Raw genomic sequence first — 140711 nt, 5'->3', positions numbered from 1 at the left:
TGCTTCTCCTGTTAATGGCTGTGTGGGTCATTCCGGCTCGAGGCTACCATGAATAAAGCTGTTATAAACTTTTCTGTACCAGCCACTTTGTGGACATCTGTTTTCATTTTTCTTGGACGTGCTCCTGGGAGGGAGCCTCGGTCTTTCAAAGATGCACAGTATTCCGTTCTAGGTTGGTGCCACATAAGAAGCAAGTCCCCCAGTGGTGGCCCTTGGGTTTGTCGCCACTCTTTCCAATGCAGAAATCGATGGATGCGCATGCTTCCTGTACCTCTGAGAGCCGCATGCGTTCCTAGAAGCGGACGTGCAGGGGCAAGGGGCATTCGTATTTCAATGGGTGACTCATTCTACCAAGCTGCCTTCCCGAAGCTGTGCCAATCTATACATTCTCTAGAAGTGTGTGTGAGATCTCAGGCGCACGCATTCTCCCACTCCGAGTGCTACCACACTGACCTCTTTGCTAATCTTGTTGTTTTCATACGCATTTCTTTGTGGTGTCAGAAGTACCACGGAGCGATTTTTTCACATATGAGGTAGTTAGTTTATTGTCCCAACCTGCCTGATAAACACATGTGGGGTTAATTGAAGGGCAGAGAGAGATAGCCCGGTGAGCCTCGTCTTTCTAGTTCTTGGGTCTCTTGCTTTGTGATGGTCAGAGGAGGGTGCAGCTGCCTTAGCCAGTTCCCTGCTTCAACTGACAAGGCTCACTTCCTGCAAGACATCCGAAGACATGGACCTACCCCGATGCAGCCCTGGGTGTTGGAGCAGCCATACGAAGACCCCTGCCAGCGCTGAGATGCTTACACGTTCACTGATTCGGCTTTCCTCCTACAGTCGGCATCATTGCGTGTGTTTTGTGAGACGGAGGAGGACTTTGTGGATTGGTGTCAGACATACGGATTAATGTTGGACTTGTGGGCTTGGGCAGCACTGGGTTGGGATGTTTTCTTGATGCGCACTTAACCTTTATATAAAACTCTCTCTTACACATGAGTTCCTGTGGATTTGTTTCTCTAAAGTATCCAGTGTCACACAACTTAAAATTCATCCTGTTTCTTTGTTTGCAAGCTCACTGCATCTCGCCTCTGCTGTGCTCTGAGCCTGTTCTTTCAAAGCCTTTTCTTTCTGGTCTACAACGTCTCCTTCTACACCATGGAAACTCGTCACAGGAATCTGGATGGAATCTGCTAAGCCTGGGTAGGGCTAGCGGTTGTTACTTGCTGTTGAGTCAGCTGTGACTCACGGCTACCTTAAGTCGAGCATGACAGGATGTCGCCATCCTCATGATCTTTGATGTGCTTGAGCCTGTCATTGGGGCCACTTCTGCAAGCCATCCTGTGAAGCCTTTCACATCTTTCCGCAGACCCTCTCAAACTCAAAACTCCATGTCTTCCAGCCAGTGTTGACTCCCAGCACCCTATAGGACAGGGTGGAACAGAGACTGTAGGGAGGAGAGAGCCCCCCCCCCCCTCTCTCTCTCTCAGAGTGGCTGGTAGTTCCGGACTGCAGACTCTGTGGATCGTAGTAGACTGTGTCATCACAATGCCACCTGGGCTCCCCCTGACCCTCTACCAAGCATGATAGCCCTGGGGAGCACTTGGTCTATCCTGGGGTTGTACCCAAAGTACGTGAGATCACAAGTGTTGCTACCCTTACTGCTACAGGACAGTCTGGTTCCGCTCCCTCCCCCATTGGACTTGTCTCTTCATCATGCAGGCCACATGGTCTGTTCAATACTTGTCCATCGTCTCTGTCAGGTGCGTCTGTCCTCCCTTGTCCTGCTCCTTGCTTTCACACGCACACATGGAAGAAGCAGCTGTGCTTTTCCACCCTTTAGAGTCCCCACCCCCACCTCACCCCGCCCCACGTTCCCAGTGCTTCACGCCTTCCTGTCTGCTGCCTCCATGGCTATTGGCTGTGGGTCCACGTTGAAGGAATCCCTTTGTCACAGCCTAGTCGAGTCTCGGGGATGACCAGGCCGCCCTCCTGGAGAACTGGAGAGAGGAAAGATGTAATAGCCGGCAAGCCAGAGGGATTAGCATTCCGGAAGATCCGGGCCCTGAATGTGGGGTGGCGTAGCTCTTACACTTTCACTGCAGGAGTGGGGTCACAGGAGCGGCACAGGCGGGGACTGCTAGTGCAGACTGGTGGTTAGTAAAGGAGGAGGGGTCGTGGGATGGGCAGGTTCCGGGAATGAAGAAGACCATGGGGTGAGGTAGTGCGTTGGGTGTCTTTTCCAAAGGTTAAAATTCCCTATTTGGATGGTCCCCTTCTTGGTTGGTGTAAATAAACTAGGCACCCGGTTTCAGAGGGGGCTGTTGGATGGTGCAGTTGACAGTTGTCCCCTAACCACATGGCGTTTGTGTTTGATTCCTGGACAGCCAGCAGCAGACGTCCAGTCCCGCCAAGCGGTGGTCCAGAGGACGTCTACCTGGAGAGCATGGGGGTCCCTGGGTGTGCTCTCTCAGGTCGCTTACCCACCCTAGGACCCACCCCAGTCCCTGCAGAGGGTGTGTGGGCACACATAGATAGCCGAGGGGCCCACTGCCACCAGCAGTCCCATCTCCACAATTGAGAACTGGAACAGGGCTAAACAAAAAATGTCACAGGCCCCTAGGAGTCCCCTAGGGGCAGAAAGGTGGACCATTCCTCAGGGGAGTTGAGGCTTGTCCTAAGGCAGGGGTGAGGGTGAGAGCTCCTAGGGGCGCATGCCCCAGAGGGTGCAGTTCACAAGGGGCTCCGTTTCCACAGATCCTCCAGCTGCTGTCATGCAGAGACTAGCCCACTTCCAGCACGGTGACGAGAGCAGGGCTGTCATCTTTTCCAACAGGTGGCTCTCACCCCAGGGTTAGTCTGTGTGGGTGTGAAGGAGTCCGGCTGCCAGTGCACCCAGGGTCGGCTGGGGTGTGATAGAACCGTGGGGTGTGCACTATAAGGTCCACAGCAGTTGGGGTTACCAGTATGACAATACGGGCCCAGTCCATGCCGGCCTTTAGGGTTCCTGTTGCCAGTTTGTGACCCACGCCAAGTCACTGGGCTGAAAGGGTGGCCTGGGCTTCCCAAGGGGACCTGGCACCCATCTGGCCCTGCGTGGTGGATGCTGTTGAGGGCTTTTAGCAACTCACTGAGGCCTTGCAGCCCTAGGGCGGTGGTGGTGGGGGGGTCTCCCAAACATCATTTCTAAACATGATTTTAAATGGAGAGCATCAGCTGAGCCTGCAGAAGGGCAGAAGGCAGTCCCTTGGGCCCTCTGAGTCCCACTGTTGCCCTTCCGGGTCCTGTGCGTACGCTCTGCTTTCCCTGAGCTCCGAGGGCAGTCGGCTGCGTATGAGTTCCACTTTATCCCCAAGAGGGTGTTGAGTTGTTGGCCCACCTGTTCTGCAAATGACGGTCCATTGTCACTTCCTAAAGCCAGAGGCATTCCATACCGAGGGATCTTCTTGTGGAGGAGAAGATGGGTCACCTCGCAGGGCCTTCTCTGCGCGGCGGGGTCTTACCTCTCCCTGTCCAGAGAAAGTGCAGACGATTCCCAGCAGGGAACGGTACCCTTTAGCTTGAAGTCTACCTGAATGTCTGGCAGGAGGACAGGGGGCAGGGGCCTCAGTGAGAGCCCGTTTTGTGTTGGTGAGCCTGCGTCCACTCGATTTGCTTCTTGTGGGAAGGAAGCCGATGATCCAGAGGTGGCAACATCCTGCCTCTCCCAGAACCTCCCGTAGCTGCTTCCTGGTGGAGAGCAGAGGCCTGGCGCAGATGGTCTGTTTTCTCTAGGGTCCCAGCGAGCGACCCTCCTGCAAGGTGACACCCCAGGAAGCAAACACGCCGCCAGCTGATTGGTGCCTTTGCTTGTGACACCTTGTCCACGAGCAGTAGGAGTGCAGTTGTCCCCATCCAACAGTTTCCCTGGTCTCGCTCGCAAGGAACAAATAAATCATCCACCTAGTGGAGGAGTGAACTTGTCTCCGGGGAAGCTGCCAAGTCAGAACAAGGTGGGTAAATTTTGCACCCGTGGGGTAAGAGGGTCCCGGTCAGTTGGCAATTAGCTTCAGAGGTCGGGTCTTCTCATTCAAAGGATGGCTGGCGGGTGCTAGTCTCAGGCCAAAGAAGGTGTCTTCTGATCTAGACAGATGAACCAAGCGGCCTTGGGGGGAAGGAGGTTCAACAGTGTCTATGGGTTTGGGGCTATGGGATGCAGGGTGACTGCAGAGTTGTTGACAGCCTGTAGGTCTTGCTGCCGCCGCCCCCCCTCCCACACACACACACATACACACGATTTTCTTCATGGGGAGGAGGGGAGTGTTCCAGGTGGACTGGCATTCTGGAAGTATTCGAGCCTCTCAAGTCAAATGATGTGTTCCTGAATTCCCATACGGGCCTCTTGGCAGATATGGTCCCATCTGCCCCTGATGGGTTGGGCTTCTGGTTTAAGTTCGACCACAACTGGAGCCTGGTTGACTGCAAATCCTGGGGGTGAAGGCTTGACCCAGATGTTGGGGAAGGCAGTGAGGAGCCCTTCTGGGTTCTCAGGATTGGCCGGGTGGCTCGAGTGGAGTCTCCATTCTTCCCAGGGAACTAACTGTAAGGGCCATGACCAGGTGCTTTGTGTACGTCAGGGACAGCTGAACGGGGCCCCCTGGCTCAAAGGTGATTCCTGCCCCCGGTTTGGATAGAAGCCCTGGACGGAGACGCGGCACAGGGCAGTCAGGAACATAGAGGAATTTGTGGACGACTTCATGCCACCCCACAGCTGGCAGGTCTGGGCTGACACAAGGCTTGTGAGGCAGTTTGCCAAGCAGCCCCGATGAGAGTGACACTGTCCTTGCTGAGAGGGACTGCTGGGGTGTGGGTGCGATGTGCCTCAGAGCCACTCAGAGCCACCCAGAGTCATCTCCCGGGCTTTCCGCGGGCTTCCGGAAAACTGTGACTGCTTTTAGACATTGGGACTTCCGCCTGTGAGTCTGATACTGGGTCAGGGCGGCCTGCCCCTCTGGAGTATGGAAGTCGCAGTTGGGCTGGGTGTCTGGGAACACTTGGACTCCCCACTGTGTAGAATCCAGAGGGCCTTGGGTGGGGGAGTGGTAGAGGAGGGGGTAAGTGTTTATAGGTACTTTGGAGCTTCTAGGGTGATATGTGTCCTCTCTTCTGCATTAAAAAGGGTGATGAGAAGCTGGTGACAGTCATCCCAGGTGGGGACTCAGGTCTGGATCATCAACTAGTTCAGCCATGACCTGGGGCTTCTCTGCATAAGGTGTGTGTGTGTGAACTATTTTTCAGTTGAGGAGGATGGAGGTGCTAAATTTCGGTCAGGCAAGAGAACATGGGCTGTCCAGGCATCATCGTCCCCTCGGGGTGCACAGGTCCGGGGGTGGCTGGGTCTCTCAGATGGGGAATTGTCCAGTGGGTTGAGGTGGATGGCTGGACTCAGTGGGGCAGTGAAGACGGAAGACGGCCTGCAACCAGACTGGAAACAGCCGTGTTAGCAAGAATAGTGGGGTCAGCCGCCGGAATTGGTGCCTCGATTGTTGGGGAGCCTGGGGTGGCATTGTGTCTGGGAGACACCCTGTTTCAATGACTGCCTCTTGACCCATGCACAGGTCCTGCACGGACACAAGTGAGTGTTCTAGCACCCCCATTCTTCACAGTGTTGTTGGTAACTTGTTAGGATCCAAGTACTCGGGTGCCGCCTCCGCGTAGTCGGTGATACCCAGGTCAGCGTGGTGCTGCTGCTCTCTGCCTCCATCCCGGAGACAGCTGCCATCAGCTTCCCACTTATTCCGCGGTTTCCTTTTTTCCTGAAACGATTCTCACATATTTTTCCATAAGAATTTCTGAATCAGCTCCGCTAGGTCCAAATCTCTCTGGTTGGTCTTTGCCTCTGGCTCCATCTCCCAAGCCTCTCATCCTCAAGCGCCCCAGGGGGGCTCGGCCTTGGCACTGTGGACATGCTGGGCCAGAGAAGTCTTTATTGTGGGCAGTCGTTCTGTGCACTGTAGGCTGTGAACCGGTAGCCTGGCCTCTGTCCACTAGATGCCAGCGGCAGGCCTCCCCTGTAAGGGACATTGCCAAAGGCCCCTCAGAGGCCCAAATCAGCCTCAATTGAGAACCTCTGACCCGCTGTCATCTAGCTACAGCATCCAAAGCGTCTTCTCACTTCAGGGTCTTTGTACCTAACTTCTCCCTCCCCTTCTTTCACACGTTGTGGGAACGTGCCTTCTCATACCCCATGTTAGCATGACAGCGCCCCCCTGCCTCCTCTCACTCCTGACACCCACACCTGCCCTCGGTTTGCTCTTCTCTGCTGCGCCTTCCGTCTAGCGGACTATGTCACGTACCTCTCTGTTTGCCTCTGGAGAGCGTAAGCCCCCTGAGGACAGGGGTGTTTCTGTTTTGCTCACTTCCATATCCCCAGTGCCCAGAATACATCTGGCTCACAGTGGGTGCTCAATAAATACCGGGTGAACCAATGAGTTGGAAGAGATCTGTGGATGTAGAAAGGGGAGGGGTGCGGATAACATCTTTGGGCCATGGACTCATCCTCCATCAGATAATGATGTTTTGCTGGGAACCTTTTCTCTGTTGTTTCTCAGTGTGCCTGGGAGACACCCTGTCAAGAGGCATCTCTCCTTCAAGAGGGAAGCACGTTTTATGGAAGGTCTGGGTGCAGGGCAGGGGGAGGTCTGTGGGGGCAGGGTGGGGGTGGGCGTCCGGGAGGTGGGCGAGGGGTGTCAGGTGCTAGGAGGATTCTGCAGTTCCATTGCACCAGGTATTTCTATGCCCGAGGCTAGCTGGAAGGTGGATGGAGCTGCTCAAAGTTCCCTCCTCTCCATTGGGCTCCCTGGGCCTTTGGTGCTGGTTGAATTTGCACCGCATCTTCTGCCTGTGTATGGGGGTAGGGGTAGGGGACGCCGCATGGGTGAAGGGTCAAGGGTTGAGGTGTTTGCCCTACACCTGCATCTCTCGGTGCTTCCGCTCCAGCGCCCGGCTCTGAACCTTATCTCTTATGCCCTTTTGTAAGCCTGTCAAGATGCTTACAAATAAGGCTTTTAAAATGTTTGCTTGGTGATGAACCTTTGCCCAGACTCTTTTATTTATTTGTTTTTCTGTATCAGTGACCTTGGGGAGCTACATTGCCTGATCATGGGGGTTGGGCATAGGGTACCACCAGCTGGCCGGACCCTAGTGGCTTCCCTGGGAGGGGTGCCCTCTGGGCCTACGAGGATGTCTGGATGGCCCTTGTTGACTCTCTTGCTACGTCACAGGCCAGAGTCCCTTACTCATGGCCTCCCGGGAGGGCCTCTGCCTTGACCCCTCTCTCCTCTCTCCCTGGGCGACCTCCAGTTCTAGGAAGCCAGGCTAGGACTGAGCGCCTCAAGTTCACGTATGCCTCCACTCTCATTCCTGGGAGGAGGGTAGTGCTTGTCTCTGAGAAGACCGTGGGCTGGCTAAGCCCTCCCTGCCCTGACAGGAGGGGCTGAGCCAGGTGACCCCTTATAGCCAGTCTGCCCAGTGCGATGTGAGTGACGGGGAGACCCAGGCCTTCTCGTCAGCAGGCTGGGAGGGGAACGGAGGAGAAGGACTGGCCTCTGTGAGTGTGAGATCCCTCGCCTGCCAAGTGGGCAAAGGGTCCTTCCAGCTGGGCACTTAGGTGACTCGGGGATGCTCTTACCCTTGGGTGAGTCACAGCTGCCCCTCCCCAGTCCCTTGGTCCTGCAGGGGCTACGAGGCTGGCTACCAAGCCCATAGGAGCCCCACACCCACAGTCCTCTACCCCAAGGTGACACTGCCAGTGCTCCAGGCGTCCCGGGCCAGGAGGACCATTGGACACGCTAAACCCCAAAAAGGAGTTGTGCTCCACCCTCTTAGGTAAGTCAACAGCACCACCGACCTTTGAGTTCTTACGGTGCCTGAGATGCTGTGTCATGCCCGGCCTGCCCACCCTCCAAGCTGAGGCCTGGTCCTGGCCCTGGCCCTGGGTCTGGGTTTCCCTCCAGCAGCCCCACTCAGGTCCCAGAGCCTGCGGCTGTCTGGAGGCTTGGCGAGCTGGGCCTTCAGGCTGCAGGAGGCTTGGGGGGCAGGGAGAGTGCTGGGGGCTGGCTCCTGCCCGCTGCTGGGCTGCGGCAGTGTCCTGCGGTTCCCCACTGCACATTTATAGCTACAGTGCTTCTCAATTTACTGTCCCAGCCGCGGGAGGCCCGGCTCTCTGGGAGCCGCGCTGTGGTTGCTGAACTGTGAGGGAGGCTCAGAAGTTCTCAGGACAGTGGGACCCAGCCCACAGCCTCAGGCCTGCTCTGGTCTTTTTCCAGAATCTGACTGGTGGCTGGAGCGAGCTACCAGCAGTGTGAAGATCTGGGGTCCCTGGGCACCGCTTCCCCCTAACTCCTGTGTTCCATTAGGAGGAGGAAGCCTTACCAGAGATTGAGTTGTACCCTTAGGGCCCAAGGGGCTCCTTGAGACAAGGGAACATATGGGGGGGGGGGCGTGTGAGTGGTGAGAATGGAGACATCAGGATGCGGCCTTCAGGCCCCCTTGGGCGAGTGGTAATTTACACAGGTCAGCAAGAACCAGGGAAACCTTTAATGAGATGCACTGACCCAATAGCCACTAGCCAGCCAAAGGGCATGACGATGGCACGGGGCCTGGCCACGTTTCAGTGTGCAGGGCATAAGGCCATCACGTGTTGGCGCTGGCGTTGTCTTCATGGAAACTAACACCCCACCCCCACCCGTTAAAGGCAGAGACCAAGTCTGATTCTTCTCAGGGACCCCAGCCCTCAGCACAGGAGGCAGAGCATCTAACAGGGGCCAGTGCTGTTCTTGGACCCCCACCAAGTGACAGACCCAGCTCTTCTGCTGCCAGGAGCCAAGGCGGGTCTACCCCAGACCTGAGTCGCCCGGGAACTTGGGCTTTGGGGGTTGTGGGGAGCCCAGGAGGCACGAGGGCTGCATGCAACTCCGGATCCTGCACCCTATTCCATGTCTTGAGCTTGTTGGAAACCAGTTCGTGCATCACAGTGGCAATCAAGTCGTCGCTGGCTTCACCGCTCCACCTTTTAGAACCACTCTGCCCCGGGTTGGCATCTGTGGTCCTTCTCAGAAGCTTTTTGAAATCGCATTTATTTGTGTCTCCCTCTTACGGGTGGAGTACGGCACGGACAGGCAGAGAAAAACGTACCACGCGCAGCTGCCCGAGCCATCGCGTCCGGACAGGAGTAGTGTCGTCAGTCTCCCCGCTGGTGGCCCTTTCTCCTCCGTTTTCTCCCCTTCACTCACCCTCCCTCTTCCTCCCCGAAGCCCCATCTTCAAAGAGTTCTCCTTTGGGATGAAACCAGTTTCTTGTGTGTTTGGTTTGGCTTCCCCTCGATCAGATTGGGGTCATGGAATTCGTATCTTTATGCAACAGGCTCACTCCGCTGGACTCATCGTCTTGCGGTCATGCCCACGTCCCGGGGCGTGTGACAGCTCGGCGCGGCTTTCCACTGTGGGTCTGTGCCGACGGCCTCCACCAGTCTGTCCTTTCCTCCAAAGACCCTTTCACGAACAGCCCCACCCACCGGGCTTCTTGTGTTTTTCATTGCACCCTCCCCATCACAATCCCTCCCCCGCTGGGCAGACATAGGCGTTGTCTGTTTCGCCAGGTGGAGTCTGTGGCTCAGAGGGGTTTGGGGAGGTAGGTGAGCTGAGTGCAGGTGGCTGCGGTGGAGCCCAGACAGGGAGTGAGAGGCCACAGCTTGTGCTCTTTGCTTGTGCTCTTTTTACTGCACCAGGTCGACCTTGAAAAGAGGCCAGGTGGGCTGCTAAGTGCATGGTCAGAAGTTCAAAAACCACCAGCTGCTCCCAGGGGGAACGAGGGGGCTTTCTACTCCCACCGAGAGTGACAGTCTAGAAGCTCACAGGGACAGTTCAACCCTGTCCTGTCGGTATCCGGTCGGCGTGATGGCGGGGAGTCTGGTTGTAGATGGGGGGGACTTGGGCTTGTGTTTTGTCAGAACTAGGGAGGAGTGAGCGTGGGGCGTGAGTGGCAGAATCTTCGCCTTCCCTGTGTTCGAGCCCCAGTCAGTGCTCCCCATGCACATCCGCCATCCATGGGTCAGTGGAGGTTTGGGTGTTGCTATGCTGCTGGGCTGGTCTCAGTCCACCTTCGGGACTGAGACAAACAAGGAAGGACGAACTGGTGACCTAGTTCTGGACGATCAGCCAGCAGGGATGCTATGGGCCGAGACTGTCCGTCTCCTTGTGCATGAGCTCGTCTTGAGTTGGGGGCCGACTCTGAGAGAGCTAACAGTGCCAGCAGGGAGCAAGGGCCTTGGCACACTGACTGCAGCCTAGAAGAACCCAGAGCCACGGACCCACCCCGCTCTGGCCCGTTAAAGGGCTAATGCAGTCGGTTACAGCCTGACCCCTGCCCTGCCGGGCCCCGTAGTCCAGGACCCCAGAACTCTGGCCCTCTCACTAACCTCCTGGGGCTGGGGGGGCGGCGGCAGGGAGTGGGGAAGGAGTCTGGGGCCAGCCTGAGACGGGCTCTGGGGCGTCTGGCAGCTCACACCCTGCAATCGAGGGAAACCCGGGGAGAGCGAGGTGGGAGGGGAGGGCGCAGGTAAGGTCATGATTACAGGGTGGGGAGAGGCAGGGGGTCTGTGGGAGGGCAGGGTTCACCTCGGAGAGGTGAGGCCAGAGCCTGGCTACCTAAAAACAGAGTTGATTTCATATAAATAGAACACTGATGGCCTGTGTTTGCTTTCTAAAGGGAGGATTTAGCGCAGATCTAAGGGTTCCCTGCCCCAGCAAACAGCTGTGGGCATGCCAGCCTGCGGTGGTGTCAGCCCAAGGACACAGGTAGCCCGCTTGCTCGGGTCACGGAGTGCCGGGGCCTCAGCCAGCCTCCAAAGCAGAGTGTGTGTGTGTGTGTGTGTGTGTGTTGTGTATGCAAAGAGCCATTCTGTCTACAAACTTTTACTGACCCCTCTAAGCTGCCTTGCCTGTGTTGAGTGTAGGAGCCAGAGGATAGAATCAGGCTCGGCCCCTGCCTTCCAAGGCACCTGAGTTTAAAACCAAACAATCACTCTCCCGATTTGCAGGCGAGGACGTGGGAACTCAGTATGTGCGCCAGGACGCCTTCCCCGGATCCGCTCTGAGCAGAAATTTGCAAGATGAGCAGGAGCTTCTAATCCTTCACTTCTTCAACAAGCCGCGACAGAGGGTTTCGTATGTGCTGGGGATTCCACGGGAGCTCCGTTGGCGTAGTGGTGATGGGTTGGGCAAGGTCAGCAGTTTGAAACCACCAGCCACTCCTCAGGAGAAGATGAGTCTCAGAAACTCACAGAGACCATCCTACCCGGTCCTATCAGGCGGCTATGAGAGGGCATTGATTGGCTGGGGAGCAGCGAGGCTTTGAACAAGTAGCAAGACCTGTTGTTGAACGAGTTGTTGAACGAGTAGCAGGACCTCTGAGAGAGAGGACACAGCCCTCTGTCCTTGAGGGGTCTTGCAGGGGACATCACATGAATGGTAACAATGCTGGGTCTTAGGTACTTCTACACTAGGGCGTCCCATGGCTCAAGGAGGTGAGCAAGGAACTCATGCAGGAAGGAGGTGGAAAACCTGTCCTGTTGGCTTGGCTGGGGCCAGGGAGCTGTGCGGACCAAGAGAAGAGTTCAGAGACAGGTCCCGGGATGGCACTTTCCAAACTCTGGGTGCTCAGCAAGTTGCCCAGCACTGTGGGACCCCTGGGACAGCCACCCCAGCCCAACCCAGTGGTGACAGGCTTTAGACATGAGCTGTGTGGCCTGGGACATCGAGACTGAGTTCCAGCCCCCACTCCTTCCCTTGAGCTGGGAGGTCTTGAGCCACCAGCTCTCGTGCTCTGAGACCCATAGTTCTTCATGTCTGAAGTAGAAATGACAGTCATACCTGTCACACCTAAGGACACCACAAGGTCAGCAGTTCAAATCTACCAGGCGCTCCAGAGGAGAAAGAGGAGGCTTTTCGCTGCCATAGTCTTGGAATCCCATTGGGGCATTTCTGCCCTGTCATCATGAGTCAGACTCGAGTCAATGGCAGTGAGTGAGTGAGTGAGTGAGTGAGTGAGTGAGTGAGTGACCGGTCGCAGCTACTGGACAAGGGTGACATGAGAGTGCTCAATATAAATTTGATGGAGCAAGAGAAGGGTCTGTGTAGGGTCACTTCCACTGCCCCTCAGCCAATGGAAGCATCTGACCTCTCTTGCCCAAAGCTACTGGGAGGCAAGACCAGGTGTGTGTGTTTGGATGGGTGGTGGGGACTCCCCTGTGATACTCCAGGCCACCATCTTGCTATGGCAGGGCATCAGCTTGGGCTGAGACATTCTTTGGTAGAGTCCCAAACTAGGGGAGCAGGGAGGGTAATGGGGAACTGATATCAAGGGGTTCAAGAAAGAAAAGAATGTTTTGAAACTGTGGTAGCAATTGTACAAGACTGCTTGATGTGATCGAACTATGGAATGATAGGGTATCTGTATTAGCTCCCAGTAGAACGGTTTGGGGAAAACACACAAACACACACACACACACACACACACGTGCGCGCGCACACACACACGGACCAGCTCACAGGTTAGTCCCCAGGGCCGTGTGTGTCAATCCGGCTTGAATTTTCTTTCTTTTAAAGACAAGATGGCCACACCAAGCAGCCAGGCCTTGGCCTCTAAGTCCTCGGACTGTGGTCTGGGCAGGGAAGAGCAGTACTCAGAGGTGCCCCAGCGGGCAGAGGCTCTGGGGTTGGACCTGCCGGATCTGAGGCCAGCACTCACCTCCTCTCTCCTCCTCTCTCTAGCCTACCCCCGCCCCTCCTCACCCCGGCCTGGGTCGGGCAACTTGGAGGGCATCAGTGGGACCCGGTGCTGACTTGGCCCTGGAGCAGGCTGCCCTGGGAGGGGCTCGAACAAGCCGGGCCTTGTGAATAGGCGTTCTACCTGCCAGGACTCGACATCCAAAATAGAATCGCAAGGAGCTGCCCAGCCTTTAATTCACGGTGTCCCGGCAGCGGGTCGGTGTGGGGATAACTATGATCGGGCTGGTCCTGAGCTATAATTATGGAGCCAGAATAAAAAATTACAGGCATTGTGTGGGCTTGTTTTAAATATAACGTAATCCATACCGTCCTCTCTCTTATTTGCTGGCGCTGAGGTGGAAGCTGGCGGCTGGCATAGGTTGTGCCTGACGTGTAGCAGATAAAAATGGTCCTGGCCGCCAAATAAAGGGACCTCCCCGGGCTTCTGATGTTCCTCACTGCCCACTGCCCACAGCCACGCCACCCTGGGCCCTCGCCAGTCACGTTATCTGCATGCACGGTCTTCCCAGCTGTCTCCTGGTTTCCCCATGCCAGCCCGTCAGAGACACGTTTGCTGCATGTGGCCTCCGTACTGAGAGCCCACTGACGTGTAGAGGGTGAAGCCAGACTCCAAGGTCTTGCGGCGTCTCAGAGAATGAAGGTGAAGTGAGAGGACTCTGAGATCCAGCCAGGTGGGATTCAAATTGAGTTCCACCTCTAACTCCCTGAGTGTGAGTCCAGGCAAGCACTCTTACCGAGCGAGTGCTTTCGACAGTGACTGACAGCTCCATCGTGATAGTCCTTGTGGTAGTGGCCCTGGTGGCCCCGTGGGTTAGGCGCTGGGCTGCTAACTGCAAGGTCAGCAGTGTGAAACCACCAGCTGCTCCGTGGGAGAAAGGGGAAGCTTTCTGCTCCCGTAAGAGTGACAGTCTCAGCAACCACAGGGCCAGTTCTGTCCTGTCTGATGGGGTCGCTATGAGTCGGCATCGACTCAATGGCCGTGAGTGTGGAGTGAATTGGTTGTTGTGAAGCTGGAAGAAGACAAAACTTGCACAGAGCAGCCCCGGGGGCTCCCCTTTCAGTGTGCTTCTCATTAAAAGAGGCAATAGTCGTATTTTTTTTTTAAATGATGTTTTTTGGTGTGTGGTGAACTGGTCAAGCATTAGTCCCACCTCGAAAGGGAACTAATAATACACCAAGTTTCAAAACCTATTTCTACCCCACAAGTAGGACAAATAGAACTCAGGCCAGGCTTATGCTTAAAAATACCCACAGGGGCATCTGTTTATACCCTCCTAAACGTGACGCCCAACGCTAAGGGGAAGATAGCATGTAAGAACTATCCACGCAGACTCTCCTGCAGTCATTAAAAGTGTTTATGAAAAAGGTCTCATTCTTTTGAAAAAACAACTACAATCTAATTTGAAGGGAATAAGGCAGGAGTTTGAAAGCACCAGCTGCTCAAGAGGGAGGGAGGCAAAGGCTTCTCTACCCATGAAGAGTCATGGTCTCAGAGCCCCCCCCGGGGCGGTTCTGCCCTGTCCTGTAGAGTTACTACGAGCCAGAATCGACTCCCTAGCAGTGAGTTACTGTAGTTAGTTAGTTTTTGTGTGTGTGTGTTTTTTTAAAGGAACCCTGGTGGCATAGTGGGTTATGCATCTGGCTACTAACCACGAGGTCAGCAGTTCAAAACCATCAGCTGTCCCACAGGAGAAAGAGGAGACTTTCTACTCCTGTCAGTCAAGAGTTACAGTCTCGAGAACCCATGCGGGGGGTTCTACTCTGCCTTGTAAGGTCACTCTGCCTCTGGTGTCAGCGCACACCTCAAGTTGTCTGTTGGGTGTGCTTTCGGCGATATCAAACGTGTGCCACAAACCCCCACTGCCGTGCTGTTGACGCCAGCCCTGCGCCACAGGGTGGCGCTGCCCCCCTCTGAGCCGGTGACTCTTCACAGGCACAGAGAGCCTCGTGTGTCTCCCATTGGCAGCCGGTGGGGTTCAGCCGCTGACCTTGTGATAAGAGCCTAACTGTGCCATGCCAAACTCGAAACTAAACTCAGTGCTGTCGAGTCAGTACTGGCTCATAGCGATCCTCTCTGGGTTTCTGAGACAGGTAATGATTTAGGGCGTAGAAAACCCAGTCTCTCTTCCTCAGAGCAGCTGGTGGTTTTGAACTGCTGATCCTGTGGATTGCAGCCCAAAGCAAAACCACCCCACCACCAGGGCCCCTAACCAGGGCTTCACTGAATGTGCATGAGCACAGAAAAGACTGAGGTGGAATGTGATAGCAGTTATCTTTGGTGAACTGATAGGGGATTGATCTTTATTTTTTTCTGTTGTCCAGCATGGGCATGGGAACCCTGGTGGTGTCATGGTTAACTGAGAGAGTGGTGGTTCGAACCTGCCAGCTGCCCTGTTGGGAGAGAGAGGTGACCGTCTTTCTGAGAAAATGACAATCTAAGACACTCTCAGGAGCAGTTCTACTCTAGGGGGCCCTTGTGGATTGGAATCGCGGGCAGCAGGGTTAGAATGGGCATGTATTACTTGCAAAATAAGTTTTTTTTAAAAAAACATTTTATTAGGGGCTCATACAACTCTTATCACAGTCCATACATATACATACATCAATTGTACAAAGCACATCTGTACATTCTTTGCCCTAATCATTTTCTTTTTTTCCCCTTCATTTTTTTTTTACATTTTATTAGGGGCTCATACAACTCTTACCACAATCCATACATATACATACATCAATTGTATAAGGCACATCCGCACATTCCCTGCCCCAATCATTCTCAAAGCATTTGCTCTCCACTTAAGCCCTTTGCATCAGGTCCTCTTTTTCCCCCCTCCCTCCCCACTCCCCCCTCCCTCATGTGCCCTTGGTAATTTATACATTGTTATTTTGTCATATCTTGCCCTATCCAGAGTCTCCCTTCCCCCCCTTCTCTACCATCCATCTCCCAGGGAGGAGGTCACATGTGAATCCTTGTAATCAGTTCCCCCTTTCCAACCCACTCACCCTCCACTCACCCAGCATTGCCCCTCACACCCTTGGTCCTGAAGGTATCATCCACCCTGGATTCCCTGTGTCTCCAGCCCCCATATGCACCAGTGTACAACCTCTGTCCTATCCAGCCCTGCAAGGTAGAATTCGGATCATGGTAGTTGGGGGGAGGAAGCATCCAGGATCTCGGGGAAAGTTGTGTTCTTCATCAGTACTACCTCGCACCCTGACTGACACATCTCCTCTCCTAAACCCCTCTACGAGGGGATCTGCAGTGGCCGATACTTGGGCCTTGGGTCTCCACTCTGCACTTTCCCCTTCATTTAATATGGTATATATATATCTATATATATACATACACACATATGTATACATATACACATATATCTATATTTTTGCAAAATAACCTTTTAAAGGGCTGGATGTTAAATAAAACAAGAGGCTAGGATTTAAGTTCTGAGGTCCTTTTTGACTTTTACCCACCTCTGATTCGAAGTGCTGGGACCCCCCACAAGGTCTGAGAGAGACCCCAGAGATGCAAACACTCAAGACGCCCCCTGCCTCTGTGACAAGCAGCGGCAGGACAGGCCCAGGGGCAGGCTGAGCCTGCACCTCACTCCCCTGGGTTCCCTCCACACCTGCATGGGTCACCTTCCCCCAAGGCCAGCTGCCTCTCCTCAATCCTCCTGAAATCTTTCCACCTGCTGAGGGAAACTTGGATCCCATTGGAAGTGGGGCTGTGGGAGATCTCTCTCTCTCTCTTTCTCTTTCTCGCTCTGTCTCCCTCTCCTACAACCTGGAGCATCACCGGTCCTTGGCTCTCCCGACAGGTAAGCTCTGTCTGCCACTTCAGATGAGGGCTCCTTGGAGCGGGCAGGCAGGCTGGGTCCTTCTGAGTGTGGCGAGTCTCTGCCAGCCATAGATCACAGCTTTAGGGATCCTCCCCACTGACTCTTTCAGACCAGGAGTCCCCTGTATGCTGGAACATTTAGCCATTGTCTGGAGAGATGTCCTGAGGGTGGGGCAGCTGGAAGGGGGCCACTGTGGACAGCCAGGACATTCCCAGCTGTTCCTCAGTTCCTAGAACCACCTTGCAGTTCAGCCCAGGAGAGGCCACCTAGAAAGATAAGAAGGGTCCTTCATGAGGCCCTGGTAGAAGGAAGGGCCCATCTGAATTCACAAGGTGACTCCCTAGGGAGGGTGGTTGGGGGGGAGGGACGTGCTAGTGTCCAGAGAGTACCCAGTGTCCAGCCCGCAGGTTGACTAGGGTTGGCTGGGCCCTCTGTGAACAAGTCATATGCCTGCCCAGCGAGAACCCAGAGCAAGACAGAAGGTTCAGAAGCAGACAGACAGACAGACAGGCTTAGTCAGACAGCAAGAAGGACAGAGAGTCAGACAGAGAGCCAGACAGCAACTGAGAAGGGGTGGGAGACCCAGCCCTGGAAGATTACAGAGAGTAAATCAACACCTACCAAGCGCTATAATCAGGGAGATGCAAATTAGAGTCACCCTGATGTGTCATTTGACACCTCCTAAATTAGCAAACATTAGCGAAATTACACCGTCTCCTGGTGTTGAGGCTATGGTAAACCCAGCTTAAACACACTGCCGGCAGCCCAGTAAATTAGCCGAGCCTTTGGGGGAAGAAATTGGGCAATACAGTTCCAAAGCTATTGAAATGTTCATAGTTATTTTTAATGGGGTAATTCCACTCCTGGGAGCACGCGGCAAGGACATTCTTCACTGGAAAAACCAAGGATCTGTACAGAAAGATTGGATCAGGACAGGGCAGGGCTGTGTGTAACGTTCCAGTATGCGATGGGGAGAATGCTCAGAATATCGCTAAAGATAAGGCATCAAAAGACCATATAATAAAGCATAGAAGGCTCTTTAGCAGGACTCACAGCTACCGAGTCGATCCCCACTCGTGAGGATCACACAGGACAGGGTAGAGCTGTCTTTCTTGACAGGAATGGAATGCCCCTCTCTTTCTGCCCAAGAGGGGCTGGTGGTTTCAAACTGTCGACCTGGCTGTTGGCAGCCCTGCATGTCACCCACCACACCACGCCACCAGGGCTCCTGTGAAAGTAAGCAGAATCAAACCCTTGACTGCTAACCAAAAGGTTGGTAGTTCAAACCCACCGAGAGGCATCTTGGGGGACAGGCCTGGGCATCTGCTTCCGGAAGGTCCCAGTAAGCAGGAACATCCTGCGCCCGTGGGTTGCCGTACACGGGGACCCACTCCGCAGCAGCCTCAACAGGATCCTCAGATCTGGGAGGAGAAGCAGAGAAGGACACCCCCCAGCTGTCCATGCAAATGAGTAGCTGCAAGAAATGACGGAATGGATACTGGGGTACCCCCCCCCCAACCACCACACACACCTTCCTGCTGGTGGGCAGTGAGCAGCCACTGGTTCCTGGGCACGGGTTGGGTGTGTTGGTGTGGGTGTCACCTGTCTTCCCAGCAGGACCCGCCCTGCCGCTCCCCATCTAGGGTGGTGCCAGCCACGAAGCCTCACCCACAGACCTCAGACGGGTGGGCAGACGCAGTCTCAGCCGAGCGTGCCCACCTGGTCAGCTTGCTCTGCTGGCCTTGGCCGTCTGAGTGGTCCCCGCTGAGTCACTCCAGTGCCACCCCTCGCGAGGAGCAAGCCGGGAAGGGAGGCCCTGGCATGGTGGCGCTGGGTCCTCACTTCAGAAAAGGGCTAAAGGGAGTTTGTAGGCTCTGCATCCAAAGCAGACTCACAGCCAGCGAGTTGGTGCCGAGTCATGGTGACCCTATAGGACAAGGTAGAACTGCCTCTGCGTTTCTGAGACAGCAACTCTTCACGGGAGTAGAAAGCCCTGTGTCTTTCTCTCTTGCAGGCTCTGCAGAGTTTGGCAAATTGGCAGGTGTGGGGCGTCCTTGACTCCGACTGAGGTCTGGGGTCTGAGGTCCAGGTCGACAGTAGGCAGGGCAAGGAGGCCTGGGCCGCCTCACCTCGCCTGCCCCAGCAGCGGGCACGAGGCTGCTTCCGAAGGTGAATGGTTGATTTTGCATCTTGCCAGCCCCGGTGCCTGGTACAGAAGCTGGTATGGAGCGGAAAGGCAGTAAATTTCAGGTGGCCGGACAGGAGCGAGAGTGCATGAATGTACGAGTGTCACCGGACAATTGCGCCTTTATTCAAGGCCCGACGAGTTTCTCGAATGCCCTCTGAATCGTGCTCCACTTCGGCGCCGGCCCTCATGCCTGCCCAGCTTACTGCCCTACCTGGGCCGAGAACAGTTCGTGACCGTGCCTCTGCCCAGACAAGCCTAACCTTGTTCGCTCCATCTGCCCGTGGTTGCCCGTCACAAAGGGGCTTTGTGATCGTCCCTGTCCTTGGTGTGTTTTCTGTCTCCTGGGAGAGACGGGGGCACACACAGAAGGTAACTCTGGGTGCACTTGAGGCCAGCGCCTGGTGGTCATCGAGGGCACAGAGCAAGCAGGCACCGGCAGGCCACAGGCCTGGCCTGGGCTCTCCCGGGCAGCTGGGTGCCTAGCTGGGCCCTGAGGGCAGGCAGGGCTCGACGCTGCAGGAGGAACACCAGAGGTGCAGGGGCAGGTGTGCCAGGCTTTGCCGCTTTTCATCTGTGAACTGGCCACGGACCTTGGCTGGGTGCCAGCCAGTCCCTGCCAGGTGGAAGCGGAGGATGCCAAGGCAGTCTCAGGCGGAGTCCAAACTGCTGAAAACCCAAACCAGCCAACCCACTGTTGTTGAGTTGACTGAGACTCACAGTGACCCTATGGGACCGGGTAGGCCTGCCCCATAGTTTCTGGAAGCAGAATGCCTCATCTTGGGTTTGAACTTTTGACCCAGTGCTTAAGCCCTGACGCCACCAGAGTCCTGTACAAGCAGCTGAGGACCCTGCAATCCAGCTGGCTGCTTTGGATGTTCATTGGTTCATTCCACCTCTATGTCCTGCCATTCATTGATGGCGACAGACGACAGCAATTATGGAATGAATAATTGAAATGCTCAAGAAGTGCTATGGAGATAATAAAGCAAAGGCTAGGGGACAAGGAGGATGGGGTGGGAGTGAGGGGAGGGTGTTTAGGGAAAGCTGCAGCGAGGAGGAGCCATGGCATCTTGGGATAAGTGTTGGGTCACTAACTGCAAGGTCAGCAGTTCGACTCCACCAGCCGCTCCTTGGGAGAAAGATGAGGCTTTCTACTCCCAGAAAGACTTACAGCCTCAGAAATCCACAGGGATGGATCTTCCCTGTCCGATAGGGTCTGAATTGACTTGCTGGCAATGGGTTTTGCTGCCTTTTTAGTGAGGAAGCAATATTTGATTTGAGATCTCAATGAGACAAACAGTCGGAAACCCACAGTGAAGTCCTGAACAAGGCTATGGACTAGTTGCAAGAGAGAGCAGATAAGATAAAGCCATTGTATTGTGACTGAATTGCATGGGCTGATGATCATGGAGGTTTCTAGCACATGACTAGGCAGAGTGTGTGTTACTGGGTCCAAAGAAACAGGCCTGGTGGTGGGAAGGCAGCCTCGAGGTCAGAGGACAAGATGAAAGGACCACATGTGGCTGCGGTGGGTGCAGTCAGATGGATCCATCTCATTGAGGACCCGGCTGATGCACAAGGGCTGATACTCAGGAGAGGCCTTTGGGGATGAGGGGCGTTGGGACAGCAGTTGATACTGTGAGCCCTCGGGTAGAGTGTGAAAAGTGAAGAACGAAGCTTGAAGCAAGAATTCTGGGGCCAGGAACACTCGGGGGGTGTAGTGCACGGAGGCTGGGTGATAGGAACCAGGCAGGAGGGCAGGCGAGGAGGAGGAGGAGGAAGATGGGGAGAAGGAGGAAGAGGAGGACCATGTGTTACATAAGGCTGGGGATGATGGACAGTGAGCATAGGCGCCGAGCCTGACCCTGGGAAGGCTGGTTGCAAGGGGAGGGAATGTCTGTCAAGAGCAGGGAGTCTGGCAAAGTGGTTACAGGGTCAGTAGTTTGAGACCACCAGCTGTTCCGTGGGAGAATGGTGACGCGTTCTGCTCTCATCAAGAGGGACAGTCTCAGGAACTCACCGGGGCAGCTCTGCCTGGTGTTGTAGGGTCGCTGTGAGCCAGGACCCACTGGATGGCAGTGAGTTTGGTGTCTGAGGTCAGTCTGGAGGAAGAGAACATGTAAGATCAGCCCTGGCTCAGGGGGCGGGGGAGACGTGGGGGAGGTACAGGGAAAATGGAACCCAGGTTTGTAATAACCCATCGCTGTCACGGTGATTCTGATGATCGTGACCCTGGACCACAGAGCAGAACCATGTCTTTGGGCTCCAAGGCTGTCACCTGCATCGAGTGCCACCTGCCTCTCCTTTGTCCTGCAGGTTGGCCAGGGGCCTTGCACTGCTGACTAATTGGTTAGCAGCCAAGCACTGAACCGCTGTACGGTCAGGGCGCCTTCATTTGGGAGCCCCAAACCCACTGCCAACATGTCAATTCCAACTAACAATGCCCCTATTTAGAGTTTCCAAACCTGTAACTCTTTATAGGAGCAGAGAGCCTTGGCTTTCTCCCGAAGAGCACTTGGTGCCTTTTAACCACGGACCTTGAGGTTAACAGTCTGATTCTTAACCGACAGCACCACCAGGGCTTCTTAGAAACTGCGAGGTAAGACATTTTTGTTGTTGTTGTTGACTTGGGCAAAGGAGCAGGAGGAAAGGGAGATGCTATGGATTCTGGAGAGGGGGCGGGGGTGCCTATGAGGTAGTTAGTTTATTGTGTCAACCTGTCCGATAAACACATGCGGGGTTAATTGAAGGGCGGAGGGATAAATGGCTCGGTGAGTCTCACCTTTCTAGTTCTTAGGTCTCTTGCTTTCTGATGGTCGGACCAGGGTGCAGCTGCCTTAGCCCGTTCCCTGCTTTAGCTGGCAAGACTCACTTCCTGTAAGACATCCCCAAGGAGAAGCCACATGGACCTACCCCGATGTAGCCCTGGGTGCTGGAGCAGCCGTGTGGAGACCCCTGCCAGTGCTGAACTGTTTACACATTCACTGACTCAGCTTTCCTCCTGCAGTCGACATCATTGTGTGTGCTTTGTGAGATGGAGGAGGACTTTGTGGATTGGAGTTGGACATATGGGTTAATGGGTTGGACTTGTGGGCTTGGGCAGCACTGTGTTGGGATGTGTTCTTGATGCACACTTAACCTTTATATAAAACTTTCTCTTATACATGAGTTTCTGTGGATTTGTTTCTTTAAAGTCCCCAGACTAACACACCTCTCCTTTCTTCTCCTTTTCTCTCAAATCCCAGGCTGCCTGGGACCACCACCCCAACCCCCAACCCCTGCCTAGTTCTCCTGCACCATGCCCAACTTAAATTCCCTCTACAACACTTCTTCCTAAGAATTTGTCCAGCCTCTCCCTGTCCCTGCTCAGAGAGCCCACTCCTCACGCAGTAATAGGCAGGCCGCCTGCTTAACCTCGCCTGTCAAGGGGCTGCCTCAGCCGTCACATCAGAAGTCTGAAGCAGAGCTGGTATGGAGCTGGAATTTCAATGAGATGAGCCATGGCTGTCACTTGATTTCCTCTGTAGATTTCACGTTCCTAATAAGTGCTTTTGAAAAAAATGCTTCTTTCTACTGAGCCCAAAAGCTTCTCTCCTTGTTGTTTGTCATGCCCTGGCTCTAGAGTCATCTGGAGGCCAGCTCTGAAAAAGACAGCTGAGTGAGTGGCTACCCTTCTAGCCTTCCTGCCTTGGCTGTGGGCATCCCTGCTCATGCCACGGTGGCCCCAGGATCTCATCTCTCCTGCTCTCACTGCGTCCTCACTACCCTGAACACCGGGCATGAGGCAGGGGACTAGGTTCCTCTCCTGCTAGCAAAAGCCAATGATTGAGAACCTGCCTGCAGGAGCCAGCCTGCCTGGATTTGACTCCTGTCTCTCCCGCAGGTGATGCTGGTGTATGACACCCTCTGCCCCCCCCCCCCCCGCCCCCGTTCCCCAGTGTCCTGACTTCCTCATCCGGATGCGAGGGCGAGAGATCTAACACGCAGTGCATAGAGGAGAGTGAGGGAGGGATGGACGGGAGTTCTGGTCCACGGCTCCTCAATGGGGAAAGGAGGCCACATGTCACCTCCGTTCCGCATCGGGGAGACAGGACAGGAGAGTTTCCAGGAATCAAAGTGGCCAGGCCATGGGAGGATGCTTTCACCCCCCAAGATGCATGCGGACGCACTGCCACTTTGGCATTGTCAGATGCCTTTGGTTTAAAATGAAAACAAACAGAAGCTGGGCATAGGACACGCTGCCGGGTTCTGTGGAAAGCAGAGGTGAGGATGCCATCCGGAGATACTGAATGGAAATCGGCTGCAGGGCTGCCTCTTGGGGGACGCCACACTGTCTCTTCCTCACAAACAGTCACCCGGGAAAGCAAAAGGGACAGGTTCTCTGCTAACAGCTGCCCCCTTGGGTCTGGCCTTGGGCTGCTGCCGCCAGCAGGCAGGCAGGCTCTGCTGTGGCGTGGGGAGTCTGCCCCCTGCTGCCCACTGCCGGCTATGACACACAGTTAATGAGGGCCCGGAGGCATGGACACCTCAGGGGGATATGCAGCTTTCTCCCACTTTCTGGACAGGGGCTCCCAGACAGAAATCTTGTTGACACTACTGCAGAGTCGCTCTGGCCTTTCCCCTCTTTTCTATTTTGTTTTCAGGAATGAGAAAAAGGCTGGTTTCGACCCGCTACATCGATGTCATGCCCCGAGGAGTTAGACAAACTGAACTGCGTGGGCAGGCGGGTCTTGGAGAGACTGTGGGTAATCCCAGATCACCACAATGAGGTGAGTGTCGCCATAAAGTGGGTCAGAGCAGGTTTTTGCTTGCTTTCCGATGCATAGAAAACTGTTTCCACTGTGCTGTAGATTGGGCGGGAGCCCTGTTGGGGTCCTAGATCATGTGTGGGACTTCTCACTGTGAGGTTGGCAGTTCAACACATTCAGCAGCCTCCCTTCTATAAAAAGCTACAGCCTTGGGACTCCATGGGGGCAGGTCTACCCCATTCTTTCAGGGCAGTTGAGTCACCATCATGGTTTTGTTTTAAACATAAAATGTATGCGTATACTGGGCTGTAGATGATGGAGGAAACTTTGGTGGTGTCGTGATTACTTGCTGGGCTGCTAATGGCAAGGTCAGCGGTTCAAAACCACCAGCCATTCCTTGGGAGGAAGACGGGGCTTTCTACTCCCTTAAAAAGTTAATCTCAGAAACTCACAGGGCAGTTCAACCCTGTCCTCTGAGGGTCTAGGTTTGCTGAGTCAGAATTGACCCAAGGGCAGTTGTTTATGTGCACCTGTGTGTAGACCATCCAGAGTGTAGCAGCATGATGAGAAAGTGGAAATCTTGTGGGAGTGACCACAATGGGAGGCTATGGTAATTATATAATTGTCAATTTGAGAGGATTATGAGTGAAGGGGTGGAGTCTACTCTGTCAATCAGATCATAACCAATGAAGCTTCTGTGTGGGCATGGCCTTCTCCTGAGAATTCTGAGAAGTCTGGTATTTCCTCCTTGGAGGTGAGAGACTCTCTGCTCACACCCTGGGAGACAGAGTAGCTGACAAGACACATGGACCCACCCTGGTGCAGAGACCCCTGCCAGCGCTGAGATGTTTCCAATGACACTGGATCCAAAGACTTCCTACCCACTGGCCTGTGATATTCTACATTCGGCATCATTGTATATGTTTCGTGAGTCTGAAGAGGACTTTATAGATTGGTATCAGACATATGGGCTAATATCAGACTTATGGACGTGATCTGGACAGGACTGGGATGTTTTCTCAATGTTCAATTGCTCTTGTATATAAATCTCCTTCTTATACACATGTGTCCATGGATTTGTTTCTCTAGTCTACCCGGACTAACACAGACCCGGAGACACAGAGCAAGTACATGCTGTTGGAAACATGGTACCAACAGACTTGTTCCATGCAGGTTGCCACGAACATGTAATGTGTAAAAACGTGTGAGAAAGACGGGGCTTTCTACTCCCATAAACAATTGTAGTCTCAATAACTCACAGGGGAAGTTCTATCCTGTCCTATAGCGTTGCTGTGAGTTGGCATCGACTTGATGGCAATGTTTTTTTATCTGCCAGGTGCAATAAATAAAATGCAATGAGGCGAGGTGGGCCTCTACTCATCTACCCCACTGACTCCCCAGCCACAGTCCTGTGTCCCCATCCAAGGCCAATTATTTGTTATGGATGGTTCTTCTTTTATTCCTTTAAGCATTTTAGACACCCGCTAAGGCTAGGATCCCTGGTGGTGCAGTGGGTTAAGTGTTGGGCTGCTCACCACATGGTGGTGGTTACGTTATTTGGTGCCAACTTGTGAAGGGGTGGAGTTTAGCCTGTCAATCAGGTCACTGCTTGATGACCTCATCTGGAGGCACCACAGAGATAAAATAGCTCACTGGAGGCCAGGTCACTCCCTGCGAGACATTCTCGACCAGCCACACGGAGCTACGTTGATGCAGCCGGAGCCCTGGAGCTGGAGGAGCCATGTAGAGATGCACACCAGCGCTGAGATGCTTCCTGCATTCGGCATCATTGCATGTGTTGCATGAGTCTCCAGAGGAATTTACAGACGGGTGTTGGACATATGGGCTAATAACCGACTTATGGACTTGATCTGGACTGGGCTGGTATGTTTTCTTAATGTACAATTGCTTAATGTACCATAAAGCTCTTTCTTATACACATGAGTGTCTGTGAATTTGTTTCTGTAGTCCACCCGGAAAAGCACATACATGATCTGAGGTCTGAACTTACCAGGTGCCCCACAGGAGAGAGATGTGGTTGGTTACCTGCTTCTGTAAAGGTTTACCACCTTGGAAACTCTAGAGGGGCAGTTCCACTCAGCTCTGTGGGTTCACTAGGAGTCAAATTCAATTCAGGGGCAGTGGGTTTTGATTTCATAGGTCAGGGAATCATACTGGTCATGTGACACGTTTGAAGAGTATAGCCAAGTCTGTTTTCATAATATACATTGAAATAAATATCTCTTACAACCACACGGGTTTGTTCCCATCTCTTTGTTTCCGCGTGTCTGAAGGTTATTTACCAGCATAACCAGTATGCTATACTCGTTCCACATTGTTGGATCCACTTTTCAGAGGACTTTAAAAAAAATTATAAATTTTATTGGGGCTCATATGACTCTTACCGTAATCCATAATACATCAATTGAGTAAAGCACCCTTATACATTCGTTGCCCTCATCATTCTCAAAATTCGCCTTCTGCTTGGGTTCCTGGAATCAGCTCATTTTCCTTTTTTCCCTCCCCTCCCTCCCTGCTCCCCCTCCCTCATGAACCCTTAATAATTTATAAATTATTATTTTTCCTATCTTTCACTGACCAGCATCTCCCTTCACCCACTTTCTTATTGCCCATCCCCCGAGAGGTTATATGTAGATCCCCAAGGTCGGTTCCCTCTTTCTACACCCCCTTCCCTCCCGGTATTGCTATTCTCACTGTTAGTCCTGAGGGGTTCATCTGTCCTAGATTCCCTGTGTTTCCAGATCCCAACTGTACCTCTGTGTATCCTCTGGTCTAACCAGGTTTGCAATGTAGAATTGGCATCATGATAATGGGGGGTGGGAGGAAGCGTTTAAGAACTAGAGGAAGGTTTTGAGTTTCATTGTTGCTACACTGAACCCTGAGTGACTCATCTCCTCTCCACTACCCCTCTGCAAGGGATGTCCAGTTGTTTACAGATGGGCATTGGGTCCCCATCACGTACTCCCCTCATTCACAATATGATTTTTGCCCCCGCCTTTGTTGCTTGAAACCTGGTCTCCTCGGCCCTTCATGATCACACCTGTTGGTGTGCTGCTTCCATGTGGGCTTTGTTGCTTCTGGGCTAGATGGCCGCTTGCTTACTTCAAGCTTTTAAGTCCCCAGATGCTATGTCTCTCAACAGCCGGGCATCATCAGCCTTCTTCACCACACTTAATTATGCACACATTCGTCAGAGGACTTCTTAACACACTCTTACCTGCTTTGTGGATGAACTTAAGCATGCTGATTTCTTAAGCAGTTGGTGTCTTAGCACAAAGAATCCTACCCCCCCCAAAAAAAAAAACTCCCCCAAAAGGCAGCAAATCCATACCATCATTACCATCAACAACTTCCCCCGGTTTCCACAGAAATTGTCAACGTCTTCCCTTGACCTCCTCCTAGTGGCTCCTTTGGACCACAAAGATGATAAACCTCTGGATGCTCTGCCGAACATGGCACCCCTGGGGGCTCTGAGAAACTTGCAGAGACCCATCGCAGAAGAAATGGTGGCTCGTGACGCTATCTTTTTTGGCCTCTGGCCACCAGCAGCGGGTCTGCATTTCTGATGAAGGGACTCCCTGATCTCAGTTTACAAGGAGGGGATGGAATGGGGCCAGAGAGGGGAATCCACTTCCTGAGGCCCACTCCATGACCATGGTGGTTCTGACGTCTCTATGGATGTTGAAAGAGATGTTCCCGGTCACAGGATGCAGGGCTAAGGGGTGGGGTGGAAGCAAAGGAGATTTAGCTGTAGGCCGTCACAGGCCAAATGCTGGGCCAAGTCTTTCATTGTCTCCTTGTCTGCAAAGAAGCCTCATCTGAAAATGTTGGCTTCGGCCCAGACCTGTCTACAGTGGAGCCCTTTAAGTCTTCGGAAGGTACTTTATACGCTCTCATTGTGGGAGGTCCTGACTATATCCTAGGATGTGTATGGCAGCCTATCTGTACCCTGGACTTCATACTTGCGATGCGGTTCGCTGTTTGTGTTCTGGTCGTCACCTCTGGCCTCCAAATAAAAATTACCAAGCACATCCACTAAAAGGACATTGTCACCCATCGTGAGAAGGGGAAAAAAAGGGGGGAAAATCCAGCAATGGAATGAGAGTTCTTTCCCTAGCAAAGACAATTTCAGAAATGAAAGTGAAATAAAGACTTTATTGGACATACAAGCATCGAAAGAACTCACCCCCAGGGAATCTGGACTCTAAGAAATTAACTACGAAGCTCATCTTTAAGCAGCAGGAAAATGACACCAGATGGAAAAATGGGTCTACACACAGGAATGTTGTTGTTATTGTTGTTGCTAGGTGCCCTCAAGTTGGTTTCGACCCATAGCGACCCTGTGCATAAAGGAATGAAGCAATGCCCGCTCCGCACCATCCCACAACTGCTCCTGGGCCTGAGCCCATTGCTGCAGCCGTGGCCTCAATCCATCCCCTCAAGGGACTTCCTCTTACTCACTGCCCTCTACCGAGCGGAGGCTCTTCTTCAGGGACTGGTCTCCTGGCAACACGTCCACAGCACGTATTCTGGACAAATGAATGATGGGCATCAGTAATTAGTTTGGAAACGACGAAGACCTTGATGTTACTATTTAAATGTCTTTAAAAATAACTGATATAAAAAAATAACTGCAATAAAAGAACCAGGCTGACTGGTCAGAGAGAGACTGATGGAACCCTGAGACGACGGTCCGTCGTCATCTTTCGGGTCTGGACCTGAACTCACTCCCAAGGTTCAGTGTTCAGCGAACAACAGACACGGACACACTACGAGTGAGATACCCACACCTTAGAATCATCAGCCGTTTGCGATCACAGGGGCAGCCATGAGCCCAGGACAAAGTCCAGAAGGGTTAGGAGAGGCACAAGAATGGAAACAGCAAACACAGGGCGGGAGGGGCTGAGGGACGGTGAACATAGGAGACTGCAAAGGACAAGATGAAACAAAATGTGTCTGGACCGGTAAGTGGAGAGCTAGTCGCTCTCAAAAAGTGTTTGTCCATATTGTTGTGAATGAGGGGGAGTGCAGAGTGGAGACACAAAGCCCATCTGTAGGCAACTGGACACCCCCTTACTGAAGAGTCACGGGGAGGAGATTAGCCAGTCAGGGTACAGAGTAGCAAAGATAAAACACAACTTTCCTCTAGTTCCTAAATACTTCCCATCCCCCCACCCCCCACTATCACGATCTCAATTCTACCTTACAAATCTGGCTAGACCAGAGGATGTACACTGGTAGATAGGAACTGGAAACACAGGGAATCCAGGACAGATGATTCCTTCAGGACCAGTGGTCAGAGTGATAATACCGGGAGGGTGGAGGAAAGGTGAGGGAGAAAGGGGGAACTGATTACAAGGATCTACATATAACCTCCTCCCTGGGAGATGGACAACAGAAAAGTGGGTGAAGGGAGACGCTGGACAGTGAAAGATATGACAAAACAATAATTTACAAATTATCAAGGGTTCATGAGGGAGGAGGGAGGGGAAAAATGAGGAGCTAATGCCAGGGGCTTAAGTGGAGAGGAAATGTTTTGAGAATGATGAGGGCAATGAATGTACAAATGTGCTTTACACAATTGATGTATGTATGATTGTGATAAGAGTTGTATGAGCCCCTAAAAAAAAAGAATTGTATAAGCCCCCAATGATTTTTAAGTGTTTTCATTAAATAAAAAAATTTATTTAATGCAACAACTCAAACAAATAAAAAAGTGCAGTGAGCCAACACAGGGGCACAAAGAGCCCATGGACGACACTCTAGGACAATGCGACACTCTAGGATGGAGTCGAATTGCCCCCAGGGTGTCCAAAGCTGTAACATCCAGAGAAGCCGACTGCCACATCTTCCTCCCACAGAGTGGCTGGTGGGTCCAAACTGTCAGCAGACCTTTTGATTAGCAAACGAGCACTTCAACCATGGTGCCACCAGGGCTCCTTAATTTAACCATCTGCCATCGGGCCAATTGTGACTCTTAGAGGTCCCGGAGGGCAGAGTAGAATTGCTCCTTAGGGTTTCTGAGGCTGTAAATCATTATGGGAAGACACAGTTTCATTCATCTCTCTCTCATGAGGGAGCTGGTGGGTTGGAACTGCTGACCTTGAGGCTGGCACTCCAACTTGTAAACCACTGTGCCACCAGAGCTCCTTACAAAGGAGATGAACTGGAAAAACAAAACACACTCGATTAGTCCAACAGAAAATGGAAAAAGGAGCAAAACCCAGAGGGGACAGATAGAAAGCAAATAGAGAGATGGTAGATGTAAGCCCGGCCATAGCAATAATTAGAGGCCTGGGGCATAGTGGTGACACTTTCGGCTGCGGCCCACAAGGTCCAACGTTAGAAACCACCAGCCACTCAGAGGGAGAAAGACGGGGCTTTCTACTCCGGTAAACTCACAGGAGCAGTCACCCCCGAGGCACCCTGTCCGATAGGGTGACTGTGAGTCAGCAATGACTCAATGCAGGTGAGTCCGGGTTTCTTAAAATAATTGCTATATCAATAACCACATGAATATAAACCAGCTAAACATCTCAATTAAGGCACAGAACTTGTTAGATTTGATAACGAAGCTCAAGGCAATTGCACACTGCCTGCAAGAAGTCGATTCTAAATCTAATGGCACAGACTAGAAGTAAAAGGATGGGAGCTGACCTTTACGGCAAGTCAGAATGGCTTTGTTACTATGGACACGGATTTCAGAGCCCAGAATGTTGCCGGGGAGAAGAGAGGTCACTTCATAATTCTGTTCATTAAGACATTATGCTAATTCTTTTTGTTATTGTCGTTGACTTTCCCAGGTTTTATTTCTATTTGGTGTTTTTAAAAGCCTGGAGATTTGTCTTCTTCTCCTCAGATTCCAAGACCACCTCGTGGAATCGTGATAACTAGTTGGGCTGTTTTCTGAAGGCTCGGCAGTTCTAAACCACCAGCCTCCCCAAAGGAGAAAGTTATGGTTTTCTACTCCTGTAAACAACTTCAATCTCAGAAACTCACAGGAGCAGTGCTACCCTGTCCTACAGGGTCCGCATTGATTCGATGGCACTCAGTTTGAGTTTGTTTGCTCAAATCCCGAAGTGCAGGTAATTCCCGTCCTCCTATTTCTGGACAGTGCTAAATTCTTACACACCTAAAAGCAGAGCTTCAAACACAGTACTGGGATGTGTTCTGGAGCCTCGGGGGAATGGATGGGTGCTGAGATAAAGTTTATTATGCTAACCTGGTCTATAAACACATGTGGGAGTAATTGAAGGGCAGAGAGATAAATGGCTCGGCGAGCCTCAACTTTCGAGTTCTTGGGTCTTTTGCTTTCTGATGGTCGGACCAGGTGCAACTGCCTTAGCCAGTTCCCTGCTTCAGCTGACAAGGCTCACTTCCTGCAAGACATCCCTGAGAAGCCACATGGACCTACCCCGATGCAGCCCTGGGTGCTGGAGCAGCCATGTGGAGACCCCTGCCAGCGCTGAGATGCGTACACGTTCACTGACTCAGTTTTCCTCCTGCAGTCGGCATCATAGTGTGTGTTTTGTGAGATGGAGGACTTTGTGGACTGGTGTCGGACATATGGGTTAATGTTGGACTTGTGGGCTTGGGCAGCACTGGGTTGGGATGTTTTCTTGATGCGCACTTAGCCTTTATATAAAACTCTCTCTTATGCATGAGTTTCTGTGGACTTGTTTCTCTAAAGTCCCCAGACGAACACAGGTGCTGTGTAGAGCGCCATTATGGGTGCTACTGCGGTCTTCTTGCTTTGCTTCTTCCCTTCCCCTTCCCCCCGCCCCCTTCTTGTGTAAAGGGGCTTTAAAAGGATCGTGGGAACATTCCATTGTCTTTCACTCCATTTCTGAACTTTCTGAAGCTGTCTCGGAGCATCTGGTGGGCGAGTTTGGCTTTTCGGCTTTACTCTTTAAGTCGAACAGAAGGACATGCTAGCTGCCTTTCCCATTTAGCTAAGAGAAAAAGCCATCCCGGGGAGCTGCAACCTGTGGCTGTGAGAGCCTCTCATCTTGGCAACTTCTTTCTGGTTCTGTGGGCTGCAGTGTCCCCATGCCGACCATAGAAAGGCGCTGTTGTTGGGTGGGCGACATTCTAAGTAGCGGACCCTTCTCTCTAGCCTTGTTGGGACCCCAATGGGCACAACAGAAAGGCTGAACTGCCCTGGGTGAGACGTGGGTGGGCTATCTGGACCCCCTCCTCTGCAGCCCTCTCTTTGAGACATTCTTGGACAGTCTCCAGAAATCTCTAAGGTTCTTTTGGAACATGAGTGGGAACGTGGACAGATAACCTCCGTGGACCCTTCTGTGCAAGCAGTCTATGGTGTCGACTTGCTGATGTTGCATTAGGTAGAAGATCTCTTTAAAGTATTGAAAAGCAAGGCTGTCACTTTGAGGACTAAGGTCCATTGACCCAAGCCATGGTAGTTCCTATGGCCTCCTACGCATGCGGAAGTTGGACACTGAACGAGGAAGACAGAGGAAGGAGCGGCACATCTGAACTATGGTGTTTGCGAAGAATATTGAAAATACCACGGGCTGCCAAAAGAACAGACAGAGGTATCTTGGAAGGGCCGCCGGAACGCTCCTTAGAGGCTGGATGCAGACACTTTGTCTCACGTCCCTTGGACATGGTGTCAGGAGAGCCCAGTCCCTGGAGCAGGGCAGCCTGCTTGGTAAAGCGGAGGGGCAGTGAGAAAGAGGAAGGCCCTCGATGCGCAGAATCAACATCATGGCCGTGACAATGAGCTCAAATGTAAGAATAATTGTGAGGATGGCGTGGGATGGGGCCGGGTTTTGTTCTGGCGCACCCAGGGGTGGCATAAGTTGGAACTGACTGCATGGCCTCAAACAACAATTTTTATTGCTGATAAAACTGTTACTTACTGGATTAATTCACGGTTTCTATTTCCATTGAGGCAAAATCACTGTGGCCTGATAATCTTCTTAAATAAGTACTTGCTTTGTCTGATTTCTGAAGAAGTCTGGTTTCAACACAGGCTTGGCCCTCTCCTAAGTAACTCTGTCATTTCTGAAACTTTGTGTGCTTAAGGGTTTGTGGGGTCTTCTCAGGATTGTACCGGGTCATTTAGAAGTCTCTGAAGCAAACACTTTTAATAATAAGAGAAAATCTAGCTTCTTCTAGGAATGCTCTAGGCCAGGGGTCAGCAAACGTTGGAGGTGGAAGAGCCAATCCTGTCCCTCGCAACAATTTAAAACTGATTCAAGAGCCACAAATAGATTTTTGCAAACAAACGAACTCACCAGTATCTGAATAATAGCCTTCACATTTTTTCCCATTTTACTTCCGAGCCACATGTATGTACCAAAAGAGCCGCCCATGGCTCGTGAGCTGAGGTTTGCTGATGACCCCAGGTCCAGGCTAGTAGGATCTCACACGGGAGGGGTGGAGGGTGTTCTGAAGGAATTCTCCATTTCTTTCCACAGAAACATTCTGATGGACACTAGAGGTGGTGTGGCAGTTACATAACCTCCTGTCAACTTGCCAAGGGGTGGAGGGCAGCCTTTCAATCAGGGTGCAGCTTGATGACCTCATTTGGAGGTGCAGCAGAGATAATAGTTCACTGGAAGCAGGACACACAGACTTTCCCTGCGAGACATTCCTATTGACAAGCCACTTGGAGCTACACTGATGGAGCCAAAGTCCTGGAGCTGGAGAGTCACGACTGAGATGCTTCTGCTGCCACTGGATCCACAAGACTTTCCACCCACTGGCCTGTGATCCTACTGCATTCGGTATCATTGCATTTGTTGCATAAGTCTGTAGAGGAATTTATAGATTGGTATTGGACATATGGGCTAATATTGGGCTATGGTCTTGATCTGGACTGGGTTAGGATGTTTTCTTAATATACAATTGCTCTTTGATATAAGATTCTATCTTACACATGAATGTCAATGAATTTGTTTCTCTAGTCCACCCAGACTAACACAGGTAGCATTTCAGAGCAGAGGATCATGGGACAATCTAATTTGCACAGCCACTTCAGGAAGGCTGGGAGGTGTGGCTGAACTCACAGGAGCCCTCTTGCAAACATTTCTCTACCCCTGAGAGGGTTTAACAAAAGAGACCAAGGTACTCCCTGGAAAAACAAAAGATGGGTTTCAATCCAGCTCAGGATGGGGGTGGGGGGGTGGTATGAGGCCTGTTCCACTGGACAGAAGTGAGCAAAGGCCACCGGCAGTGCTTGCTGACTCGGCCCTCGGGGCCTTGTTTTATGCCTTCTCATCACCGTGACACCCCAAATGGCAAGAATGAGAGTACTGCCTGGAGGGCTGAGAGAATTACTAAAGATCACCTCCTCTCGGGGATGTACATCGAAGGAAGGGGTGGGAAATCACTGGACAGGCTCACTGCACAGGGATTCCTACCTACCCAACTCCTCCTTCCTTCCTTTCTGCCACGGAGGGGAGAGAGTGAAACCCTTCATTCCCCAGCCTCCCTGGCAGTTCCAGGCGGCCTAGCCACATGACCCAGTCCTGGCCAATGGAATGTCAACTAAAGTTCTTGGAGGATGGTTTCCCTTCTCAGCTAACAAGGCCAATGCTTGATGGGAGAGACAAATGTGAACGGACAGTGTGCTCCTTCCTTACCTTTTCTGTCTGCCCAGCATGCAGGTGTGAGAAAAGGAAGGACACCAGGGTCTTGCGCCACGAGGCAAGAAGCAGAAAGCAAATGTGCATGCGTGCAGTCAAGATGGTGAAGTAGAAAAAAAAAATAGCAAACCAGCTGGATCCTGATGGCCTGGTTGGGAGGGATGGGGAGGGATGTCTGAATCCAAGGCCGCCTACCCTGGGACTTCTGAGTCTGTGAAACCAAGGAGCCCCCGTCTGTGGAGCCACTGGGGCAGGTTTCCTGTTACCTGCAGTCATGCGATTCTAACGACTGCCGATGCTCAGGGATACAAGGGATAGCTCGTACTTTTGTAGAAGCAGCCGAAGAAAAGGCTGTTCACGTTAAACGGTGTCGCGAAGCTGAAGTCAAGTATCCAAGAACCGAATACTTGATCCAATAGCACGGTGGTACAACAGAAAAGCCGGAGGAACAGGAATCCTGGGAAATCTCCGAGAGGACTGGAGCCAAATAGCTTGTTGGCCGGACGCTGGGTTCTTCCATGGCTTGCGTGGGCTGAGGAAGAGGTATTCTATCCTGGACCGTCTTTCCTCTCCAGTGTTAACACAGCTGGCAGCAGAGGTACAGGGCGAGCTTTTGCAAGCCAACCCCTGACTTGTACACAAATGAGTGAATTCTGAGGAGAAAGGGAGGCTCCGAGCCCTTCCTTGGAAAGATTGAACTCATTTAGTTTTTCACACTGGTCTGGTTGGGAACAAGAGGAGCCAAGCCATAGCTATTACCCAGCACAACGCAGTCAAGGCTTACTGGACCAGGCCCTTTAAAGCTTGGCTGGCACTGGAAAGATAGCACTGCTGGTTGCTTTTTATCGTCTACCCGCCATGCTCAGTATTAGGCATCCTGTCGCCAACCCAACAGCATCCTTGAGCCTTTGGAGCCTCTAAACGAAGAGGATGTGAGCAAGGTGACACACGGGTTAGGTTAACGCACGTATAATGTGTGGCAAGACATTCACAATAACGACAGATTCAAGCATCTTTAACATACAGGATTCTTTTAAAACTGTGGGATCTGACATGTAACACAATCTGTATGACAAACATCTCGAGTTTTTTCTTCATGTTGCTGTCTTTTCCCATGCTTTCCGCGTTTTTAGATTTCAGCGTTGAGACAAGAATAAACTAAATTAGGAGGATGAGACCGAGGCAAAACTCTTATAATGAGACCAGGATCACAAAAAACAAGAAGCTACCGGGATCCTGTGTTCTTCGCCCGGAATAAATCACCTAGGAACCACCAGGTGGTTGGTGTTATCCAAGCAACCACCATGCCAGTCTTCAGGGCACAACTAAGAACAACATGGATGCGGTTAGATCCGGGAAGAGGTCTGGCGGGATACATACCGGGCCACTGACGCGAATTGTCCCCAGGATGGGATAGACCAGAAGGAAGACAAATCGCTACACATCTCTGCGTTACTTCGTTATGCAAAGCGCACATCACGCGTGTTACAAAAAGGAACATGAACAAAGAAGAGAGACAATTAGCTGGGTAACTTTTAAAACTAGGGTTTACAAGCCTGCTTACATGTCATGTCCACAGTTAGCTCACCAAAGACAAGAATTGCGAGGGCTAATTATTAGTTTATAGCAGAAGTTTCATGAGTCAGAAGCATTAGGCTCGCATGGCGTTTCATAACATTTCTCCTGGTCTGATCCCCTTGACAATGGATCCAGAGTACTCCCCTGGAATTAAATGAATAACCTGGGTAATGAACATGTGCACACAAACTCATGCCATCCAGCCGATGACAGATCACAGTGACCCCATGAAACGATAACTCTGTATGGGAATAGAAAGCCCTGTCTCCCACGAGCAGGCTGGGGGTTTTGAACTGCTGACCTTGCGGATCACAGCCCAATTCTGAACCACTATGCCACCAAGGCTCCTCAACTTTTAGCACAGTGCCCAGCAATAGCAAGCACTCTAGCTCACAAGGTGAGCTAGCATATAGCCTTGTAAACTGGGACCATCTGTCTCCATGTGGTAAATATCACATAAATTACCGAGGGCTGCAGTGGAAGATCTCAAAGAGCAGCAAGCAGATCTCTTTCCTGGAAGCTCCCCAAGCCTGCTCGTCAGTCACTAGAGGGCTCCAGCTGGCTCACATTCATTGTTCTCAGGAGCAATTTAGAGTTGGAATTGATTCAGTGGCCGTGGGTTGGGTTTCTGGCCTCTATCCACTAATGCTTATAACAACCCCCCTCAGCTGAGGCAAACAAACATGTTCTAGACAGTGTCAAATATCTCCCGAGAGACTAACTCACCCTGGTTGAGAGCCATCCAGAGGATGGCTGCCCTATATCTAATTCTATACACACAATAAGTTAAGATGCATCATTAAAGACGTAAATTCCTTAGGGGGCACTGAGTTCATGTTAATGGTGGTGGAACAATTTGGAGAGGGACGACAATAATGGTGGTACAACAGGAAGAGTATCATCAGTGGAACTGAACTGTACACGTACAAGTTGTTGAATCGGTGAATGTTTTGTTGTGTATATTTTTGCCATAATTGAAAAACACATGAATAACAGTGAGTATGGGGAAAATAAAATGTCCTAAAATGGACTGTGGTCAAGAATGTACAATCTTCTTGATGTGGTTGAAATACTGACTTGTATGATAGGGGGATGAAGTCCTAATAAAATGATTTAAATAAATAAATAAAAGGATGTGCAAAAGCCCTCCACGGCCTTCCTACTGACCTTACAAGAAACTCTTGCTCCTTACCAGGGGCTATAAGGGACTAGATGATCAAGTACTTGCGACCTGGAGTGATCTCACCTTGTACCTACTGGGGTCTCCCCTCACTTTCCGAGCTCCGGCCACATGGTCTTCTTTCTGTGCCTCAAACTTTCCAAGCTTGTCCCCATCCAACTCTGCTGTTGTCTCAACCAACAACCAACAGCTTACTTACCAATCTGCAGCCAACACTTTCACTCTTTCCACCATATAAAAGATTCTGCCTCTAGGTACGGTTGGCAGGTGCCTCTCTTGGAATCTGTATCACCTCCCTAGAGAATCAAAGCCTCTTTTCAAAGTTACAAGCCATGACAGGGGCAGAGTACTTAGTCATCAAGGTACATGCTAAACCACTCACTGCCATCGAATTGATGTTTACATATTGAACTGCTAAACAGAGCTGGCAGCTTGAAACCATCAGTCTGTCCGAAGGAGAAAGACGAGGCTTTCTACTTCCATAAAAAGGTACAGTCTTGGAAACACACACCAGGCAGTTCTACCCTGCCCAAGAGGCTTGCCATGAGACAACATCTCTAAGGTAAACTTAGGGTTATCTTAAAAGCAAATCTCAGATCAAATGTTTCCTCCACAGCAAGGCTTTGGTCAAGCCATCTAAATCACCTTCTTACCCTTGTGTTATCACGCTGCTCATCTGTTTCCTTCAGAGTGCCTAAAACAATAGGACACTGCCTTGTTGTTTGTTGCCTGACTCTTGGGGTGCAAACTCCATGACCACGTCTACAGGTTAGTCCCTCCATGGGGGGTTGTCTGTTGGTAACATGCTGGAAGCTGGGTCACCAGTATTGAAAACACCAACCATGTCACCTGTGGTGGGCAGGTTTCAGTAGGGTTCTTCCAGATGAAACGGACAATGAAGGCAGGCAGCGTGACGGACGGCAGATAATTAGCCAGTGACAACCCTGTGGACCAGTAGTACATTGTCTGACGACACAGCGTTGGACGAGAAGCTTGTGAATGAAGTTGGCAAAGGATCGGGAAGCAGCTTGTTCCTGGTGCATGGGGGTGCCAGGAGTTGGAGCTGATACGCGGACTAGCAGGAAGTTCTGTGAAAGCAGAGACCTTGTCTGCCTTCTTACCGGCTTCAGCCCAGTGCTTAAAACAGTGCCTAGCACTGGGCAGGTAATCAATGAACACACCTCCCCTTCATCTTCCTCGAGCCTCAGGTCAAGCTTCAAGAGCCTCTTCTCACTGCCTTTCTAGGATGGCTATTGATTTTTCCGGTTGGCTCCCTTCATCTTTCAGTTTTAACTACACTTGACCTACATTTTCAGCTACATTAAAAAGTGTGTGGTCAGGGATGCCATCTACAAGCATTTAGCACAAAGAAAACAATTAGCTTGTTATTTGGAAATGTAAACAAAGGCCCATTAATTAGCTTGTGGTCAGACACCTGTCCCTTGCCTCTCGGGTTCCCTGTTCCATCAGCTTGCGGCTGTGAAGGTCTTGCTATCAAATCCAAAACTCACCTGCCTCAGAAGCTCAGTCTCCTTTGTCCATCCAATCTAACTGACACTGCTACATTGGCCTGGGAACTTTTGGGGTTAGTTTCCAGCTAAAACCGTCACTGGATCCAAGATAGGATGGATGGTCCAAGGTGCAATGGTGTGGTCAGGAACCGTTGGCTGAGTCCACAAAGCCCAAGCGGGGCCCTTCCTTAGATGTGATTTAAAGGACTTCTTCCACGAAGCCAAAGACAACCGGGCCACCAGGCAGCTGAGTGGCCGGAAGAAGCTGGAGGTATAATTCTTCCCTGGCTATCCCCAGGCCTCCAGGGACCATTTCACGGGGCCATTTTCACGTTCTGGCGGGTCGCTGGCTTGTCCCTGCGGCCTGGGCTCTCCACGCGGTGCAGCGACGTCTCCATACGCAGAGTTGAGGTCCGCACGTGGCGGGAGGTCGTTTCCGCGCACTCCGAGGAGGTTTCCACGTGGCGGGAGGTCACCTCGAGGACGTGGGGGAGCCGTTTCCCTGAGGGGTTCCTGGAGGGCCCCTCGCTGCGGCGCTGGGAGGTCTCCACCTGCAGCGACGACGATCGCACCTGCACAGAGGACGTCTCCACGCGGTGAGACGATGTCTCCACGCGGACCGTCGAAGTCTCTTTACAGCGGATCGTTTCCACTCGGGGCGAAGAGGACTTTCCCCGACGGGGTGAGGCCATTCTGGAGCGGCGTCGACAGCCAATGAGGCCTCGAGGTGACTTCGGCCACCCTCGCTCAGGACTTTGGGTTACGACGCAGGGTCAGGAGTTACGTCACAATATCCTATTACGTCATCGCAGGCGCCGTGGTGGAAGAACGGCAGGCTGACACAGGCGAGCGAGCCAGGACCCAAGGACAAGGGTCATAGAAGGTCACGTGAGGGCTGCAAGCTCCTCCCCTTCAGCGCTCGCGGTCGCGACGCCCAAGCAGGCGGGCTCGGGCTCGGTTCTAGCACCACCCCCTCTCCAATCCAGAGCTTGCGGGGGCGGGGCCAGACCCGGGTGGGCGTGGCTGGGAGTGAGGCTCGGCCCACCCCGTGCGTCCCAGCCTGCACCGGGACAGGAAGGTGAAGCTGTGACTTCCGGGGTCTTCCCAGCCGTGCCTGGCTGTTGGTGGTGGCTTTTGAGTGTCTCGTCCTGGTTATGGCCGCTGCTGTCGCCATGGAGACAGGCAAGTAGCGTTCCGAGACTCGAATCTTTGCAGACAGCACTCTTCTCGGCCCAGACACCATCTCCTGCTTCCGCTTGGGCTCCTTGCAGGGTTAACACCCGGCCGGTTAGAGTTCGGACCGGGAAGGGGACGGTGGTTCTTGTAGTGTCCGGAAAGGTTCGTTCGTTCTCCAGTGTTTTTTTTCATCACGCTTGCTACTCCGATAGTGAGCCCGTAGGCCTACCGGCGTGGGCGAGAATAAAGGAGAAGAGCCGACTCTCAATCCGTCCTGATTAGTTTTCTGTGTTTTAAATAAACTTGCACAAGTTTGAAATATTGGCAAATTTATTTGTCATTCTGCTATTTTGAAAGTAACCACATATACACTTATGTCACGACCTTTCACACTTTCCTTAGCCTCATTTTGGGTTTTCTTCGTGAACTAGCGCGCACTGAGTATTAACTAAGCCCTAGTTACTAAGGAGCCCTGGTGGCTCCGTTGGGCTGCTCCCCACTAGGTTAGCAGTTCAAATCCACCAGCTGCTCCGCGGGAGAAAGATAAGACTGCCTCCTGTGAAGAGTTACAGTCCGAAGACCCCAGGGAGCAGTTCTACTCTGCGGATTTGACTCTTAGGGCAGTAGGTTTAGTAGGCCTGGTTTTATTGATTATTGATTGGCGGGAGGTATTGAGTTCTAGCCTGATTTAGTCACTTAACAATTGTTACCATGCATTAAGATAGGGCTAGGCACAGTTCCTTAACCTACTTATAACCCACTTCAGCGATTACTGCTTAAACGCCCTGCACAGTGGCCCCTAAGTGGTAGGCCCCCTGTCCTGTGTGGGCCTGTTTTCTTGGATGATTTCTCTTGCACTTAGAAACTCGGGCTCACGTAGCCAAGGGTCCATTCTGATTCTGACCCAAGCTGCCCTCTAGCACAGGGCAGAACTGCCCCAGTGAGTTTCTGAGGCTGTAACTCTTCACGGGAATCGAAAGCCTTAGCTTTCTCCAGCCGGTAGTTTCGAACGACTGATTTCGGCAGTAGTTCGAAAAACATAAACCACTTGCCATCATATCAACTCTGATGGCAATCCCATGTGCTTAGCAGTAGACCAGTGCTACAGAGGGCTTGCACTGGCCAATTTTTCTGAATAAATGGGCAGGCCTTTCATCTGATCAGGCACCTCTGGGTTTATAGCCCAACGTGTAACCCACAGCACCACCAGGGCTCCTCCTGACCTACTCCTCTTAATCAGAGCTCCGGTTTTCCTAGAATCCTAAGGAAAGATGATTCTCTTTTAAAGCCTGTGTAGGGAAATCATAGATACCGATTATACAGACCCATACATCAGTGTTCGACAGGCTTCTCTGCACTGTCTTTCTGTAAGTTGCTATGAGGATACAGTGACTTTAATTTTGGATGATTTTTTTATGTGTTTTGTCCTAGATGATGCTGGAAATCGACTCCGGTTTCAGCTGGAGTTGGAATTTGTGCAGTGTTTAGCCAACCCAAATTACCTTAATTGTAAGTTGTTGAACACCTCCTTAAATTGAGTATGAATAGTAATGAAAAGTGAGTTCTAATATTAATGCTCTATGAGAGAATTGCAATCCATAGCACCTTTCTATGCGTTATAACTCAGTATAATTTGTGTTTTACTGATATTTAACTGAGCTGGCTGGGGTTTATGGGGGGACCTGGGCACATTGGGTTAAATGTTGGGGTTGCTGTCCAAAAAGCTGGGGATTCCAACCTTCGTCAGATGAAGTTACCTGCTCATGTGCTGTATGCTCCTGTAAAGATGCTGAGCCAGTTCTACTCAGTCCGGTAGGTTCACTATGATTGGCATTTGCTTGGTAGCAATGGGTTTGGTTTGGGACGCTTGTTTTGAATTTGGCGCGTTGGTGATGGGAAAGTTAAAGTGATTAAATTGCTTATATGAGGAGCCACAAACTAATGGCCCAAGGATTGATTTGACCTACAGATTCTTGTTTTGTTTTTGTGCCTTTCAGTTCTTGCCCAAAGAGGTTACTTCAAAGACAAAGCTTTTGTTAATTATCTTAAATACTTACTTTACTGGAAAGAACCAGAATATGCCAAGTATCTAAAGTAAGTTTAATATTTACAATACTAAATTCATGCACATACTATATTATCCTCCGAAAACACTTACATTTACTAGAGTTCTTAGTTTCACATTGGGGTGGGATGGGGAGGATACATTATTTGAGTCTCTGGACCTCTTTAAAGTTGCCATCCCCTTAAGACGGTGTGTCCCCATCTCCAACTGGGATTGTAAAGGTCTGTTTACCCCGGCTACCTCTGCTTCCACTCAGTTGCCTTCTCTACCCCAAAACCAAACAAAGCAAAACTTCCCTGTACAGAAACGGACTTGATCTCTGGGGGGAAAAAAGTAAACCAGAATCCATCGCTTTCTTGCTAGAATCTTTCCGTGGCATTCCATTATATGCAGAATGAACTCCAGTGCCGCCCTCCGTGGGCTAGGTCTGAGTGTGATCTGACCTCGTTGTGACTTGAAGCAATACAGCCACGGGATGAGAACTAAAGAACACAGCAAGGGCAGGGTCCTTGTGGAGGGCCTTGCAGGGAATAACCTACGTCTTGCTACTGCTGTCTTTTTTGCTTTAAAAAAGCGTCATATCCATAGACTGTATTTACATAAGTAATTATTGGTTAGCCAGGTTGTACAGTGGACACTTGCTTAAAGGTTGTTTGAACCACAAGAAGCATATTAGCAGAAAACAAACCTTGAACTCATACCTCTGCTTTGTTTAAACCAAGTAGCCCCCACCAAAATAAAAGAGTCAAATTTTGTCTTTTTTGTTTAAAACCACAAATCTGAGAGGAAAATGGTTCCGACATTCTTTAATAAGAAAATCACGTTTTTGATCTCTTATCAAGTAACAACTAATTCGCATAGCTCGTATCCTCAGGGTACCTCTGAGACTTTGCATTCTTATTGACTCGTCATAGTTAATGAACCATTTATTAATGAAAAGAAAACCTTTTTTAAAGAAAGTTATTTGAATGGAACCTGTATGTATGCAGACTTGGTTGTGGGAGAAGACATCGGTACCATCGAGCTCAGTCGCACGTGCAACAGTGCTGAAGAATGCTCATTTACACTGGTTAGAGGTGTCCAGTGGGCAGATAGCACAAGTTACTTCATTCGGGACAGCCAATTCTCTTGTTAGTCAGATGGCATACTTAAGGAAGCTCTTCCTTATATTGTGATAAAATAGACCACCATGTAGCCTCCACCTGTTAATTCCAAGTTTTGTCTCTAGATTGTAGGTTCCCAGACGAATTTGGCGTACCCCTTTCCAGGAAAATGTTACCGCCTCCCTGGCACTTTAAACCCTTTTGTGCTAAAGCCCCTAGTCCAGGGTAAAGTGTAGGCATTTGCTTCTGCAGCACCCATGGTTTTTTCCAGCAGCCTCAGGGGTGGTACTGCCGATTTTGGGAAACACTGATCTACAAGAGTGTTTTTCGTAACGACCTGCAGCCATTTTTCAAATGCCGTGGCTTCTGGACTCCGTTGAGTCTATTTGGTGGATGACAGCTGCGCCATGCATTACCCTTCACCCAGTTTTCTGGCAGTTAACATCCTCTGTAACCACAGTATAGTTATCAGAGTCACTAACTTTGACACAGTACTATCGCTGAATCTACAGGTGTAATTCATGCCTTGTCAGGTGTCCCGCTAGTGTCCTAGAACAAGCACAATATTGAGCCCCAGGTGCTTTTTACATTTATACATTTAGTTGTCATGGCTCTGTAGTCCCCCGAAAGGAGTTCCTCCATGTCTTGTCTTTCAAGATGCTGACATGGTAAGGAAGTTCCTCTGTCTTTTCCTGGCCTACCACCAGTCATGTGAAGCTTACTCCTCACTGTGGTGCTGGTTGTCAATTTCCCACTGTCAATTTACTGGTTTTCCTTTTTAAAGTGTTTGAGGGAGTGCTTACTAATGTTAGCGTCTTTTGGGGAGATTCCTGCCCTAAGCAGTGTTTACTGTGGTTATTTTCTAATGACTATTCCTCTCAGCCCGGATTCTTTTATTGGGATGAGCATTCCACTGTCCCTGATTTGTTTATTCATGTAATGAATTTTTATGGCCTCTTGGGCTCTTCTTACAGTTTATGATTATGTATGTTCTTAATTGCTCACTGTCCCAGTGTCATTGCTTCTATCCCTCTTGGCACACAAAGTGAGGAAATAGGGACACAGCTGGACACACCACCACCATCCTTGTAGTTCTCTCTGTACATATTCGAAGCCATGCGTTCGTACTGGTTTTACTCGTTCCAGCCCAATGGCAAAGGTTTCGTCTAGCCTTTCAAAACCCTTTCCCGATGCCTCCTTTCTTTTCTGACAGTCGGGAATCTAGCCCTTTATCCACAGTACACCTCCTTGCTCAGCCCTAGAGTACACAGGTCCCATGCACTCCATTCCTCTGGGAGACTTGAGTATAACATTTGTACATAGACATAGCTCTTGGAAATGAATTCACTTTTAAATGAGAAGTTCTCTTCTTATTACCACGGGGGAAAACCCAGTACTTAGCAGTTAATACATACTTGCTGAAATAAAGGAGCCTGGTGGCACATTGAGCTGCTAACTGAAAGGTCAGCAGTTTGAAACCATCAGTTACTTCATGGGAGAAAGATGGAGCTGTTACTGCTCCTCTGATGAGTCAAACCCACGGGCACGGTTCTCCTCTGTTCTATGGGGCCGCTGTGATTGGGACTCTGCTGATGGCAGTAGGGTGCAAAATTAACAACATTCACGTTCCTCACTTTAGAAACTGTTAGAACATGATTTAGTCCCAGTGTTCACTCTGTTCATGATACTATGTGAATCCCAATGTTCACTCTGTTCATGGTACTGTGTGAACTTGGGCAAGTTATTTACTCTGTGGATATACATTTTATCACTTTGGAAACTTCTGCTTAATTTTAACGTTTTGATGGCTAGCTGCATAAGGGGGAGTGGGGGTGGTGGTGCAGCGCTGGAACTAGTGCCAAGTTAATGTTCATAGACATGGTAGGCCACGATTTAGGGCCATCATCTTGAGAGAGACAGGCTGATGTTACTGACTTGAGTTATGCTGTCATTAACCTCTAAACTTAAACCCAGGTATCCTCAATGTTTACACATGCTGGAACTGCTCCAGTACGAACACTTCCGTAAGGAGCTGGTGAATGCGCAGTGTGCGAAATTTATTGACGAGCAACAGATTCTGCACTGGCAGCACTACTCCCGGAAGCGGATGCGTCTGCAGCAAGCCCTGGCAGAGCAGCAACAGCAAAACAATGCGTCAGGAAAATGAGCCGTGGACAGAGAGCAGGCTCTTCAGACTTGTGTATCACCTGTTTCTTTGTACAGTGAAGGCAGACACAGACTCTTCCTCTTCACCTTTATTGTTGTGGCCCCTGACTCCTTTAGTGTGCTATTTATATTTAAATCCTGACTTTTTATTGTTAATAAGATGTTTGTGTGACCATAGTCGTTCCACCTTGTTCCCTGTCCTTGTTAAGTTTTCACTAACTTTAACAGTCAGTTGAATGAATGGAAACCTTAGATGCATTTAACAGTGGCACTTAGGGCTGGCTGGTCAGTCTCTTGGGAGCCTCGTCTCTACAATGACTGGAAGGATGCTGTCAGTGACCTCTTAGAATTGTCCAGCAGGAACTGGGTAAAAATCTTAGTGTTTATACAGTGATACACATCTATATTACCACTTCTTTGCAAGGCAGCTTGAAGGAAGAGCCACCGGCATACTGCTGACCTAGCGGGGGCAGGGAGAACACTAAGTGGACTTTCGACCTTAGCCTAGAACAAAGACGGGGAGCCTCAATCAAGTACGTGCGCTCATTCGGGAAAGCTAACGTTTGTTTGGCAGTTGCCACAGACCAGACATGAAGTGCTGCCTTAGGTTGTTCTTACTTTTGAATTAAAAAATGGGTGGCATAGTGGTTATGTGTTAGACTACTAACTGCAATGTCAACAGTTCATAACCACCAGCTGCTGCTCGGGAGAAAGACCAGGCTTTCTGTTTCGGTAAAGGTAGTCATGGGAACCCACTGGGGCAGTTCTAATCTGTCCTATAGGGTCGTGAGAATCAATTCAATAGCAGTGCGTTTGCTTTGGATTTTTCAGGATCCTAATTTCAGAATGATCCTAGTTTATAGAAAGGAAGTGGAGGTTAAAAAGTAGCTTGTCTCAGGGTACACAGCTAGTAAGTGGTAGAATCCTTGTGGTTGACTTAAAAGAACTGGCGCTCCTGACACCATTGGGTCTGTCTGCACGGTCCCTCTCTGCTGTCACCTCATGCAAGCCTGGTCAGACAGAAGCAAAGCAGACTGCCCAGACTCAGCAGAGGCTGCTTTAGAAGTTCTGTCTTCCTGCAGTGATTAAATCCTGTTCAAAAGTCAAAGAAGGAGTTTTGGTATTGAATATCGGTTGATTTGCAAATGCATGAAATTTAAGGAAAAGAGATCCTTGTTTCTTCACTGACGGGAAGCTGCCCCCCCTTTTGTAATATTAAGGGTTTTTAGGTGGTGGTCTCACTTCGAATACTAGTCTCAACTCCTGAAGACTTAACTTTATCCATATCTTAAAGACACCCTTATATTGCAGATGGAGGGTTACATGAGCATTTTATTTATTCAACAATTTTATTGCACATAATTTATATATTACACAATTCAATATTTTTATCGTTCAATCATGTCAAGGGGCATTGGACAGTTATTGCCACGTCAGTATTCGAGCGTCCCCGCACCCTCCCTTGGATAAATCGCCTTTGACATGAGGTGTGCAGTCACTGTCTGTTCTTGTGCTCCCTCCCCCTCCTGCCTTCATCATTTACGCCCGAAATCCCCACCCCTGCCTCAAGAGCATTTTAATAGTACACTTGTTTAGACATATAACAAGCACCCCATTTCTAAAGCCAAGTTAAAAATCAAGATCCAATTCCTCAAATCTAATCTTCAGAGAATATCATCTCCACGAGGCTGGCCTGAAGACACTCAGATTCTACCAGTTTTTGAGGCTGTAAGAGAGAACAGTCAAATTTCAATACACTGCAAACTGTACAGAGTGAATTGTATTCTTCTGTAAATGACACACCTCTTTGAGCACAAAATTGCCATTGACAAAATACTGACTGGTTGCAACAAGTTTTAGGAAATTGTTTAAAATACCCACCTCAAGGTGAATCATTAAAATACTTGGCTCATGAGACTTGAACCTAAGATACCAGGCTGTTCTACACAAAACAAGACACAGCATGTCCAGTGCCATTCCTTTCCCCTCAAATCTCAAGAATTCCAGGGCATGACTGAACTTTACTTTCCATCAGAATATGCATGAAATGAAAATCTGATGCTAATGATTGAAAGGCTTAAGAGTTCATTAATTTCTGTGCAGACTGCTTAACAAGTTATGCTGTTTTTAAGATGGCATTTTAGAAAAGAAAAGATCCTCCTATCTATTGGCATTAGCTATCGGGATGGACAGCAAAGGAGGGAGGTTGTGAGGTCCGAGTGCACACAGGCCAGTGGAATGTCATTCTGCTGGAAAAGTAACCCACAGTCACGACAATTTTTGATAGCGGATACAAACAATTACAGCCCCCAAACAGCTCAGGAAAATACTCACTTTTCCATATTTCAGTAGTGTTGGCACTGCAGTTACTTTCAACTGTTTTCTGAAGTCGTTATTTGGATCTTTCCAACTATTCCAAAAAGAAAATGATGAAAGACGTTTCATTGGTTTATTTGCTGAATTTAGTCTCGTAACAATTACTGTTCTTGTAAACATTTAAAAAAACTTTGAGGACTAGACAATTTTTGCCATGCAAAGCTTTCATTAAAAGTGGAATAGGGATAAAGAATAAATGCAAAGAAAACTTAAGTTCTGAATGTGACACCAGGTCCCATAAATTACCTTTACTAAAAACACGTGGCTGAAATTTTGCATTTTATAATTTGGATTTTAATAACTCCTTGTTGTCTCACGTTAAATGACTACATTATACCTAAACTGATTTCAGAGCCCCCTCAGGCTGCATGTCTGTGAAATGTACTAATAGCCACTTACTAAGGTTTTTCTCCTACTTGGCAGTAGATGAACACACATCCTTCACCAATGTGCTTCAGGCCCTCCAGAACAACTGGTTCAGCTTTAAAAAAGAAAAAAGGATTACACATCAACTACAGATAGGCACTCCCTCCTAATCTCGGTAGGGAATCAAACTTTAACCTGAAGTGAGAAGGTCAGCCTAAGTCAGGAGCTCTCTCCTGGTCTCAGACTTGAGGAAGGGCCCAGCCCGCCCAAAGCTCCCCAAAGGAGGGCCCAAACACGTGCAGGCTTGTTACAAGAGGACCGACTTACATCTATCTACCACGAGACACTAATCATGGGGGAAGAGAAAAAAGTCCTGGGACTAGATTGAGTCCGAGCTGGAGTGAATGGTTGAGTGGTTAAAAAGCAGAAGTTCCTGGTGGGGCGGCGGGTAAGAGCTTCATAGCGGGAATGAAGGATACACGGTAGGAAAGGAGGTCGAGATGCTGGTTCGGATCCCTCCGGGGATCTCTGGGTCCCGGACTCCTTCCTGTCTTTCTAGACCTGACGCGGCGGTTGTGGCCTCAGTTTACCAGCCCCTTAGGCTAGCGGCAACCCCCCAGCCCCCGCCTCACCCAGCTCGCAGTCCGGGCACCAGCTTTTCCCTTCGGCGTTCTTAGAACCCGTAAAGTAGGCGAAAATGGTCTTGCCCTTGTGCTGCTCTACAGCCTGGTTGAAAGCTTCGAAACCAGACACACGCACGTCCACGTAGCGGGCCATCCTGCCAGAAGGCTGCTCGGGCGGGCCGGCGCGGGGCGGGGCCCACGCGGGGCGGGGCGGGGCAAGGGCGGTTCCGGATGGGCCGGAGGACGTCGGGCGGCTACGGGAGCCTCCGGAGGCCATAACTCATCCGCGTCTTTGCGCTCGCTTCCTGGAGCCCTCGGGGCCGCTTCCACTCGCAGTATTTCGCTTTCTCTAAACCCAGGCTGCTCTAGCCTAGTCTCGGCTCTGGCCCCATGTGCACTGGCTGCAGAACCTGCTGCCTGGCAAACACCTGGAGCCTTGGGTGGCTCGGGAACCTTGACTCCCAAGCCGCCCTGCGCCTGTTGCTATAGCGACTGGGCGAGCGGCCGGAAGCTAGGCCTAGTAGGGGGCTCCTACCCGCCTCCCGGTAGCCGCGCCTCACCCCAGGCCAGGTGGGCTCGGGCCAGGGCTGGGGGCACTCTGGGAAGCTGCGTTAGGAGTCACGGACTTGGGGGAGACCTTGGTCCGCGGCACACCTTGCTTCACGTACCCCAACTACTTTTTGCCCTGCTTCGTGTTCTGGGGGGCCTGGGAAGTGGAGGGCGGGCATTCGAGGAGGGGGGGCGCGGGGGGAGAGGGGGACTGGGAGGGAGAAGGCTCGGAAGGCCGGAGCGGAGTGGGAGCGTGCGTGTGTGCTGCCGCCTTAGGGAGCGAGGGCCTTAGAAAGAGCGTCTCGGGGGAGCGTCGGAAGACCCGACGTGGCGGGGAGCTATGAGCCGGGCGCCGGGCCGCAGGCCCTTGCCCAGGCTGCGCGGGGCCGAGCCAGCCACCGAGAAGCCAACCTGTTGTGTGGGGCCCAGCAGGCCCAGGCGGAGAACTCGGAGGTTTGGGGGCAGGGGGTATGCCGCAGGGGCGCCCCGGGGCTGGCGAGCCAAGCGCTGGTGGAGGTTCTCGGTTTGGGGGCCTGGCTGTGTGAGTCGAGAGAGACGACTGGCAGGTGGGCGACCCTGGGGCAGGAGACCAGCCCCGGAGGCCCCAGAGGCAGTTGGGGTGAATGAGACCGCGGGGACTGCAGGGTCGACTGAGGCGGCAAGAGACCCAGAGATCGTGTGGGTAAACGGGGCGGTGGGGGAACCCCAGGTGATAGGGCCCACGGGGTCCGTGTGGGTGACTCGCAGCGGGGATGAGGCGGAGACAGACGGCACGAGCCCGAGGGGCTGCGAGAGGAAAGGTCGCCCTGGCTCTCTGGGCCACGGGAGCATTCTGGAATTGTGGTTGAAGGTGCAGGCCATGAGAGCAGCCTCGGGATGTGGGGAAGAAGGCAGAGTGGAGCTCCTTCCAGTGCCTGCGGGGGAGGGGCCCCTTGAAAAGGGTGCCCCTGGCCGCCCTTCATGGGTGGAGACCAGTCGTGGTGGTCTCACAGGACCGTGGGTGCAAGGCCAGCCCAGGACAGACCCCGGGGCCACAGGAGTACCCCCAGCGAAGGGGTTAGTGGCAGGCTGTGAGAGGGCATCAGGTCGAGCTGTCAGGATGCCTGGTGCTATGGGGTGGACGGCTGGGGTTTTCCCCTGCATGAGGGGACCCTCGGTGGGAGAGGAGATGGGTAGTGGAGTTGCCCGAGGCCCTTGGGAATCAGGGCAGAGTAAGGGGGCATTGGGGGCCACTGCCTGGCCTGAAGCTGCAGGCGTTCCCCGAACTGTGGAAGAAGACATGGGTTACAGGGGTGCCCCAGGTCCAGGTCAGTGGGGGAGAGTGCAGGCCCAGCAGATGGCTGGTCCTCTGGGAGGAGAGCCTGCTTGCAGCCATACCCCTAACTGGTGGGGGAGGGGAGAGGCTATGGAGGTGCCTGTTGTCTTGGGCGAGGAGACTAGACCTGAGGCCCCCAGTATGTGGCAGAGGAGACCAGATGTGGAGCATATAGGCTCTGGGGGGGTCCCTGGCCTGCGGGGCACAGGGCACCTTATAAGGGTGCCTTTTACTGTTGAAGAGGAAGCCAGATATGGGGGCGACCCAGTGTTCCAGGAAAGGGGACAAGCTGTGGGGGTAGGGCCTGGCTCCCAAGGTGACATAGGGTCACAGAGAGCGCCTCAGATTGTACCTGGTACCCATGAGGAAGAGGCAGGTTCTGGGGGTGCTCCAGGCTTGTGGGGAATAGGACAGGCTATGCGAGTACCTAAGGCTTGGGGGGAAGAATCAGTCTGTGGGAGGATCCCCAGCCGATGGGGACCTGACCAGCCTGTGGGGGTGGCCCAGGCAGTGGTGGTCCCGCGAGCCATAGGTGAAGAGACAGGCCATGGTGGTATCCCATGCCTGTGGACTAGGCAGCAGGTTCTTGGGGTACCTCCAGCTGAGAGGGTTCCTGGAGTAGTTGGGGAGGCGGCGTGCTGTGGGAGGGTGCTGAGCCACTGGGAAAGGGGGCAGGCAGAGGGAGAGCCAGAGGCTTGGGGTCCTGCCGCTTTAGGGGTGCCTGGGCCTGTGGGCCACGAGACTGGCTGTGGGGAAGTTTCCTGTCCCTGCAGGTGGAGACAGGCCATGGGGCTGTCTGAGGTGGTGGGCCTGCCCGAGGCAGCAGGTGTGCCCAAGCATAGATGTATTCCACTTGGGGTCCCCACTGCAGATGTGCCCGGGTCTGAGAGGGTGGCTGCCGGCGGGTGGGTATCGAGCTCTCTGGGGCAGGAGAATAGCCCTAGAGATGTCTCAACCCTGTGGGAAAGGCTTCGTGCAGTTCGAATGCCCTTGGCTTCAGCGATGCCCGGGGCTGCTGAGGAACTGTGGTCTGTCAGAGAAGATACTGGTTCTGGACCTTTCCCAGGATCATGGGAAAGGAGGCAGGCTGTTGGGGTTCCCCTGGCTACCAGGGTTCCTGTGGATTCAGAGGAACCTAGGCCTCTGGGGGAGGAGCCTGGCTCTGGGGGTGTCCCAAGATGGGGTAGGAGGCAGGATGCCAGGGTTCCTGTTGCTGCGGAAGTGCCCACCCCTCATAGAGTGCCTGGTCCTTCGGGCATGGAGTCTGGCTGTGGAGGGCTCTCATGCTTGTTGGGAAGAAGCCTCACTGCCCAGACCCCTGCTGTGGGCGGGATGCCCCTGGTGCCCCGATGGCCCAGGCTTGTGCGGGAGGAGACTGCCTCTGGACAGGAGGGCGTGTTCTGGGGAGGGAGGGAGACTGTAGAAGTACCTGTAGATGCCAGGCATCCTGACACCAGGCTGCCCACATTTGTCAGGGTGCCTGACTCCGTGGGAGAAAGGTCTGGCTTAGGGGGCTTCTCAGGTTTATCAGGAGGGATACTGACCACAGGGGGCCCTGTGGCTTTGGGGTTGCCTGGGCTTGGTGGGGAGGAGACACAGTCTGGGGAGCCCTTGTGCTTGGGAAGAAGACAGATGGCTGGGGTACCTGGGACTGCTAGGGTTCCCTTAGCTGTTGGAGTACCCGCGGCTGCTGGGGCCCCTGGGTCTCTGACGAGGGATGCCGGCTCCCCTGACGGTTCAGACGTTTGGGGGAGGAGACAGGTTACTGAAGGGCCCGTTACTCTCAGTGTCCCTGGTGCTGTGGAAAGGGAGCCTGGTTCTGAAGGCTTCGTAGGCCTATGGAGTAGACCGTCTAGAACAGCGCCTGAGGTGGTTCAGGGGCCTCAGTCTTTGGGGGTGCTTGCAGCTGTGGGGTTACCAATGCCTGGGCGGGCACCTGCTGCAGTCTGGGTGACAGGCTCTATGGGAGAAGAAATGGATGAAGGTGCCTTGAGCTTGGCTGCCATGAGCAGAGAATCCACAGCAGGGCCTGAGGTTTCTGGGCAGGAGGCAAGAAGTGGCAGCTGCCTGGGGCTGACAGGGCAGAGGCGAACTCGGGGGGCCTTACATACATGTGGGGCTGGGTCCGGGTTATGGGGCTGTACCCGGCCAGTGGGAGAAGAAACGGATGGTGGGAATGTTTCAGGAGTGTTAGGAGCAAGAATAACTCGAGAGGTGCCCGAAGTGTTGGGGATGCCTCTCCTTCCAAGGGAGGGAACGGGCTTTGGCCTTCTCAGAGGCCATCCTCAGCAGCAGGGGAGGAGATGGGCCGCAGGGCTCTTTGGAGCCAGAGTGAGGGGACACCGTTTGGAAGGGAATGATTTGGAGGAGGACAGACGGAGAGGGGTGTCTCAGTAGTTTGTGTAGGGAGCACGTTTGGGGGCTGGGTCTTGGGGCTCTGTGGGAGGGAACAGTTTGGGGGGAGGCTTGACCTGGGTTGTGGCTAAAGGCGCAGGCGGTGGTGTCTGAGCAGAAGAGGGAGACTCCAAAGTGGGGGACGTTGGGAGGGTTCCTGGAACAACAGAGAAGGGACAGGCTGTGAGGTGAGGGGTGTCCCAAGACCTTGTACAGGGGGACAGCCGAGGGTGTCCCTGGACATTGTGAATCTGTGTTGTGTGGTGTTGTGTGTGTGTGTGTGTGTGTGTGTGTGTGTGTGACTTGAGGCATTCCTGGAGCTGCAGATCATAGTCTTTTCCCAGTGGAGAAAGGATTCTGAGGCTTTAGGCGCATGGACTCAGCTGAGGGGATGTGTTGACCACCTCGGGGTTGCAGACACCCTGCCCTGGGTGCGCTTCTGCAAACTGCAGCGCCCAGCCTGGGACGGTGCCAAGCCATTCAGAATCGCCTCCTGCCTGTGCTGTCTGCTGTGCTTGTGTCTCCACAGCCTTAGAGATACAGACTCTTGGACAGCTGCCTCTACTCCTGCAGATGTGTCAGGCTTTAAGCAAATCTAGTCGTCAAACCTTGGATTTATTCAAAAGCTTAATTTAGAGATTTGTAGGATTTTTGTTTTGCTTTTAGCCTTTCCCAAGTGACTTGGTGTAGGATTCCGTGAGCGAACATATTTCCCAGTGCACTTAAAAGGAGTCAGTTGACAGAAATTCAGCATAGCCCAACATGTGTTTGCCTACCATGCTCAAAGCACTGTGTTGTGTGAACTAGAAGAGCACAACAAGGCCCTTCCCTTCGAGGAACCTTGTCTAGCTGGGAAGATGAGCCCTATGCCTGTGAAATAGGTAAATAGCAATGTGAGCCAACACAGCATGTTTTGGGCCCCGATGAGTGTCAGTGGGAGCAGGGTATCTGTTAGGCGTGTTCAGAACAGGGAGAGATGATGATGTGGGCATCGCCTTTGACAATTTACAAAATGCTTTCAATTGATATCTCATGTATGGAATGGGGCAGTGGGAAGATGGGAACTGGAAGCTGGAGAGCAGGCGTCCCGCAAGTTCATGGCAGATCCTGATTAAAATCCAGATAAGCCTGTGGTCCTGTAAGTTTATCAATTCCATGTGGGCTGCCCAGTAGTGGGAGGTACCTTGCTCTTTTGACTCGAGTACTAATGTAGACTCTCTTGCCATAGACCCGCCCTGCTGGGACATGCTAGCTTATCTTGGCAAAGTTGTTATTTGGGAGTAATGCCCCTCTTCAGATCTTCAAGATTTGGAACTTGTGCTGGGATTGTCATTAAAAAGAGTGTCCCCTATTTTAGAAATGGGAATTCCCAAAATATGGTTGCTTTTTGTAAGTGGGAGAATCTATCATAGTCTTAGACACTCACTCTTTAGCCTGAGCTCTTTATGTTCTGGGCTACTTCTAGACTACTATTACATGTGCATGACTTTGCATTTTCTTTGTTCCTCTTGATTTAAAGACTGGATTTGAATATAACTTGCTTTCATTTCAGGCGATGGTTTCAGGGGCAATCTGTTGGCTGGTGACTAAGATTCTACTCTTGTTCTACACCATCCAACTCGATGGGACCAGGCAGACCTGTTCCACCCTGTGTTCATCTTACATCTGACGCCCAGCTAGATGGAAGCTGTGATTCCAGGAAGTATCACACTCAGGTAGTGTTTTCTTCAGCTTTTATTATGAAGACATTCAAGTGTGTGGAAGAGTGCAGCAAAACGCCTTTGCATCAAGTCCACCTCTGCCATTCAACCATTGTTAACATTTTGCCCTCTGAAAGGTTTCTGATGAACCATTTCAAAGGAAATTGCAGATCTATGACACTTTTAAGTATTTTAGATCCAAAAAGCAAACTTGCTTACTTAATGTCATTGTCACATCTAAGAAAATTGGCCCCCAACGATTGATTTCCTAATGATAGTGAATAAGGAGCCCTAGTGGTGTGGTGGGGTTAGCACTAGGCTGCTATCAACGAGATTAGCAGTTCCTCAGGTGACTACTCTTCAGGTTGTCTGTCCACTCCCCTTAAGATTTACAGTCCCGAAAACACGGAGTTGACTCGATGTGCAGTGGATTGGGTTTGGGGCTTTGGTTATGTTACCTTATAATAAACCCATTGACATCCAGTTAATTCGAACTCATAGGGTTTCTAAGACTATAAATCTTCATAGAAGCAGACAGCCTCACCTTTCTCCTAAGGAGCAGCTGGTGGGTTTTGAACCACCAACTTTTGGTAAGCAGTCCAATGCTTACCTACCTTTATTCAGTTCTATTCAATGGCTCTCTCACGTATCTTAAAAGTTGAAAGAAATGTGTAGCAACTACCGAACAGTATTGTTTTACTTTGGTCATTTACCACCTGTCTGTTCCTTCACCCCACCCCGCTAGAGAGCCATTGGGAGCCCTGTGGCATAGTGATTGCCCTTTGGGCTGCAGTTTGACACCACAGATCGCGCCACAGGAAAATGAGGAGGCTTTCTGCTCCCGTGAGCAGTTCTAGTCTTGGAAACCCTCAGGGGCATTTCTACCCTGTCCTAGGATGGTTTCTGTGAGTGGAATTGACTTGACGGCAGTGGCTTTGTTTTGAGGTTTGGAGAGATCCATCCATCCGTCCACCCTGTTTTTGATACATGTCGAAGCACATGGCTAACCACCAGCTTAATGCCTGACCCACAGTGCCACCAGGGAAGAAGTATGTAACTGGGGAGTGGGACAACTTAACTGGTTACTGCTTGAAGCTCTTTTATTTTTTTCCTTTCTCTTGATCTTATGGTTTGTTGGAAATAAATTAATAAATAAATAAAAGCCTGTCTTCGATGGATGGATACGGGTTGCAGAAGTTTTTTAGGGTAATATAACAAACTTGGCACTGAGGAGGTATAACTTCTGTTGGCTTTCAGTAGTGTTGGAGCTTTTTTTTTGATTGATAGTTTTAAGAAGCTGATCTCAGTATGATATGAATAAACAGTACACTGACCTATCAGTACAACAGAAAAACCTTTCTTAGCATAAATAATCTTGTGGGTGAAATGACGGAAACTTGGTATTCATCATATACCAACTATGCAATATGTCAAATGTCTAATGTGTGTGTGTTGTTGTTTGTTTGTTAAAAAAAACAGCTGCAGTTTAATAGGAATGTCCGTACCCATCCAAGCAACTTGGCGATCAGATACTCTTGTCCACATGCAATTAGAATTGAAAAACTGAAGCACTCCTACAATGAATCATACTATTGTAAAGAACCGGATTTTAGAAACGGGCCTGACTTGAGCAGTTCTGTGTCCTTTTCTGTCATATCCCAAGAGAAACTTAGCTACGCCGTCCACCTCGCCAGACGGGATGTGAAACGAAGACACTTTGAGGAGCACGTGAAGGAACATCATCTCCGAAGCGAGCCCCATATCTCGCAGAGATGTGTGCACACGAAGTCGAAAATAGCTGAGCGCAGGCTAGAAAAGAAGGAGTCAAGAAGCCAGGAAGGCTTGCAGTGCGGCCCCCGGCCGTCCAAAGTAGAAATTTCCAGCTCCGGAGCCAAAGTATACCTGTACGCATCGCAGCCAGGACAAGCAGACCTTACTGTGCCAACGTCGCCACCCACCCAGGATCTAGCACTTCACCTGCATCGTGAACACAGGAGCCTGTTAGAAGTTCGGCGGCTCCAGAAGGAATTGATCAGTTGTATCCATAGAATTGAAGAAGTGGCTAAAAAAGGTGAGACTCCCTTGGGTTTTGATGTTGAGGCAATACTTAGAGTAGTGGTTCTCAACCTGTGGGTCACGACCCCTTCGGGGGATCAAATGACCCTTTCATAGGGGTCATCCGATTCATAACAGTAGCACAATGACAGTTATGAAGTAGCAATGAAAATAATTTTCATGGTTGGGGGTCACTCCAACAGGAGGAACTGTATGAAAGGGTCACGGCATTAGGAAGGTGGAGAACTGCTGGCCTAGAGGGTAGGGTAGTTCAGATGTCTTCGTTTGGACCTCCCCTGAGCCCCTCTGCCTCCGGTCAGGTGGCTCGCTTGAGGGTGAGCGCCCAGGACAAGGTAGTCAGCCTGCATTTGAGCAGTGTCTTTGGCTCTGAGGACTTTGCCCTGTCGTGCCTTGTTCTAATGAGCTCTGTGCTAACCACAGAGTCAGCAGTTCAGACCCACCAGTCTCACCAGTCAGAGCTGGAAAGAGCTAGGTCTCAGAAACCCTGTGGAGCAGTTCTACCCTTTCCTGTGGGGTCACTCTGACTCGGAATCAACTTGATGTATTTTTTCCTGTGAAGCAGACGTGTATATTTGTGGTATCATGTGGTAAGTGGATCTGGTTGAATCCCAGTTTCCATGGAGCAGCCCCTTCCCTGCGGCTGTTCTTAGTGAGGGGATGACCTAGGACAACGACGACTTCCTGTCTGGAGGGCAGCATGTCTTGTAATGTTCTCCTTCTTTGTCCAGAAGTGCTTCTGGGAAGATGGTTTTTCATTTCCTCAAAGGGCGGGAAAAAGCCTCATGTATACATCCTGTAGGTAAAAGCAAGTCTAACTTCCGAGCACATAGTTGAGTGATCTCAACTTATCAGTTAGCAACCCAAGATAGGGCTTATGAGAATGTAAATCTCTCTGGGGAAAGACAGCCTCATCTTTCCCCAAGGAGCAGCTGGTAGATTTGAACACTGACCTTGGACCTAGTCCAATGTGATCACATAATCATCAAACACTCGCAGGTCTACAATTCTTCAACATTCAGCGTCTTCAATGCCCACTGTACTAAAGGACGGATTCCTAGTGGAGAATTGGGCATGAGCATAGTTGACAACACAGGATCAAGCCCAGTTTTCATGTCCACTTTCTATCCATCCACCCGCCCACTCATTCCTGCTATCTGTGAATGATAGTTGTTTCTGTTGTAGAAATGGAGATTTTAAAATAAATGATCTATTTTGAATCATCAAAGTGTTGAGATGCTTTTAACACCTGGTTTATAATCGACTCTTGGGGAAAACGATCTTTGCAGGTAGAACAGAGGACGCTCTGGACCCAGATGAAGAGCGGCGCGTTCAAGTCAGGAGGCAGGAGCAAGCTGTGCGTTCGGCCCGGGTGCTCTATGTCCTCCAGCAGCAGGTGGGAGTCCAGCATGGGGAGGACAGCCCTCTGGGTGCATTGCCTTCATACCTCCTCCCAGCAAGACATGAATTTGTTCTCTGATAAAGATGTACAGTCTCAGAAACTCACAGGGGCAGTTCTACACTGTGCTATAGGGTCACTTTGAGTTGGAATCAACTCAGTGGCAGGGAGTTTGATTAGGTTTTTGGTACCCTTCATGGATGCGTTTGAGTTTGGGAGGCTAGATTTCTTGAACCTGTAGGCTAATGTTTCTCAAGGTGGGCAGTACTGTTCACTGAGGGGCACTGGAATGAATGGTCAGGGGTGGGCTAGGGGTAGGGGTGGGCAGCCCTGCAAAAGCAGGTAATCGGGGATCCTGGGCTATAGTAAAAACGCTTTTAGTGGCCTGGGGGTGGGGTGGGGTGGGGCGGGGCGGTGTGCAGAGTCATGATCCAAAAAGGGGGTAGTAAAGCCAAATAATGTGGAAACCTATGCTATAGGCAAATTATTCTTTTCTTTCTTTCCCCCTGTCCTTGGCCACTATGTGTGTTTGCATATTAGGTGTAAATGGCCAAGATCATAAGAATGTGGCTCTCGACTTTGGGAGAGCCATAGATCCTTTCCTGGGCTTTTCTCCAGAAAAATCATGTTTCTACATTGTTCACACATTTTTGTGTATAAAGCCAGGTGGCTCCATTACCTGGAAACCCCTGGCCCCATTATTGAGCCCTACTTCCATAAAGAGTTATAGTCTCAGAAACTCACGTGGGCATTTATACGTTATCTCTTTTAGGGTCCCTATGAGTTGACTCGAAGGCATTGAGATTGATCTTTTTATTTATTTATTTAAAAAATCATTTTATTGGGGGCTTGTTACAATTCTTTTTTTTTTTTGCTTGTTACAATTCTTATCACAATCCATACATGCATCCATTGTGTCAAGAACATACATACAGTTGTTGCCATCATCATTCTCAAAACATTTGCCTTCTACTTGATCCCTTAATATCTGCTGCTCATTTCCCCCCCCTCTCCCCACTCCCCCCTACCTCGTGAACCCTTCATCATTCATATATTATTATTATTTTGTCATAGAGATTGATAGTTTTTTTCTTGTTCAGTTGTAGAGGAGCTGTGGTGGCATAGTGAGCTGCGCGTTGGGCTGTTAACCACACAATCAGCAGTTTAAATCCACTAGCCACTTTGTGGGAGAACCATGAGGCTATCTTCACGCGTTACCATTGGAAACTCACAGGGGCCCGTCCTATGAGGTTGTTGTGAGTCAGACTCAACTCAGTGGCAGTGAGGTTGGGTGTTTGGAGAGTCCTAGAGGAAAGTTGTTTTCCATCGGTCCTATGACCCAGGTCCTGTGATCCAGGAGAACTTCATAGAGAGTCAATAATCTGATTATTCCTTTAGTACATTTGCATGCTGATAATAGGGAAAAAATTAAGGCCATGTTTTTTCTCAGGCTTTGTTTAGTGAAGAGGCCTTTGCGGTCCTGACATTAAGGCTAGACTCTTTAGACTAATTTTAATTTATTTTAAAATCAGTGCCTTACACTTTACCCTTTAGCTCATTTCTGGTCACGGGCGTCTTCCTTTGGCTTTATTGCTTGAACCACACACCTGACCATTTCACTTAGGAGACAGTGCCTGGATTAGGCTGTGTTCTTTTGTTCTTCGTGAGTTTGTTGCAGTGCTTAACTTGCTGCCGTAGAAGTTGTTGTCAAACACTAATCCGCCTGTGTCCGGTCTCTGCGGTGGCCCCATGTAACTTACCAGGGTGAAGGCTGCATTCTTTAGCATGGCATTTGAGATGTCACGATCCGGCCCTCCTGCCTTTCCAGGGCCACCTCCCCCATTGCTCTGCTGTAATAAATTCTTAGGACATGGGGGATCAAGGGTTGGGAGGGGAGCCATCTCGAACTGAAAACCATTAACTATTTTGGGGGGATGTATGAGTGAAAAACTCTTTTTGTGTTTCCAAGTGACTAGAATTAAATAATGGTTATGTTTGGACAAGACTTATTATTTTCTGCAAGAGAGAAACATTTGTGGGAATAATTTCTTTTATAAGAATACCAAAAAAAAAAAAAAAAGAATTAATGCCAAACTAGTCCCACGGAGTTGGAGATTAAAGAAATCTCAACTGTTCAATTCTTCCAAAATGCTGATCTGCCCCTTTCTCTCTCTCTCTCTCTCTCTCTCTCTCTCTCTCTCTCTCTCTCTTTCTCTCTCTCTCAGTCCAAAATCCAAACATCAGTCAGGGTGAAGGCAGATGCTGGGCCCAGAGCATTTGCACTTACTAGTTGGGAGATCTCACCCCTTGCCCCTCAAAGGGCTACTTTTATACACAGTAGGACGGTATTGGAGGGAATCCTGGTCACACTTACACACAAGTGAATCCTGTTAGTATCTTCTCCCACCTTCTAGATCCAGACCCATGCAGGGAAAGGTGGTTTGTGGGAGTTACATTGAGTATCAGTGGTGCAGTCAAATAACATATAACCCTTCAGCCCCAAAAAAGAATCTATTCTTCACCCCTGGACCGTATCTTATTTCATGTGACCCAGGGCCTCTGGTGGAATATGTCCAGTAGGCAATGGCCTCCTCCTAATCTTAATTAGCTAAGCTTTTTTCGGTCTGACCACTGCAGAAGCCGCTCTTCTCCTCAGCTGTAGCTCATAATTCTTCACCCCATTACAAGCAGCACCAACAACGATTCATATCCTCTGTGAAAGTCAGATCTTAATCTCATCCCATTCTTCTTCATTAGCAGAGTAAAAACCCAAAACTCATGCCATCGAGTCAAGCCAACCCCCAACAAACCTATTGGACATGGTTAAACTGCTTCCGTGTGTGTTCCAAGACTAACTCTTCACAGGAATTGAAAACCCTGTCTTTGTCCCTCTGGGCTATTGGTGGTTTTGAACAGCTGGCCTTATGGATTTCAGCCCATCACATAATCACTGCCCCACCAGGGCTCCATCGTTAACAGTTAATGCCTTCCAAAAATGCACTAGAGCCACAGGTGTGTGACGTCCAGAATTACATCACTAGAGATTGTGGCTGGAAGGACCACACTAATAGAGTATGATCCAATATTTTGCAAAAACATGATATGGAAAGATTTGACGATTCTCATTTCTCCCCCTTTACAATACAGGTCAAAGAAATCCAGGAAGAATTGGATAAATTGAGTCCACATAAAATTAAGCACACTAAGAAGGTACGTAAGTTCTGATTGGAACCTTTTACAGGTTTCGTGCCCCATGTTGGTGTTCTTTGTGGGTGTTTTGCATTTTTATTCTTTTTATTTTAGTCATTTTATTGGGAGGTCATACAATTCTTACCACAATCCATACATACATCATTTGTGTAAAGCACATTTGTACATTCGTTACCCTCATCATTCTCAAAACATTTGCTCTCCACTTAAGCCCTTGGCATCAGCTCTTCATTTCCCCCTCCCTCCCTCCCTCCCTCCTCCCCGTTCCTATGATCCCTTGATAATTTATAAATGATTATTTTGTCATATCTTACACTGTCCAACATCTCCCTTCACCCACTTTTCTGTTGTCCATCCCCAAGTGAGGAGGTTATATGTAGATCCTTGTAATCGGTTCCTCCTTTCTACCCCACCCTCCTGGTATCCCCACTCTCAGCACTGGTCCTAAGGGATCATCCTCCCTGGATTCCCTGTGTTTCCAGTTCCTATCTGCACCAGTATACATCCTCTGGTCTAGCCAGACTTGCAAGGTAGAATTGGGATCATGATAGTGGGTGGGGAGGAAGCATTTAGGAACTAGAGGAAGGTTGTATGTTTCATCGTTGCTACGCTGCACCCTGCCTGGCTCGTCTCCTCCCGGCATTAGTATTCTTTTCTGTGCTTGTAGAAACCTTTTAGTCTGAATGTAAAGTTGCCATCCACTGAGCAAGTTCTGAACAGTAAGTTTTTGTGGTGGTTGCTGCCAGCTACAGGATTGAGAGCAGCACGAGGAAGACACTCATCTAAAAAGCTTTGTCCATCACAGCTTCCTTTGTGCTGAGAATTTGTACAGCAAGAAGAGCTCTCTAGGACAAAGACGAGAAGCGAATGTTCTCACTGAAGGATTGCATTCGTGTTAGGAAGCTACGAACTTCATTTGCCCTATCTTTCTCTCGTCAGTCGTGGGCCATGTCTAGGCTGGCAGCTGCCCACCGAGGAGCCATTCGGGCCTTGCAGATGTTTGTCACCCAGTTTACAGACCGAGGCGAACACCCAGTTCCTGCTCGGTGCCGGGAACTAGGCAGCCTCATTCGCCAGCTTTCCCTCTGTTCTGCCAAGCTCGACTCCGACCCTTCGGTCCCTGACGTGGTTATAGACATCCTGCAGCAAATCGAGGTAAGGGGTTGACCCCAGTTGCTCCTGAATGCACAGCGTGTGAGCGCGGGAACTGCTGTCTCCTCGCTTCTCTAGGGTTTGTGGTGTCGGTCAGTTGCAATTGCTCCCTGGTAAGTTAGAGCTGTACGGTGCGATGGAGGGACTCTCAGTTTTGTGTTAAGGGTTTTTAGCCATCGAGACTGTATTGCTCTGTTTTACTTCTTTGGGAACGGGCCACATAGAACAACTCTACCAGGCCCATCAATTAAACTGAAGAGTCTGTCCCTGGCCATGCCCGTTAGTGAAGACTCTCGCAGTGATCAGAGTATCAGTGTTTCATCTGGCAGCATCTTCGAAGACAAACAGCCCACACCCCTGTGGTACATGGCCAGAGAGTTCCGGGAATCCCACCGGCAGCCAGGAGCCGATAATGTTCGCAGTTCTCATCTGTGACTCAGACTGTCGCCCCACGATTCCCTGGCATCTCTGCAGAGTGCGATCGCATCATCACACCATTTGATCCTTGGCCCACTCCTCGTGATTTGCTTTTATTGCTATGAGGAGGTTTTATTGCTTTTTATAGAAAATCGAAGGTCAGAGAGATTACACAGTTATTTCTCTCGAGTTCCGGGATCACATTTCTATCTCCCGATTCCCATCCTGTTGTTATTTCCCCTAGCCATACTCACGAATCTAAAGATCTCTCAGTTGGTATAGCTTAGGAAGACCTCTCTGTTGTAGAGAAAGCTGGTTTAGGGGAGAAATTGTAGCCCGAGTGATTCTGTACTAGCTCTACCATTGACAAGATCTCTCCGTTGTCCCTAAGACCCCACCTGATATGGTCAATCTGTTTGTGACTTTTATTGACGACATTTGTATGTACAGAACACATTGCCAGGAATGTCCTCCTCAAATGCAGACCTAGAACTTGAAGCGGGATATGAAGTTTTTAAAACCTAACTATGTTGTTGTTGGGCGCTATTAAGTCAGCTCCAACCATAGTAATCCTTCGTATAACAGAATGAAACACTGCCCAGGCCTGCAGTGTCCTTGAGATTTGTTGCAGACACTGTGTCAGCCCGCCTTGTCAAAGTCAAGGGTCTTTTTAGCCGATCCTCCTTCTCCAGGGACTGGCCTCTCCTCTCCTGATGTGTCCAAAGTACAGAAGATGAAGTCTCACCTCTTCTCAAGAGCATTCTGGCTGTACTTCCTGAAAGACAGATTTGCTTGTGCTCCTGGCAGTCCATGCTGCTCAGTGTTCTTCGCCATTGTTCAGCCCGTCAGTTCTCTGATCATCGTCCTTATTCATTGTCTGACTTTGCATAAGAGGAGATTGACAAAACTGTGGCATGGGTCAGATGCACCTCGTCCTCAGAGTGACAGCTTTGCTCTTGAATGCGTTAAATGAGTCCTGTGCAGCAGAAACATGGTCAAAAATAATTTCTTTTTTATTTAATCTGGTTTTTTAATTAAATAATTTTATTGGGGGCTCGCACTACTCTAACCATAATCCATCCACCCATCCATTGTGTCAAGCACCTTTTATAATCTTAGACAGTCTCTTCAGATGATCTAGTAGCTCTTCCAAATTTGGAGCAAGAGTACCCTTAGATAAATTTCCTTAACGTGATGTTCCTCCTACTTAAGGAAAACAGTGCAAGAAATGTATTCTCCTTCTGGCTGATGCGCCATCCCATTTCACATCTGCTGCTCTCTCATCCTCACACACAGGTTTTCAGTCCTGACACTGAGTACGGGGGGCTGGTAGAAGCTATGCCTCTTTTTGGTTTTTCCTGTCTTCCTCGTAAACTTTTTATTGTGAACGAGGGGAGCTTACAGAGCAGATCATTTGTGTGACCTTTGAGGGTAGGCGTCTTTGAACTCTCCTACCGCTGTTGTCCATGAGTGAGCAAAGCCGCTGGTCCTGCTGAGTTTCCATTCCTTTATCAAATGTGTGTGTTCACCTAAAATGCTATGAGTTTGTCAGGTTTACATTGCTAATTGGAATGCTTTCATGTTTTTATTTTTTTTTAGTATTGAAATGCTTTTAAAGCATAGAGGATTGTATTTTGAGGACTATGGTTCTTTTCTAAAATTTTGGGTTTGGTCCTTAAAAGTAGTCATTTGTTACCTCTTTGCTATTGTTCTTAGTGAACTGCACGAGTTAAGAAACAAAAAGAGAACTTCCTTTACCTCATTAATTTAACATCCTAAATGATAACGCTTTTACAATCGAATTAAACAGCTTTTGGTGTTGACCTTTAGCGATAGCAGTATGCTAACACATTATTTCCAATTTTGCGATGAAAACAAGCCTAGTTTTGAGCTAGAAGCTAAGAGAATAACCGACTGTTTCATGGCAGGCCTTGGAGACCCTCCTGGAGAAGAGACTGTCGCCCAGAAAGGTGAAGCAGTGTTTCTCTGAGATTCGGAGCAGATTTCCGGTTGGTAGCCAGAGCGTCTTAGAGAAGTCGCCGTGTAAGAGCGAGAGGCGGCTCTTGGGAGTAAAGGAGGTGCTCCCACAGGACATAAGACCGCCTTCAGGAGTGAAGAAGCTCCCTGCTGGTATGCGTCTCTGGGTCCTCCACGGCAGGAGACTGTCATCTGTGCGACTCTGGGATATCACAGTTAGGACACGAAGGGCAAGATCAGGATTTAGAGCCTAGTCCACATCAGGTACACTTTGAGTACGGTAAGGCACTTCCTTAGACTGGAGGCTAGAATATCTCTTATAGCCAGGGCTAAAAGCAACATCTTGTGGCTGCCTCGTCAAATTCCAACTCGGAGATGTGAAGCTCGGTGCTCGGGCTGTCATCCATGGGGCAACTGCCAGCGCCAGACCTGTGTGGTTTGTTAGGGTCCAGAGATAAGCCCTTCTCGCTGGCGTGCACACACCCACGCATGTACACAGCAGCAAAGAGCCAAGCCACTGTTTTATTAACGCGTAGAGTCACTGCACAAGTAACGAAGCGAGTTCCTCTCCCAAGTTGAGAAAGGACACCTTAAGCATAGCTAAGGTATGCTTTGGAAGCAAAGCGGCTCCCTCCTCGAGCTGAGAAAGGGCACATTGTCTGGGGGAGTGCTTCTAGTTTTTAAATGGCACTTTCGAAGGAGAATAGGGAGGTGTCAGTCTGTAGAAGGTCAAGCATCTTTGTAATCAGTTGTTCTATTTGTCCTTGGGTCTCACACATCATTTCTTTCATATTTATCTGAGCTGCAGCTCTGGGCCACCATGTCTGGGAATTATCTTCGAGTACAGTCCTCTGTCTGTGATTTTCACTAGAGCCTGGCTTCAAGGTTAAGGCATTTGCCAAGTCAGTGCTCACAGCGACCTTTGTTCGTGACTTGTTTCACAGGGTCCTTTGTTGATTCCCCTTGCAGGCAGAGCAGAAGCCCCTGTTCTGTCCGTCAGTGGCATCCCCATAGGACCGAGTAGAACTGCTCCAGAGCGTTTCCAAGCCTGTAAGTCTTTACACAAGCCAACTGCCACGGCCTGCTCCCAAGGGGGAGCAGCTGGTGGGTTCCAACTGCCAACCGTCCTGGCTCCCAGGGGAGCTCTGAATTACTTTGCCACCAGGCCTCTGACAGAGGAACATAGAGTACACATCTCTGCCCCTGAGAGCAGAGCCTTTAGGCACCAGGGTGCCTTTCCACAGAGCTAGACACTGGGATGCCCCACCTTATTTTTAGAGTTTGTGTGTTTGCATTTTAATGTACGCACGCATGCGTTATAGTGAGGTGTGTTATTTCCTGTAGGCTTTTGCCATGGGCTTTTTTGGAAGATCTGTTTTGAGAGAGATTTTCCCAGAACCTGGAGGAGTTCTCTTTACCCTCTTGTTTTACCCCATGGGGCTTGTTACATTTGTCCACGTTGGGTGGCATTTCCTATGACTTGATGTTTTTGTCTGGTCCTGGGCTGCAGCCTGCCCTGTGATTGCTATGTGTACTTTATGGGAATTGGTCCCTAGTCTATGCAAATGAAGGAGCTGGGGTTTTCCCAGTTGATGGCCCCCTGCTGGGGAGGGCCTTGTCTTGAAATTGACCGACCAGATGTTGGCTTGGGTTTTGTGGTAGCTCCATTTCAAATGGAGAATTGTGGCAGAGTGGATTATGGCTTGGGCTGGGAACTGCAGGTCAGCGGTTTGAAGCCACCAGGTGCCCCATGGGAGAAAGATGAGTCTTTGCAACCACTGAAGGAGTCATAGGCTCAGAACCCAAAGGGATCCTTCTGCCCAGTGCTGCGGGGTCAGCATGAATGGGCATCCACGCGACGGAAGTGAATTTGTGTTTTGTTTTGTTTGCATCGAGCACATCTCCTGGCACCATTTCCCCAACAGCATGTGCTCACTTGGTCTTTGGCTTATGGCTTTAGATGAGTTTTTAAAATGAAATTGTGATGCTTTTTTGGTTTAAATTTATTGTACTGTATATACTCGAGGATAAGCTGAGGTTTTCAGCACATTTTTCATGCAGTTGCTGTGGTAAAATTAGGTACCTCAGCTGATACTGGGTTGGCCTATACTCGAGTATATAGGTACATATTTTCTCTTATGTAGTCACTTGTAGATACATTGTTTATGTAGTCTTTTGGTATAGATTTTCTTGTTAAAATAGTTTTATTGTCTTATAATTCATACGGCACACATTCAATTTAATAGTCTGGTCAGAAGAGTTGTGCAATTAGTACCACAACCAATTTTGGAACATTTTCTCCTTCCTCGGGCAGCACAACTTTTCCTCATTGAAGCACAACCTGAGTTCAGCCAGTTATCAGAAGGCAGATGTCTGTATAACCATCATCCCAGTTAAGAACTGGAGCACCACCACTTCGCGCCTCCTCTCACCTCCCCTGAGTCTCTGCTACACTGATGTCTGGAGCATGCCTTAGCTTTGCCTGATCTGGGACCTTCCTTCTAAAACCGAAAGCTGTACAATAGATATTCTTTGAGACTGGCTTTTTTGGTATGCAATGCTTTCGAAGAGTCGTCTCCTCTGCGTAGTTGTTTGTGGAGTTTATGTACATTCAATGTTGAGATGTCTATTTTGTGTTCTGACTTCATCAGTTGACATGCATGTTCTGTTGTTTGAGTCATTGCGTTGTTTCCAGCCCTTGGCCGTTAAAAGAAAAGGATGTGGTTCTTGGTAGGACTCCTGGTTACCTGTGTGCCTGCATTTCTGTTGGGTGTAGTCACAGGAGTACAGTGACTGGGCCATAGGGTAGTGTTTGCTCGACTATAATAAATATAAATTTTATTTATTTAAATTGAGGGAGAACATATATGAAATCTTAAAAGAGACAAAAACTCAGCCGCGTCATGTGGATGAGGGGGCCGTTAGCACTGGCCTCCCTCTATTTTGTTTATTTTATTTTTGAAGCAGTTGTATTTTAACTCCCACCAGCAGTGCATGGGAACACGGCCCTACCACCTGGCTGGTGTGCCGAGGGTGTCCTGGTGGCCCAGCAGCTTTTTTATGTGCCTCCTGGGTGAGTGCGCTTTTTCATCTGTTCCTCAGCCATTTGGAGCCATGTCTGCTCTTGTGAATCGTCAGTTCAAGTCTCAGGCTCACTCTTTGCTTTCTCTCTCTCACTCTTTTTACTTGCCTCTCCTTTTCTTTCTGATCAGAAGGAGTTTGTTAAGTACAAGGGTAAACTCCAAAAGTACTGCTGTGGGGAAGAAAAAAGAGTACTACCATCAGGATACCAGTTCATACCAGCATGGATGTATTCCAGACCTAATGTGTTCAAACGTAGCTCTGTGATCAGTGGATGGCTGCAGACAAATTCGCTCAGGAATGCATTTGTCTTAGTCTTGTTAGGGTGCCTTTAACAAAATTAACTTTAGTCAAAACAGTGACTCCTGAGGGAATCGGCTGGACCAGTTAAATTGAAAGCGTCGTGATCAATTGCGAAGGTCATGGTGATTGTCATCCTGAGAGAGTTTCTTGAAGGCCACAGAATGATAATGGGGCTTCTGATGAGGAAGTTTTAAGAACATGGCAAACTGTTGCATTGTGAGAAAGAGGCCAGGAAAGTTGTGCTCAGACGTTCTTTCATAGCAGTGCACGTCTCAGGCTTGGAGGGTAGCAAGGGATGTCCGACAAGTTTATTGGGAAACCTAACTCTGTCTACCCTCCAACCCTAGTCTTGCCCCCGCAGGCTTCTTTTTGTTCCTAGTACTCTTTTGTTTTTTAAATCATTTCCTTGGGGGGGCTCTTACAGCTCTTAAACAATAATCCATACAGCAATTGTATCAAGCACAGTGATAAATTATGATTCGTTTCATAGCTCACACCAACCACTGTCTCCTTTTGTCTGTTACTGTTGCTTGTACCCTCTGGGGGGGGGGGGAGTTATAGGCCATTGTAGTCAGTTCCGCATTTCTCCTCCTCCCCCAATATTCTCAGCCTTTCAAAGGAAGTGGATTTGAGGCCCTTGACCATGCTGAAACTGCTGCTCTGAGATGGAACACATCAGAGAGCATGGCGTCCTCTCGGGAGGGCTAGGCATGGAAACGCCACTGTCAGAAGAGAGCATAGACCTAGGTTGGAGCCTGGCGGTGTCGTGGTTACAAGGTGGGCTGTGAGCCGCATGGTTGGCAGTTGAGAACCAACAGCATCTCCGTGGGAGAAGGACTGGGCTGTTCTCTTAAACAGTTAGGGTCTCAGGAACCCACAGGGGGTCACACTGTATGACGGCATGGACTTGACGCAGTGAGAGTTTGCTCCGGATTCCCCTTCATAGTTAGGGTTTGGCTTTGTTGGTTTGGGTGTTTTTGGTTTATTCTTGGTATCTTGTCTCAGAAGCTTTTCCCTATGCCAAGGTTAAGAAGATATTTGCCTAGTTTTCCCCTAGATCAGATGTCATTTTCTTCCGTAGGGACATGTCTAGTGGGCCTCGCACTGTGTTTTGAAAGCGTGCTCTGTTTCAGTGCCATCTGTGTCATGGTCACGTGTCTGCATATGTGCGGGCAGTGTCCAGGCCTTCTGTTCTCTGTCACCGCCGGCCCCTGTGCCGACCCCATGAAAACCCAAGCCACGCCCACTGCCATCGCCTCCCTTTGAACGCACTGCAACCCTCTGTAGGGCTTCCAGGGCTGTAACCCGGGCCTCGACTTTCTCCCACGGAGCAGTTGGCGGGTTTGACCTGCCAACCTTGCGGCGAGCAGTGCAGTACTTACCCATTTTAATATCCAAGTGTCCAGTCAAACAGGTTCCCCCTTTATTCTTCTTCTAGAACATCTTGACTAATAGTGATCCTTTTTTTTAAAGCAACTTTATTGAGAGAGATCATTCACGTTTCATACAGTTCACCTACTTAAAGTATACGCATTTTGATGGATTTCAGTAGTTTATGGTTAGATTTTTGCGACTGTCACCATGATCCATTTTTGAACACTTTTAACCGCCTCAGAAAGAAACCCTGCACCCTTCGGTATCACCATTCTAATGTCTTTCCCCCACCAGCCCTGAGCAAACACGGGTCTTTAGCTGTAGGCTTTCTCCATCCTGGACATTTTCCTTTGAATGGACCATGTCACGTGTGGTGTTTTGCGGCGAACTTTGTTCCCCTTTGCATAGGTTTTTCGGGTTGTGACACGTATCATTCCTCCATCTATAAAAATTATCTAAGTAATATTCCATTGTATGTATGTACTGTATGTGTGTCCATACCCATTTACTAGTTAATGTACAAATGGATTATTTCTGTCTTTGGGCTTATTATGAATAGTTCTATAAATGGATTTTACGAGTGTGTGTGCAGACATGTGTCTCCATGACTAGGCATGGGTTTGGAGGGTAAGGTGATGATTCTGAAGAAGTCCTGGTCGGACTGATGGCAAAGCATTCAGCTGCTAGCTTGGGTCACTCAAGCTGCTCTGCAGGAGAGTGATGTGGTGGTGTGCTTCTGCAGGTAGACAGCCTTGGAAAGCCGATGGGACAGTTCAACTCTGACCTCTAGGATCGCTGTGAGTAAGAACTGCTTGACAGCAGCGGGTTATGTTTAGTCCCTTATGAAGTGTTAGACCAAAGTCCACAGTGGCTGTGCCCAAAATCTTTCCATTTCCACCGGCAGCCCAGGGATGGGAACCCCCTTACTCCGCATTCTTGACAACACTTGTCATGATCGGACTGCTGCTTGTAACCAGCCTAGAGGGCCGGTGTGATTTTGGCTAAGGTGAAGGAGTCCTTCATGGAAAAATTCCAGGATTCTTTAAATCTCTTTGCCCAAGGAGTTCTTGAAGCTGCCTCATCTATTGAGCACTTTGTTGTGTGGTAACTGGCCATTTGCATATCTTCTTTAGAGAAATGCTTAGCCTTTTCCCATGAATATTTTTTAATTATTAAGATGCGAGTGTTCTTACATATTCTGAATGTAAGTCCCTCTCAGCTTATCTGACTTTCAAATATTTTCCCATTCTGTGAGTTGTGTTTGCATCTCCTTGATGGTATCATTTGAAGCACCAAAGTCCAGTTTATCAATCTTTGCTTTTGGTGTCACGTTAAGAACCCTTTGCCAAATCCAAGGTCATTAGAGGGCCTCTGGTGGTGCTGTGGCATATGGCTTAGACGACTGACCACCAGTGGACAGTTCAAAACCACCAACTGCTCCACGGGAGAGAGATGAGGCCGACTGCTCACAAAGATTTACAGTCCGGGAAACTCATAGGGTCAGTAGGAGTTAGTATTGACTCCATGGAATTTGGGTGATACTTCTAAAATATTCATCTTTGCTCTTATGGCCTCTGTTCATTTTGAGTTAGTTCTCATGTGACGTAAAGGCTCACCTCCATTCTTGTTCTGTATGTGGCTATCCAGTTGTCTTTACCCCGATGGGGGGGTGTTGGTCTCCTTGTTAGAAATCATTTGGCCATAGCTGTGTGGATTTACTTCTGCTCTCTGACCTCTATCCCTTTAACATGTGTATCCAGCGTGTGCCATTACCACACTGTCTTGTTCTGCGTTCCTGTAGTGTTTGAAAGTGGGAGATGCGGGTCGCCTTGTTTGTTCTTCCTTTTTTAGGATTGTTCCCTGCTGTGGGTCTCTTGTAATTCCCATGGATTTTAAGTCAGCTTGCCGGTGTCCACGAAGAAGCTGAGCTTCTGGTGGAGATTGGTTTGAACCTGTAGATCAGCTTGGGGAGTATTTGCCCTCTGACCAGTGTGAAAGTCCCCTGATCCATAACGAGAGGATATTGTTTCAGTGAGCTCTTTTCACAGTGATTGCTATTTTTCAGACAGTAAGTTTTGCACTTTTGTTAGAGTTCTTCCCAAGTGTTTTATTCTTTTTGATGCTATTATCAATTGGAATGTGTTCTTGATTTCATTTTTGGATTGTTAACTACAAATATATAGAAATACAATTTAATTTTTTTTATATTGATCTTGTCTCCTGCAACCTTGCTGGATTCCTTTATAAACTCTAGTGATTTGGGGATGTGATTCCTCAAGGTTCTGTATATAGAAAATCATCATTCTCTATATTTGCAAATCATTTGCAAATAACGTTTTATTTTTTTCCCCCTTTCAAATCTGGGGGCTGTTTATTTCTTTTTTCTTTCTTAGATGTTCTGGCAGTGAGCCCTGGTGGTGCAGAGGTTAAGCATTTGACTACTAACACAGAGAGTCAGGGGTTCGAATCCGCCAGCTACTCTTTGGGAGAACCATGTCGTAGTCTACTTCTATAAAGATTCCAGCCTTGGAGCCCCTAAGGAGCCGTTCTTTCTGTCTCACGCGGTTCTTATGAGTTGGAATCTGTCAGACAGCAGTGGGTTTTACAGGGTTAGTTTCCCCTGCTAGAACCTCTAGTTCAATGTTGAATAGAGTAGTAAGAGCCGATACCCTTGTCTTGTTCCTAACCATAGGGGGAATCATTCAGTCTTCGATCATCGATTAGGACGTTAGCTATGGAGATTTGTAGAGTTCCTTTATTAGGTTCAGGAAGTTTCTGTGCTTACCTTGTTGAGTGTCTGTCATACAAGGGTTTTTGTCAGATGTTTTTCTGTGTATTGAGATGATCATTGGTCTTGCTTTTTCCCATTCATATGATATATTACGTTGATTTGGGGATGATAAACAAGCATCATATGAACAAAACAGGAAGACAGAAAATAAACTTAGACCTCGAAGACCTAGCTCCTAATCACAGTGTGCTCATTTGTGACCTTGGGTGGATGACATAATCTTTCTGGACCTTAATTATTTCTCCCGTGAAGTGGAATAAATGCCCTTGCCCTATGTAGCTGATGGGGTTTTTGTAAGCAGTGGGTATGTTAGATCACATTGCCAAGTTCTTAAAAAATGAAAGATGTTTTCCATTCATAGTAATGAGCTAGGTTTTAAAGAAAAGTTTAGATTCTATGAGACATATTCTAACAGAGCCCAAGTCATTAAGGTTAGCTTGTAATGAGTTCTGTCCGTTTTAAAAATGATGACGCTCTGTGACCCTAGAGAAGTAAGCATCTGCGTTCTGGATTGTCCCTGACAAGGCAGAATGAATGGGCCCTTGCCCTGGACTGGAAGTCACAAGACAGACCTCTGCTACTTGTCTTCTTGTGACCTTGAGTGAAAATGTCATGGTGAGGCTCACATGAGGTGATAAATGGGGATTATAAATTGCCCAAGTGTTCTGCAGTAACAGATGTTAATAGCGATCACCATATTTTCTCACAAATACCACGTGCTTCTACATTTGTTTGCCAGTTGCTCTCCCCCTGGGAAGTATTTTCTTCAGCAGCACACACTATACCATTTATCAAAATTACATAATGCTGTTTTAAAAACAATAGCATAGTGTGTTTATAAAAATACCTACTTTAGAGTTGGGGGGTGGGTTTAGGAAGCGCATGTTATTTGGGTAAAAATACCGATTGAGGAGTAGTTGCAGTTAATTACTTTGCAAGTTTAATACTTTAGCTTTGGGAAGAACATGAGCTTCTTTCATTGGTCTTTTCTTTCTGAATTGGAGTTTGGAAGGTCACCCTTTTCTCTCTTGAGTTTTAGATTATTAGTCTTTTTTAATAATTAGTTTTAGATTATTAGTCTTTTTTTAAAAGTCACTCTGTAGGCTTAATTTTTCCTTCCTGGTTTCCTAAAATCGCAACCACTACCAGCCCACCAAGCAAAAGCACAAAAGAGATCACAGGTATTAAACTCACTTGAGTGGACTCACTCATCAGTTGGGAAGGCTGAGTACGGGTGAGTTGATTTGAGTGGGAAAGCAGTCATCTTCTGACTTCCATCATTGTTAGAGGCTCGAGCAGTTCTCTAGCAACTTCTAAAATGTTCCTACAATGACTGACTAACTGGTGTGCTGCCAGGTGAGCTTTGGACTGCTAACCACAAGGTGGTTGGTCCAGAACCCTCCAGCTGCTTCTCGGGAGAAAGGTGAAGCTGTAGAGGGATGCTGTGAGTTGGAATCAAGTCAGTGGTAGTGGGTGGGTTAGATACACAGATGGTGGCTCCCTTCTCAACACCAGCCCAGACAACTGAAACCAAACCTGCTGCCATAGAGTCTGCGCCGATTTGTAGCAACCTTGTAAAGAACGTCATAGAACTGCTCCATAGGGTTTCCAATAGGGCAAATCTTTGGGGAGCAGCTAGCCTCATCTTTTTCCCTCAGGTTCACTGTGGGTTTGAACTACCAACCTTGAGGTTCGAAGCCCAAAGCACTGCCAGAGCACCACCAACCGTATCTTCAAACCCAGCTATAAGTACATTCAAAATTTGTAGTACATTGGGTATTGATTTATAAAAGCCATCAGGATATTTTGAGTTCAGATTTGAATTGCTTCTCTGGATGTAAATTTGAGGGGTAATTAATAAATTGCAGACTCGGTGTTAACTTCCTTTCCTCCTGATTCATAAGGCTAAGCCAAAAAGCATTTGTCATAGGAATCTCGATGCATTAAGTCATAGGAATCTATGAGAAACGTCAAAATGGGAAGCTATTATCGACTCACAGCGACTCTATAGGACAGGCTAGAACTGTCCCTCTGAGTTTTCAAGAGACTAACTCTTCACTGGAGTAGAAAGCCTCCTCATTTTCCCAGGACGAAAATAAGACCAAGATAACTGGTCCTGATGGGGGAGACCCTGAGCACAAGGCCATCATGGTGCCCAAGGATGCATAGAAAGTGGCCAGTTGAATAGGGCATGGAGAACAAAGGAAGTGGTGGCAGTCATGATTGGCAGCAGATGACTTCATCGCAGGGACAGGTGGGACAGGTGCACTGTTTGCAGATTACAAAAGCCGACACAATTGGTTCAGGGTACGACTCAGGGCTGTTCACACTCCAGCACCCCATTCCTTCCTAGTCAAGACCCTGGAAGCGTGGCTGCCCCTTCCTAGCCTGGCTCGAAATCCACTTTCAAACACACTCGGCTCTGAGTGCTAAGCTTTATATATCTGCTGCCAGTGGTCAGGACTCCAGGGAGACTACGTAGAAACTTACACAGAATTTCACCTGAGGATTTCCAGTAGCTCATTAAAATCTCAGTACTGAAATAAAACCAGCCCAGTGTTGTCAAACAGATCTTGTCGCAGGGATTTTAATTACAACTTCTAGAAACCCTGAACCAATTACAATAGTTTGTAGGGGGGAAATACTACAAAAACACCTCTCTTCCTTTTCTATAGTTCCAGAATGATTTCAGTTACTTAGGTCAGCCATTCTGTACTGATTGCTTTTATTCCCATAGCTCATCATCTTCATAGTTTCTCTGAAGCATAACAAGTTTTTATTTTACTGTAGAATCCCATTTTTTCCCTTTTAAATAATTTTTTTGGGGGCTTGTACAGCTCATCACAATCTATACATCAATCGAATCAGACATGTTTTATGTATGTTGCCTTCATTCTTTTATAGACATTTACTTTTTTAAAAAATCATTTTATTAGGGCTCATACAACTCTTATCACAATCTATACATCAATCGTGTAAAGCACATTTGTACATTCATTGCCCTCATCATTCTCAAAACATTTGCTCTCCACCTAAACTGGCATCAGCTCGTCATTTTTCCCCTCCCTCCCTGCACCCCCCTCCTTCATGAACCCTTGATAATTTATAAATTATTATTTTGTCATATCTTGCACTGTCTGATGTCTCCCTTCACCCACTTTTCTGTTGTCCATCCCCCAGGGAGGAAGTTGTATGTAGGTCCTTATAATAGGTTCCGCCTTTCCAACCCACCCTCCCTATGCTCTCCCAGTATCGCCACTCTCACCACTGGCCCTGAAGGGATCATCGCCCTGGATTCCCTGTTTCCAGTTCCTATCTGTACCAGTGTACATCCTCTGGTCTAGCTGGATTTGTAAGGTAGAATTGGGATCATGATGGGGGGGGGGGGGAAGCATTTAGGAACTAGAAGAAAGTTGTATTTTTCATCGTGGATACATTGCACCCTGACTGTCTCCTCTCCTCCCCACGACCCTTCTGTAAGGGGATGTCCAGTGGCCTACAAATGGGCTTTGGGTCTCCACTCTGCACTCCCCCCCCCCCCCATTCACTATGATGTGATTTGTTTGTTCTGATGATACCTGATCCCTTCGACACCTTGTGATCACACAGGCTGGTGTGCTTCTTCCATGTGGGCTTTGATGCTTCTGAGTTAGATGGCCGTTTGTTCACCTTCAAGCCTTTAAGACCCCAGATGCTGTATGTTTTGATAGCCGGGCACCATCATAGAATCCCATTTTTAATGACATTAATGAAGTCGTAGAGCCACTCGTTTTGCTCTTTTAGGGAATAGCTATTGCCAGAGTGAAGAGGCCTAGAGTATTTCATCTCGTCACGTAAGGGGGCATGATTTACAGAAGAATAAAGTTGGAGTTTAGGGGATGTCAGGGCTTACCTATGACATTTGTCCAGTTCAAAATGGTTGGATTCTGTTCTGGAAATTTGAAATACAGTGTAATTTCAAATACTAAATAAAACTTGAATATAGCCTTCCCAAAAACTAGTGCTGAGAATTTAAGCTCTAATACACTCTCCATGTGAATTTTAGCATCAGCTTATTTAGATTCACAGGAAACTTAAGTGGTTTTTCACACTGACAAGCATTTGAAATCAGATTATTTCCAGGGAATCAACAGTTTGTGTAGGACTTCTGTATGTCCTTTGGGGCTTGGGGAGTGGTGATGCTGCTAACCGTAGGGCCGGCAGTTGGGGACCACCAGCCTCTGAGGGACAGAGGCTCCAGGAGCTTGACTCCTGAAGGAGGCACAGGCTCGCAAATCCACAGGGCAGCCCGCCCCCGCCCCGCCCCCGCCCCATGGGGTCTCTGAGTGGTCATGCACTCTATGGCAATGAGGTTTGTTTCTGTGTGTCTTTTAAGAATGCCTTTAAAAAATGCCTTTTACTTTTCTTTCTTAAACGTCTCTGTGTGTAATGTGTCAGATTTGTTCTTTGATGCCTTACCGCTTTTGTTAATGAATGACTCTTTTTCCTTCCACATTTTCTGATTATTGGTGTGTGAGCATGATACAGATGTTTACATGCTTCTGTTATGTAGAAGCCTTGCTGAACTCTTTTTTTTGTAATTCTAATAATATGTAGATTCTCTTTGGATTTTTATTTTATAGGCCATTGTCTTATCTTCAAATAAAGACAGCCGTGTGGAGTTAAGACTTTTATATCAAATTAGGTGGTATTGGAAATTTAGTGGAAATTTCAAAATTCATATTGGAATTTCATATATATTTAGAAGTAAAAAAGAAAAATGACAGCCAGGTTGAAGGGGAATGGTCAACATTAAATCAGGGACCCGTTAGGAGGGACTTATTTTGGTCACAAGATCTTGTAGTCTGCCCTTGGGAAAGGGAGGAGATACTGAAGGATGGAGACACAGGCCAGGGTTGTCTGGTACACATCAAAGGGGCCTGGTCCTAGAGTCAGTGTGGAAGCTGAGGCGCAGGGAGTCAGCCTGGGACATGCATCTGCAGTGAGGTTGCTAGCACTTATTCAGCCAGGCTCAGGTACGAATTTGGAGCTCATCTGCCTATAGATAGTCATTCTCGCGGACTTGATCTCAGTAACGTTTTCCTTTGTCCTTCTGAATCGCTCCATGTAGATCAGCATCCACCTGACCCACAGCTGCCAGTGACCACGAGGTTAGAGGATGAGCTTGATGAATTGGCTATGGATCTCCTTCAGAATGAAATTCCATCGACTTTAGACCCAAATGGCAGCTTCAAAGACAAATCCAGAGCAGTGAAAAAGAAACCCGTGACTGGGAACATGCCCCTTCGGAAGAAAGACGCTCTACCATCTGCCAGTCTGCAGCAAGTATGAGACCACTGCTGTCTTTTGTCCAAGGTCACAGCCAGGGAGCAGGAGCCAGGGTTGAAGCTCTCAGACCCTGGGTCCAGCTGTCTAAGGTCAACTGACTCAGGTGGTTGCTGTTTTAACAACAATACCACCATCCCTCCCTGCAAATACACAGTTTCTAGTATTACTATTACTAGGATAGCGCATAGGTTCATTAAGATCCTAATTTGAGGTTAAGGTTCTCAGTGGACAGACTGTTTTAATGAAAATTTAGGCCTGTTATTTTATTGATTTATTTGTTCTCTTTCTGGCTTATACGCCTAAGATTGAGACTTGGCTCCTGCTCAGGGTAACTCCTGGTCAATAATCACTTAACACTAAAAGGCATTCTTAGGTCAGAACTTTCTAATTGGGCTTTGGGAGCTAGCTGAGTAGTTGAAACTTACTTTGAAACTCAGTCATAGGAAAACTCGGCAGAAGCCCCCTCCTAGGCTGAATACGTCTTATTGTCATGAGTGCACGTGGTGGCGCTGCCCAGAGCCGTCTGTAGAACACCCTGGACACCATCAGGTGGCCCCAGGAAAGGGTATTTGGTGGTAATTGCCAGGCTCTGACAGCTTTTGCGTTCCGATGGAGGCCTTATCCTTTCCAGTCAAACTAGTGTGAGGGTACTTGGGAAGTCAGGCCTGGCCCTGTAGGAACCTGGCCTGGTGTTCTGCTCCCTGGGCTCCAGAGCCTTTGGAAAGAGCCATCTTCCATCTGGGTCAGTGGCATATGCTTTCTACCTTTGCTGATATCACACTCCCCACTTAATCTTGCAGCATGTGAATTAATTATCTCCATTTTATAGACGAGAAACCTGAAGCTCGTAAAGATTCAGTATTCTTTGGAGGAGGGGCCAAAAAAGCAAACCCACTGCCAGCGGCTCACTTCCAACTTAGAGTGACCTTGTATAGGGTTGCTGAGATGGCAGATTTTTATGGGAGCTAACAGCCTGCTGGTGGGTTGGAACCCTGGACCTTGCAGGTTAGCAGTCCAGTATTTATTCAACAGTATCACTAGGGCTTTTTCTTTTGGCCGGGGGGTGTCAGGTCTATTTATTCTCATTGTGGTAAAATGTACGGAACATAAAATTAGCCATTTTGGTAATTTTCAAGTGTTACATTCTAGCAGCATTCATCTTGCCACAAGCTGCAGCCGGCACACGATGGTTTCTAAAGCTTCTCCATCACCCTAAAAAGGAACTGCAAACCTAGCTGCTGGTTTCTCCCTTACCCTTGGTCTATGCTAACCCCTGACCTGCTTTCTGTCTCTGTGTTTGTCTGTTCTTTTGTATATAAATGGACTCACCCAAGAGTTGTTTGTGTCGGGCTTATTTCACTTAGCTTCGTGTGCTTAGTGATTACCTCTTGTCGCGTGTAGCAGGCCTTCCTTCATTCCTCCCTGTGAGTGAGTATGCTGTGCCCAGTTCTGCTGATGCAGTCATCTGTTGGTGAACATTTGAGCTTCTCACCTTTGGGCTGTGTGCCTACTGCTGCGAGGAACATTGCTGCACAGGAATCTATTTGAATCCCTGCTGTTAGTTCTTTGGTGTATGTTTGTGGGGTGGACTTGCCTGGTCGTGTGATAGTTCTGTGTTTAACTCTGAGGACCTGCCCACCTGGTCTCCCATAGCAGAACACCAATGTGCATGCCCCGCAGCAATGGACAATGGACAGCAATGGCTCTAGTATTCCAGGGCCTCATCCACCTGGAGTATTTTCGTTATTGCCTGATTTGTCTCTTTTGTTTAATTTTTTATGATTAGCCATCCTAGTAGGTGTGAAGTGGTATTACATTGTGGCTTTGATTTGCCTTTCTCGAATGATTGATGACATTGAAGGCTTTCATTCATGTTTTCTACGGACATTTGTGTATCTTCTGTGGAGAAATGTCTACTCAAGTCTTTTGCCCATTTCCTGATCGAGTTGTATGTTTTTCTGATGCTGAGTTGCAGTTCTCTATATATTATGAATATTAAACAAGATGAAGTATTTTAGCCTACACGGTTTTATAGTTAACCTTTAACTAATGCAGATTCATTAAAAAAAAAAAACCAAACAACTTAAGTAGGAAAAATTGATTGTTAAATGAGAGGGCCAAGGCCCTATTGATCCCATTCCCCATGCCCCTCCCCGAGGGGTGCTGCAGTGTTGTGTGTGCCCACTGTCCCTTACTCCTCCCAGTATGTTTTTGCTGCCTTAGATGGATGGATGGTGCAGGGACCCTGGGAGCTTCAGAATGCCAAAGACTGAAACCAGAGTTTCTTTGATATTCATTTGGCTTTATGTATTTAACGCTTATCACTCGCAGGGGCTTCATAGAGTTGAAAAAAGTCGAGCAACCCAGCCTCACATAAAAAGCAGGTTGCACCAGACAACAGTCTCGTCCAGATTAAAAATGAACCAACAGCCTGTGAAAGGACAAAGGGCGCCGTGGAAACCTCCAAACCCCACGTCCCCGCCGGCCTCCCCTAAGAGGTATGTAAATATGTATGTAAACATTTAAGGGACCATGGGAGTTGAGTGCTTGTATTTTAGCTCCAAAGATCAAAGGCTACTTGGGACTTAGCACAAAGGAAATGGCAGCCTTCGTTCCCATTAAGGAGAAGGCTTCTGTGGGTGAGTGAGACATGAGATGTTTGTGTCCAGAGCCTTATGGCTTGAGTTCTCCTGTGGGCCTGGAGTTAATAAGGAGGATCACGGGCTTCTCATTCCTTGTCTCCTTTCGCAATAGACTCTAATTCATGAAGGCAAGGACTGTGCCCTTTCTCAACCTCTATGTCCCTTGCCTCGCTAAGTGTCTGGCATTTAGGAGGCATTTGGTACATCTTTGCCAAGTGAATGAATGTTTAAGGAAATTCAGTTCCAAGAGCATTGTGAATTATAAAACCCCACAAATCTCGAAGAAGCTGTCCCAGATGCAGAGGACATGACCATCTTGTCACCCTCCTCCATAGCACATGGAACCCAAGGAGCCACCATTCCAAAGGACTTCCAAATAGAGGAGATTGTGTCCTTGAGGGGAGCAGAGTCCAGCTCGTTCGGTGGGAACAAACAGTCTGCAGGGCGGGGGGGGTGTTAAACGTTGTCGGGTCGATCTGAGTGGACAGTGACTCCGGCAGTGAGGTTTCTGCTTTGTTTATCCGGTGCAAAGGATCCGGAGGTTGAAGAGCAGAGGGAAGGAAGCAGAACTGAGCAATGTATGGACGAGAGCGAGTGGGAGGGTTGTCAACCCGAGTGCCTGCCTTTTGGTGGCCGTCAGGAGCCAGGGTGAGAAGCTTGCTGGGATGGACCCACCTGACCGTCCGGATGATGCCGACTGCTTGGCTGCATTTGCCCATCAACTCCCACCCCAACGTTGGAGCAACAGTGTCATGTGCCTTGTTCAAGACTACTCTTCTGATTTCAGAATGTGCTTTTCCCTCTGTTACTCCACGCAGAGTTCTGTTTTTAGATGAACATGAAAACCGAGATGGGAATACAGCATGTAGGCCTCTAACCAGCATCGGTTAGTTGAGGTGTATGTTGCAAACTGGGTAGCTGGTGGGCGTCGTCGAGAGTGCGTGTGGGCGGGGCAGGGGAGGGCGTGTTTGAGGCATCTAGGCTCCTAGTGCCGTGTTAGGCTGCACGGTTCCTTTGTCACAGGAATGTAATTCATGACCCGAAGTGTACAGAGCAGTCACATCAGGGTTAGTTCTGTTTAAAACCCTGACTGTGTTTCTGAAGCAAAGGAGGTCTGTGCCTGAGTCCCGGTGACTCACTCCTGTTCACACTCAGCTTCTGCCTTGGGGGCCATGCTACCGGGACGCCTAATGTGAAGCGCTTGTGTCTTCTGACTCCCTGTGAGGAGCCTTTGGCCATGGGTGTTTTTCTGCTTTGTTCTGCAGTGCTGTGTGGTCAAAGGTGAAAGGTAGCCCCAGAGTGGCCAGCAAAGAGCAGGCTCTCCCACAAGAAGACGCTCAAGAGAAAGACCAGTTGCCGAGCGCAGTCGAACAGGAAGCAGTCAGGTTTGTGTGGCATGCCCGCTCTTTGACAAGAGCCCTGGTGGCACTGTCGGGTCAGTGCTGGACTGCCAACCACAAGGTTCAAGCTCACCAGGAGAAAATGGAGGCTAGCTTCACCATGGCAGTTGGTGGGTAAAATAACCCCGATCGCTTTCCTAGGTACAGGGGTGGGTACCTTCCCAAACTTACTCAGTCTATGGCCTCCTTTAAAGAAAGCAGGATGACTCGGCACCCACCTGCCCTCGCCACGAAGACTCAGTGCAGCTCCCTTAAAGAATGGTGGCGCTCAGGGATCTGACTGGGAGGGAGGCCCCCTGCAGTCCACCAGTGCAGCAGCGATGCTCAGGCCTGCCCTGGGGACACTGGCTGCCACCCCTCTGATACTGACGTGGGCAGTCGCATGGTGCTTGCCAGGCAGCCACAGCAGCTTCTCTGCAGACCCCCAACGCCCCCCTTTTCCTGGCAAAGTGAAGAGACTTTGAGCAAGGCAGCCTTTTCTGCCCCTCTCGAGCCCCTCTGGCCCTGGGGCTCTGCATTTGTGTGGCTGAAGGTGCTCCCTCTTCCCGTGGCACACAGCAGATGAGGGAGGCCCAGCACCCCGATGGAGCACGGTTCCACACAGGGCACTGCATGGCAGCCCTCGGGCACAGTGAAGTTGCCCTCCGTGCCTTTCCATAACCTTACACCTACCTGACTCTCTGGGAGTGCGCTGCTGTGTCTAAACCCGAGGAGACGGCGGGGCTGTGTTGTCCAGTCCCAGAAGAAAGCCCATGCACAGTGCGGGCCAGGGCTCTGGAAGACGCTCGTGGGCACTTGCTTGTCGTTCTTGACACTAGCTACCAGTGGTTTTGCACACGAATGTGTTTTCCTGGGAAGCATTGGGGGTGGGGAGTGGGCAGAGAGGTCGTGTGACCTACCAAGGTCTTAATGGAGACAGGAGGGGGGTTCCCAGGGCATCCCGATCCCTGCTCTGGTTCTGGGGTAAAGACACTGCAGCTTTGAGGCCAAATGGATTGACTTTTTTTTGTACTGCCTGCTAGGCTCGCTTGGCTTGATGCCGAGACTTCCCAAAGACTGCAGGAACTAGAAGAGCTGAAAACCAAAGAAATGGACAGAACGCAAAAACAGCGGTAAATATCAGCTCCTGGGGGAGAGCATGGTAGGCAGGCCTCCTCTGGACGGTCCAGTTGTTGGAGCAGCGAATCCAGATTGGGTTGGTGCTTATTGGCTGAGGGCCTGTGTCAAGGGCTGCGGGTCACCTGAGGGGCCTGCTGGCATAGCTAAGACTGGCACGATGGCATCTGAGACCCTCAGGGAGGAAACCTGGCCTGCTCTCCACAGAGTCCATGTGACTGTTTTTGCTGTTTGCTAGGCTTGATTGGCTTGATGCAGAAACTTCCAGAAGAACAAAGGAGCTGAATGAACTCAAAACTGAAGAAATGGAGAGACTACAAAAATTGAGGTAGGTGTTTGCGTCTGAGGAAATGATCCAGGATGCTTGCCTCTCCGCTTGGTCTAAGACGTCTTAGCAGCTAGTCATTCTGCATGCCGCCTGCAAGCGTGCGTAGGCGAGTGACTGAGTGGGTGCCCCGTGTCGTGTGTGTGGTGGCTGAGATGGGAAGTGTTCCGTTTGGGTGGAGGTTAAAGGGCGAGCTGCATTTCGGGGCAGTCCCAGCTTGTCTGTGCTGCCTGCCCTTTAGGGTGGTGTGCAGGCCGTGTCTTTTTGATGGAGCTGGTGCTTCACATATGACTTGAAGGCAACTGAAGGTTTTCCAACGAAGTTGCCTTTTTCCATGCGCTCCCTGACCCAACCGTATGCATAAGGAAGCTTGTTAACAGATGTCAGATGTTCTGCTGCTGCCCCGGGGTCAGTTTTTTCAGCACTGATAATCACCCTGAAGTCAGATCCACAGAGCTCACCCTGAAGCAGGTGTGTGGCTATCTCTTGACCTGGTTAAAGGGGATGGGGTTCTGTCATCGGATGTGTTTGGCCAGTAGTTGAGATTTTAAGATCTGCAATTCCAGAAACTCAGCACTGGAAGGATCTTGGCCCGCATAGGAACGTCCCCTCCTCTCTGTACTGTCCCCGCAAGTGTCCATGTGTCCCCACTCATGCCTACCCCTGGGATAGGACATCGGTGGCCTTCAAGTGTGCTGACAGTTTAGCCACTGGTCCTCGGGGCTGGCCCCATGCTCGCTGTTCAGATCCAACATGAACCCCTTGCGCCATCACACCAAGCCAGGAGGATGTGCGCGCCTCCCCAGTTACCACCCCACCCTTTGCCCCCCAGAAACTACCACTGCCCTGGCTTTTTTAATCTTTTCTTTTTTACTCTTTGTCTTATTCATGTTAAGTGGGAGTTAACACATATATCATTCCATGGTTCAGTCACGTCAAGCAGAACTGTGCCATCGCTACCAGTTTGCAAACATCCTTTTTCTGCCTCAGCTCCTTGACATCGCCTCCCTTTCAGCCCCTCCCCACCTCCCACCACCACTTGACCCCTTGCCCCTGGAATCCTTACTTTGCTTGCTGTCCTTATGGGTTCATCAGTCCTGAGTTTCACATACCGAAAAAAACATAGAACCCAACTTCAAGAGGGTGACCCCCGATGACATACCACCTCTGAGAGGCACCCCAATCTGAACAAAAAAAACACAAATCCAGAAAGTGTTGACGGCCAGATCAGGTCCAGCACGCATCAGAGAGGGGGATCAACTGGCCAAGTTTTAACTGTTCGAGTCAGATTTATGCCTTAGATCTTATACACTCGCCTCTCCCATGCCCTCTGTTTAGTAACAACCCCTTTCCTCCCATCCCTCAAGTATGGATAGAGGGAGCTCGCCAGAGGCTTGTTTCCCATGTAGTTCCCACACGCTTCATCTTTCCATCACGCTTCCTTACTGAGCTGTCACTTATGTATTACCTTGCTGCACCAAGAGAGGGCGATGTTGCTCGGCTTCGATGGAGACTCCCAGGGAAATCGCGAACCGCCTAGATCATAATCTCACCTGAGAGCCCCTGCCCACAAAGTCGATAGGCAAGGCCATAAGGAATCCACAGAAACGCTGTGGGGTTTACTATGTATGAGGTGTCTGCAGGGGCTGTAAGGACTCTGGTGGCACACGGGTTAAGCGCTCAGCTGCTGAGTGTTTGGCAGTCGAAACCAACCCAGGCGGTGGCTCTGTTGGGTAAAAGATGTTGCCATCTGTTTTTGCAGCGATTACAGGGCAGGAAGTCAGTGGAGGTGTTCTTCGCCGTCGTGTGGGGTCTGTGAGGGTGCTCCGCAGCCACAGGCTGGGCCTCCCAGGTTCCCTGGGCCTCTGCGAGGAACGGGGAGCAGCCCTCTCTGATGGATGCCACCACAGCGCAGTTTCACCTGTTCTTTGACCTGATAATGTTGAACATTCATATCTATTTCTTTGTGTGTGTGGTTTGTTTTTAGAGGGGTTTTTTTTTTGTTTTGCTTAAAAATTATTGTATGGCCCCAAGTAAAATGATCTTTAAAAATAAAAATGTTACCCTCCCCCCACTACCATGATCCGAATTCTACCTTGCAAGACTGGATAGAGCAGAGGATGTACACTGGTGCAGATAGGAGCTGGAGGCACAGGGAATCCAGGGTGGATGATACCTTCAGGACCAGGGGTGTGAGGGGCGATACTGGGAGGGTAGAGGGAGAGGGGATTGGAAAGGGGGAACCGATTACAAGGATCTACATGTGACCTCCTCCCTGGGAGACGGACAACAGAAAAGGGGGTGAAGGGAGACGTCGGACAGTGTAAGATATGACAAAATAATTTATAAATTATCAAGGGCTCATGAGGGAGGGGGGAGCGGGGAGGGAGGGGAAAAAATGAGGACCTGATGCCAGGGGCTTAAGTGGAAAGCAAGTGTTTTGAGAACGATGAGGGCAATGAATGTTCCGATGTGCTTTACACAATGGATGTATGCATGGATTGTGATAAGAGTTATATGAGCCCCCAATAAAATGATTAAAAATGAAATTGTTGTATGAGCTTCACCCTTGCTGTGCACTTATCAGCGTAGTTCATTGCACTTTCTTGCTGAGTGGTGTTGCATCACGTGGACAGCCTGCACTGTTTGTCCGTTCCTCTGCGGGTGACCTCTGGGTGGATTCCGGTTTGTCGTTAGTTCCAATAAGGCTGCTGTGAACATTCCCGCAAAAGGCCTCATTTCTCTTGGCAAGCAGCCAGGTGTGGGACATACAGGGGCAGCGCGTCAGTAATGTTTAACTTACTCAAACCTGCCCTACAAGTTTCCCAAAGCGGCTGGGCCATTTAATCGGCCCACCAGCCGTGCAAGGGAATTCTTCTCTCGCGGTTTCACATCCTCGCTATAAATTTGTTCTTGTCACTCTTGTTAATTATAGATATTTCTTGTGATGGTGTCCTCGGATGACATTGTGGTCTAGTTTGTATTTCCTTGTAGACTAATGACGTGAATACCCTCATTTGTGCTTATTCTGAATGAAGTGTCTGGTCAAGTGTTTTTTCAACCTTTTTAATTGGGCTGTTTTGTTTTTGTTTTTTGTCTTGTAAGAGTTCTCTATTTTCCAGATATGAGTCCCTTGTCAGGTACAGCTACAACAAATATTTCACCCCAGGACTATGGTTTGTCTATAATATAGCTTCTTTTTCGTGGCTAGAAGTTTTGGTTATGACTAGTTTATCAATCTTTTTCTTTGATGGATAGTTTTTTTTTGCATGAGAGAACTCTAAAATCAATGCCCATGCCAAGGCCCCAGCAGTGGTCTCCTTTATTTCCTTGTAAATGCCGGATAGTTTTAGCGTTTATTTTCAGGCCTGTGGCCCACTTGGAATCACGTTTGTGTGTGCAGTGAGGTAGACTGTTTCTTGAGACGCTCTGGTAATTTCAGAGCGACGACCCTTGAAATGGAGCTCTGTTGACTCTGGGGTGATCTGGGGGGCTGTTTACTAAGGACCTTCCTGCTGGGCCTCAGGACTTTCCTTGGGGGCTGGTCAGATTGGGAAGGAAGGGCTTGGATGCCCGTGTTGTAGGTACTGAGTTGGGGAGGAGAACTGGTGAGCTTTAACATTCACCATTCAAGGTGCATATGTGACTCCTCCTTACTGTCTACCCGCTGCCTCCGCTGCGATTGGTGTTTTGCCCTGTCCAAAGAATCAACAAGCAAACTTTATCTCTGGGAGCCAAGGGGAGGTGATTGCCTAATTGTGTGGACTAGGAAAAGGGATTTAGGGACCACCAGCAAAGCCCAAGGGAGAAAGATGGGGCTTTCTACTCCTGTAAAGAATTGAGTCTGAGAAACCCACAAGGGCAGGGCAGGAATTGACTCGATGAGTCGGAATTGACTTGATGGCAGTGAGGTGTGGGGGGGTCTGTATTGAAGCCACTCCCGTCCCAGAAATACCTGGTACTTGATGCTGGTCCTGGGGCCTACTGAAGTCAGCAGTAAACATTGTGTTGGTTCTTAGTTTTTCCATCTTTTAGTTGTGTGCTGTGAAGTCAATTCTAACTTTTTTTTTTAATCACACACATTCTCTTTATTTTTTTTGGTACATTCTTTGCCCTAATCATTTTTTTTTCTTTTCTGTTTTTACATTTTATTAGGGGCTCATACAACTCTTATCTCAATCCACACATATACATACATCAATTGTATAAAGCACATCCGTACGTTCTTTGCCCTAATCACTCTCAAAGCATTTGCTCTCCACTTAAGCCCTCTGCATCAGGTCCTCTTTTTTTTTCCCCTCCCTCCCCGCTCCCCCCTCCCCAATTCTAACAACAGCAATCAGCTAAACTAGTTATCAGGGTATCCATCTGTTTTCCAGCATCAGTTGTTTTTTGTTTTTTTTGACTCCCCACCATGTTCTAAGGAGTTTGTGTAAAAACCAGTCTCTGTCGTAGTTTTAGTGGAGTCCTGGGGGCGAGCAGAATTCATTTCCTTTGTTTCGTATTCTACCTCTCTAACCCAGACGTGTCCCTTCGTTAGCCATTAAAGGCAGCCATGGTGCTTTTAGAGTGCACTCAGAACCCACCATCTCACCTTCTTGAGATGCGGCCTGAACGCTTGCGCTTGCAGGCTGGCCCCAGGCTGGCAGGGAGCGTGTTGGAAGGGCAGAGGCTCAGACCTTGGCCAGTCCAGCCAGAACCTGCCCTGTAGCGGAGCTCCCAGATGATCTGTGTCATCCTTAAGGCTGGGAGAAAAACACGGGGTTTAGCATCATGTGCTTCCCCCCCACCTAGACCAGTAAATAAATGTGCATCATTAGGAAATGTTTTCTAGCCTGGCTTTGATTTTCCACTCTATTTCCAAATAGTGTTTCTGCCACTGAGCTAGCGGACCAGGTCGAGCAAGCTGTGCTGGAGCGTCTGAAGCCTCTCCTGGACAAGGCCCAGGTAGCCGTGCCCTTCTCATGTGCTTGCATTTGGGGGAAGTGCTAGAGTCAAAAAGAGTCCTACTGACAGGACCCTGCTCCTTTCTAGGGCTGGAGGCCACAGTGCTGATCTGGGGTGTGCTGCTGCTGGACAGGGTCCCTCTCCAACATCCCCAGACACCACAGCTAGTGTGTCCTCAGCTGTGGGTAAGAGAGACTCCCACTGCCAGGAGAAGTGAGGGTGTAGTTTGGACAAGGAGTTTAGATTGCAGTTTCTGTTCCTACTCGAATAGATCTATTGGTGGCGGTAGGGTTCAGTTAACTCCTTCCATTCTGCTGCTGTGCTGTGTGACCTGCGTGGTTTGGAATGACTGGCTCCCTTTCTCCAGAGGCGGGAGAGGTTAAGACAGCTCTGAGCACAGACCCATTGATGCTCTCCCTACAGCACCTCCAACAGAGTAACCCGCAAACTGGGTTCCCTGCCAGATCCTGCAGCTCATCCTGTCCATAAAAGCACTTTTGTGTGCGAGAGGAGATAGGGGTGTCAGGAAATTATTATACTCTTAAATGAAAATAATGGTGTCTGGGTCCCGGAGTAGGCCCCTGAATGTTGGTGTTTTTAGTCGACCAGAAAAACAAACCCAAGCCGCTGCTGTCCGTTCACGGTGGACCCAGAGCGACCCTCTAGGAGAGAGTGGAGCGGCTTCTTAGTGGTTCCCGCAGTGTCAGTCTTCATGGGGCAGACAGCCTCATCTTTCTCCCGAGGAGCAGCTGGTGGGATTAACCCGCCTGCTTTTCATTGAACTGCTGTGAAATGACCGTCTGCGTCCACGGAGCCCTCTGGAGTGTAGAACTGGCGTGGCTCTTAGAGATGGAACGCAGCAGCTCTTCGTTTTATCAGCGAGAAAACTCGAGCAGAAAAGTTGAGTGACTTAGGTGAAAACACAAGCTGTCCTGACAACAAAGAAAAGGGGCAGAATCCATTATCAGGCATCAAAGAACAAAAAATCCTATCATTGTGAATGAGGAGGAGTGCGGACTGGGGACCCAGGACCCATCTGTAGGCAACTGGACATCCCCCTACAGAAGGGTCTCGGGGAGGAGATGAGCCTGACAGTCAGGGTGCAGTGTAGCAACGATGAAACATACAACTTTCCTCTAGTTCCTAAATGCTTCCTCCCCTCCCCCACTAACATGATCCCAATTCTACCTTACAAATCTGGCTAGACCAGAGGATGTACACTGGAACAGATAGGAACTGGAAACACAGGGAATCCAGGACGGATAATCCCTTCAGGACCAGTGCTGAGAGTGGTGATCCTGGGAGGATAGAGGGAAGGTGGGATAGAAAGGGGGAACCGATTACAAGGATCTATATATAACCTGCTCCCTGGGGGATGGACAACAGAAAAGTGGGTGAAGGGACACGTCGGACAGTGTAAGATGTAACAAAATAATAATTTGTAAATTATCGAGGGTTCATGAGGGAGGGAGGGGAAAACGAGCTCATACCAAGGGCTCTAAGCAGAAAGCAATGTTTTGAGAATGATGATGGCAACAAATGTACAAATCTGCTTGACACAATAGATGTATGTATGGATTGTGATAAGCGTTGTACGTGTCCCCAATAAAATGATTAAAAACAAAAGTAAAAGGGGCAGAAAGCCAAAGTCGGCACATGGCATTCATGTGTCTACTGACGAACAGTGTTTGGCTTTGCTGCAAACAGCCCAGCGTCGCTGATGCTGATGACTGCTTTCACGCTGACACTGTTCTGGTTGCCAGATTCATTTGTATGTTCTTATCACCCACTAACATATTGGTCTGTCTTAACAGAGAGTCCGTTCTTCTCTGGACACAAATACCCATTTTGAGAACCATCCGTCAGCAAGTACAGCAGCCGGCCAGCCTGCAGAGGAGGTGTGTGTGCCGTGGGATTTCATTCGTCGATACTCTGGGTTGACATGATAGCGTTACACGCTCGTGTCTTCTGTCATGCAGAGAGCGTCTCGGGATGCCCCTGCTCCCGGGTGGGAATTCTGTGCCTTGTCCGCCATTCTCACAGGGTGCAGGCACTTGGGGACTTAGATCAGCGCCCAGACAGCCTCTGTGTGTCTCCGTGGAACACCGAGGGGGGCCCCGAGGAACAGCAGCCCTGTCTGTGCACCCTTGTTTGGGCCCTAGTTTCCTTTCTGCCTCGGGCCTTGTAGTTCTTGCGAGGCAAGCTTGTTTCCAGGGCCTGATAGCATGACTGGTATGTGGCCCAGCAGAGAGGAAGAAAAAGGGAAACATTTGAGAATGGCAAAACCACCCATCGTTGTGCTTCCTCTTGCTCTTCCCTGGTGGCCTGCTTGTCGGGGCCTGGGGATGGCGGGGGGTGGGGAGGACCAGTTGCTGGCCGCTGGCTCTTCTAGCCCAGGGACAGGAAGAATGTCGACTTCAAGATTTTATCCTCATTTTACCTGTAAGTGGGGTTCTGCTGCAGCAGTTTCACGATCTTGGTGATGGTCAGAAGCTCATGGGGGGGAGGCACTGAAGACTGGGAGCTGCGAGCTATAGTTCATTCAAGTGTGCTGTGGTTTGGTGTTTCATGCAGCACGCCACAACCAGGGAGCATGTTTCCCTCCATGCAGAAGAACAGGCCCGCTGTCACACCCTGTTTGCACCTGGGTCAGACAGCATAGCGCCATCCTTTTGGTCAGTACGACAAGGGTCCGAAAAGCCTGCCAACGGCCCTCGGCTGTCGCTCTTGCTGCTGCTCTTGGCCATAAGCAGGCCTGCACAAGAAATGTTTTTCAAAATGTTCTAGTTTCTCAACTTTGTGAGGTTATGCATGTACATGGCCAAAACATTGAGAAAAGGGATGAGGCGAAACAGGGCCCACACACTATTTCTGGATCCAACTTTTTCCTTTATCTTGTATTTTGGCAGCCTTCCCAAAGTTCCTGTTGAGTCATTTCTGACTCATGACAGTCCCACGTTTGCAAGGCTGTGACCTTGGGAGCAGATCTCCAGGCGTGCTTGTGCGGAATTTCCCTCGGCGTGTGTTCGAAGCACTGGCTGTGGGGCTAATAGTTGAACACGTAACAGTGTGTGCCACTGAGACACTCTATTCTCAGCACGTTAATGTGAATCAGCACCAAACCCACCCCTGCCGAGTGGGTTCTGGTCCACAGCAACCCTACCTAGGGTTTTCAAGGCCGCACACATTTTTATGGGAGCAGACAGCCTCACCTGTATCCTGAGGAGTGGCTGGTGGGCTTGAACCGCCAACCTGGGGCTTATAGTCCAATGCTTACCCAACAGTGCCACCAGGGCACCCTTAGCACATCAGATGTTCTTTAGTCTTTTTTTAATGATGCATAGTATATTATTGGTATTCCATTCTATAAAACTGGAAAGTAATACACACAGTCTCCATAATTAATTAGATTTGTATTCTCTAAGTCGCCTCTGGATTTTTTTTGTAATTGTGTTGGGTTTTTAAATTTTTTAACTTGGACTAAGGCAGAGCCTCTTTTTCATCTTTTTGTTGGCCGTTAGTATATTTGACTCTGTGAACAGTTAAAAAGATGTTTTTAATTGCTATAGATGTGACCATTCATCAAGTCTTTGATTTCATGTTAAACACTGTACTAAGTACCCTGTGGTATGCTAGCTCCCGTGGAATCCTTGCCACTCTGACATGTATGATGGTCATTTCTGTATTACAGACGAGAAGCTTGGAGTCCAGAGGGGTTAAGTAACAGACCTGAGGTGGCAGGGCCAAACTTTCATCAGTGGGCAGGGCCAAGCTTTCATCCCTGCAGTGTCTCATTCCAGAGCCTGCGATGATCATTTCCCAGCAGGCCTTTACACACGCCTTCAGAGCACATGGAGACATGTAATAGAGTCAAGAGAAAGATCAGGCATGTGCGCATGCTTTGCAAGCTGTAAGGTACTCTGGGGAGGTAAAGGACACAAGGTGAAAGTAGGCTGCCGCAGCATCCTCAGGTTATCTGTAGGAAGTTTCAAAAGGATTATGACATAGGCGGTTTTTTGTTTGTTTGGTGTAAATCGTTTCATTGGCTCTATGAATAGACGTCTTGACCAAAGCAGTGACCCAGGAGAGAATGTGTAGGTACTCTGCCGTATGTGGCCTGTGTAATGCCGGACGTTACCCTGTGTGCAGCCATAGGAACCCTGATTTCCCAGCTGGCAAAACATGTAGAGGTGATTCTTGAACCCTGACAGTGCTGATTTGGGGAGCACTTTGTCTTTGGGAGAATCGTTCAACTCTCAGAGCCGCTAGTATTGCCTCCATTTGGCACCAAGGAAAATGGCCCGTCACACCATGTTCCATTTACCTGACTGTTGTAGTTGTGCCCGTTGCTTTTGCTACCTGCTGCTTTAGGAAAGGTTTGTTTCCGTGTCACAGTTGGGCCAGTCGAAGCACTGCACGGTTGGTTCACTGCCTGCCCAGCAATGATTACTCAGTGTGTCTGTTGGCTCTGTCCCACCCCTGCCCGTGTTTTGTAGCCTTTGCCTCTTGACTCTGAGTGCAGTCATGTGCGTCTGCTGGATGATGCTCCGGAAGAGTCCACTCACACGCTGTGGGCTGGGACCCTCACTAAGCTCTTGGAGGACAGCAAGGACGCTCCAGCCCTGGAGACCATGATGCTCCGAATGCACGAGATGGAGGTAAGGCTTGTGCTGATTCCCGCTTCTCCTCATGCGTCCATCGAGCTCAGCCAGCAGTCAGTCTCACAGTCTTGGCTGTGAGCCCAGCTCCACTGCCAGCTAAGTGCCCGGCGTGGAAAAGTCACTGTCTTTAAGGAGAAAATGGGATAGAAAGTACTAAGACGACTGAGACATAATTCTGTAGATGGTCATTATTAGTCTCCCTTGTTCCCATCGGTAGGAACCCAACTATGGTCCGAGACCTGGCCCCGCAAAAGGGAGCGGAGGCATTTCATCAGCTGGTTTGCAAGTCGCTGCTTCTTCTCCGGGAGCATACCTTTTAAAGCACTTTTTCTTGTGAGGGGGGTGAAGGCTTACAGAGCACATCAAACATGCACACCTTTTGTTTGCATTCCCACCGGGGGAACCGCTTGTCCCCTCTCCCCCTTTCCTGCCTGCTGGGCTTCGTCCTTCAGCACATTCTGCCCTTGTGACCCCAGGCGGTTGACCGTGTATGGAGGGCTCCCTTCCCGGTGGTCGTCATCCTCCTCAGGGCCCTTTTGTGTTGCCCACAGGCCTGAAGGTGCAGAAGGGCCGCAGTCATGAGGGTTCCGTCCGTCTCTTTTTATGAGTTTGGGTTTTATTCCACATTTTCTCCTCTTCGATCCAGGAGCTTCTAATGTAATTCCTTTCAGAGTGGCCATGCAGGCTGAAGCCATGTGTTCCCTGAGTCCATACATCTTCCATTCTCATCTCTCTCTGCTGCGGACAAAGATAAAGTACATTTTTCAAAAATCACAGAGAATTCTACCTTGCCTAATATATGAGAGGTACCCCCCCCAAAAAAAACCTGCATCTTCCCCCACACCCCAAACCTATGTATTTAATTTTTTTTATAAAACAACTTTATCACTTTCCAAGTACTCTCCATTACACTTAATACATTTGTCAGATCTTCTATTCCATTCTTGGAAACATTTTTCAAACTCATCTCTTTAGATGGCTGACAGCACCTCCCTCATTTTTTTTTCTTCGTATCTTTTATGTCATCAAATTGCTGTCATTTCATGTCCCTCTTCCTTCATGGAAACAAAAAAATGTGGCACGGAGCGAGGTCAGGTGAGTAAGTGTTTGGGGCAAGAGAGGCATGCTGTTTTTCGCCAAAAACTGGTGCACTGAGATGGCTGTGTGAGCAGGTGCATTGTCGTGGCAGAACCAGTTCCCCCATCTGCCTTAAAGCAGTCCTTTTTTGTCGCCTACTATGACACAATCTTTTCAGAACCTCTAAGTAGAAAGCTTGATTAACAATCTGACCTGGTGGAACGAATGAATGCCCAATCACTAGGAGTCCACATTTTCATCCTTTCAGGAAGTTGACGGACGTCCAGAATGAGGCTTCTCATCGGTCGACATTTCACCTTTTTGAAATGAGAAAGCCACTCGTACACTTGAGTTTTCCCCATAGTGCTGTCCTTGTAAGCTGTGTTCAACATCACAACAGTTTCTGCAGCATTTTTCTCAAGCAGGAAACAAAATTTCACAGCCACATGCTGTTCTCTTAAATCGGCCATCACAAAAGATGATCAAGTGGAACTGCTCTTATGAAATAATTCACTGTGGCCAGTGAGAACCTTCCCACTGGGTGCACGAACTCCGAGCGGGTTGCCTAGTGCTTGCCTAGCGGAAAAATGCATACTATGAAAACTCAGCTCCACCCAGCACAATTCCAGTTTTTTGGGGGGTGCCCCCTCATTATAAGCTACTGCTTTTAGAATGCTTCTTTCTTTAAATTTTATACCTTAGGTCATATATCCTGTCTAACCCCTGGATTATTTAAAGCAGGGACTTGAGACACAATCAGGGAATAAATTACCATAAAAGGATTCCTAGCAGAAGTGGGTTGAGAATCCAGATTTCCAGACACCCAATTCAGCAGTTTCCTGATAACCAACCTCACCATATAATTAAAGTATACCATCCTTGCAGTGAGCTAGCAACATCAAGGATAATTTTTTGTTTTTGTTAGATTTCGGCAATTTAAAGCTGTGCAGCTTGTTCTAGGTTTGTGGTGGATTTCCCTTTCTTAGGAATATCTGTCTAGATGGTACTATCCGAAAATAGCTGCTACTAGTCATCTTTAAAGGACCCTGGTGGCCCTGCAGGTTAGGTGTTGGGTTGCTAATGGTAGAGTTGGTGGTTCAAATCCACTCAGGAGCAAGATGAGGCTTTCTGCTCCCCCAGCCTCAGAGAACCTATAGAACACTATTCTAAGTTTAGGAACTTATACTATGTAGGGGTGATGAGTCCAAATCAACTCAATGGCAGTGGGTTTGGCTTTGGGCACAAAGGACCCTGGTGTGGCTCAGAGTCAATTGCTCAAACTCACCAGCTGCTGCTCTGGAGAAAGTTGAGGCTAACTGTCCCCATAACAATGTAGAGTTTATGTGGATTGGATTGGATTGACTCAATGGCAATTGGTAGTCATTTGTGGCTATTTAAAGTTCATTAAAATTACATGTAGTTCCTCAAATACAGTCTTCCCGTTTTCAGTGGTCAGGAGTTAGTTACTCCAGTATTGGACCCACGACCATCGGCAGGTGGTTGTGCTGTGGGAGCGTGTGTGGTGCTGTGATGTTGGACGCTCTGCCGCTAGTGCCTTCACTACCAGCAGATTCACAAGGAAGGCCGGCCTACCAATCAGCTTTAAAGATAAGCCAATTCGAACCCTGCAGCTCACTACAGAAGATTCTCTGCACCCCCGGGTAAGAAGCCAGAGGCATCCAGGTGGTACAGGGCTGGGCAGCCTTGTGTGCAGGTAATGCATGGCTTGCAGTTGGCAGATAGTCAGCAGAAACCTGCAGGACAGGGAAGATAGAGGACGTTTCTGTGATCTCAGCAAGTTCCAGTGGTCAGAGCCAATCTAGATGACTGCTGTGCTGTAGGCTTTATCTCAGGAACCAATCATTTCCTGTCCTGGCAGCGGCCTGCTTCTATACCATTCCTTGACTTTTGTTAAAATAACGTGCTAAAATTCTTAAATCCTTGAGTGTTCTAGTTTGTAATGAACCTTGTTTGTTGCTTGTTTTTAAGAAATACCAGGAGACAGTTCGCCAGCGATACAATACGTTTGTGTACTCGGACCCTCGTGTTTTGATGCAGGAAGCAAAAGGTGAGTGTGTCTCCCGTTCGCTCCCTAATTGTATTCGGAACATTTCAGACCTACACTGTGGCCGACACATCCAGACACCCACTTTTGACATCCGACAGCCAACATTCTGCTCACTCTGCCTCATTGTGTGTTTCCCACGGATGCACCTCACTTCTCGGTGCATCGCAGAGAGACGTCATCCAAAAACACCGCAGCGTGTACATCAGGACTTAGAGTTTAATATTTACTAAGGGTTCTTGTTCTTTGGAGATAAATTTACATAATAAATGGCCCAAATCTGAACTGCTGTCATTCCGTGGATTTTGACAAATGCATACACCTTTACTAACCCAACCCCCTACCAGGATACAGAACCTCAGAGAGTTGCCTCGTGCCACTCTCTAGAACAGAAAATCAAATATATATGGTGGGACAAAGATGGGCGACCTGTTTTGTTCCACTATATAATATCTATATATTACTTTTTCTGTTTTAGAATTGCATTTAAATGCAGTCGTATGAATGTACTTCTTTGTCTAAGGCCTCTTTCCTTCAGCATTCTATCTTACAGCCTGTGTGTTAAACACTCAGGAGCCTCGTGGCACAGTGGGTTAAGCATTGGGCTCCTGTCCGCGAGGTCAGCAGTTCTAACGCACCAACTACTCCATGGAGAAAGTGGAGTCTCCCCGCTCCCATGAAGGTTGGCAGTCTGAGAACCCCTCAGGGGCAGCTCTGCCCGGCCATGCAGGGTTTCTCGGAGTGAGAGTTGGCTATGTGGCAGTGGGTCTGGTGTGAGTCTCATGTCTGTCCTGTGTTCTAGTTGTAGCTGCATGCATGTGCTCCTCGTCATCTTAGATTCCTGCTGCTGTAGAGAATTGCCACAGATTTATTGACTTAAAACAACCCATGGTTCCTGCGACAGCTCTGAGGCCAGAGTCTGAAGTGAGTCGTACCTGAACTACAGTCACGGCATTGGTAGGGCTGGTTCCTCCTGGGACCTCCAGAGGAGGCTTTGCTTCGTGTGTCTTCCAGCTTCCCAGGCTGGTGGCATTCCTTGGCTTGTGGCCGCATTGCTCAGACCCCCCACTTCCATTTTCACACATCTTTTTCTGAAGTCAAATCTCCCTCTGCCTGCCTGTTGTCAGGGTGCTGGTGGTCATTTTTAGAGGGCCCACAGGCTAACACAGGATCCTCTCCCCACCTTGAAATCCACACCTTCCTTGAGGTAACCGTCGCAGGCTCTGGAGATGACGATGTGGACCACTGGGGTGTGTGGGGGGGTAACCACTATTCCACCTACCCCACTCGAATCAGCCACTCGTGCCTTCATTTACTGCTGAGCAGTTTTCCATCGGAGGACTCTGCCACGGCGAGTTTGCCCATTCGCCTGTGGTGGGCACACATTTGGTTATTTCCAGCTTGGGGCTGTTGTGCATATATTCAAGTATGGACATGTTCTCTTCCTCCTGATTAAGTACCTACCAGTAGACTTTCCCAGTCATTGGGTAGATGGTATGGGTAACTGTCCAAGAAGCTGTCGCGCCCTTTCCTGACATGGCGGTCCCATGTTGGTGGCGGCGGGTCCGTGCAGCGTCAGGTGGGGCTGGGAGAGTACCGTGCTGTGGCTTTCCCTTAGCTTCCTTGATCACTGGCAGTGCTCAGAACCTGACGGGATGGCATGTTAATGAATTCTTTGTGTTCTGAGTGTAAGCCCTTAGGGTGATACAAGTGTTTTATTGTTCATTTTAACAATAGTCTATAGATAGGTAACTCATATGTCAGGGGATTCACCCTTTCAAACTACACGATGCAGTGATTTTTAGTTGATCCTCAGAGTTGTAAAACCGGTACTGCTGTATTGAGAACATTTTCATCGCCCCAGCAGAAGTCCCTGCATCATGCCCCAGCCCCTGGCAATCGCTCACCTAGTCAGACAGATGTTTTATAAAGACTCCCCCATCTGTGGCTCACCTGTTTACTTTCCTCAAAGATGTCTGAAGTAGACATTTGAAATTCTATCTGTGTATTAACGTTATTTTTTGTCTGTGATCTAAGAAACGTTTCCGTGCCCCAAATTGAGCAGACATGTTCCTCTCTATGGTTTTAGCTTCAGTGCTTAAGTCTGTGATCTGTGTGGGGTTTAAGGTGTAGGGTTTGAGGCGGTGGTTGAGCTCTTTTATTTTTTTCCCACTTTAAAAAAACAATCATGCATATGTATTTGACTGCAGCTGCTACGCTATCACCCGTTTGAGTGGGACGAGTGAGACAGACCTGCTTATCAGTTACTCCCTTGTTCAGTAAAAGGCTGGTCAGCGCTGTTGTGGGGCCTCTGACTCCTCGAGACCCTTGCGTGCGACAGAGGAGCCGCGGCGGCTGGTGGCGCGCTGTCTTTGCCGTCACTGCTGCATTTGACCCCAGCGTCGACGCCCCATCTTGCTGAGGGTCTTGCTCTTTTTCACGGCCCTCTCTTTGGAAACATGGTAACGCGTCCAGAGTGCGTCAGATAAAGTCTCAGCTTTGAGCAACTCTGCATGTACGTACAGGTTTTGCACAAGCACGGTGAAACGTTCCGGGGTTCCTGTTCCTCACAGCGGCATGCAGAGTTTGTTACCGTCTGCGCAGCTGAATGCCTCTGCAGAGTCGAGAAACACAGCTCAACATCTTCCTGGTCTTCTCTGATTTCAGCCACGATCGCCCTTGTTTCATGCCTTCTTCTGAATCCGGCTTGGATTTCTAGCAGTTCCTGCTCAGTGCGGTGCTGCAACAATTTCTGACATAACCTTGGGGAAAACTTGTGTGTGTGTGACATATAGATATAATTTCAGTGGATAAGTTCTGCATTCCCCGGGCTCACCTTCCTTTGGCCTAGGCATAATGTGGATCTCTTCCAGTTGGTTGGTTGGCCAGGGACTCTCTCCTCCGAGCTCGGCATGGACAAGTGTGCACTTCCCGCATTACACCCTTTTGTTGAAACATCTCAGTTGTGATTCTGCCAAATCCCAGAGCTTTGTTTTCCACCAGTGCCTGCGGCGCAGCCCGGGTGTCTTCCTTCGAGATGGATCGTCGGTCTGGATTGAATGCTGTCTCCTGGAATGGTGCGATGCGGACTAGTTCTTTCTGGTCCAGTGACTACACTCCTTCCATCTCCTTTTGAGGCTTCCTCCGTCGTGGACTGTTTAGTCCACAGGAGCCTTCCATGTTGGAACTCCAGGCTTGAGTTTCTTCTCCCTTTCTCCCATCTGGGGAAATACTCGGCATGTTCTCCCTGTTAGGAACTCTAGTTTGTACATTTCTGTAGAATGCTTTGCTTTCTTGAACTTCCCTTTGCAGCCTGTGCTCGGCTCTTTGACTTGTTCGCGTCTTCACTTTGCTTTAGCTGCTCTCCATGTAAGAGCAAGTTTCTACACTCAAGAGCATAAAAATGACATGGGGTAAAAGGACACGATGTCAAGGAGTCTATGAAGAAAAAGAGTATTTGGAAACTGATTGTGGTAGCAATTACACATTCTACTTGACGTGATTGAAATATAGAATGATGATAGATGTATTAAATCTCAACTAATTAAAAAAAATAGCCCTTCACCAAACCAAATGGAGCATGGGGGCAGCATCTGACCTCTGACTTCACAAGGATGAAGGAGAATTAAAATGAACATCCTAAGGCTGATTCCCATGACACAGGTCAGAAATTCCTGCATCTCCACCCATTCTGACACCAACCATCCCTCCCATGGCACTCTGTACTTGTGTTCTGGGTTCAGTCATTCCTTGCAGTGGCCACAAAGAACTCATAGATAATATTTATGGTTAGAGATTATTAGGGAATTAGCTGATTATAATTCAAGATCAGGAACTCTCGGGATACAGTGCTTTAGTTAGGACAGTCTCTTCTCATCAGTGCTCACAAGCAAGCCTCTCTCTGGCCCTTAGCCCCACAGCCTGGCTGCTGTCTTGAGAAAAGTATTACAAAGGTTTTTTTTTTTTTTTAACTCTGCCAATTAGGTGTTCACTAAATTTCGACCCAAAGGCTCTAGCTCTGGGGTCAGCCAACCCAACTCTCCCCAACAAGCGGACTTTTCACAAGCAGGCTGCCAGGCCCTCTGCCGAGTCTGTTATAAACAATCTGGTGGCGTTGCTGAAGCCTGTCCACCAGGGGTGGCCCTGCTGGTATTTAAAGTGCCCTCAGCACTGCTTCCAGCCTCACAGAGCACCACGTCCTCACATACGGGCCGTTGAGCAGTGACGAGCAGTGGTGATGGCTGGACGGAGCACGGCCAGTCCAGGTGCCGTGCTCTCGGTTGTTCCTATGTTTGGGCCCAAGGCTGCAGCGCTGTGGCACTCCCTCTCACCCAGAGCCGCCCTCTTTTTCACCAACCCCCGCTCTCCCAAGCAGAGAGGAAAATCAGGTTGAGTTCTAACGGAATGCAAGTACTATGAATACCAGACTTAAAAAGAGATGGAGAGGAGATTGTGAGTTTACAAGGACGCATTTTTATTTTGAAAATGCGCATCTGGGGTATCATCTTCTGGAAAGTGGTGGATTTTGACAGCATGATGAGCCATCTGAACCGTGATACTGCCATGCCCCCTGCATGTCATTTCCAAGTCCTGTCTTTTGTTCTTATTGTCCCCTCTCACCGCCCCTTCCGCCCCCACCCCACCCCCAATGCTACTCTGATGCCGTTTTCATCTTCACCTAAAGATGAGGCCATTTCCCGCCTCATGATGCTGCAGCGACAAGCTTTCCTTGACCCTGAAGGGTCTTACCTCCCTTTTCTTGTGTATAAACATGCACAGCCCTCGGGCGTGTCCCACTGTGTGTAGAGCTGCTTGTGGAGATGCCTTAGCTCCCCCGGCTACGCCAAGGTACCGGCCTCTTGAGAGAGTTTTTCATACTCGGTCTGTGTGTCATCTCACTCCCCACTGGGTGGGCCCTTCTCACTATTGTGAATGAAGCAGCGGGCATTTCAGCGTGCCTTTGGTGTGCATTCATTTTATAGCGAGGTGAAGAGAAATGGTGGTCTGACCCTTAGCCCCGCGTTAGGTTAGAGGACGCCTGCAGACAGGCTCTCTGTGCTCACTGCCCCTGGTTCCCTCCGGACAAGTTCAGTTACTGCTCACCGTCTGTAGCTCTGCGTAGCATTAGCTGTGCACGTCAAAGGAACCTGTCCGAGCATGGAGTGCTGAAGTGCGTTTGGGGTGTTTCTAACTCCGGTGAATCCTGGTGGGTGAAGGTTTGACGGCATCACAAAGCCAGATGTCCCGGGAGCCCTTGCTCGGCCTTTCTACCCGCTGTCATCTCTTCTCTGCCCCTGCGGCGAACACTTGGATCGTGTGCACAGGCCAATATTTCAACAAAAACGACTTCATCTGTTCTTTCTGTTGGATGCTAAGAAATCACAGGGCTTGTAAGTGCGAGGCAGGAAAAGGTGCTGGGCTCATGAGTGCTCTTTGCCTTACAGAGAAGGACAAATCTCCCTCTACACTGGCCTTAGTTTCAAAAGACTCCATGACCCAGGGCTCCGCCGTGCTGTCGAGCCGGCACAGTGGAGTAAATAAATTAATGTTTTGACGGTCCGCATGCAGGTTTTCCCAGCACCGCCCACAGGCAAATTAAATCAGCTAATTAAGTGCACAGGTGTGTGGTGGTTTGCTCCAGCTCCATAATCAAACCATTCAGAGGTTAAAAACATGCTCAGCTGCTCGAGACTGGATGCTGGCTGGGGCCTAACAGAACCCGGGAGGGCAGCAGGGCTTGGCGCCGGCTGCTCCCAGGGGCTCCACAGCCAGCAGAGGCAGCTGAGGGCGTTCAGGTATTTCTTAGCAGCAAGTCTCCTCTATTTTATTTACTTGTAACTTTTTACTGCAGCTTTTTGTGTAAAACAAGAGCATTTCTGGCCATCGATCCACTCACTAGCTAACTGCTCAGAGATCCGTATGTTCGTTTTCTTGGCGGTTATTGGCCGCTAGAACATCATCAAACCCAAGCCCACTGCCGTTGTCGCTCCTGAGTCAGCGACCCGACATAGTTCTGCTGCCAGTCACAGCCTCATTCTTTTCTCCCTAGTGGGTTCGACCCTTTCGATCGTAGCTCAACGCCTAAACCACAGCACCATGGGGCATTAATTCCAAAATAAAAAACTCGCCTCCGAGTCATTTTCAACTCCGGCCTCCTTATAGGACAGGGTAGAACTGCCTCCTGTGGGTTTTCAAGAATGTAATTCTTTATGGGAGTGGGCAGCGTCTTTTTTTTTTTTTTTGTCCCATGGAGTAGCTAGTGGTTTTGAACTACTGACTTTGTGGTTAGCAGCCCTGTGGGCTCCTGGGCTTTAATTAGCGTTAGCTAGTCGGTGCGGGGGCATTTCTTTCTGTGCAATCATTGTTTGCCTCCTTTTCTAGACCAGAAAGCCCCAGCACTCACTGAGCGGCCCCTGCCTCCTCATCCGATCAGGATCACTAAGACAGCCGCCCGCAGAGACCCCGATGTGAACATTGTGCTTGAGAGGCCTTTGAATGGCAAGTAAGTGGCAGTGGGGCTGGCTTCCCTGACTTGTTGAGTTCCTTCAGTTTGCACAAGGCAGGGAGGAATTGTCTTAAGCAGGAGCTCACCAAACTCCAGGTGCCTCAACTAAATCAGATGCATCTAAATGCGAGGATTTCTAAAATGAGCATCGAGTAAGCCGCATCTTCAGCTGGTCGGTTTTCAGTAACCCTCGGTCGGTATTGAAAGCATCGCATTGTGGGCTGGACTGATAGAGCCACCAAGTTGGCTTTGGGAAGCATGTGGAGGGAAAGTGGCTGGAGGAGGCTGAGCTTTGTTCTGGGGGAGCCGGGTTCAAGCCCCTAGGTGAGTAAACAGTCGGCCTTTGCTGACCGAGTGTTGTGACTGCTGCCATCGCTTCTCTGTGCTCCCAGTTCCCTGGATGACAGTGTGAGCACGGAGGAGAGCGGGAAGAAAAGGGAGGTGCCCCTCCTCTCCCTTCAGCCCATCGAGGGCCGGGCTCGCCTCTTCATCCCCCCGGCCATGCTGCACAGCATCGGCGACTACTGCAGTCGCTTTGAGCGCTACCTCCGGCTGATCTCTCACGAGGCCGTCGGCTCCTTCAACCCGTGGCTGATCGCTGAAAGGTCAGGAGAAGGTTATGTCATTCATTGCCTCTGCTTTGTCTGTCCAGAAAGTGAGTACCAGATTGTGTGCATACAGGCAACCTGGGGGCAGTACTAGCCGTGGTCTCAACCATGATTGACAAGGAGGCCCCGATGTGTCAGTGCAGCTGAATTCCATAGGGTTGTCAGGGGGAGGTCTTCTGGAAGGGAATTGCCAGGTCTCTCTCCCAAGGTGCCTTCAGGTGGGTTTGAACTGCCAGCCTTTCGGTCCACAGCCCAGCTCTTCACCATTGGTGCCGTCCAGGGACTGCTGTGTCATGTATTCAGGCCCTGGAAGGCAAAGGTTTGCTCTGAGGCTGGTGACTCGGCTTTCTCTGCCAACTTTTCCTCAGATGCAGGAGACTAGTCTCCAACACCTGAGTGGGGAGACCTCAGCCACCTCCCCCTCTTGGCAGCCCTGGGACAGTTTGGGGCATGCAGTTAGGGCAGCTCTCCTGTCACTGTGAGGGAGAGCTGTGTCCCATCAGGAACACACAGCCCTGAGGGGTGGCCTTGCATCCCGGAGCAGCAGACCTCCTCCCAGGGTCGCCTCCCCTGGGAAAGGGAGAAGTGGGGAGTCCCCAGACCATATCCTGCTGCTGTGAGCATGGCCTCGCCTCCTCTTACGCATGAGACACTCGGAAGAGAGGCTTGTATCTTTTCATGCTTGTACAGTAGAGGCCACTGGAACTTCTTCGGGGGTCACTAGTTAGGAATGTGCACGGACCCTTCTTTAATGACAAAGGATCCTGGGAAGAGGCAGGAGGCTCAGGGGCGGGAGCAGGAAGCATTAGGCTAGAGTGGCCAGTTCCTCACCTTTTGAAGTCTGCTCCTGCACACACATCAGTGGTGGGTTCAGCCCAGCCCAGGTCTGCAGCTGTTACTTACGCATTTTCTCATCTACTCAAATAAAATAGCTCATTAAAAATGAATGTTTATCAAGGTCTACAGGCAGATGATTTCTCAAGGGCTCTCTCACGGCTGCCGTGCCTGATGTGTTCCACAGGGGCCGCCATGCTCCATTCCCTCCGCTGCTGCTGGTCCTTACCTTTTCTGTTCACATTTGAAGCATGAAACTCTGAGTTTCTCTCTCTCTCTCTCTCTCTCTCTCTCTCTCTCTCTCTCTCTCTCTCTCTCTCTCACACACACACACACACACACACACACACACACACACACACACCCCATTCTCTTACTTTCCCCCATTCCCATCAGCCAAATATGGCTATACTCTAATTTTAGATAAATCAGGATTCAGAGGGTAGTACAAATATGCAGATTTTTCCATTGAGCCAAGTTTTAGAAATTTTCCAGGACGCAATGGTCTCTTCCTGAGATTGGAAGAAGACTCACAGCCTGTGACATGCAGGGACACAGTCTCGCTTGTTTAAAGGGGAGAAGGACTGACTGGAGAGGATGGCTTCGGTATGGATCATACCTCAGCGACCACAGAAATCCCTACACGTCACCATGGCAGACCGAGAGATTGACGTTGTTGAGAAGTTCATTTTACTTGAATTACAATTAATACCCACAGAAACAGCAGTCACCAGATCGAACGATACATTACATTGGGCAAATCTGCTACGCGGGACCTTTTAAAATGGTTAAATAGCAGTGCTGTCACCTTGAATGCTTGGCCCAAGCCTTGTGGGTCAGTTCCCTTGTATGCATGCAAGACCTGGCAGTGAGTAAAGAAGACAGAATAACTGATGCATAGGTGGGTGATGGTGTTGATAATGAATATTGGCAGGCATAGACTGCCAGGAGAGCAAGTAAATACATCTTGGAAAAAGTCTAGCCAGATCGAATGCTCTTTAAAAGTGAGGATGGCAGGACTTCCTCTCACGTACTCTGGACATGTGATCGGAGAGACCAGTCCCTGGAGAAGGACATTATTCTTTGAAAAGCAAAGAGAGTCACTGAAAGAAGATGACCCTCCCTGAACTGAATTGCAAACGTGGCTGCAAAAATAGGCTCGAGGACAGCGCTGGCTCAGGGCCAGACGTGTTTTGTGCGGTTGTCCGTGGGATCAGTGTGAGTCAGAACCAACACAGTGACTCCAGCAGGAACAGCGCCACCTTCTCCACCCTCCATCGCTCCCAGGACCCTGGTTCCCTGAGTCATGCAGATGTTCTGTGAGACAGATCCACTTGTTTTCCTTTGGCATCGGCTTCTCTGGGCTCTTAGGTTCCTGCTCCCTCTATCCATCGTCCTCTGTACTGCCAAATCAGTCACGATTCTGCCATCTACTGCCCTCTTCGGAAGCTTTGGATGTAGCTCATGTATTTGTGTCCTTTTTGCCTTCCCTGTAGGTTTGTGGATCTGTTTCTCTCCCTTCTGCTAGTGGGCAGGAGCACAGATAGTCAACTCTGTTCAGTCTCTCATCTTTAACCAGAAGTCACGTACCCACTGCCGTCAGGTCGATGCCAACGCATAACAACCCTACAAGGCAGAGGAGACCTGTCCTTGATCTCTGCGGAAGCAGACTAGCCTTGTCTTTCTCCTGTGGAGTGGCTGGTGGTTTTGAACTGCCAACCTTTGGGTTAGCAGCCCAATACTTGACCCGCTTCACCACCGAGAACCTTTCTTCAAGGTCAATGAGGCCCGAAAGAGAAGACAAAACATAAAAACAAATGAACAAAAACTCACTGTCCATCGAAAGGCAGGAGAGGACTGACGACGTGCCCTGGACACAGACGGGGATGGCAGAGTGGCCAGGAAAGGAAGGGCTTGAGGTGCTGGCGCTGGGGATGAAAGCAGGCTCTTGAGGTCTAGAGCGGTCTGGTTACACAGGACCGTTGGACCGTATGTCTTGGGTTCCACTGGCTGCCTGTCCATCCCCAGGCTGCCCAGACCCTACCGTGCGAGGAAAACTTCAGAAGGCCGAGAGGGGGAGATTCTTTCCTTGTTTTTTGTGTTCCGTTTTCCCACGGACTTATTGAAGGCTCCTCGTAGGTCACTAAAAGCATCGGTAAAAACCGTGCGACCCTAAGTGACAGCACATGTCAATGCAGTTTTGAAAGCCATCAAGCAGTTAGATGAACAGCGTTTGGCTTGGACTTGAGAAAGCCAAGAGCCTCAGTGGGCTGAAGCGAGAGCCGCGCTCATCTCTGCAGAGGGAGGCCCCAGATGTTTGAAAACGGGGCTGCTGGTTAGCATGCTCAGCCTTAAATTTAGCAGACAGCTGAGTGAGCAGACAGCCAGCGGGAACCGGGAACGACAAGGCAGGCTCTTAGAGCAGATGGAAAGCACTCTGAGGAAGCAGAGATGATCCGGGCAGTCAGTTAAACATCTACAATGGTTTGCATTTTTTTTTTAATTTATTTTTTAGAGAACTAAGCAAAGCTTTTATACCATGAAATAAGAACAGGGTGCTATTTTAAAAGAAGAAGACTTTCAAAGAATTAAAAAATGAAAATGTTCCTAGAACATTCACTGTGCGGTAAATTCAGTAGAAGAATCCAAAAGAAAAAGGCTAATCTCTCAGAAAGTGGAACAACAGAACAAAAATAATCATGAAGGAGAAAATATTTAAAACTTGGGAGCTTGCTCCAGGGAGCACCTGCCTACATGGGAACAATAGGAGCCTGGACGGTGGGCATTGGAAGAGCTTCCCAAAAGGCTGTCTGTTAGTGACTGGAGACGGAGGGCCCGTCAGTCACCCACTGAGTGGATAGACCCGGCACATCAGGAGGACGGACCGTGGGTCTCTCCGCGGTGAAAAGATGGCAGACAACCCTGTTGATAGAGACAAAGAAGAAATCTTAAAATTAGCTGGGGGAGCAGAAGCCAGGGAAGCTGGCTGCCCCGGATTCTCTGTGAATGTGCTGAAAGAAGAGAATTCTCAGTCTGGACTGCTGGACTCAGTGAAAAGACATTGCAAACGGAAAGGAAAGAGAAGTTATACACAGAGCTGAGGAACATTTTTTACCAACAAATAGCTCACTGCCATTGCCTTTACTCTGGCTAATGGGGCAAGGTAGAACTAACTGCCTCTGGGTTCCCGAGACTGTAACTTTTTACAGGAGTAAAAAGCCTCGTCTTTGAATTCTTTGCACAGAAAGATAGGTGAAGGTCAGAAATATCGGCTGGCATGGGGAGGGAGAATGGCCATTGCAGGGGGATTTAAAGAGTTTGTGGAAAAGTGTAATTGGATTTTTTTAAACCCCCCCCCCACATATAAGTAAATGAATACGGTCTCATACTACTGGTCATGTGTGTATGTGTGTGTGTGCACACATGCATGTAAGTGAAAGCACATGGTAGCAGCAGTATTATATAAGTCAGGAATTAAGTAAATGGAATTAGTGTTCTAAAGTGCTTACATTGGGATGGTGGAAAGTGTCAGCTGATGTTAGAGCTTAAGTCAAAGGTGCCTCTTGGCATCTAAGGTTTGCACTCAAGGACTAGTAGAAGCATCTGAGTCCATAGCGACAGGAAGGGATGGAACTTGGGGGTGGGGAGGTGAAAGAAGAGAACGAGAACTCTCTCATAACGTGATTAGAGTTACATCCAGGGTATCAGTAAAACCAAAAAGGACTCTACAGGGGGGCTTTACACAGGTGGTTGAAAACCCGTGGTATGGGCCACCCTTGGGTTATGAACATAGGACTCCAGCTAACCATACATGCATGCCCTTTAACGTTAAGTAAACTTGCTCTCCTTTGAAATGAACCCCTAGTTGGGCAAACACTTCATCACAGGCACCGTCGCTTGCTGCCCGTTCAGCTTTGAAGTCGTTGCAAAGCTGGGCCTGTTCTGCACTAAAGTAAAAACCATGTTCACGGTGTTTCCCCAAGTCCACTCACAGACTGAGAGGCCGGGACAGATTTCGTTTGTAACCCGGGGGCTGCTTGATCGTGCCCGTTACAGACAGACTGTCAGATTCACAAAACAACTCACCAGCGAGGGTGGGGGTGGGATAGAAGGGAAAGAGAAGGCAGAAGAGGGACACTGTGTGCCATGTGTCAGTCTGACTTTTGAATCATGCAGTGTTCTTTGCACGTCCCCCTAAGTCACAAGAAAGTCAGGAACTCTAAATTGGAAACAACAGAAATACCAAGCTTTTTTACAAGTAAACAATAGAAGCACCCTGACGGGCTCGATAAAGACGAGTCTTAAGTAATTGGAACACAACATTTTGATTATGTGCTCTCTGAGGACAGGAAGAACTCGCATCATCTATTGAACTCTAGTTACTCTGTGTGTGTGTGTGTGTGTGTGTGTGTGTTTGACTGTCGTGTGGGCCAGCAATTCTAAAGTTACTTCATATTAGCCACGAAACCCACTGCCATCGAGTAGATTCTAATTCATAGAGGCCCTGTTTAGAGTTTCCAAGACTGTAAATCTTTCCAGGAGCAGACAGCCAAAGTCTCTCCCAAAGAGCAGCTGGTGGGTTTGAACCGCCAACCTCGTAGTGAGCAGCCCAGTGCCTAGCCCGAGGCACCACCAGGGCTCCCGTATTTTAGGACTGATTGGCAAAATAAACAGTACTGAGAACAATGAGAGCTCCGTTTCCTGGCGCAGGCTAGGCTCCTGTGTGTTGGACAGGAGTGGGAAGTACGTGGAAGAAAGGTTCACTAGCCTCGTAAACCCTACTCAGGGTCACCGAGATTCAGAATCACCTCAGTGGCGATGGGTTTGGCCTCCAGATTTGGGGTTTTTGTCGAGAGGTGTCAGTGTGTCCGCGTGCTGCTTAGTGTGTCCGAGTCCCAGCAGCAGCGAGCCCGCTCCTCTGGAGAGAGCCGGTGCCAACGCTGGAAGCGCACTCATCGTGAGTGGGACTGCGAACTGCAGGGTCAGCAGTTTGAAACCGCTGCGGCCGCTCCGTGGACTAAAGATGGGGCTTTCTGTGATCAGAGAGTTACAGTCTCAGAAACCCACAGGGTCTGTTCTACCTGGGCCTACAGGATGGCTGAGAGTCGGCATCAACTCGATGGCCGTGAGCTTTTTGTTAACACTGGGGCGGGAGGGTATCAGAGGTCCCGGAAGGACGTGCTCGGAGAGTGACAGGGTCATGTCAGCAGGCCACAGCCCCGGAGCAGTCTGAGTGTCCACGTGAGCACTAGCACTAACAGATGACAAGCTGTGGCCTGTCACAAGGCTTGCTCTCTAAGCGGACCTGATCGGAATGAATGAATGAATGAACCTCGACGGCACAGGCTTCATCAACCGTTCGATGTAGGAGGAATGGTGGAATTCAGACGCCATTCTTAGACAGCCATCACAGTAATTCCAGCTGAATTTGATTGGCAACCGGATATTTATAGTCCCAAATTTAAATTAATGTTGACAGTAAACTAATGAATGACCATGGCATTTAGTTAATAAAACTAATGACAAAGAATTGTAACTTAGCAAGGGAGAAGTCGTTCCCACATCACCTTAGCTGATTCACCGAGTGACGAAAGTTGGAATCACTGGTCCAGTAAGGAACGAAGCGGCGGCATGCTGTGCCAAGGAGCACACCGGCCGAGTGAGGGCCACCCGCTCTTCAAGACAACCGAAAAGTGAGGGCACAGAGATAAAGAACGACTAAAAAGATGATTCCAGATTAAAGCAGTCCAAAGAGACTTAGCAACCAAATCCAACCTGAGAGTCCTGGATCAAATCCCAGATTAGGACGCTTTCTTTGGCTGAAAAGGACATTGTTTGGACAGTTGGCAAACATTTGAGTAAATTCCGTAGATAAGATGAGATAATTACATTGTACCGTGACTGTTTTTAGGAGAATGCCCCTTTTTTCCATTTTTAATTTTTTTTTTTAGGAATTACACACTGAAGAATTTAAGGGATATCAAGTCAGGCTGTTCAGAGGGTGACAAAAAAAAAAGTCTTATGTGAGGAGCGGGTGGGGGCACTGATTTGGAGCCCCACTCCCACAGCAGGCACCCCCTGCCCTCCTCTGCCCGGCATCGGCTGGATGTCCACAGCAGGTCTAGACTGGGATCGCCCTTGGTTTCAGATGGCCTGGTCTCAAAGGTCTGCAGGGTGAGGACCGTCCTAGGCCTCTGGTTTGTCCCGCAGCCAGGACTCGGCCTCTGGGAGAGCAAGTCTGCCCACCTTGTTGTTCTCCTTCAGAGCACGCTTGGCTATTTTTGGCCTCTTGGATCTCCATTTAGATTGTGCCAGGATTGACTGTCGTTGAGTCCCCAGCTGCGCTCAGCAGCGGCTCCCCTCCCTTTAGCTGTGCTGTTTGTCTTCCAGCTTTTCAGACGAGCTGGTAGATGAAGCGCTGGGGTTCGTGGCTGCTGAACTTCAGGATGTGTGTGAAGACTACGCAGAAGCTGTGTTCACCTCAGAATTCTTAGAGGCTGCTGCTTAAAGACTCCTCAGGGTGGAGGGGACGGGGCCTCATCTCACGCCGGAGAAGGGCGGCACCACCCTCTGGTTCAGCCCACAGGAAGCCTTTCGCTCAGCTGCCCGTCCAGGCCCCGAAGGTGCTGCCAGCTGGGAGGACACGGGAGCGCCAGTGATGGTGCCCTGGCGCGGCGTCTTCCTGGTGTGGGTAGTTTATGACGGACTCTGTTACAATTATCAGGGCCCGGGAAACATTGTGAATCGATTATGACAATATACCATTTTCTGAATGTATCCAATTCCTACTGAAACATTATGTCCATGCCTCTGGTGACGATAAGCAATTAACCTGGAATAAACTTCAGTTTCACACTGGGTGGGATTCGGGTTGCTGGTGCTCCTGCAGGCGGCATCCAGACAGCAGAAGCACCATCCCTTGCTGGTCCCATCAGCAGGCTCCGGTTTCTGTCTGCCGTCAGGACACCCGTCTCCATCTCCTGGGTTACCAACTTGTGCGGGGCGGGGCCCAGGGTTTGACTGAACTGCCACAGCCCCTGCTCTCTCCCCACCCGTGAAAATAGAAACCCAACGTACCCATGCCACCCCCCACCGCCCTGTTCTAGGGTGGTCTGGGACACAGTCAGTCCCCCTGGTCTCTCTAGATCTTCTGATAACTGTGAATTAGAGCAAGCTGAGGGTCTCCGGAGAGGACCAGGCCTCCTGCTTCTGTTTCCTCACCACAAACGGTGGTGTGAGCAGGGAGGACACAGATGGGCATCATGTGGTGACTCCAGGTCTCCTCAGAGAAGGGAAGAAACACAGCCATGGTAGCCCGGCCCTTGAACATCGCCTATTCCTGTTTGACCCAGAGATAGATTGCCTCGGTGTTTTCCGAAACCCTGAATGCAGAAGACAACTGAGCATGCCCCCACGCAGTGCGCTCACCTCGGCTGTGGCCGAGACGGGGTGTGCCCGCGGAGTGCTGCACCCTCTGTGTAGCCCTCCTGTTGACGCCGGAGGACTTCTCGAGGACCGTGCACTCCAGTGATCGTTTAAGCTGCTTGATCAGGCTTGCTTGTGCAAAATTAATTTTTTATGTTAATATTTTCCTGCTTAATTTTATATAGCCTCAATTTTCATTTTTTTAAGTATCAAGGGAAATTAAAAGTCTTTGATGGGGATTAAATATGTACACTGAAACTGATAGGCGTGCTTGTCGTTGGTAGTAATTTTGTGTGGCAGTTCTTACTATGCTGATGTGGTTTGTTGCTTTTTTAAATAAACTAAGTATTTTAAAGTATAAATATGCCTATTTGGAATAATTTACCATATCCCCCAACAAACACACAGGTAAAGTGAAGTGTGATCTCTGGAATCACTGAGAATAGTTTTGAAGTGAGCCAGCATCCTTTGGGGGTGGGGTTGGGGATGGTAAAAGAGCTAGCATTTACTGAGTATGTGCAGTGGCCGAGGCATTGTGCGGCGGGGTCTCCACGTCTTCCTGCACCCTCCTCTCCCGCAGGCGGGTCCTCTTACTCTCACCTTGCGGAGATGAGGACCGAAGCCTTGGGGACAAACCTGTACTGCAGTGAGGCCCTACTCGGGTCACCACCAGCAGGCCTGACATGCCGATCTGTCCACTGCGCGGTCCGGCCCAGGCTGCCCTTCCCACTATCTGGCCTCCAGGGCTGGGCGTTCACATTTGCGGTCCCCAGCTACAGTGAGCTGCCTCCCAGACACAGGTGAACTGCCAGAATGAAAACACCTGTGTGACGGTGGCAGCCGAGTCCGGTAGACAGACGGCATGCCAGCCATCGCTGGGCCCTCCCCGAGACTGACGCCACCCCCTAAGCTCCTAGAGGGCCCTGAGCTCTCCTGTGCTCCATCTCCCCGGGGAACCCTCATTGAACCAGGTCGCCTGTCTCGCACCATCCTCCCCTCACCCGCAACTGGCTCTGAGCTTGCATCCATTCAGTCACGGCCATCCTTTTCCAGTCTGGCACGTGTGCCCCAGGACAGCCTCTGGAGAACCGAGACACCTCCACCTTCTCCCCTGCCCCGAGCCCGGCTCCCCACGAGGCCCTCCATCTTGCCATAGAGCCAGGAGATGGCACCTGCATCTCCTTGCTGTCATGGCTTCTGCCCGACCCCTGTTGCGTGCACATCTCAGGGTGGCATTTGCCCCTGGCACCCAAACTCCATCCTTCTCAACCCCAGTTCCCAAACTCTGGCCTTCTCGGAGAATCTTACCAAGTCTGGCCCACCCATTCCTGGAGCACCTTGACACCTCAGCACTCCGACAGAAGACTCCTGAGAGCGAGCCCGTCCTTGCGGAGACACCTCCCACTGCCATGTCCTCACCACGCTGCTCCATCCCCACACTGTTAGTGCTTGGCTGCCGTTGGCGCCCACCCCACCCCTGGCCCTTGGTGTTCCTGAAGGCTCCTCTCCTCCTCCAGCCGTCTTCTGTGAACCAAGACACAAGGCTCTGCTCACCTTGGCTTCCTAAATCCTCCTATCTGCAATCTTCCCTGTGTCTTCTTGTTAGGTCCTAGTGCCAGGTCAGCCCAGGCCCTCCCACTCCTGGGCTGTAGAGCCCCACCGAGGGTCCCGAACCCAGGAGCCCTCTGCCTGCTCTGCCCCTGCTGGAGCAGGGCACATAGCACCCGAGCTTCTCTGCTCATGTTCGGCCACCCGCATGAAGATGGGCCAAGTCCAGGGAGTGGTCAGCTCAGAAATGCTGTGGCCAGGCGCCATGCTGATGGCAGGGGCCCTCAGATCCCAGAGACGCAGGCTCTGCCCTCTACCCCACAATCCCAGAGTTCTTGGGGTCTGGGCTTAATTAGGGCCTCAGAAGATGTGCAGACACCAATTCCTTTGAGCATGTGGACGGCTGGAGCTCAGGGGGCCCTCCAGATAAAAGTGGCCACCAGGCCTCATTGGCTATGACCTGATTGACAGAGCCACCCTACCTCGAGGACCCTAAATCCACCCTCCGCAGGAGACATGGTTCTCCTGCACCATAACCACGCAAACCACCATTCTTAGAGGTTCCTAGAAACCAAACCCAAAACTCCCCACCATCCAGTTGATGCCAACTCGTGCCTCTGTAGGACAGGGTAGAACTGCCCCTGTGGGTTTCAGTGGCAAACTCGATGAGAGCAGAAACCTCATCTGTCTCACAAGGAGCAGCTTGTGGTTTCAAACTGCTGACCTTATGGTTAGCAACCCAACACACAGCCCACTTGTTCTATTAAATTTTTCAATTTCACAGCCATGTTAGCGTATACAAGAAACAAATCCGGGGAGACTCGTGTGTATAAGAAAGACTTTATATATAAGAGCAGTTGATTGTTGAAAAAACATCCCAGTCCAGATCAAGCCCATACGTACAATATTTGCCCATATGCCCCATACCAATCTATAAAGCCCTCTTCAGACCCATGCAGCACATGCAAGGATGCCAAGTGCAGGAAGACTACAGGCCAGTGGGTGGGAAGGAAGTCTTACGGGTCCAGTGGCGTAAGCATCTGGCAGGGTCTCCATGTGGCTTCTCCAGTTCCCAGGGCACAGGGTCTATCAGCGTAGTGCAGTGGGTCTTGTCAGTAGAATGTCTCTCAGGGAGTGAGTCTTGAGTCTTGTTTGAAGAGTCTTCAAGGGAGTGAGCAGAGAGAGGTGTCTCCCACCTCCAAGGAGGAAAATACTGGAATTCTCAGAAGGCCATGCCCACTCAGAGGCCTCATTGGCTATGACCCGATTGACAGACTAGACTCCACCCCATCACTCAATCCTCTCCAGTCCCACATTGACTCCAGATTATGTAACTATCACAACAGCATCAAATGTTTAGCCAGAAACTTGCATCCATTGATGTTCATGGCAGCAGCAGTCATGGAGATCAAAGGACACATTGCTTTGGGCAAATCTGCACAGCCTTTTTTTGTTTGTTTGTTTGTTTAATCGTTTTATTAGGGGCTCATACAACTCTTATCACCATCCATCCCTACATCAATTGTGTCAAGCACATCTGTACATTCATTGCCCTCATCATTCTCAAAACATTTGCTCTCCACTTAAGCCCCTGGCATCAGCTCCTCATTTTCCCCCTCCCTCCCCACTCCCTTTCCTTCAAGAACCCTTGATAATTTATAAATTATTATTTTGTCATACCTTGCCCTGTCCGACGTCTCCCCTTCACCCAGACCTCTTTAAAAAGTGTTGATGTGTGAGGATGTGATCCCGAGGACTCGGGAGCACCTGCCTGAAGCCAGGGTATTCTCAGTTGCCACATAGGCACGTGGAAGCTGGGCATTGAATTACGAGGACTGACTGCGGAAGGATGGCTGCATTTGCATCGTGCTGGTGAAGAACAGGGAGGGTACCATCACCTGCCTGAAGGACAAACCCCCCTGCACGAGCAGCACAGTGAGAGCGCTCCTTAGAGGCCAGGATGGGAGACTTCGTCTCACGACCCGTGGACATGTCAGGAGAGTCCTGTCTCTGGAGGAGGACATCGATGCTTGGTTCAATAGAGGGGCAGCAAAAAAGAGGAAGACCTGGACAAGATGGACTGGCCCCGTGGCTGCAACAACGGGCTCAGACCTAAGAACAATTGTGAGGATGGCGTAGGACCCGGTGGTGTGTCCTGTTAGACGTGGGGTCGCTGTATGTTGGAACTGACTCGGCTGGCACCTATGAACATCGAACATCTAGCCAGTGCCTGGAAGTTGACAGAATACCTGTAAATGTATCCTCTCCTTCTCGGCTCTGCCAGTCATTGGGAGGTGGTTACCCATTGGAGCCAGGGCTGGTCGGCTTGAGTGAACATCCTGAGTGATGCCCTCCATTTGTTGATCTGAGAAATGGGGATAAAAATAGTACCCAGCCAGGTGATTGTGAAGATTAAAAGAAGCCACCCATGAGGCCACCTGGCACCCAGTAAGTGCTCACTGCGAACCCTGTGGCAGAAAACTCGCAGCGGGTGGTCGCAGGTCTAGTGCTGAGTGGCCAGCTGTGCCTCCATCTTCCCATTGCTTACGGCCCTCCCTGCTCCAGCCCTAAGCCTGTTGTTGTCTTGGCCTTCTGTGTTCAGCCTCAGACAACACTCCCTACTTTTGCAGCGACCGAGTTCAGTGGTTCATTACAACAGCACACAGAACTCACAACATTCACCATTAAAAGGGTTGATGAAGGAAGTTCAGGATGCAGATGTTCCGTTCCTTCAGGGCTGCTGATAAATGTCTAAGGGCATGTCAAATTTCAACCTGAAGGCATTCAGCTGAAGCTCTGTGGGCCCGCATGCCCCAGCTCCTCCAATTCAGTGCTCAGACGAGCCCCACTCCACAAGCCAGCCTCCGCCCCAAAGCACTCAGCTTGACTTGCTCTGAGCTCGAAGGCCATCACTCTGTCTCACTCTGTCTCCCAGTTCTGCTGCTGCTCCTCTGGTGTCACAGCTGTCTTCTGGAGCCAGGACGTTCACTGCACGGGGATCTCAGGTTCCACAGGGCATGCTCCACTCCTGGCTCTGGCTGGTCGTGAAATCTACCCTCCTGCTTCTCACAGGGCTCATTTTATACCTGTGTTAGTCCTGGTGGACTAAAGAAACAAATTCATAGATACTCAGGTGTCTAAGAAAGAGCTTTATTTCAGATTTTGTACCCCAAAAAGAAAGATCTATATACAAGAGTAATTGAATATTGAGAAAACATCCCAGCCCAGTCCATATTAAGTCCATAAGTCCAATATTAGCCTATATGTCTGATACCTATATAAGACTGTATTTATCAGTCTATAAATTTCTCTTCAGCCTCACGCAACATAAGTAATGACGACGAATACAGGAAGACCACAGGCAGCGGCGTGGAAAGTCTTGTGGATCCACTGGTGGTGGCACTGGCATGGATCTCCATGTGGCTCCTCCAGCTCCAGGACTCTGGCTCTATCAGTGTAGCTCCATGTGGCTTATCAACAGGAATGTATCAGAGAGAGAGAGAGAGCCTGGCCCCCATTAAGCCATTTATCTCCCTAGCACCTCCAAATGAGGTTATCAAGCTTCAACATGATTGACAGGCTAGACTCCACCCCTTCACTCTTAATAGTCTCAAGTTGACACCAGGTTATGTAACTAACACAATGCCCAACAGAATGGCACTCCAATGAATCTTGCTAACAATTCCTCACAGGTAAATCCAATCAGTGTCCTCCCCCTGCCCCCTTCTTACTCCAGACCCATGAAGGAAAAAGTTGTTTGGTGGGAGCTCACTGCCATAGAGTCAATGCTGACTCATCGCGACCCCCTGTGGGCTTCTAAGACCATAACTGATGACGGGAGCAGAAAGCCCAGTCTCTCTGCCAAGGAGCTGTTGGTGGTTTTGAACTGCCGAGCATGTGGATCGCAGCCCAATAGCTAACCACTGCACCAACAGGGCTCCGTGTTTGGTGGGAAGGGCCACATTAAGTGATTCGAAGACTTGCCATTTCAAACATGACGCTTAGCAGTAGTCTTCTCAGATGTGCTTCTGGTGACTCTGAACACATGGCTGGGGCCCCGCTGCAGCTGGGTGACTTGGGCTGCCTCCAGCAAGGGACCCTCTGGCTCACAGAGCCCAAGCCTGAGCTTAGCCCACGGCTACTCTCCCCTCCACTCCGCCTCCCCTCCCCCAGGTTCACCTGACACTGGGTCTTGTGCAGGCAGTGCCTCCTCCCAGAACTGGAAAGCATCTTCATGGAGTGGACAGGCAAAGTATTGACCCGTTTCGCAGATGAAGAAAGAGAGGCCTACAGATATCCAGGGACTTGCTCGCTCCGCACAGACATGCAGCGGCAAACGCCGAATCCCCTCTGGCTCTCTACCAAGTCTAGTACTTCCATCTCTCCATCCTGTCACACGGCTGTGCTTCTCTTCAAGGGGATGGTTCCCGGAAGTCTAGGAAATGCAGCGCTGCCAAGGCCAAGTGCAGTGTCTTTAAACCAGCAAGTCTTTCCCGAGGCTCTGTTCCGTGCTCAGGACTGGCCGGACCACAATGAGTGCCACACGACTGACTGACTGGCCGGCTGAGAGGCCACGCTGCTGCCTCCATTCACATCCACCTCGTCACCTGCCCCTCGACCCTACAGGACCCCCAGAAAGAAGATGACAGCACCCACTGCCAGTAAGTCTATTCTGACTCAGTGACCTTCTGTATCGGGTAGAAGCAGGGTTTCAGAGGCTGCGCATCTGGATGAGAGCAGACAGCTTCGTCTTTCGTCCTTAGAGAGACTGGTTGGTTTGAGCTGCGGGCCTTGCGATCAGCAATCCGCTGCTTCCCCGACGGCGCCACCAGGGCTGCCAGCGTAGCCCCACTGCTGGAGGGCAGACGGCGAGGGGTGCTTTGTGGGCGCTCATGAACGCTCACAGAAGCACCACGCGGGCCATGACGAACCCTCTTGCAGGTGAAGCTGAAACTAAATGAGATGGAGAGTTTTCCCAACCAGAAAGCGGGACTCGCCATGTTGACAACGTCTGTGCTCTTCCCAAGGTACCGCTGCCTCACACGGCCCCCAGTCCGCCTCCTCCCCAGAGCAAGGAGGACATGAGCATTGTGAATGCAGGAGGGGACAGTGCTGGAGTCAGAGCCAGTGCAAGAGAGGGGAGTGCAGGCCACCCGCCTTCTGTGCCTGCGTGCGTTCCTTCGTTCAATGCCATCAAGCCGATGCTGACGCATAGCCACCCTGTAAGGCAGGCTAGAATGCCCCTGCGGGGTCCGATTGTAACTCTCTACAGGAGTACTAAGCCGTCTTTCTCCCGAGGAGGTGGTTTCGAACTTTGCAGTTAGCGGTCCCACGCGTAACCACCCACACCACCCGGGCGCCTGGCTTCCTTCGTTCTCGGTTGTGCATCTTGTAGCTGCTCAGCAAGACCCGCAGGACCTTTGATGAGAATCTTCCACGAGAAGCCTCGGGCCTTCATCAGTTGCACGGCTGACTCTCCAAACCACGATGGTTTTCACATGCAAAAGACGTCTCCGACTGGTCTCCCCAACCACCACAGGGCCATGGAGGTGCTCAACCCACAAGGGAGATCTCCCCCCTCAGGTCCCTCTGAGGAACGCCAGCCCCTTGCACCCATGCTCCCCACAACCCCCAAATGCCACCTCAGGTATAAGCAGCCCCCACAGAGCCTGGGGAGAAACGTCAGGCAAACTGGAGGACAACACTCAGCCTCAAGAGTGTTCCCTGAGTGAGTTTTCTGTGATTGCAGAAACGGAAGGGAAGGGAGTCCTAGCCAGACAGGGGGACTACACCCTGATGGGCACATTGATCAGGAGCAGGATATCTCACCTGAGCAGAGGTGCCCGCCGGTCGACCGGCGGACCACAGCATAGTCTCTGGTGTGTTGGGGAGAGATGGAAAGTTGACAAACAAGAACTGGACCCTTTGGATCCCAATTAAATCAGGGAGAGAGAAGGAGTTCTCACAGAGGGAGGGGGGAAAAGCGGGGTAAGCAAGTCGTATGGATGAAAACACCAAATACTAGGGGAAAGAGAAAGTTAATGCCATCAGAAAGCCCAGTGTCCCAACAAAAAATCACCAGACACAGAAAGCACAGAGAAACAATGGCCCGTGCGAATGGGCACGGCAAAGGGGTGAACACATATCTAGGGCTGATCAAACCATGGCAGCCAAGTCATTGCCATTAAGTGGATTCTGACTTGCCCTGACCCTCCCTGCAGGGTTTCCAAGACTGTAACTCTTTATGGCAGTAGAAAGCCTCTTCTTTTTCCCAAGCAGTGGCTGGTGGTTTTGAACTGCTGATCCTGTGGTTAGTAGAGCAACACATAACCCACTACACCACCAGGTCCCTTAAATGACAGAAAGGAAGCATATAATACCACCACATTAAACATAATTAAAGAACTAAGGGAAAAGACAAAGAGCAAAAAGAAATAGGTAAAACAGTGCTAGAACCAAATGGTGGTCTAAAAAAATACTGTAAATAAAAGAGACAGTAGCTCAACGGAGAAGCCCAATCAGAGGACTGACCAACAGATTGGATGAGTCTGGCCCTACGAAACTATTAAAGAGGGATGGGAAAAGAGGGCATACAGTTATTCAAAGCTATATACAAAAGGAAAGATGCTTAATAAAGGGAACTGCACAGACAAGTGTAAGTGCCGGAAATGAGGTATTTATGCTTGATCATTCTTTCTTTCTTTAATGTTTGGTTCTTCATAGTTTTAGTAAATATTTAAGGAGCAAGGATAAAACTCTACTACAGGACACACAAAATATAAAGATGTAATTAGTGATAATAACAAAGAGGGGGACAAGAATGGTGTAGATACAAAATCTCCTGCATGTTAATGATGCTAAGTTGGTACCAACTTCTCCTAGAATGTTATCAGTCCAAGCTCTTCAGCAGTCATGGTTAGGAACGACTAAGAAAATATGGGGAAGACACAAACGGAAAGGAAAGGGGGACCAAAAAGGCTCACTACCACAAGCCAACAAAACACAAGCGCAAGCAGTACTAAATGACAAAATAAGAGAGCCTTAAAATACACACAAAAACCAAGAAATGTCCAAAGTAAGTCACTTCTTGTCGGTAATTTCACTGAATGTAAGTGAACTTCCGTCAAACAACAGAGAGTGACAAGATGGATTTTTGAAAAATGATCCAGCTATATCCTGCTTACAAAGGATACACCTTAAACCCCAGCACACAAATAGATTGAAATTGAAAGGTTAGGAAAACATGTTTCATCAAAAGAGAGCTGGCAATTTTAAAATCACACAAAGTAGATGTTAAGACAAAATATGTCAGAAGAGCTCATGCATTATGCAGTGGTCACTCGATCAAGATTTCACAATCATAAATAACACACACTCAGCATTACTCACAAAACTCACTGCCCTTATTCTGTGATGCTCACCTTCCTGACATGATTGCCGAGGACGTAAGCAAATGTCGTGAAGAAAGCTGATGGTGCCTGGCTATCAAAAGATATAGCGTCTGGGGTCTTAAAGGCTTGAAGGTAAACAAGCAGCCATCCAGCTCAGAAGCAACAAAGCCCACACCGTAGAAGCACACCAGCCTGTGTGATCATGAGGTGTCGATGGGATCAGGTATCAGGTATGAAAGACCCAGAATTTAAAATCCTATCAATGTGAATGGGGGAGCGTGCAGAGTGGAGACGCAAAGTCCATCTGCAGAAGGATCACAAGGAAGAGACGAGCCAGTCAGGGTGCAGTGTAGCACCGATGAAACACACAACGTTCCTCTAGTTCTCTAATGCTGCCTCCCCACCACTATCATGATCCCAATTCTACCTTGTAAATATGGCTAGACCAGAGCCTGCACACAGGTACAGATAAGAGCTGGAAGCACAGGGAATCCAGGACAGATAAACTCCTCAGGGCCAATAATGAGAGTAGCAATACCAGGAGGGTCAGGGGAAAGTGAGGGGGAGAAAGAGGGAACCAATCACAATGATCTACATATAACCCCTTCCTAGAGGGATGGACAACAGAAAAGTGGGTGAAGGGTGACAGTGGTTAGTATAAGACATGGGGGAGAGTGGGGGAGGGAGGGAATAAAAAAAAGACATGGGGGAAAAAAATTTTAAATTATCAAGGGTTCCTGAGGGAGGAAGGGGAGGGGAGCAGAAAATAGGAGCTGATACCAAGGGTTCAAGTAGAAAGAAAATGTTTTGAAAAGAATGATGGCAACAAATGTACAAATGTGCTTGACATGATGGATGGATGGATTGTGATAAGAGCTGTACGAACCTCCAATAAAATGAATTTAAAAAACAAACAAACTCCCCCCTATTGAGTCCATTCCAACTCATGACGACGCTATAGAACAGGCTAGAAGGGCTTCCCTGGGCTTTCCAGACTGCCACTCTCCCCAGGAATAGAAAGCCTCGTCTTTCCTCCATGGAACAGCTGGTGGTTTCGATCTGCCAACCTTGCAGGTTGCAGCCAAACTCGTAACCACTGTGCTGACATTGGAGCACTGAAATACCTGTACACAGACACACATGGAAGAGAGATAGAGCACTGCAGTCATAGTTGGAGACGTCAATAGCACCTTCAGTACTGGACAAGGCATCTGAAAGACGATCAAAATGGAAACAGAGATCTGAATGACAATACAAACCTTCCAGACGTCGACACAGAGCATCCTACCTGCAGCAGCACCCCCCGCCGTCTAATGCCAGGAGTCCTTCTCTGGGAGAGACCAGATTGTAGATCATAGAGCAAGTCTCGATACATTTGGAAAGATTGAGATGGTACAGAGTATGTTCTCTGTCCAAACAGATTGAAGCTGGAAACCAATATTAGAGGAAAACCATGGGAATTAATTAATCCTCACACTCCTACACTGTAGGGGTCTAAGGAAGAGAACACAGGGAAGTCATACATTCCTTAGAGCCGAGTGAAAACGAAAGTCCAACGTACCAAAACGCCTGGGATGTTCTGGAGGTAACCCTCTGAGGAAAGTTTATTGCAACAAATGCCTACATTAAAAAAGAAGAAAAAGGGAGACAGAACCCTAACAGGCTCACTTGAAAGCTCTAGGGACTAGGAGGAAAAGACCACGCCCAGCCTACGCCGAGCAAGATAAAGGACACAACCAAGACCAGAGCAGCAATAAAGAAATTGAAAACAGGGCAGCAATAGAATCAATACAACCAGAAGTTGGTCCTTTGGAAAGAATAATAAACGTGACAAGCCATTAGCTAGTCTGACAAAGAATAGAAAAGATGTCAATAACCAAAACTTTACCAGTGAAAGGGGAAACGTGACCACTGAGCTGGTAGAAATAAAGACAATCATGACAGAGTAACTGTACAGCAACAAACTGGATAACCCAGCTTCAAAGGGGGGAAATCTTAGAAGCATACATGTATCCAAACTGACTCTAGAGGAACTAGAAAGCAGTCATAGACCCATAGCAGGCAAATAGATAGAACCAGTGATCAAAAGCCCCCCAAGAACAATAAAAAATCCTGGACCATAAAGCTTCAGTGAGGAGTTCTACCAAACAGTTAAAGATGGGTTGATACCATTACTGTGTAAACTCTTCCAAACACAAGAGAATAAAGGCATACTTACTCCCTAAGTCATTCTGTGAAGCAAACAACACAGACCTAAACCCGATAAAGACACCCCAGGAAATCTACCAGCCATTATCTCTTAGAAATACCTTTGCAGTCAAATGCTCTTGATAAGAGTTGTAAGAGTCCCCAATAAAACGTTAAAAATATATATCTTTGCAGAAATCCTCAACAAAATACCAGCAAAGAGAATTCAATATCATATTAAAAGACTCCTACACCATGGTCAAGCGAGAGTTGTTCTAGGAATGCAGGGATCGTTCAATAGAAAAGTTAATCGCCGTAATACACTGCACCGATAGAACAAAGAAACCGAACCCCAACATCATCTCTCTGGATACAGAAAAGGCATCTGCAGGAAACCCACCCTCCTTTTCCCGAGCAGCACCCTAATGAAGTGGGACTAGACATTTCTCGGTTCGAGTTAAGCTTTATATGATAAGCTGACAGCCAACATTAAACGTGGAGAAGAAAGATGGAGAGCTCGCTCGGAATGGGGAACACGACAAGGGTGCCTGCGTTCCCAGGAGTTCTCTTCTCCCGAACTTCCCATGCACTCCAGTCCTGAAGACAAATCTATCCAGTGCACTGACATCACACCTGGAGGCCCGGCTGAAGGTGGCGCCAGAGGGAGTCCAGGCCCCACCCCAGGTGGGAACCAAGGAGGAGGAGCCAGGCAGGTGAGGGAGCAGAGTGAGGGGCAAGAAGGCAGCACTATCTAGCAGGGTGGGTCTCAACAGCCTGGGGGGCAAGTGAATATGCTGGGCTCTTCAGGGTAGGAAGAGTGAGGTGGCTCTCTGTACAGAGCACGCACAGGGCCTGGGCAGCGCCGCCCCATAGAGAGGAACGAGGCAAGGTGGTCCTGTCTTCCAGGAAGAAGGTGGGGCGCAGGAGTCACTACTAGGAGCCCAGCCTGGGAAGAGCCGAATGGAGCAGACTGGAGGCTGTAGGAGTTTGCTGTGGGCTAACGTGGTATAGTAGGAGGAGAGGAACGCCATTGCCCACTGCCAAGCTTGCTAGGGGCTGAGTGGGGTTTCACTCACAGTGACCCACTGCAGAACAGAACAGAACACTGTCGGGCTCTGCATCATCATCCTCCTTGTGGTGATATTTGAGCCTATTGCTGTCAATCCATCTTGCCAAGGGGCTTCCTCTTTTCCACTGACTGCCTACTACGTCGACCAGGAGGTCCTTTCCAGGGACCAGTCCCTCCTGATCCGTGAGTATTGGTACATGGGGACGCGGGACAGTCTTGCCATCCTTGCCTCTAAGAAGCATTCGGGTTGTGCTTCTGCCAAGACAGGTAGATTTGTTCTTCTGACTGTCCATGGTACTGGCAATCTTCATAGGCTTCAGTCTTTTTGGTTCTTCCCGATTCAAGTAGCACCAGGAAAAGAAGGCAGCCACAGGACGCAGGGGTGGAAAGGAGGTCAAGGGCAGGGGCCATGCCCCGGGGGTGCAGGAGTCAGGGAGGGGAGTTCAGACATGGAGTTCAGCTGCTGAAGCCGGGCAGTTCTTGGGAGTTGGTGAGCAGTTTCAAGGGCTCCTACCAGGAGTGGCCCCTCTGTACTGGGAGAAGCTTCAGCTTGTAGGGAGGGCTCAGCCTGTTGTGGGGTTGGGGAGTGGCACCAGGAGCCTCAGAAAGAGGTCCCTGAGAGTAAAAATAATAATTTATAAATTATCAAGGGTTTGTGAAGGAGGGAGGGGACAAATGAGGAGCTGATACCAAGGACTCAAGTAGAAAGCAAATGTTTTGAGAATGATGATGGCAACAAATGTACAAATGTGCTTGACACCATGGATGGATGGATGGGTTGTAATAAGAGTTGTACGAGCCCCCAGTAAAATGATTAAAAAAAAGAAGTCAGGGAGGACAGATGGCTCAGGCTGTCCATGCAACATTCCTGGAGGTTCAGGGGTCCTTGGAAAGAGAGGTAGGTACATGGTGGCACGCCTGCAGACTCTCTTTGGCCATGTCCCCCCAGGCATCATGGAAAGCTCTGTCTGTAGGATGGCCGCAGAAGGCAGCAGGTAAGGAAGTTTGGTCAATTTTGCACAATGACATGGCCTTTGGAACCCAACTCTGTCAATAACTGAGGAGTGGGTGTATTCAATGTTACGTTCGATTCCTTAGCCAGAGCAACAGACAGGAAAAAGACATCAGAAGTATCCAGACTGGAAAATAAGAAGTAATATTTTCTCTGTGCTAAGATGATCCAATATACAGACAATTCTAAAGAGTCCAAAAGCAAATGTCTAGAATTACTATAGGACTATAACAGAGTTGTAGAGTACAAGAGGTGCTAGTGACATAATCTGTTGTCAATTTGAGACTTAAGAGCGAAGGGGTGGAGTTTGGCCTGTCAATCAGGTTGCAATTCGATGATCTCATTTGGAAGCGCTAGAGAGATAAATAGCACACTGGAGGCAGGACACAAACTCACTCCCTGTGGGATATTCCTGCAGAAAAGACACATGGAATGACAATAGAGAGAGCCCTGGAGCTGAAGGAGTGACGTGGAGACCCCTGCCAGCTTACACCACTGGACTCATGAGACTTCCCACCCACTGGCCTGTGATCTTCCTGCTATCGGCAGCATTGTATGTGTTTCGTGAGTCTGAAGAGGAATTTGCAGATTGGTATCAGACATATGGGCTAACCTTGGACTTATGGACTTGATCTGGACGGGGCTGGAATGTTTTCTCAATATTCAATTGCTCTTGTATATAATAAGCTTTTTCTTATACACATAAGCGTGTTTGTGAATTTGTTTCTCTAGTCTACCCAGACTAATTCACAAGGTCAACAAATAAAACTCAGTTGAGAACTTTGAAAGGGCAATTAGGGAAATAATTCCATTTGCCATAGCATCCAAGAGAATAAAATACGTAGGAATAACTCTAACCAGGGACCTGAAGGCCATATGCAAGGGAAATGGCGGAGCACTGTTGAAAGGGATTTGAAGAAAACTTAAGCAAATGGAGATGTAGCACATTCATGTATTGGAAGATGGATATTGTTAACATGTCAATACTACTTAAGACAGATACAACGAGATCCCCACCAAAATTCCAGTGACCCGCTTTACGGAAATGGGAAAACAAGTAATCAGCTCTCCATGGACTGGCTGGAGGCGCCAATAGATACAGCAAAATTGAGAGAGAAGAGCAATGTAGGAGGCCGACAGTTCTTGATTTTAGAGCATATACCGTGGTGACAGTAATCCAAACAGCCTGGCACGGGTATAACAATAGACACATAAGCCGATGGAAAAGAACTGAAAGTCCAGAAATAAACCCACACATATGGTCAATGGAGTTTTTGGCAAGGGCGCTAAGTTCATTCAATGAAAATGATATTTTCAATAAATAGCTCTGGGAACCATTTATTGGATGACACAGTTGCTGGGGCTGAGGGAGGGGAGTGGGGACCCTGTCTTGGCTCTGCTAGAGCTTTTAATTAACCCAGATAATTGTTCATCACTTTAGACCAGTGGTTCTCAGCCTTCCTAATGCCGCGATCCTTTAATACAGTTCCTTATGTTGTGGTGACTCGCCACCACAACCATAAGATTATTTTCGTTGCTACTCCATAACTGTAATTTTGCTACTGTTATGAATCGGGTGACCCCTGGGAAAGGGTTGCTTGACCCCCAAAGGGGTCACGACCCACAGGTTGAGAACCGCTGCAGGTTCAAGCCCCAGACTCACACATTCTCTTAGGGGCCTCTTTCCCATCTGAGCAAAGGACTTTGCTAAAATAGAACCTGTTGCTATTGTGAAGGCTCAAGCCCTCTTTAGACATCTGAGAGAGAAAAAAGCTATAACGTTTTCTTCCGTCAACACCCCGATCCACACCAGACACAGATACACTCACATGCACACTCTTAGTTTCCCATTCAATTCCAGGGGGCTTACAGTTCCTACAGTTAGGCATTCCTGGACCCCAGGTGATGAGGCTTCGATTTCTGGAATGAGTTAATACTCTCTGCAGGTGTCTTTCTATGTATCGACGGATCCATCACAGAGCATTTTTTTTTAGATCTTTTATTCCTAGGTAGACAGAGAATGAGAATGGCATGTGAAAGTCAGACACAGAATAAGAAAGACTGAATAAAAATGGTGCATTTGAATGGAGGTGCTGGCGAAGACCATTGAAAGTACTATGGACTGCCCAAACAAACAAATCGCCTTGGAGAAAGTATAGCCCAGAATGCTCTGCAGACAGACACAGAATAAGAAAGACTGAATAAAAATGGTGCATTTGAATGGAGGTGCTGGCGAAGACCATTGAAAGTACTATGGACTGCCCAAACAAACAAATCGCCTTGGAGAAAGTATAGCCCAGAATGCTCTGCAGACGCAAGACTGATGAGACTTCATCGCACACACGTTGGCCCTGTTGTCAGGAGAGACCAGTCCCTGGAGAAGGACGTCATGCTTGGGAAAGTACAGGGTCAGTGAAGCAGAGGAAGGGCCCTCATTGGATTGACACCGTGGCTGCAGGAATGAGCTCAAAGACTAGAGCAATTCGGAGGCTGGCACAGGACTGGGCAGTGCTTCCTTGTGCGCTACACAGGGTCGCTGTGAGTCACAAGCCACTCGATGGCATCTAAGAGACCTAGGCGACACGAGCATGGATCACCCACTTTTCCGCAGATGGAGTCACTGGGTGGTGCAGCCACATCCAGCTGCTCGTCAACAGGTTGAAGCTCAAGTCCACCCAGAGGTGCCTCCGAAGGAAGGCCTGGTGATCTGCTTCCTAACAAGCCACAGCTCTGCACACGCTCACCATGAGTCAGAGTCGACTCACTGGCAACCGGCTTTTGTCTGCCAATGGAGGACAGGGGACTGGTCCCACAGGAAATCAGGAGTGACACTGGGACTAAAGGTCTTCCAGTTCCCAGTTTGGTGCTCATTTGGCCACATCACTGTTAATTCTCTAACCTTTTAGCCCACGCTCTCCTTTCTCACACACACACACACACACACACACACACACACACACACACACACACACACACAGTACTTCCCTTCCTCCCTACCCCAGGAATTTCTAGTAGTAACTTTTTCCACTGGGGGTGGGGGCAGGGTGTCAGAACAGAAATCTGCATCCCCACGTAGGGGGGCATTGTGTCTTGGGCCAAGAAGGCTGTTGTTAAGTTTTACTTTCTGTAGTTGGCTTGAGAACTTGACTTCTGAAAACCGCACTTGTTCTTATTCCCCAGCTATGAGATCTTGCAAGGAGGAGAATTGCTGGAACCAAATCCAGCAGCTCCAAACCCAGCTCCCGCTGCAGCGAAGCGGTAGGACAAGATGTCCCTCCATTTGAAGCACAACTGATCTGGGAGTGTCCTGCCAGAGGATGAACCAGCACCCCTGGGCGTGGAAGAGCACTGCATTAGGTCCAGTCGACTAGAGAAACAAATCCAGCGACACTTATAGATGTGTGCGAAAGAGCTTTATATCAAGAAGTGATTCTTTATCAAACAAACATCCAAGCCTGGTCCAGATAAAGTCCATAAGTCCGATACTAGTCCGTAAGTCCCTCTTTAGACTCAGGCAGCTCATGCAATGATGCAGAATGCAGGGAGATCACAGGCTGGTGGGTGCAAGGTCATGTGGATCCAGTGGCTGTGGCCACATCCCAGGGTCTGTCAGCAGGAAGGTGAAGGCAGAGACCGAGGAGAGGTTCCCAGCACCCTCCTTAGGAGAAGGCCACACCCACAAGGAGGCACCCTCAGGCTGTGATCTGATTGACAGGCTAAACCCCGCCCCTACACTTTTATATAGCTGCAAGTTGACATTCAAATTATGTAACTACCACAAGCACCAATCCCCACATGCCATCAAGTCAACTCAGACCCCTGACGACCCCTTGTGTGCCAGAAGATCACGGCAGTGTTGGGTTTAATCTTGGGATGAATAAATACTCAGGCTTGTCTTCATGCCCTTATGTGATTTACTGCAAGGTAGTCGTGGCAAAGCACAAACCTCACTACACTGATTTAGAACTGGAGAGTCAGAATGGATTACAACTGCAATGGTAGTTCAAGGTTAGGCTCCACATCTGTAGACTTGAGGGGTTTGCCTTCAGCTTACAGCTACCATCTGTCCAAGGTTGGCAACAGCAGGAAGAGTCTCAGTAGAGAGAATAAAATCCTAGAGCAGTGGTTCTCAACCTGTGGGCCGCGACCCTTTTGGGGGTCGAATGACCCTTTCACAGGGGTCTTCTAAGACCATGGGAAAACATAACTATTTCACAATATGTAATTACATATTGTTTTGTGATTAATCACTATGCTTTCCTTATGTTTAGTTATGTTCAATTTGTAGCAATGAAAATATATCCTGCATATCAGATATTTACATTCTGATTCATCACAATAGCAAAATGACAGTGATGAAGTAGCAACGAAAACCATTTGATGGTTGGGAGGTCACCACAACGTGAGGAACTGTATGAAAGGGTCATGGCATGAGGAAGGTGGAGAACCACTGCCCTAGAGGAAGGTGCCCTGGCCCCTGCCTGAGCAGATAAACAGAGACTCAGGGCTTACAGGTGAAGTTCTCACCTTGGCTTCACACAATAAGGGCCAGTGGGATATTGGATACTAATCTGCTGTCCTCTCTGGGATTTGAGTTGAGGCAAATGTCACATTTTTTCTTCAAGGCTAGAGATTCAGGAGGTTCTCAATGAGTGTCTCAAGGCTAGTTTACAAAGATTAACTGTTACACTGTTGTTGTTTGGCATAGTGCACAGGGTTAACGTGACCTTGAAGGTTATTTACATTTCATCACACACTCCCACGAGTTTCTAAGGAGCCCTGGTGTACAACCGCCTTGGGCTGTGATTCCCAAGATCAGGCTCTCGGAGGGAGAAAGACCAGGCTTTCTATTCTCATCAAGAGTTACAATCTGGGAAAGCCACAGGGGCCCTGGGTATTGGGTTGCTCTGAGTCCAGGTTGACTCAGTGGCAGTAGGGGTTTACTGGTGATCAAGGTCTAGAGGTCCTGCCAATTCTGTTACTGTTGGGTTGATGATTCTAACTCGTAGAGATCCAGGAGTTTCCGACGGAAACTGAACTCCCAAGGGATTCCAATGGCTCTGCTCGTTTGGAAGCGCACCTACTGAGGTAGTTAGTTATTGTGCCAACCTGGCCCATAAACGCATATGGGGTTAATTGAAGGGCAGAGAGATAAACGGCTCGGTGAGCCTTGCCTTTCTAGTTCTTAGGTCTCTTGCTTTCTGATGGTTGGACCAGGGTGCAGCCGCCTTAGCCAGTTCCCTGCTTCAGCTGGCAAGGCTCACTTCCTGCTAGACATCCTTGAGGAGATGCTGCATGGACCTATCTCGACGCAGCTGGGTGCTGGAGCAGCCATGTGGAGACCCCTGCCAGCGCTGAGATGCTTACACATTCACTGATTTGGCTTTCCTCCTGCAGTCGGCATCATTGCATCTGTTTTGTGAGATGGAGGAGGACTTTGTGGATTGGTGTCGGACATAGGGGTTAATGTTGGACTTGTGGGCTTGGGCAGCACTGGGTAGGGATGTTTTCTTGATGCGCACTTACCCTTTATATAAAACTCTCTCTTATACATGAGTTTCTGTGGATTTGTTTCTCTAAAGTACCCAGATTAACACAGAATTCCAAACCAACCTACCAAGCCACAGTGGTCCGCTTGATTCCGACTCATAACGACTCCATATAGACTTTCCAAGGCTGTCAATCTTTAGGGGAGCAGACAGCCTCATCTTTCTTCCGCAGTTAAGCAGGTGGATTTGAACAGTTGACCTGTAGGTTAGCAGAGCGGTCCAACGCTGACCCCATAGCACCATTTGAGTGCCTGAAACCACACCCACTGCCCTCGAGTGTATACAGACTCCCTAGGGACCCAGCAGGGTTTCCAAGGCTCACAGCTTTGTGTTTCTCCTGGTGGGTTTGAACCGCAGACCTTGCGATGACTTTAGCGCTTGCCAGCCAGCTCAACCTAAAAACAATGTGCGGTTGTAGTGGCCCCTACTGGCCATAGCTCCTGCCAACTCCCCTTTCTACCCCTTTCCCCTCCCCCCCCCCCCCCAATCCCATCTCCTGGATAACTTTCTAGACAGAAAGTCAAGGCTTCCCAGGAATACTGTTCTCTCAGCCTTCAGGAACAGATTTGCATATAATCACCCGAGGGGATTTCTCCAACTGCCTCTTTATTCATCAGCAGCCGGCCTGGGCCACGAGCCTTCGCCAGGACGGATGAGGGCCGAGCCGCCGCTAATGTAATTGGCATCTGCTCAGAGAAAAGTCTCCCCGTTGTGGTTTACCCGGAGCCGCTCGGCCAAGGGCGGCCGGGCCCTGGGATCTCCCGAGCGTCCTTTCAGTCAGCGTGTAATCTAGTCTATCTTTAATAAGTGGAGTCAATTCACTTTCAAAACCCTTGTAAAATCCAGCCTTTTAGGCGTTCTCACCAGATGCACTCAAATTCCAATGTGAACCCCGGGCAAAAGTGCCCGCGAGATTGCCCTGGGGGATGGGTTGGCAGCAGCCTGGAGGGTGGTGCTGATAGACAGCCCTGGAGGCTCTGACTCAGGGCTGGGTTCACCCCCTCCCACCTGCCCCGGTACTTCCCTTGTGGGCTTTGGGAGGGGGAGAGGGGAATCCACTGGATCAGAGCCCTACTGGAAAGGCTTAGGGGTCTGGTGGCCCTACTGGAAAGCTTTCGGGAATCTGGTGGGCTCTTGGGTATAGAAGGCCACACGGAGACAGGGTGGAGTGGCCATTTGCCTGAAGGTAGCCTCTGAGTTAGTGATGGAGCCTCCTGGTTTTCGGTGTCTTGTTGTTGTCTTAAGTTTTTGTTTTTTCCTTACCGTCTTCCCTCTCATAAAGACCATGCGGGACAGAGAAGCAATACCCCTGTGAGTTTCTGAGACCGTAACTCTTGACGGGAGTAGAAAGCCCTGTCTTCCTCCTGCAGAGGGCTGGTGGTTTTGAACAGCTGACCTTGCGGTCAGCAGGCCAATATGTAACCCTACGCCACCAAGCCAAACTCACTGCCATCCAGTCAATTCTGATCCGTGGCATAGTTTGGGTTGGTGGCACGGTGATTATGTATTGGGCTGCTAACCGCAAGGTCACAAGTTTGAAACCACCAGCTGGTCCCGGGGGAAAAGACAAGGCTTTGTGAAGGCAGGGCTTCCACCTCTAACCCTTCCCCAAAAAGTTCTGCTTTCTTGGATTTATACCACATCAAAAATAGAGTTTGGACATCGTTCAGGGCTCACGTGGTGTTCCTTTGAAATGTTCTGTTGAGTGTTGGGAGCAAGGAGAAGCCCAGAGGCGCAAGATCAGGGCCGGAGGGTAGATGGGCTAAGGTTTCCCAAGGCAGTTCTCATACGACAGCCTTGCGACCCTCAAGGAAGGACGAGCAGGTAAAATTGTGATGGGAGAATTTCTCATGGCAACTCTCCCGCCCCTCCCCCCCCCCCCCCCCCCCCCCCCGCCACTGCAGTTTTCATTTTTCTTAGGCCTTCTTCCCCATAGCGCCCCCTGCTGGTGCTGTCAGAGAGCCTCTGGGCTGCAGTGGGTCACGGTCGCTGCAAGTCAGAATCAACTCAATGACAATGAGCTTGAATTTGGGTTTGGGGGCACTGTCTAAATGTCAGTGAGGTGGTTCCAACCCTCCTGCTCCTCTGTGGGAGAAAGATGGGGCTAGCTGCTCCTGCACAGAGGCACCACCCTGGAAACCACGTGCGGGTGACTCTGAATCAGACTGGAGGAGCTTGCTAACCACCAGCAGTTCCGGACTCCCAGTCGATCCTGGAGAGAAAGACGAGGCTCTGTACTCCGGTCAAGATGTGCAGGCTCAGAAACCCAGAGGGCAGTTCTGCTCTGCTGCTATGTGACAGACTGGCCTCAATGAGAATGAGTTCCTGAGTGTGTGTCAGAACTGGCTTGAGGGCAGTGGTCTCCCAGGCCAGGCCCTGTGGTCATCCTGTGACTAAGCCCGAGCCCTTTTAGAAAATCTATCCAGATGACCCATTTGTAACCCCTCCCCCCCAAAAAAACAGCCATCATGACCTTCAGCGTTGCCCTCTCCGCATTTGAATTTAACACACTCAGCAGATGGTCTCAGACTGTGTGATTGGACCTTTGTTTGTTTGCTTTGAGAGCACCCTAACAAGATGAAGTCAGGTGTGTTCCTGAATTCCTGAGAGAACTGGTCTGCAGCCACCCACTGATCACAGAGAGCCGTTTAGACGCCTGTGTTTGAAGCTGGACCCTGCATGGAGGAGCTAGAGCCTCACTCTGTCCTTACCCTCACAGCTGACTGCCCAGAGTCCATTCTGACTCAGTGACCCTATGGGACACGGTAGAACTGGCCCTGTGGGTTTCTGAGACGGTCACTCTGCACGGATGTGGAAAGGCTCCTCTTCCTCCAGTGGAATGGCTGGTGTCTTTGAATTGCTGACCTTGTGGTTAGCAGCGCAATTCATAACCTGCTATGCCACCAGGCCTCCTTTTCCTCACTGGAAAAAGGAAGGAAGGAAGAAAGAAAGCAAAAACACCCTGTCATCAGATTGATGCTGACTCATGTTGACCCGACAGGACAGAGGCGCACTGCCCGTGGGGGGCTCTGAGACGGCAGCTCTTCAGTCTGTCTCCTGTGGAGTGGCTGGTGGTTTCGAACTGCGGACCTTGCAGTTATCAGGCCAACAGGTGACCCACTCTGCCGCCCCGGGCTCCTTTCCCCTCGAAAAGGAGGAGAGAAAGACCACACAGATTGGGAAGAGTTTTCCAGTCAGTGCAGATCAACAGCTGAAATGGCATTAAGGGATTTATTTAAAGTTAAGAGATTTGTTTGCCCTACAAATTTGAAGCCCAACGGAGGTCTGAAAGTTTAAGCCAAGCCTCCCCTGGAGACATGCGGCATAGACAGAATGACCCTTTCTTGGGGCTCCTTCCCCTGCTCCCCACCTTGGCATATACGTAACAGCTGTCCAGAGCTGAGAGCAGAGGGAGGCTCTCTGCTGGGAGGTAAGATTTGCATCAACAAGTGCACAATTTGCCTCTGCAAAGCGGGGCGGAGGCGGCGGGGTGGGGTGGGACTTTCATCACGTGGAGATGCTGCTGCCGGTGCCTGAGCCGCTGCAGCCGTTTATGGCTTTGCTTCAGTTCAGCCCTCCCTCTTTCTTCTCCAGTAGCTCTTGGGAAGGTTGGCACTGGGCACCACTGGGCTTAGAGGCGGGGACGAGAGAGGACGTTTCTGCCCTCGGGCGGAGGTTCCCGCTGAATGAGGCTGGCAGGGCCATCGTGAGCCCCAAGGCCAGGGCATGGGGGCTCTGAGTGGGCAGAACTCTAGATCAGAGGTTAGAACCTTTAGCTCCTGCGCCATCCTCACCCACATTGTTAGGTTTGAGCCCGTTGGTGCGGCCACTGCGCCCATCGCTCTACTTGAGGACCTTCCTCGTTTTCACTGCCCCTGCACTTCACCAAGAATGATCTCCTTCCCCAGGGCCGGTCGCTCCCAACAACATGCCTAAAGCTCGTGAGACGAAAGCTCACCATTCTTGCCTCTAAGGAGCCCTCTGACGGCACGTCTTCCAAGACAGGCCGGCTTGTCCTTTTGGCAGTCCCTGGTCCTTTCGATCTCCTTGGAAAGAACCCAGGTTCAAACACATCGATTCTTTTTCCGTCTCCTCTGATGTCTGGGTTTCACATGCGTCTGAGTCACTTGGCCAGCTGACTTCCTCGTCACAGGAAGAACCCCTTCCGAGCAGCGTGGGGAGGCGGTCTTGTTGGTGACCGGTGCCGTCTCACAGCAACCCGGTGCACAACAGAGCAAAACAAGGCCCCGTGCCGTCCTCACCGACAGTGGGAGGTTTGCATCCATTCTCAAAGTCCCTGTGTCAACCAGCTTGTTGAGTGTCTTGTTTTTTTTTTTTTTTTTGAAGCTCTGCTTGACTAAGTACCATGTCCGTCTCTAATGACCAGCACCTTCCGTATGGCCCAATCACCCCCATCCTGTGTATGTACCGCAGAGACTCCCTCCCTGTGGACAGGGCTAGGAAGATGTGTGTCGCAGCATCTCTTGCGACGGCTCGTGGGTACAAAACTCACATACTGTGGGCACGTTGGCCGGAGGCGCCCGTCCTGGAAAGGGATTTCGTGCTTGGTAAAGTAGACGGTCAGCCCCAAAGAAAGGACGACCCGCAGGCAGAGCGAGGAACCCACCGACGGCAACCGCAGCCTCCAACACAGGGTGACTGTGAGGCTGGCGCAGGACCGAGCAGCGTTCGGTTCTGGTGTCTGTTGGAGCTCCTGAGTCGGGACCAACTGGACAGCATCTCACAACAACGGGAAAAGGATGCCTTCCCCCCAGAACACCGACGAGAAGGGACAAGCGAAGCCTACAGATATCTCCACGCGCAGAGAAGTCAAGATATTATTCATCCAGGGGCTGGGGGTGGAATGGGAAATGATTGTTAAGGGGTACTGAGTTTCTGTTGGAGGGTGATGAGGTGTTTTCAAAAAGATAAATGGTGTGGGCGGAACTGTCTTTGCAACTGGAATGAATGGATCTGAATCTCACACTAAAAAAAAAAAAAAAAGAGCCCAGAAGGCAATCACCGATTGGCACTGAGTGGTTTTCGACTGACAGTGACACCGAGGACAGAGTTCTGGATAGGAAGTTCCCCACAGGGCTTCCGGGACCATACTCCTGACAGGAGCCCTCGTGGTGAGGAGGTGACACAAGGCCAGCAGTTCGAAACCACCAGTTGCTTCTCAGGAGAAAGATGAAGCCTTCCACTCCTTCCAGAGTGACCGGCTCAGAAACCCTCAGGGGCAGGTCCGCCCTGTCCTACAGGGTCACTATGAGTTAGAATCGACTCAATGGCAATGAGTTTGGGTTTTTGTTTTTGCTTTTAATCTTTACGGAAGCAGACTGCCTTATCTTTCTCCTGTTGAGTTTGAACTGCTGATCTTTTGGGCCCTTCTAAAATGATGATGTATAATTATTTATACGTGTGTGTGCATGGGTATCCAGCAGAAATAGGAAATACTAAGGGGGGGAAAGAAGCAAGAAGCGGAAGCTGCTACCCAATGCAATACCATTTCTACAATACTTTTAGGTTCGGAGGAAACACAATGCATACACATGTACAAGGAAAGCCTCCGAAGCCAGATGGGGCGAGCATGCAATGAAACTGGACTGGACCTCTGGGGAGGGAGCTAGGATAGAGGTCAGGGGCAAAGGAGACACCAAAAAATGGGCCTGGACCCAGATGGATAGGAGAGGCAATGGGCTGAGAAGTAGGCCAATGGCAGCCCTACTATGTGCATCTGAGGTGCAAAGGGACACACAGGGTCCGGGCCCAGATGATCGTACTGGATCCACCCAACACTGGCATTCCGTGGAGGAGCAGATCTGGGCCACACAGCATGGCGTCCCCTCAGAGGAGAGGCGTACAGAGTCACCGCTGAGCATGCAGGTAGATAAAGGATGGAGAGAAAGCCACCTCCACCATCCCTTCACATCATCCCTTCACATCACCCTGCCCGGCCGGGTGAACCTGGCAGTCTCATTAGTCACTCATTCGCCCATCCCTCGCCCGCTTCTTTCCTGCCTCACCATCTACAGCTGCAGTGTCCCGTGTTTGGCGTTGTGGAGTCTATCAGAAACAGACCATCCTGGGTGAGGGGCTGGGGCAGGGAACCCCCAAAGCCAGAGTGCTTGCAACTCCAGGGACGGGGTAGCTGCATGTTTCAGGGTTTCCCTGCGTGCTGGCTCCTGTACCTCATGCATAGCCACCACTTGACTGCGAGTGGATGCTTGCCTGCAGCCAGGAAGCTGCACTGCTTCCTGGGAGCAGCTAGACTCAGACGGACTAGGAGGAAAGGCTTGGTGGGGTACTTCTAAAAATCAGCCAAGGAAACCCCGTGGGTCACCATAAATCAGCAGCTAAGGACCACAAAGTGTGTGTTAGTCCAGGTTGACTAGAGCAACAAATACAGACACTCATGTGTATATGAAAGAGCTTCATATGAAAGAGTAATTGGATATTAAGAAAACATCCCAGCCCAGTCCAGTTCAAGTCCATAAGTCTGATATTAGTCCATATGTCCGATATCAGTCTATAGATTCCTCTTCAGACTCACACAACACATGCAATGATGCCAAATGCAGGAAGATCATAGGCCAGTGGGTGGAAAGTCTTGTGGATCCAGTGGTGGTAGAAGCATCTCATTGTTGGCGTGGGTTTCCACATGGCTCCTCCAGCTCCAGGGCTCTGGCTGCTATCAACACAGCTCCATGTGGCTTCTCAACAGGAATGTCAAGCAGAGAGCATGTGCCTGGCCTCCAATGAGCTATTTATCTCCTTCACACCTCGAAATGAGGTCATCAAGGTGCAGCCTGATTGACAGCTAGACTCCACCCCTTCCTCAATGTGACAGTAGATTATGTGACTGCCACAAAGTGTAACCCAAAGGCCTCCAGTCAACCATCTTCACCTCAACCAAATCAAAACTGTAACTCCAGCTGCAGATGGTTGGTAACCCAAACCAACCGGTTCTTGCTGGGTGTCCTCCGACCCTGGTGGCCCCTGGGTGTCAGAGTAGAGAGAACTGCGCTACTCTGAGGCTTTTCAAACCGCGATGGGTTTTCTGAAGCAGACTGGCCTGGAGTTGCTGGCATTTGCACGGGGAGGGGCCTAGAAGCTACTCACTGGCTTAGTTCACAGTCACCAGGTTTCTCTTCTGAGGTGTCTCTGAATGTAGTGAAAATATCCAATGGGCAGCAGCTGTCGCGCATTTAAGTCCCTGAGGGACACCGAGCATTTATAACAACACCCCTGTTCCTCCAGCGGGGAGCCTCGGTGATGTCGTAATTAGGCATTGGGCTGTGATCCACAAGGCCAGCAGTTTGAAACTGCTCTGTGGGAGAAGGACGAGACTTTCTACTCCTGAAAAGAGTCACCGTCTCGGAAACCCATGGAAGCAGTGCTGCCTCGTCTTGTAGAGTCGCTGTGAGTTGGCATCGACTCGATGGCGATGCGTTTGTTTCGGGGCTTGCATGTGTAGTGGAGGAGGGGAGGCCCACAGAACCCATCGACGCGTCCCCTTAATCAACTCTTCTGCTCAGTTCTTCGCCCTTAAGCAGTTGCTACATCTCCCTCACTTCCACCCAACTACCTCTTTCCCTGAAAGGCTTTCCTCTCTGCCCCTCCTGGCCAGCTTGGTTCTCCAGAGCCTTTCTTCAAAACTCCATCCACCAGCAAGACAAAGGGCGCTGACCAGCAACTGTTAAAATAAAACACAGCCCTGAGTCTCCACGCATCTTGCCACGCAGGCACAAGAATGTCGCGATCCAGTATAACTGATTCTGCCGCGTGTCCTCAAACATCTTTTGAAAACGCTGAGCATGCTGTCTCGATCTTTCAACTCACCCAAGTGGAAGCACACTCGCAAGGAGAGGAGGAGGCCTGGGCTTGGTCTCCTGGGTGGGGGTCTGTCTTGGTGGAGGGCCTGAGACGTGGGGCGGTGGGGAGGCTAGGGGGCACTTCAGCGTTGTTTGTTGATCTTACGGGAAACTACGTGGCCTCTGCGGAAATGATAAAGGGAGTCCTGTGCCCCAGCATTTGCCGGAGGGTTAGTTTTGGTTTGCCAACACAATTGCCAAGGAGTGATGGCTTGCAGGAGGAGGGGGTGGAGACGGGCAGGGGTTAAAGGTAGAAGTATGGACCCGTCAACAGCAGTGCGTGGTGGGTGCAGGCTGTTCAGTGCTCTGGGTGGTGGGTAGAAGTGGAGAGAGCAATGAACACAAACCCAACCACCCTTTACAGAGATGGGGCCAGACTGGCCCATGGGTCACTCTGTTCTGCACCTGGCTGCCACGAGTTGGCGCTGACTCCATGACAACTAAGCAGGCTGGGCAAGGAGGGGATCGCGAGAACAAGCCCGTTTTCATGGCTCTTCTGGAAGATTGCAAGGAAGAGGAGCTGTCTCCACACCTGCTTTGATGATGGGAGAGGCTGACTGCAGTGATGGCGGGCTTGGTCTCCATGACAGTCGATAGTATCCAGGTGACTTTAAAGCAGGGGGGCCAATCAAGAGGAAGAGTTCCACCACCAGGCCAGAGGAGCTTCTGGCAAGAAAGGACAATGTGGCATTGGCAGGGGCAGCGGGTGCAGCAGATTCTCCCGCTGCCTCCTTCTCTGTCGCAGGCACCAATGCAGAGGGGCGTGACTTGGGCCCCAGCCCTGCTGACAGCCTCCTTCTACATGACTGGATGGGGACCAGGTGGTTATTTGCTCCTGATGATCTGGATGACAACGGTGTCCAAACCAGGGCCCAGCAGGCATGGCTATCCTCAGCTCCACTGGCCATCATTACCTTGTCCATAACCAGATATGAGCCAGGCTGGGCCAGGCCCGAATGACCGTCCATCAGGCCATGTTGGTGTCTGGTGACTCACACTCACCTTTCCAAGGGCTCAGAAACCATCTGTCCAGGACAGACCCTCAGACCTGCCCATTCTGAGAAGTTGTCCTTCCGGCCAGAACCCATTCTCTGCCTCCCTGGAGCTCTCTCGCTTGTCCACCCGTGTCCCTGCAGCCCCAGTCCTGAGGCAAGACTGCATGGTGTCCTGGCTTCTCCTTATTCTGGGTTGTCACCGTTGCCTGGGCCCAGGAGCAACTGGCCATTGCAGAGGCAAGCAGAATGGCCTGGAGTCTGAGGAAATGGGCTGGGTGCCCGGACCCAGAGCAAGGGCTGAGGCCAGAACTCTGGCATCTCCACCCTCATCAGGCAGGGAAAGCTGGGCAGTCCAGGAGGCACGGGCAGGGAGGGGAGGGGGCTCCTACATCTCTCTTCTGCAGGCAGCAGAGGTCAGCGGATCTAAATTGCTAGTTATTCCTTCCTTCAATTAAGGACGATTCTTCTGACGCAGGAAGTTCACTCCCACCAGTTAATCCAATGGCTCTGAGTCCTGATGTGTCCTCCCTGTCTGCCAGCCAGCCTTAATTGTCAGCCAGTGTCAGCAGTAGTTTGGGACCAGCCAGGGGGAATGGGGGGTGGGGAGGATCTCTGCCGGCCTCCCGATCCAGCCAATGGGGCTGTGCTCCAGACAGGGGCAGGGGCTGTCGTTAGGGCTTACACGGAGACGCTGTCAGCACATCCTTAACAGCGCAATGGGATGTTGAGATCCAGGATCTTGAAATCAGACAGACTCAGCTGCAAACCCAACTGAGCTGGGTCACTGAGTGCTGTGTGAACATCGGGCAAGTAAATGAATCTCTAAGCCTCCCCGCGCCCCGTTCGTTCCCCTTGTCAGAATATGGGGGAACATCATCTCGACTCTCCAGGTTACCGCCTCCTCGGAGGACATGCTTGGCCAAGGAGAGGGGCAGTTACAAAGAGGAGACCCTGACAAGCTGGATTGACACCGTGGCGGCATCAGTGGGCTCAAACAGAGCAACCCCTGTAAGCATGGCACAGGACCAAGCGGTCTTTCCTGCTGTTGTCTGCTGGGTTGCAGTCGGAACCGACTCAGCAGCACTGTAACTATCCAATGAGATCATGTGCCTAGAAACCAAATAAAAACAAACAAACACACGCAAACTAGTTGCCAGGGAATTGGCGCGGCGCAGGTTCAGCGTCAATGGCCTCTTGTGTCCACCACGTGCTCTTCTCTCTGGGTGTTGGAGTCGGACTGTGTCCCGTTGGGTTTTCCATGGAGACTTCTTGCAGAAGCAAATCAGCTAGGCTTGTCTTCCAAAGCTTCTCTGGGTGGCCTTGAACCTCCAACCTTTTGGTTGGGAGCTCTGGTGGCATATCAGGTAAAGCACTAGGACCAGTATCGTCATCATAATCATTGTTATGTTGTTTTTTAAAAAATAATTTATTGGGGGCTCGTACAATTCTTATCACAGTTCATTCATCCATCCATTGTGTTGAGCACATTTGTACATTTGTTGTCCTCATCATTCTCAAGACATTTGCTTTCTACTTGAGTATCAGCTCCTATTTTTCCCCTCCCTGCTCCTACCCCCTCCCTCATCAACCCTTGATAATTTATAAATTATTATTATTTTGTCATATCTTACACCGTGCGACGTCTCCCTTCACCTGCTTTTCTGTTGTTCATCCCCCAGGGAGGAGGTTATATATAGATCCTTATAATCGGTTCCCCCTTTCCACCCCACCCTCCCTCCATCCTCCCGGTATTGCCACTCTCACCACTGGTCCAGAAGGGATCATCTGTCCTGGATTCCCTGTGTTTCCAGTTCCTATCTGTACCAGTGTACACCCTCTGGTCTAGCCAGATTTGTAAGGTAGAATTGAGATCATGATAGGGGATGGGGGGAGGGAAAAATTTAGGAATTGGAGGAAAGTTGTATGTTTCATTGTTGCTACACTGCACCCTGACTGGCTCGTCTCCTCCCAGGATCATTGTTATATTTGAGCCTGTTATTGTGTTTGAGCCTGTTATGTGTCACAATAATTCCTGGAGGGTTGCCCT

The 140711-nt window shown here is 49.8% G+C and overlaps 5 protein-coding genes across 8 annotated transcripts; 3 read left to right on the top strand and 2 right to left on the bottom strand.

Annotated features, from left to right (window-relative positions):
- Positions 1 to 35259: 35259 nt before the first annotated feature.
- Positions 35260 to 39379, bottom strand: C10H17orf100 (chromosome 10 C17orf100 homolog). The gene has a single exon (XM_075561157.1). It carries the CDS (start codon positions 39186 to 39188, stop codon positions 38811 to 38813), a length of 378 nt encoding a protein of 125 aa, XP_075417272.1. The 5' UTR covers positions 39189 to 39379; the 3' UTR covers positions 35260 to 38810.
- Positions 39380 to 39561: 182 nt separating this feature from the next.
- Positions 39562 to 45183, top strand: MED31 (mediator complex subunit 31). The gene is made up of 4 exons (XM_075561156.1): positions 39562 to 39678; positions 41104 to 41181; positions 41670 to 41766; positions 44815 to 45183. The coding sequence occupies exons 1-4, from the start codon at positions 39651 to 39653 to the stop codon at positions 45005 to 45007; spliced, it is 396 nt and encodes a 131-aa protein (XP_075417271.1). The 5' UTR covers positions 39562 to 39650; the 3' UTR covers positions 45008 to 45183.
- A 1137-nt stretch (positions 45184 to 46320) lies between these two features.
- TXNDC17 (thioredoxin domain containing 17) lies at positions 46321 to 48557 on the bottom strand. The gene is made up of 4 exons (XM_075561155.1): positions 48381 to 48557; positions 47782 to 47863; positions 47341 to 47416; positions 46321 to 46732 (listed from the first exon to the last, which is right to left on the bottom strand). The coding sequence occupies exons 1-4, from the start codon at positions 48523 to 48525 to the stop codon at positions 46664 to 46666; spliced, it is 372 nt and encodes a 123-aa protein (XP_075417270.1). The 5' UTR covers positions 48526 to 48557; the 3' UTR covers positions 46321 to 46663.
- Positions 48558 to 48650: 93 nt separating this feature from the next.
- Positions 48651 to 111360, top strand: KIAA0753 (KIAA0753 ortholog). Of its 4 annotated transcripts, none has more exons than XM_075561151.1 (19): positions 48651 to 48941; positions 54182 to 54344; positions 55809 to 56400; positions 57692 to 57798; positions 60949 to 61011; positions 61951 to 62166; positions 64509 to 64710; positions 77217 to 77431; positions 79766 to 79932; positions 81342 to 81461; positions 82499 to 82588; positions 82831 to 82920; positions 87786 to 87864; positions 89679 to 89762; positions 92361 to 92522; positions 95592 to 95670; positions 102049 to 102169; positions 102565 to 102777; positions 110005 to 111360. In XM_075561151.1, exons 2-19 carry the CDS (start codon positions 54252 to 54254, stop codon positions 110120 to 110122), a joined length of 2811 nt encoding a protein of 936 aa, XP_075417266.1. In that variant the 5' UTR covers positions 48651 to 48941; positions 54182 to 54251; the 3' UTR covers positions 110123 to 111360. The 4 variants fall into 4 exon arrangements, with proteins under 4 accessions (XP_075417266.1, XP_075417269.1, XP_075417265.1 ...); XM_075561150.1 differs by lacking the exon at positions 48651 to 48941 and adding an exon at positions 52960 to 53510; XM_075561153.1 differs by lacking the exon at positions 48651 to 48941 and adding an exon at positions 53617 to 53767.
- LOC142459511 (uncharacterized) lies at positions 49156 to 52672 on the top strand. Its single transcript, XM_075561149.1, has one exon. It carries the CDS (start codon positions 49261 to 49263, stop codon positions 52630 to 52632), a length of 3372 nt encoding a protein of 1123 aa, XP_075417264.1. The 5' UTR covers positions 49156 to 49260; the 3' UTR covers positions 52633 to 52672.
- Positions 111361 to 140711: the final 29351 nt, after the last annotated feature.

Source organism: Tenrec ecaudatus, chromosome 10 (assembly GCF_050624435.1).
Source record: "Tenrec ecaudatus isolate mTenEca1 chromosome 10, mTenEca1.hap1, whole genome shotgun sequence".
Classification (NCBI taxonomy): Eukaryota; Metazoa; Chordata; class Mammalia; order Afrosoricida; family Tenrecidae; genus Tenrec; species Tenrec ecaudatus.
Note: the sequence above shows the minus strand (reverse complement) of the source record. Positions and strands in the feature narration are given on the sequence as shown.

What these genes read in the sequence shown, in the direction of transcription:
- KIAA0753 (XM_075561151.1), top strand. Translation starts at nt 54,252, where the DNA reads ATGGGACCAGGCAGACCTGTTCCACCCTGTGTTCATCTTACATCTGAC. An exon ending in CCAGGAAGTATCACACTCAG is followed by an intron (nt 54,345 to 55,808) that starts GTAGTGTTTTCT and finishes TAAAAAAAACAG; the next exon opens with CTGCAGTTTAATAGGAATGT. An exon ending in CCGGCCAGCCTGCAGAGGAG is followed by an intron (nt 89,763 to 92,360) that starts GTGTGTGTGCCG and finishes CGTGTTTTGTAG; the next exon opens with CCTTTGCCTCTTGACTCTGA.
- C10H17orf100 (XM_075561157.1), bottom strand. Translation starts at nt 39,188, where the DNA reads ATGGCCTCACCCCGTCGGGGAAAGTCCTCTTCGCCCCGAGTGGAAACG.
- TXNDC17 (XM_075561155.1), bottom strand. Translation starts at nt 48,525, where the DNA reads ATGGCCCGCTACGTGGACGTGCGTGTGTCTGGTTTCGAAGCTTTCAAC. An exon ending in CAAGTAGGAGAAAAACCTTA is followed by an intron (nt 47,417 to 47,781) that starts GTAAGTGGCTAT and finishes TTTTTGGAATAG; the next exon opens with TTGGAAAGATCCAAATAACG. An exon ending in CACTACTGAAATATGGAAAA is followed by an intron (nt 46,733 to 47,340) that starts GTGAGTATTTTC and finishes TCTCTCTTACAG; the next exon opens with CCTCAAAAACTGGTAGAATC.
- LOC142459511 (XM_075561149.1), top strand. Translation starts at nt 49,261, where the DNA reads ATGAGCCGGGCGCCGGGCCGCAGGCCCTTGCCCAGGCTGCGCGGGGCC.
- MED31 (XM_075561156.1), top strand. Translation starts at nt 39,651, where the DNA reads ATGGCCGCTGCTGTCGCCATGGAGACAG. An exon ending in CAACCCAAATTACCTTAATT is followed by an intron (nt 41,182 to 41,669) that starts GTAAGTTGTTGA and finishes TGTGCCTTTCAG; the next exon opens with TTCTTGCCCAAAGAGGTTAC. An exon ending in GAATATGCCAAGTATCTAAA is followed by an intron (nt 41,767 to 44,814) that starts GTAAGTTTAATA and finishes ACTTAAACCCAG; the next exon opens with GTATCCTCAATGTTTACACA.